Source organism: Podarcis tiliguerta, assembly GCF_965153285.1.
Source record: "Podarcis tiliguerta genome assembly, chromosome: 5".
Taxonomy (NCBI): domain Eukaryota; kingdom Metazoa; phylum Chordata; class Lepidosauria; order Squamata; family Lacertidae; genus Podarcis; species Podarcis tiliguerta.
The window spans coordinates 3173811-3295887 of record NC_139538.1 but is presented as its reverse complement, the minus strand read 5'-3'; the positions used below and the strand labels follow the sequence as shown (position 1 = coordinate 3295887).

General features: G+C 47.0%; 1 protein-coding gene across 3 annotated transcripts; it reads right to left on the bottom strand.

The window, feature by feature from the left end:
* Positions 1–747: 747 nt before the first annotated feature.
* MASP1 (MBL associated serine protease 1) lies at positions 748–118611 on the bottom strand. Of its 3 annotated transcripts, XM_083442135.1 has the most exons (17): positions 118164–118611; positions 107807–108032; positions 75767–75944; positions 67432–67563; positions 65447–65643; positions 65098–65245; positions 55777–55895; positions 52924–53002; positions 34867–35004; positions 31268–31342; positions 22974–23501; positions 10808–10942; positions 8205–8318; positions 6925–7110; positions 5816–5883; positions 4267–4366; positions 748–2640 (listed from the first exon to the last, which is right to left on the bottom strand). In XM_083442135.1, exons 1-17 carry the CDS (start codon positions 118166–118168, stop codon positions 2450–2452), a joined length of 2619 nt encoding a protein of 872 aa, XP_083298261.1. In that variant the 5' UTR covers positions 118169–118611; the 3' UTR covers positions 748–2449. The 3 variants fall into 3 exon arrangements, with proteins under 3 accessions (XP_083298261.1, XP_083298259.1, XP_083298260.1); XM_083442133.1 differs by lacking the exon at positions 22974–23501 and having other exon boundaries at positions 118164–118605; XM_083442134.1 differs by lacking the exons at positions 748–2640; positions 4267–4366; positions 5816–5883; ... (2 more) ...; positions 10808–10942; positions 22974–23501 and adding an exon at positions 29522–29847 and having other exon boundaries at positions 118164–118604.
* Between the last annotated feature and the right edge of the window lie 3466 nt (positions 118612–122077).

Genomic DNA, 122077 nt, shown 5'->3' with positions numbered 1-122077 from the left:
TTTTTAAAAATACTCATAGCCTCTTTCTCCATTTTAAGCTTGCAAAGATTTGTCTACAAGTGTGTGGTGGCAGTAGCAATGACCGTGTGAAATCTCAAAAAGCCACATGCGTGGTTGAATAAAATGGCAACTCTATACACAACTGTTGTTGTTGTTTAGTTGTTTAGTCGTGTCCGACTCTTCGTGACCCCCTGGACCAGAACACGCCAGGCACTCCTGTCTTCCACTGCCTCCCACAGTTTGGTCAAACTCATGCTGGTAGCTTTGAGAACAGTATCCAACCATCTTGTCCTCTGTTGTCCCCTTCTCCTTGTGCCCTCCATCTTTCCCAACATCAGGGTCTTTTCCAGGGAGTCTTCTCTTCTCATGAGGTGGCCAAAGTATTGGAGCCTCAGCTTCAGGATCTGTCCTTCCAGTGAGCACTCAGGGCTGATTTCCTTCAGAATGGATACGTTTGATCTTCTTGCAGTCCATGGGACTCTCAAGAGTCTCCTCCAGCACCAGAATTCAAAAGCATCAATTCTTCGGCGATCAGCCTTCTTTATGGTCATCACTGCCTTGCCGTGGTGAATGAAGGGGCTTGAATAACTCAGAGAAGCTATGAACTATGCCGTGCAGGGCACCCAAGATGGACAGGTCATAGTGGAGAGTTTTGACCAAACGTGAATCACCTGGAGGAGGAACCGGCAAGCCACTCCAGTATCCCTGCCAAGAAAACTCCATGGACAAAACAACAGGCATACACAATTACCTGTGGAATTGAATTTAATGGGGGAGGGTGTCTACACCTGAGCAGACGTGCATAGGATTGCAGTGCAGCATTTGCAGACATTGGAGGGTGGGGTGTCAGTGCCATGTGGCACTAACAGAAGGTAAACATTATGTGACTCAAGAGGGTGGCAAATCATGCATTTTCTCCATCTGCATCAGAGGCTGCAGAATTTGGTTTATCTTGTTGCAGAAGTTTAATTACATTTTAGAGAGGATTACAAAAAGCCCTGAGAATGTATGCACTCAACGCAAAAAAGAAAGTGAATCAAAAACAGGTCTTAACAGATTTAAAACAAAACCAAAACGAAACAGTGGTGTTTCCATCAAGTCCCTGAGATTTTGGGATGCTGCCGCCTTCTTCTGTCTGTTCCTGGCGTGGAGAACTTTGCTGGGTTCCAGCTCCCAACGTCCTTGGCTTTTGGCCTTGATGGCTTGGGCTGATGGGAGTTGGAGTCCATTACAGGTTCTCCACCCCAGATGTGTGACATCAAGGATGCCTTCTCTCCAGTTAGGCCCTGGGCAAATCTATCCCAGTCTGCTCCAATTCACGGGAACTCTTTGGGGGTTCAGGTAGAGGAGTCTTCTGCAGACCTGGTACCCAAGGTGCTTTTGGCTAGAAATGATGGGGGATTGAATTAAAAACCACCTGTGCACAACGTGCGCTTTCATTTAGCTGCGATCCCTCCCCACCACAAATGCGTCTCCAGCATGGCTGTCAACTTACAGATTTGAAAATAAGGGACCAGCAGCCTCGAAAATAAGGAATCAGCAGTCAAAATAAGAAAATTTCAGAGCACAGGTATGCTCAACTTCTGAGGCCCTCTGAGCCAAAGGCAGAAAGCCCAGCTAGCAGCCAAACGAAGCCTCAAGTGGTGGTTCCCACAGCGCAGCAACCTGGCAAAGGGGATGCAGCAAGGAAAACCACCGTCACCTCTCCGCTGGGAAGCGCTGAGCAAAGACGAGTCCCCAGGCAACACGGCCAATTTGATCGGCGCAAGGCATGCAAGCTCCACCCCCCAGTCATTCTTAGACTCCTTATTGGGTGAGCAACACAGCCAAGCAACACAGCTGGAGCCTCCCTCCTCCCTGGCTGGCAGGAAGAGAGGGAGAGGAGCTGCTTCCTTTGAAACCTGGGAAATTCAAGGGACATCATCAATAAGGGACAGAAGCGGCACACGGCGCTGGGATAAGGGAGTTTCCCGCCAAATAAGGGACGGTTGACAGCTGTGGTCTCCAGCTGCCATGCCATGCATTTCCCCTGAGATTTATTTTGAGTCCTAGTTAACAGACTTCCTTTCCAAGCTGGACTGCGTGCTGCAGAAGACATGCACAATTTTTAAAGGTTTTCGCAAACCAAACCGCCCCAAACCACGTTGATCCAGGCTTTGTGGGTCCCTGTAAAGTCAAATCCATCACCAAATAACCCAGGGAAGCAGGTCAGCATCAGCTATTGGAGCAGAGTTCAGTTCAGCAGGGTGTAGAATCCAGGCCAGGCCTTTCTCATCCACGTGTCCAAGGCGAAAATCAACGGGCAAGCTTCTCCCTGGTCTAATACCAGGGGCGCCCTTTGACGGAAAGCAAGGAGAGACTTTTTGGAGGCAGCAAGATTCTGAAATGCGGCAGATGCTCAATTTTTTTTTTTTTTTTTGCTTTGGGTTCTTCATACGGTTGGGAGACTTCAGTATTGCTCTCCCGTGACCTGCTTAATCCAAGGCAGAGTCAGCAGGACGTTGGAATACACTCCATAGCGGTCATTCAAGCCGCATCCATCGCCCCAAGACACTGTCCCTATGAGCTGCCACTGGCCAGTCTGGTTGTTCAGAGTGACCATGGGGCCGCCGGAGTCCCCTTGGCACGCGTCTTTTCCTCCTGCGTGAGAAAGAGAGAAACAATAATGGCTGGGGCATCTTTCAGACCAGAAAAGCCACTTCTTCTACGTGGAGTTTGCAAAGGTGCAGAACAGGAGCTAGAATCAGAATAATAGAATTGTAGAGTTGGAAGGGACCCTGAGGGTCATCTAGTCCAGCCCTCTGCACCGCAGGGATCTCAACTAAATCATGCACGAACAGACTAGCATCCAACCTGCATCTCGACTCTTATCTCCCTGCCCCAAAGGGGACGATTGGCACAGTGATCATTGACTCTCCTTGGTTCCATGAACTCATCCCCAGTGACCCCCAACCCTATATAGAACCTAGGGTATAAAGACCTCTGGTGTGAAGGAACAAGTTACCCAAACCTGACTGTGCAGTCACCACAACCGGGCCCCAAAATTCCCGATTTTCTTTCTTCAAGGATCCATTAGCTAAAATCCATTAGCTTGAGCTGTATAACACAAACCCAGCCGTATAAACAAAGCCTTCTCCTTTATCAGTCCATGAAGGCTTAATGGATGGCCTTGTCAGTTCCGAGTGGAGACGGGATGACAGATCTGGGTCTTATCTTATAGGTTGTAACTATCCTGACCACACTGACGCACAGACCTTGCAAGACAGGCCTGTCAGCCCCTGCGCCCGGGGATGGCGCCAGGAGTACTCCTATAGTTGGGTGACCTTTTTACCCCAAGATAAGAGTACAGAAACAGGAATTTCTGTTCATGCTCAAGGATGTAACTTACGTGTACAAACCCATGAGGCTGGATTCCTGGGGAGGGGGAAAGGGGACCTGAAGGGGATATAAGCTGTATGTAACTGCTCTTTAAGTGTGCTTGCTGTGACTGATCACGCAGTGCCTTTCTGCTATCTGGAAAGCAGAAATAAACTGTTTCTCTGAACCAACCCTTGGTGTCTATTGACTCCTTCCTCCCTCCCGGGAGCAATGCGCACCCAACCAATGGGAAAGGTCTGAAAGGCTACAGGTGGACTTGTAAAAGGGTAAAAGAGTATTGGGAAATGATCTGCAATGAATTGAAAAAAAAATGTTTAAAAGTACTTTTTTGGGGAAAACAGAGTCCTTTTTGTGGGGGGATAATCAGACTGAAATTCCCAGGTGTCAAAAAAGGCCCTTTTTTTGCTAGCTCCAAAATGGAAAATGAGCAAGGTCCCAACCAAAGAAGAATGGCAGCTCAAACTGATGGAATATGCGCAGCTTGCGGACCCAACAATATAGAATAAGAGAACAAGAAGAACACGTTTAGAGACGACTGGAAAATACTTACTGAATATATGGGGTGGGGGTGGAAATTGTGTACATTTGAAAACGTCGGCAGCATTAAGATAAATTCAACAGTGTAAATAAGTTTTGACGGATGTAAGAATGGAATACTGGTTTAGTTTCTGTAAAATATGCAGGGATTTACAGTTTGCAAAATGAACCATGGAACATTGAAGAAGGGAAGTCATTAGTATTTTAAGGTTGTTTAAATGAATATTCTAAAATGTAAAACTGAAGATTTAATTAAAAATATATTTTAAAAGAGTAGAAAGACCCAAGGAATGTAATAACACAATAAAATTCAAAACGGCAGCAATTAATTGCACATTTATTCAGAATCACCTTGTCTTTCTCCAGCGCAGATCATGTCTTCCGTCACAACTTTCTGCAACTTGCGATAGGCTTCTTTGCACACTGAGTGATCTGTCAGTGGGATCTCAATCTGCAACACAGAATAAAAAAAAGACTCCTGGGATAATGTTCCTGAATCGTCCTCCTTTGTGAAACACACAAAACTGCCTTCTATCAGGTCACACTGTTGGTCCATTTAGTTCAGTATTGTCTGCACAGACTGGCAGTGGCTCGGCAAGGTTTCACGCAGGAATCGTTTCCAGCCCCACCTGAACCTGAGACCTTCTGTCTGCAAAGCAGATATTCTTCCCCTGAGCTATGGACCTTCTCCGAAGACTCCGTAGATTCACTAATCCCATAATTCATAGGATTCTGGTCCATAGGATGACTAAGGAACAAATGCCACTCTATTCCACCTTGGCCAAGCCACACCTAGAACCCTGTGTCCACAGTTTTAGAAGGATATTGACAACCTGGAATGGGTGCAGAGGAGGGCAAGCAAGATGACCAGGGGTCTGGAAACTGAGCCATATGAGGAATAGTTGAGGGAATTGTGTAATATTTAGCCTGGAGAAGAGAAGACATGATAGCCAGCTTCAAATGTCTGAAGGGCTGTCACAGGGAAGATGGAGGAAACTTGTGGGGGGTTTTTTTCTGCTACTCCAGAGGGTAGGGCCCAAACCAATGGATTCAAATTGCTAGATAGGAGATTCTGACTTAATGTTAAAACTTTCTGATAGTAAGAGCTGTTCAACAGTGAAACGGACTACCTTGGATGGTTTTCCAGAGGGGTTGGGTTGTGTGGCCATCTGCTAGGGAATTTTCAGCTGCGATTCCTGCATTGCAGGCAATGGACTTGTTGACCATTGGGGCCCCTTGCAACTCAACAATCCTTGAGTGTCAAGCTTGTGCTCCCCTCATCATACGAAGAAATGGAAAGAGGGGGCAACGACTGTGTTATGTACTGAGTTGAATAGGATTCAGAATGCAGCCGTCTGATTGGTCCTAGAACAATAGGATTCAGAATGCAGCAGTCTGATTGGTCCTAGAACAATAGGATTCAGAATGCAGTAGCCTGATTGGTCCTAGAACAACAGGATCCAGAATGCAGCAGTCTGATTGGTCCTAGAACAATAGGATAAAGAATGCAGCAGCCTGATTGGTCCTAGAACAATAGGATTCAGAGTGCAGCAACCTGATTGGTCCTAGAACAATAGGCTCCAGAATGCAGCAGTCTGATTGGTCCACAGAAGCCACCCAATCCAGCTCCAGGTGGAAGGGAATCCACAACCTGATTGGCCCACAGGAGAATCCCGGAATTAGCCAATCACGTGGGGCCCATTGTGAAAATAATGTATGTAAAGCAGACAGTTCTGGGAAACATTCCATTCCTCACTACTATGAGCTGAATAAAGAGCATGAAATCCACACTCGACTCCGAGTATATTTCAGACTGAGATTTCTACGCCTGCTCCCTAACCATACTGCAATTCCATTCCATTCTCAGATATATACAGTAATGAACGACAAGGAGCATCACCTCCATCAGGGCATCTGGGAGACGTTGCAGGAACTGCTTCCCCCATCCGCTGACGATGACCATGGTGTCTAGTGGGAGGGGAAAAGAAGAAGACAGACATTGTATTACCTTTCAGGAGGTGACCTGGAGAGGGGGATGTGTCATTCCTTGCAGTCTGATGAAGCGAACCAGACCCTTCTATGGTGATATTTCTTTCCCACTGCTCAAAAACACCTGTTGCAGGTGTGAGGCACCTTTGGCCCTCCATGTGCCAATGCCCCTTGCGTATGCCATGTGATGTGCTGACCTGTCATGCGCATACTGTGTGGTTTGCGTGTGTGACACGAGCACGGCCCATGGTGAGGTGAGCACACCACACTGTGTGCATCCATGGTTGCTGTGGAATTTGGAGGAGGCCCGGCACCCTCCTTGAAAATTTTGGGGAGCCCTCACCCCCCTGGGCTACCCATAGTTGGCACCCCTGGATGCATTAAAATTATCAGTGAAGATCTCAATATGTCGCCTTTCAGTTAGATCTAGCATTCACTGTGCACCTCTGATATCTCCTTTTGGAAGGGCTTAAGTTGCGATTTCCATGAAGTTTGATCGTCCAAAACAGAACTTGCATGCCATTCCCCCGGAACTGAAGTACCTGATGTTTTCAGGGTTCTTAAGCCTTGGAGCATACAGGGGCTAAAAAGCTCACCTTTCATGCTGATTGCGCACCTCCAAGGTGCAGGAGACTGTGGGATGTAATCCACTGGGAGAAGTCAAGTACAACATTCCTTGTTTTCCTAGAGTGGACATGCAAGGGAATGTTTGGTCCAGCCAGTTGAAACTTCCTGTTCTCCTGGCCTGGAGCATCCTTCCTCTTGCATGTGACTAGACCTTTCCTGACCTGGTCAAAGGACAATGCCATCCTTCCTCTTTTCCATCTTCTTTTCATCCTTGAACTGGGCTCAGGAGCAAACAGGCAGCCAAGCCAATGTGATTCTTTCAGAATCCATGGGAATGTAATTCTGCATTGGTTTAAGTTCTTCCTTAATCAGTGTTTCTGAGCCAGCTTAAAGGGTTGGCTGCTGCTTCTCCAATCGACATTGTCTGGTGGAAAGATGGAGCCACATCCTCACCTTTTGGGTAGGCTCTATCTGGAAAGCAAACGGGCATGACGTAATCATTCAGCCTGGCCTCTTCTGACAGTTCCACCAGGGCAATGTCGTACTCAAAGGTGGCCGCCTTGTAGGATGGGTGGATGGAGATGGTTTGGGGCTGCAGCTGCTGCTCTGTGTCATCTTTCCTTTGGGTTCTGTGTTTCCCTGCAGAAAGACAGAAAGAGAGGCTGGAAGTGTGAGAGAGCGTATCCGGAACAGGAAGCTGTCGTCTACAGAATCATAACCCTAAATCCGCCAAGACCACATAACACCGGTCCTGAAAGACCTACATTGGCTCTTAGTATGTTTCTGAGCAGAATTCAAAGTGTTGGTGCTGACCAACACTTTGAATTGTGTTGGTCAGCACCAACACTTAATTGAATTGAAATTGAATTGAAATTGAATTGAAATTGAATTGAAATTGAATTGAAATTGAATTGAAATTGAATTGAAATTGAATTGAAATTGAATTGAAAAGCCCGAAACGGCCTCAGCCCAGTAGACCTGAAGGAGCATCTCCACCCCCATCACCCAACCCGGACACTGAGGTCCAGCTCCGAGGGCCTTCTGGCGGTTCCCTCCTTGTGAGGTTACAGGGAACCAGGCAGAGGGCCTTCTCCGTAGTGGCACCCGCCCTGTGGAACGCCCTCCCATCAAATGTCAAGCAAATAAACAACTATCTGACTTTTAGAAGACATCTGAAGGCAGCCCTGTTGAGGGAGGTTTTTAAGGTTTGATGTTCTATTGTGTTTTCAATATCCTGTTGGAAGCTGCCCGGAGTGGCTGGGGAGGCCTGGCCAGATGGGCAGGGTATAAGTAATAAATTATTATTATTTTTATTGAGTTCAGTTTTGCCAACACAGGCTGACAGTGGCTCTCCAGGGTTTCAGACAGGGCAGGTGCTCAGTTCCACCTGGAGATGCTGTGGATTGAACCTGGCATCTTCTGTGTGGAAAGCAGAAGCTCTGCCACTGAGCTATTTCAGGGTTTCAGCTATTTCAGAAATTTCAGGGTTTCTGCCTCTGTGTTTGAAGGGTGTAATGCTTCTGAACACTTCCGGAAACTGCAGGAAGTGAGAACAGCTCTTATGCTCAGGTCCCGGTTGCAGGCGTCTGATTGGCCACTGTGAGGAGAGGATGCTGGACTACATGGGCCATTGGCCTGATCCAGCAGACTCGTTTCTTGTCCTAATAATATAGAATATAATATAGAATTTCTGAGACACATGCTGCTCTCCTGGGCAACCGCCTCTCGCTTACCTAGGATCACCTGGAACGACGAAGTGCTGATCACGTCGGAGCTTCGGAGGACAGGATTCTCCAGGTCGAGTTCATGGTGGAGACAGTGAGCAGCCGTCACAATCCACCTGTTCCCTGGGCAACAAGAAAGGGCTAAGATGGTGACATGATGGTTGTCTTCAAAGAGCTGTTCGGCAGTGGAACAGACTCCCTTGTGAAGTGGTAGACTCACCTTCGTTGGAGGTTGTTAAGCAGAGGTTGGGTGGGATTAAATTTCAAATCAAATCAAATACCTTTCTTGGCATCACAGTATAAAACATTTAGGTCAGTGGGATAAATGAAAGGAACATGGGTGAAGCTGTCAAGGGTCCCGTAGAGGACCTTAAGGTCCATGGATAATCATAGTTTAGAGGTCCCGGGTCCTAAGGAAGTCAGACTATCCTCCACCAGGGCCAGGGCCTTCTCAGTGGTGGCTCTGACCTGGTGGAATGCTCTGTCCCATGAGACCAGGGTCCTGCAGGATTTAACCTCCTTCCGCAGGGCCTGTAAGACAGAGCTATTCCGCCTGGCTTTCAATTTGAACTTAGCCTGATCTTTTATCCCCCTTCCTTCCCTCCCCCTCCCCTTTTTATGAAGATTCCCCGCTCTGGGATCCCACAGCTCATTCTCATCTGGTCTCCTCACTGGCCCAAATAGGACTAATTAATGTTTATTGGATGGATTTCCCTCTAAATTGATTTTTGAATTCTGAATTTATTGTTATCCACGTTTTATACGGTATTTTATGCTGTTTTTTGTTGCATCAATTAAGTGTTTTAAATTTGTTGTTAGCCGCACTGACCCCGGTTTTCTGAACCGGGAAGGGTGGGATATAAATAAAAAAATATTTATTTATTTGGTCACACAGTGATTGTGTGCACTTAGATATTCTGCTTCGCCCTGTCTGTTCCCCGAAAGGATGGTTCGTTGGGAACCCTTTCGGGTAAAAATGTGGCTAAAAACGAAGCTACTAAAGCAGTGATATCTTTGTCCCGATCTGCCAGGAGAAACCTCATTTGACTTCTTCTTGGAGTTCTAGGCTGGAAGTCCAACGTTTTGCTCTCGGGGATTATTTAACTGTGATTCCTGCACTGCACAAGGCTGGTCTGGATGATACCTGGAGTCACTATCTCCCGTACAGTTTCTCTGATTCTATGAATGCGAGTGTAGCATTTACATCATAAAATGGATGGATCATTGTTGTGTGATTCTATGATATTATGCCTGTTATGTACTGAAGTTCTCACCCTGGGCCAGCAGGGGGATACTGTAGATAGTTCAGGTCCACATATGCAAATAAGGGACTGAAAGTGATGTTCAGTGATTGGATAGTTACAGAAAGTTGTTACAGTTACGTTGTACTGGAGCTCTATATAAGCAGGCTGGCTGAACCCTTCAGTTCAGTTCTGTTCTGGCCTGTGAATAAACAAGAGCTGTTTGAAGAATCGCTGTGTTGTCTGATATGTTCACCCAGAACTTAACAATGCCCTCAATTCCTAGCCTGCCTCCTCCCAATGAAGAGGTAGGAAGTCTCAGACCTGGAAGCTGGTTTCTCAAGTGCTCTGGCGAAGTGGATATCCGCTCCACTTCATGGTGGACCGCGTGGCCACCCACTCCCCCCAGGGGTGGGGGATGAAGTCCCGCGTTACCCTGGGGATCTGCGGTTAGGCATTGTTTGACCTTGTGATGGGGGAGGGGAGGTGTGGCCATCACCTGCCCCTCCAAGCTTAAGGGTATTCCGTTAAAGGAATCTGGGGGCGTGGATCTTGTCCAAAGCCCGGGGTGGGGCTAGGGCCATGACACAACCACGATGGGAACACCTGGGGGAGCTCGAGTTGGTCTGCATCAAGGGGCTCCCCCTTCTGGTGGTTTACCCTTACCGGACTCCCTGCGCAACAGTCTGGTCCATTCAATGCCTAAGCCAATTACCGCTCACATTCTGTAATCAATAAAGCTGTGACCAAAATTTGCCCAATAACATAAACCTAATATCTGTGTCCTGGTGTGTTTTATTTTTCAACGAGGGGGTGGTTGCGGGGTCTAGACATGTGTTATGTACTGAGTTGAATAGGATCCAAAAGGCAGCAGTCTGATTGGTCCTAGAACAATAGGATTCAGATTGCAGCATCCTGATTGGTCCTAGAACAATAGGATTCAGAATGCAGCAGCCTGATTGGTCCTAGAACAATAGGATTCAGAATGCAGCAGTCTGATTGGTCCTAGAACAATAGGATTCAGAATGCAGCAGCCTGATTGGTCCTAGAACAATAGGATTCAGAATGCAGCAGCCTGATTGGTCCTAGAACAATAGGCTCCAGAATGCAGCAGTCTGATTGGTCCACAGAAGCCACCCAATCCAGCTCCAGGTGGAAGGGAATCCGCAACCTGATTGGCCCACAGGAGAATCCCGGAATTAGCCAGTCACGTGGGGCCCATTGTGTAAATAATGTATATAAAGCAGACATTCTGGGGGAACTTCCATTCCTCCTCACCACTATGAGCTGAATAAAGAGCGTGAAATCCACTCTCGACTCTGAGTATATTTCAACATGCAAGAGTGGATGCCCCCCCCCAGAGGTCCTTACCTAGGAGGGACCCCCCGCAGAACGGGCGCCCGTTCCTCTGCAGCATGGCGACCCACGGCGAGATCCCTCTCTGGGCATAGCGTCCGTTGGCGATTCGAGCTAACAAGCTCCTGGAGAACCTGGGTTTCCCACACACTGAAAGAGAAGGGAAAGGATGGACTTAGCGAGGAGGAGATCGTATCATCACAGATCTGCAGAGTTGGAAGGTCCAAGCCCTTGCAACTCACATCTTTCTGATCTGCTGGCAGCCACCCCATCCCTCTGAGACCCAACAAAGAGGGCAAGGGTGGGGGAGGACGGCTGAGGTTTAACCCTTGCACAGATGCAAGGAAGTGGAGACCATATTACCAGCTGGTACCTGGAGTTCCGGCTGGGCCGCTGTAATGAGAAATGGCTGCATACCTTAAAATAAATAAATAATTAAAATACCCTGGTGTTATCACACCTGATTCTCATCTCCTGATAATTCAGTGGCCAGTACCTCCCTTAAAAATCACAACCGGAATAGCAAGAGACAGAATGGAGTTGTAGACCTGGGAGATTGGGGTTCTAGTCTCCCTGCAGCCATTTGGGTGACCTTGGGTCAATCAATGCCTCTCAGCCTAGCCTACCGTGCACGGTTGTAGGCAGGAGAGAAAACCATGTACACCATCTTGAGCTTCTTGGAGAAAAGATGGGATAGAATTGCAATAAATACGTAAGTCCCAGTGCACTGACTTCTCTCTTCCTCCAAGGCTGGTTGGCAATGGATGCCTCTTGCTGTGATGAACGTTCCCATGATTTCCCAATTATTCCTCCCCCTCAACATTATTGGGGTGGGCTGCATAGCTGTCAACTTACAGATTTGAAAATAAGGGACCAGCAGCCTCGAAAATAAGGGATCAGCAGCCAAAATAAGGGATTTTCAGAGCACAGGTATGTTCAGCCTCTGAGCCCCTCTGAGCCAAAGGCAGAAAGCCCAGCCAGCAGCCAAACAAAGCCTCAAGCGGTGGTTCCCACAGCGCAGCAACCCGGCAAATGGGATGCAGCAAGGAAAACCACCGTCGCCTCTCCGCTGGGAAGCGCTGAGCAAAGGCGAGTCCCCAGGCAACGCGGCCGATTTGATCAGCACAAGACATGCAAGCTCCACCCCCCAGTTGTTCTTAGACTCCTTATTGGGCGAGCAACGCAGCCAAGCAACACAGCTGGAGCCTCCCTCCTCCCTGGCTGGCAGGAAGGGAGGGAGAGGAGCTGCTTCCTTTGAAACCCTGGAAATTTAAGGGACATCATCAATAAGGGACAGCAGCGGCACACGGCGTTGGGATAAGGGACTTTCCCACCAAATAAGGGACGGTTGACAGCTATGGTGGGGGGTTGTTGCTTCCAAGTCTCACCCTCCCCGCCCACCTGCAGAGCACCTGTGATCAACCGTCTTCTGTTTCCCACCCTCTTTCCCCCAAACTACATTTCTTTCTTAAGCGGGGTAATTTCTGGCATTTTGGTAGCCAACCAATCGCTTTAAGAAGGGAGAGGCAACATTTGGGCAGTCAAGTGTTCAAAACACAGAAGCAAGTGCAACCCAGAGTGGATCAGTAGCTCCTGGGGTGTCCCCTCTGGATGTTTCTGAAGGGCCGGTGAGGTAGGAATTCTGCAAAGCCCTAGTTTCGGTGGAGCCTAAGGGCTGAAAAACAGTGCTTGATAAGGTGCAAGGAGGGCTCTGCACGTACGGCAAAGACAGGGGTTGAGTAAGTGTTTTCAAAGACTGTGGTTGGATGAGAGATAGTAATAGTAATAGTAATAGTAATAGTAATAGTAATAGTAATATATATATAGTGGTGCCTCGCAAGACGAATGACTCAGAAGACGAAAAACTCGCAAGACGAAAGCGTTTTCCGTTTTCTGAGGTGCTTCACAAGACGGATTTCCCTATGGGCTTGCTTCGCAAGACGAAACATCTTGTGCCTTTTTTTAAAAAAACCACCAATGCATTGCTATGGGAAACCGTCAATACGCATTGGTGCTTCGCAAGACGAAAAAACTTGTAGAATGAAAAAACTCGCAGACCGAATTAATTTCGTCTTGCGGGGCACCACTGTATATATATATATATATATATATATATATATATATATATATATATGTATATATTTGCTTTCGTAGATTTTCACGGGTACAGGAATGCAGGTTTTGGTGTCCTCGGGTGTCTTCCCGTGTAAAAGTTGGGGTGTCTAGGCGACGTTTCGACGAGGTCTCACTCGTCATCTTCAGGCTGGTGCTTTCGGCTTCTTGTTACTGGAACAGAGCAGGATCTCAGTGTTTGAGTTCCTATAAATACTGTTGAGGAGGTGTGGTGTATAGCCTCCAATGTTCTGGGCAGAGAGGAGGTTCCCAGGCTAGTGTGCCTTTTCTTCTTTTGTTCCTTAATTACTTGAGGGATATCTTGAGTGATTTCTTGAGTGATTTCCTGAATCCCACTTAGGTGGGTCATTAGGTGTGGATTAGTTGCTAAAGCCTTCGTGTCTTGAACTCTTGAACTTTGTGAAGAGTTTTTCTGAGAAGATGGCTGTACTGCACTTGGTTGTGCTCTGGCTTGGCTTCGTGTATAGGGGCGAGCTGTGGTTTTGTGGCCTGTGCCAGCCAGATCTGTGTAGGGATTGCAGGGGGGTGCAGCATCCGGAGGTGCCACCTTGGTTTGGCTACTGGATGGTGTCTGTAATTTATCTGTGGAGAGGGTCTGGGTTTGGGTCTGGTGTGGTTGATTGGTGATGGCGTTCTGTGTGCCTCTGGATCTGGTGTCAGATTTTGTGGGGAGGGCTAATTTCCAGATGTCTGGCAAGCGGGATGTGTCGTCACGCTTGTTCATGTTGTGAGGGTGTTTCTCTATCTCGATGGCTTCCATGATTATTCTCTTGTGGTGATGTTCCATGTTAAAGAGCAATTTGGAATCTGCAAAATTAATTTCGTGTCCTGTTTCTTTCATGTGTTGGAAAAGAGAGGAAGTTTTTTCTTCTTTTTTGACGGCATTCTTGTGTTCTGCGATCCGTGCATTTATTCGTCTGTTTGTTTGTCCAATGTACGTGGCTGGGCAGACTTTGCAGGGTATTTCATAGACCCCTTGGTTTTCCAACTGAATTTTATCCTTGGGGTTTTTGAGGATATTGGCTATTTTTTGGTTGGTGCAAAAGGCTGTTTTGATATTGTGTTTATGGAGGATTTTGCTAATTTTATCTGTAGTGCCCTTGATATAAGGAAGGAGGGCTATGCCATTGTTTTCTTCTGTGTCTTGGTTTTTGGGGGGTGTTTCTTTTTGGATTAGCTTCGTAACCCTATTTTGCTGGTATCCATTGGCAATTAACACATTTGAGAGATTCTGTAACTCAGTTGTCAAGTGGTCTTCGTCAGCCAGGCGTTTGGTTCTGGAGATGAGAGTCTTGGCTACGGAGTTTATTTGTGCAGGGTGGTGGTGTGATTGTGCATGTAAGTAGCGGTTGGTGTGTGTTTTTTTCCGGTAGATAGTGTGTCCTAGGGAGCCATCAGGTTTTTTGTAGATTAGGACGTCAAGGAAGGGAAGTTGGTTGTTGGCTTCTATTTCCATAGTGAATTGTATTTTGGGGTGTAGGCTGTTGAGATGTGTGAGGAAGCTATCCAGTTTTTCCTTCCCGTGTGGCCAAATTACAAAGGTGTCGTCAACATATCTGAGCCAAAGTTTGGGTTTGTGTTCTGACTTGTCTAAAGCATTGGTTTCAAAGTGTTCCATGTACAGGTTAGCGATGACCGGTGAGAGGGGTGATCCCATAGGTGCTCCTTCTATCTGTTTGTATCTTTGTCCATTGTGGATGAAGTACGTGTTGGTTAGGCAGTGGTTGGTCAGGTCCAAGATGTATTCGGGGGGATTGTATTTGTTTTGAATGGCTGTCAAGGCTTCATTAATGGGCACTTGTGTGAAGAGAGATACAACATCGAAGCTCACAAGTAGGTCATTGGGTTGTAGGTTTTGCTTCTTTATTGTTTCTATGAACTGGAAGGAGTTTGGAACGTGTGAAGAGATGGATTCTGCATAGGGCTGAAGTTGCTTGGCGAGAAATTTAGCGAGATTTTGTAGAGGTGAGCCTATGGAGCTGACTATTGGTCTGAGTGGTGTTCCTTCTTTGTGTATCTTGGGGAGGCCGTAGAGTTTGGGGCATCTGGATGATTTTTCTCTGGGGATGATTCTTAGCTGGATTTCTTCACTGATAGGAGAGGTTTTTATTTTGGATTTGGTGGTTTTTTCCAGATAGGTGGTGGGATCTGTTTTTATAGGTTGGTAGGTAGGGTCTTGGAGTAGATTTGATAGTTTTGCTTGGTAGTCCGATGTGTTCATCACAACAGTGGCATTACCTTTGTCTGCTGGGAGAATGATTATGTTGTTGTCTTTCCTCAGGTTGGTGAGTGCTTTCTGTTCTTCTTTGTGTAAATTGCTTCTGGGTGGTTTGCTGGAGCAGAGGATGTTGGTGACTTCAAGTCTGATTTTATTGGCTTCATCTGGATTGATTTTGGTTAGGCTAGCTTCGACTCCGCATATGATGTTTTCCGTGGGGATGCGTCTCGGGGCGACTGCAAAGTTGAAACCTTTGGAGAGTACTTTGGTTTCAGTTGAGGTGAGGATCCTGTCTGATATGTTATGTACTGTTTGTTTCATGGGTTGTTGTGGAGGGTGGCTGGGCTTCTGGCGTTTCTCTAGTTTGTGGAGTTTGTTGGTGTGTGTGTCTGTCTTGTGTGAGGTCTCCGTTTCAGCTCTCCAGACGGCTAGTTGTTTGCATTTGTCCCAGAGTGCAGGGTGGATTTTGTTACAGAGTTTGAGGTGAAGAGTGAGTAGATCTATGTTGGTTTGGTTTAGTAGGTATCTTTTCTTGTGTAGTTCGTTTCTGATTAGAGATAGTTCAGTTCGTTTCAGGATCCTTTCGGTAGCTGGGGTTTTAGAGTGGAATTTAAGTTGGAAGCATGTGGGAATTAAGTTGTTGTCTCGGCAGTTGCGTAGGAACAAGATCCAGATCCAGACACCAGATCCAGAGGCACACAGAACGCCATCACCAATCAACCACACCAGACCCAAACCCAGACCCTCTCCACAGATAAATTACAGACACCATCCAGTAGCCAAACCAAGGTGGCACCTCCGGATGCTGCACCCCCCTGCAATCCCTACACAGATCTGGCTGGCACAGGCCACAAAACCACAGCTCGCCCCTATACACGAAGCCAAGCCAGAGCACAACCAAGTGCAGTACAGCCATCTTCTCAGAAAAACTCTTCACAAAGTTCAAGAGTTCAAGACACGAAGGCTTTAGCAACTAATCCACACCTAATGACCCACCTAAGTGGGATTCAGGAAATCACTCAAGAAATCACTCAAGATATCCCTCAAGTAATTAAGGAACAAAAGAAGAAAAGGCACACTAGCCTGGGAACCTCCTCTCTGCCCAGAACATTGGAGGCTATACACCACACCTCCTCAACAGTATTTATAGGAACTCAAACACTGAGATCCTGCTCTGTTCCAGTAACAAGAAGCCGAAAGCACCAGCCTGAAGATGACGAGTGAGACCTCGTCGAAACGTCGCCTAGACACCCCAACTTTTACACGGGAAGACACCCGAGGACACCAAAACCTGCATATGTATATATATATACACACATACACACACACACACCGCCCTTCCCGGTTCAAAAACTGGGCTCAGGGCAGCTAACAGCAAATTCAAAACACTTAATTATGAAAGCAGCATAAAATACAGTATAAAAACATGAATAACAATTCAAAAATCAGTTAGATAATTCCCAGGGCTAGCTGGCTGAATTGGTCCTACTTGGGCCAGCGAGGAGGTCAGGGGAGAATTAGCTTTGGGGTCTCAGAGCGGGTGATCTTCATAAAAGGGGAGGGGGAGGGAAGAGAAGGGAAGGGAAATAAAAGATCAGGCTGAATTCAAATTAAAGGCCAGGCGGAATAGCTGTCTTACAGGCCCAACGGAAGGAGGTTGAATCCTGCAGGGCCCTGGTCTCATGGAACAGAGCATTCCACCAGGTCGGAGCCATCACTGAGAAGGCCCTGGCCCTGGTGGAGGATAATCTGACTTCCTTAGGGCCCCAGGACCTCTAAACTATGGTAATTCATGGACCTTAAGGTCCTCTGCGGGGCAGACCAGGAGAGGTGGTCCCGTAAATACGAGGGCCCTAAACCACAAAGGGCTTTAAAGGTCAAGACCATAGTAGGGGAGTAGAGGACACAATTTTTTCCCTATATAGGGTGTGTGTAAACGCAATGCTCTCAGAGATTCTTTCGGACTCTTTTGTCCTCTTTTGTCCTGTAATGCATTGCTGATGGGAATCTGGTTTCAGGCTTCGTATTGAACCCCCAAAGGGAGTTTCTCCCATATCCTGTCACGTGTGGGGATGGTGAGGGGGGTGAGACAATTTCGTGCGCTGTTGGGAGTGCCAGACTGGTTCTGCTGTTGAGACCAGTGCTGGATTTACGTATAAGATAAACAAGCTGTAGCTTAGGGCCCCTCTCACTTGGGGGCCCTCAAAAAATTTAAAGGAAAGAAAACCTGGATATACATTTCCAAAATATAAGATAAAAAACAAACAAAATAAAACCTACATACAGCAACAGTGTTTTGTGTTGTGTAGGCTCCTATTTTAAGAGAAGACTCCCTGGAAAAGACCCTGATGTTGGGAAAGAGGGAGGGCACAAGGAGAAGGGGATGACAGAGGACGAGATGGTGGGACAGTGTTCTCGAAGCCACCAGCATGAGTTTGACCAAACTGCGGGAGGCAGTGGAAGACAGGAGTGCCTGGTGTGCTCTGGTCCAGGGGGTCACGAAGAGGCGGACACGACTAAATGACTAAACAACAACAACAGGCTCCTATTTTGTTATGTGCAAATGGCTTTAGATACCTATTAGGTCCATAAATTACCATATAGCATATATTCAACACAAAAAACAGGGACAATATGTTGTTGACAAAGGACAGCTGGACATATAAAGGGCCCCATTACCTTCAGGAGCTTAGGTAAAGGTAATGGGACCCCTGACCATTAGGTCCAGTCATGGCCGCCGACTCTGGGGTTACAGTGCTCATCTCGCTTTATTGGTCGAGGGAGCTGGCATACAGCTTATGGGTCATGTGGCCAGCATGACTAAGCCGCTTCTGGAGAACTAGAGCAGCGCATGGAAATGCCGTTTACCTTCCCACCAGAGCGGTACCTATTTATCTACTTGCACTTTGACGTGCTTTCGAACGGCTAGGTTGGCAGGAGCAAGGACTGAGCAACGGGAGCTCACCCCGTTGCGGGGATTCAAACCGCCGACCTTCAGATCGGCAAGTCCTAGGCTCTGTGGTTTAACCCACAGCGCCACCCGCGTACCTCTTCAGGAGCTTAGGGCCTCATCCAATCTAAATCCGGCCCTGGGTGACGCTGACCAGCCCCAGCCTCAACATGGGAGACAGTAGGGTGTAATGGTTAGAGTGTCGGACTCGGACCTGGATTCAAGTTACAAGAAAGGAGATTATGACTAAACATCAGGAAGAACTTTCTGATAGTAAGAGCCACTCAGCAGTGGAATGGACTCCCTTGGGAAATTATGGGTGGTCACCTGTCATGGATGCTTTAGTTAAAATGGAGCTCCCTTCCAGCTCTACAATTTTATGATTCTATGAAAACTCCATGCATTGCTCAGTGGTGCAACACACTGATTTCTGAAATGAAGTGCCCTGAATAGAATTCTCGATTTGCAGAGTTTGGTATGTGGTACAATAACTTTATTCTCTTTCCTGCTAAGGAATGTAATACAAAATAGTAAAAATGCTACAAAACAGAATACAAAACCCATAGCAAACAGTGTAACATCTCTTAAATATGTAACAGAGCCAATAATGTTTTTCTAAGCATGTATTATAGTAACATAAAACATGTTTCTTTGCATTTTTTTCAGTGTTTCCTCATTGCTTCCACACAGTAGTTCCCTATGGACTTGGTGAAACTTACATACCCAAGGTTTTTGCAGCATCCATATGACATCCTCTTCCCAAAATGCCACCCTGTAATCTGGATTTACCATGTACACAGAAAATAATAATAATAATAATAATAATAATAATAATAATAATAATTGTACCCCGTCCATCTGACTGGGTTGCCCCAGCCACTCTGGGCAGCTTCCAACAAATATAAAAGCATAATACAACATCAAACATTAAAAACTTCCCTATCCGGGAGTAAAACACACCATGGAAATGAGACATCTGGAGTAAATGGTGCGTTTTGGTGAGGGTAACGTCATGTAAACCCTTCACAAAACTTTCGTGCGGAAAAAGTTGCATCTCTACACCATGCATTCAAAGCACTCTTCCCAACAGTGAGCCAACAGTGTGACGCGGCAGCTAAAAAAGCCAATGCAATTCTGGGCTGCATCAATAGGAGTATAGCATCTAGATCAAGGGAAGTAATAGTGCCACTGTATTCTGCTCTGCTCAGACCTCACCTGGAGTACTGTGTCCAGTTCTGGGCACCGCAGTTCAAGAAGGACACTGACAAACTGGAACGTGTCCAGAGGAGGGCAACCAAAATGGTCAAAGGCCTGGAAACGATGCCTTATGAGGAACGGCTAAGGGAGCTGGGCATGTTTAGCCTGGAGAAGAGGAGGTTAAGGGGTGATATGATAGCCATGTTCAAACATATAAAAGGATGTCACATAGAGGAGGGAGAAAGGTTGTTTTCTGCTGCTCCAGAGAAGCGGACACGGAGCAATGGATCCAAACTACAAGAAAGAAGATTCCACCTAAACATTAGGAAGAACTTCCCGGCAGTAAGAGCTGTTCGACAGTGGAATTTGCTGCCAAGGAGTGTGGTGGAGTCTCCTTCTTTGGAGGTCTTTAAGCAGAGGCTTGACAACCATATGTCAGGAGTGCTCTGATGGTGTTTCCTGCTTGTGGTCTCTTCCAACTCTATGATTCTATGATTTAATGATCCCGTGAACTGTAGTTTGCTAAGGGTGCTGGGAATTGTAGTTTTGTGAGGGGTAAACTATGATTCCCCGCATTCCTTCCTTGCTCTACAAATGTGCTTTACACGTAAGGTGCATACGCACCTTCAGTGAAGTGCCACTACGGTGGTACCTCGGGTTAAGTACTTAATTCGTTCCAGAGGTCCGTTTTTAACCTGAAACCGTTTTTAACCTGAGGTACCACTTTAGCTAATGGGGCCTCCCACCGTCGCTGTGCGATTTCTGTTCTCATCCTGAAGCAAAGTTCTTAACCCGAGGTACTATTTCTGGGTTAGCGGAGTCTGTAACCTGAAGCATATGTAACCCGAGGTACCACTGTACTCAGGCAAGTTCCTGATGGATGACTGAGTAGTTTGGCCTGGTTTTACTTTTTACTAAAACAAATTTTATCAGTCTAAGGAGTGTTTTCAAATTAGGAAAAGACCTTTGACCTTAAAATGCTGAGAAAACCCCAGCGATCCAAAACCATGATGGGTACCATCTTTCATTGGACTGATTTTTCACATTGGGAAGCTTTTGAACATATTCAAATTTGCAGTCCCGAATTAAAGCATTGCAGCTGCCTCCTGCTAGAATGCCCAAGCAGGTGTCCCCTCCTTTCGTTAAAGATGCTCACCTGGCTTGAAGGCTAAGAAAAGCCTTTGCCAACCTGGTGCCCGCAGGATGTTTTGGACTATGACCCCCATCAGCTTCATCTAGCACAGCTGTTGCTGCCCAGAACATCTGGAGAAGCAACAAGTTGCTCAAGGCTGGCTTTGAGCATTAAAAACAAGAACTGACCCCCTAAAAATTGCTCCCTCCCCAGCCGGAATTAAGATTGCCGGGAGAAATATCAACAACCTCAGATATGCAGATGACACAACCTTGATGGCAGAAAGTGAGGAGGAATTAAAGAACCTTTTAATGAGGGTGAAAGAGTAGAGGGCAAAATATTGTCTGAAGCTCAACATCAAAAAACCTAAGATCATGGCCACTGGTCCCATCACCTCCTGGCAAATAGAAGGGGAAGAAATGGAGGCAGTGAGAGATTTTACTTTCTTGGGCTCCATTATCACTGCAGATGGTGACAGCAGCCACGAAATTAAAAGACGCCTGCTTCTTGGGAGAAAAGCAATGACCAACCTAGACAGCATCTTAAAAAGCAGAGACATCACCTTGCCAACAAAGGTCCGTATAGTTAAAGCTATGGTTTTCCCAGTAGTGATGTATGGAAGTGAGAGCTGGACCATAAAGAAGGCTGATTGCCAAAGAAGGGATGCTTTTGAATTATGGTGCTGGAGGAGACTCTTGAGAGTCCCATGGATTGCAAGAAGATCAAACCGATCCATTCTGAAGGAAATCAGCCCTGAGTGCTCACTGGAAGGACAGATCCTGAAGCTGAGGCTCCAGTACTTTGGCCACCTCATGAGAAGAGAAGACTCCCTGGAAAAGACCCTGATGTTGGGAAAGATGGAGGGCACAAGGAGAAGGGGACGACAGAGGGCGAGATGGTTGGACAGTGCTCTTGAAGCTATGAAAATGAGTTTGACCAAACTGCGGGAGGCAGTGGAAGACAGGAGTGACTGGCGTGCTCTGGTCCAGGGGGTCACGAAGAGTCAGATACAACTAAACGACAACAACAACAAACAAACTTGGCCCTCCAGATGTTTTTGGCCTACAACTCCCATGATCCCTAGCTAGCAGGATCAGTGGTCAGGGATGATGGGAATTGTAGTCTCAAAACACTTGGAGGGCTGAGTTTGAGGAAGCCTGCCCTAAAACATGAAGCAGTTTTAATCGAGGGCCGAAGGGTGAGATCCAATGCCATCTTTTCCCTCTAAAAGGGACAAAGGCGAATTTCTTCTTCCGATCCCATGATTTTGAAATACATTTCTCTTGGGCACAAGGGATGGGACAGGGTGGGCGAGGCAGCATCAACGTGACAGTGAATCCAGAATACAAGGAAATTATGCAGAAACGAGTGATATGGAATATGGAATTCGCCAAATTCCCACAAATCGCTTTCAAACATTCCAGACCGAATTTTGCAAGCCTTGGATTTCAAAGAAATCTGCAATGTTTCAGAGGATGTCTGACTGTGAAGCCTGAATTTATGGATACAGGAAATCCCATCACTATCACAGAGCTGGAGTTTGGGGCCAGATTCAAAGGACACAAACCCTGCAATTCAATGTTTTAAACGTTCAAGGGGAGGGATTCACGATAAAGTCATACTTTTTAAAGAAAGAAATGCAGAAATTGACCACTAGAGGGGGCTTCCCTTTCTCTGAGCCACACAATTAAGCAACATACTGGCCACCAGACAAAGTCGACTACTTAGAGGTTGCATTTAAATGGTAACTTCATGGGCTTTTAATTCCACGCTTTCGTGTTAAACTGGAAGTGGGGGAAACTGTGCATTTTGCAGGGTGGGAAAGGAGACTCAGGGACAGGCCAGATTATTATCTCCCGTGCCCCCCCCCAGGGGGGCAAAGTTTGTCTGGTTGATGAGGATGTCTACCTGTCAATCGCCAGACATCACATTGACATCAGGCAACACTTTTTTGGGGGGAATCAAACAGTGATCTGGAATTGGTTCCCTTTTGGACATGTTGAGTTCGTTCTCTTGGAAAATGTGATATTTGTTTGACAGGAGCGCTGCTTAGAGGAATGGTCCCGATTCCTTCCAATTAATAACAACTCTACACATTTTCTCTCTCTCTCTCTCTCTCTCTCTCTCTCTCTCTCTCTCTGTGTGTGTGTTTGTGGGAAACAACAACTGACGGCCTATAAAGGCTCTCAAAAGGTTCATCTGTTCCTCTCGACCCCCCTGAATGTCCACCCGGTCTTCTCCTGAAGCCAGTCCACATAGTTGGAGACCTTGGTGTAAACCCCGTAGACTTGCTTGCTCCCACACTCTTCAGGGCCTCCCCACGAGACCAGTCCTTGGGCCACCCATCTTCGGCTCTCCAGGTCTTGGATGACGAAGGCTCCCCCGCTGTCCCCAAGGCAAGTGTCTTTCCCCCCTTCGTAATAGCCGGCACAGAACATGTTCTCAGTGACGCTGTAGTTCCCCGACCGAGATTCATAGCTCATCTTGCACTCGGCGTGCAGGACCACTGGTAGTTTGACATACTGGAGAACGTCAGAGAGGGTCCTCATGCCGGAGCTGATGACCTCGTCCACGGTGATGTTGGGGTTGGAGATGCCCCAGCCAGCCACCAGGCCCAACGTGTTGGGTTGAGGTCCTTCTAACTCGTGTTCGTACTGCGGGAGGCAGATGGGCATGACGTGGGGTCCCAGTGTCACCTTCTCCTTCAGCTTCACCAAGGCAATGTCGTGGTTGTAGTTCTGGATGTCAAAGGCCTCGTGGAGGACGATCTTCTCCACCGTCCGGTTGACGGCGTCCACCTTGTTCCTCACGTCGTGAAGGCCCAGGTAGATGGTGACGTGCTCTTTGGAGACGGGGATGATGGTGTTGTCCCGGCGCTGGGAGCGGAGGACGTGGGCCGCGGTCAGTACCCACGACTCAGAGAGCAGGGCCCCGCTGCCAAACCACCTGTCATTCGGCACTCGGGACGTGTCCTCCACCACGATCAGGGCTTGCCAAGGGAAAAACCCGGGCTCTGCGTTTCGCCCGCCGATGATGCGCTTGATCAGGGTGGGCAGCGACCGCGTCGGCCGCCCACAAACTGGGGAAAGAAAACAACAGAGCAGATGGTTAGACGACCAGGGCTGGATCCGTCACCAAAAAGTAGCCAAACTGTGACTCCAAGTAGATTATGCCAGGATTCCCCATTGGGGGGCAGCAGAAATGTTCCTGCCTTGCTTCCAACTTTTGTTTCCTATATTAAGTCCTACAGGGCTACTCTGTGTAAAGGTGCGCTGGATCGTTTGTCATTTTAGAGCTGGGCAGCATTCTGGTGTATCAATTCAAACAATTGAAATTTCAAATTGACCAGCAGAGTTTTAAATTATGAAATTACAAATTTTCAGTCCCGAGGCTCTGAATTTAACATGCCAAGAGCTCCTCTCAATGGACCATGCCAAGATTATATACACATGGAAATCCATCAAATGTCACTGGCAAAACGCTAGGGCTTCATACAGTATATCTGATATATATATATGTTGGTAATTCCTGAAATTAGAACCTCAATTGCTGCTGGACACCTGCATCTATGTTCTATGGCCTATGTCTATGTCTCAGTGGTAGAGCACACATTTTGCATGCCCCCCATGGAATCCTGGGACCTGTAGTCTGTTGTGGATGCTGAGAGTTGTTAGATTGAGGTTGAATCCTGACAAGACAGAAGTACTGTTCTTGGGGGACAGGAGGTGGGTGGGTGTGGAGGACTCCCTGGTCCTGAATGGGGCAATGGGGCAACTGTGCCCCTGAAGGACCAGGTGCGCAGCCTGGGAGTCATTCTGGACTCACAGCTGTCCATGGAGGCACAGGTCAATTCTGTGTCCAGGGCAGCCGTCTACCAGCTCCATCTGGTATGAAGGATGAGACCCTATCTGCCCGTGGATTGCCTTGCCAGGGTGGTGCATGCTCTGGTTATCTCTCACTTGGACTACTGCAATGTGCTCTATGTGGGGTTACCTTTGAAGGTGACTCAAAAACTGCAATTAATCCAGAATGCGGCAGCTAGACTGGTGACTGGGAGAGGCTGCCGAGACCACATAATCACCGGTCTCCCAGTACGTTTCCCGAGCACAATTCAAAGTGTTGGTGCTGACCTTTAAAGCCCTAAACGGCCTCGGTCCAGTATATCTGAAGGAGCATCTCTACCCCCATCATTCTACCTGGACACTGAGGTCCAGCTCCGAGGGCCTTCTGGCGGTTCCCTCACTGCAAGAAGCCAAGTTACAGGGAACCAGGCAGAGGGCCTTCTCGGCGGTGGCGCCCGCCCTGTGGAATGCCCCCCCTTCAGGTGTGAAGGAAATAAGCAGCTATCTTGTCTTTAAAAGACATCTGAAGGCAGCCCTGTTTAGGGAAGTTTTTGATATTTAATGCTGTATTGTTTTTAACACTCGATTGGAAGCCGCCCAGAGTGGCTGGGGAAACTCAGCCAGATGGGCGGGGTATAAATAAATGATGATGATGATGCTGCTGCTGCTGCTGCTGGAAGGGACCCTGAGGGTCACCCCTACAATACAGGAATCTCAACTAGAGTTGTGTTCGAATCCTGCTCGTGGGGTCCCCTTCATCCTGACCCAGCAGGATCTTCATACCTAGCTCTGTGGCGGGGAATGGGGGCATCCTAACAACTCAGTTGTTTTCTGCTGCTCCAGAGAAGTGGACATGGAGCAATGGATCCAAACTACAAGAAAGAAGATTCCACCTAAACATTAGGAAGAACTTCCTGACAGTAAGAGCTGTTCGACAGTGGAATTTGCTGCCAAGGAGTGTGGTGGAGTCTCCTTCTTTGGAGGTCTTTAAGCAGAGGCTTGACAACCATATGTCAGGAGTGCTCTGATGGTGTTTCCTGCTTGGCAGGGGGTTGGACTCGATGGCCCTTGTGGCCTCTTCCAACTCTATGATTCTATGATTCTATGATTCTATGAACTCTCAGCTCCTTTAACAAACTGCAGTTCCCAGGATTCTCGACCAACTCAGAGAATCACAGGATTGTCGGGGACCCAAAGGGCCGTCCTGCCCAACTGCCTGCAATGTTTAAAGCGGTACGATGCACCTTTAAATGCAGATATGTACAGAAGCTTCCCTCAAGGAGACCCATGGCATAATCTACAGGCAATGATGCCCTCGCACACCCTGGTGCTGTCCATCATTGCACCCTCAGAGATCCGGAATACCTTTGCGGGATAGGAAAGCAAGTGGCTGATCTCCCCACCAGCATGCACGGTGAAGGGAGGCAGCCAGCTGTACCAGTCTCTAGCCAGCCAGGACAAGTTGCCCGCTCTCCGGAGGTGTCCAGGACTGGCAACGAAACAGAAGGCAGGCCGGTCGGGCGGATCTCGCCAGCGTCTCTTGGGAAAGGAGGAGGAAGGGTTCTTTTGGAGCGCCAACACCTTCCGGGATTTCGATGGAGGCCGGTGTGGTCGGCGGGCCAGAGGGCCAGGCGTCATCCCCACATCATACCATGCATAGCCTGAGAGAGCAAGCCAGATCTCTGATTCGCCTGGCACTGCCCATATCTGCCAGGACCAGGAGCCCAACTGGCAAGGCATGCCGCACTGATTCAGCCCACATGCTGGGTGGGAGGAAGGCATCAGATAGTCCTGAAATGGGGCATTTGGGGAAGTGGGATGTGGAGTTTGGCTGGTCCAGTGCAAGAGTGGGCATGGGCAAGTGTACCGTATTTCTCGCTCCATAAGACGCACTTTTCCCCTCCTAAAAAGTAAGGGGAAATGTATGTACGTCTTATGGAGCGAATGCAGGGGGGAGGCAGGCAGGAAAAGCCCCCAAGAGCCGCACACAAGCTCCGCGTGGCTCTCGTGGGCTTTTCCCCAGGAGGGAGAAGGGACTGACGTGGCTAGTCAGCCCCTTCTCCCTCCTCGTAGAAAAGCCCGCAGGAGCCGCGCACTCTTTAAAGGGTGCGCAGCTCCTGTGGGCTTTTGCTGGAGGTGGGGGGATTGCCATAGCCGCTCGCAGCCTCTCCCGGCTAGAGAGGTTGCGTGCGGCTAAAGAGGAAGCCAAGACAGCCAGTGGGATGGATCCTGCTCGCTGTCTTGGCTTCTTTGCTCTTTGGGGCTGGGGGAAAAATAATAATTCCCCACCTTGATTTCCCCCTCTAAAAAGTAAAAGGTAAAGGTACCCCTGCCCGTACGGGCCAGTCTTGCCAGACTCTAGGGTTGTGCGCCCATCTCACTTAAGAGGCCGGGGGCCAGCGCTGTCCGGAGACACTTCCGGGTCACGTGGCCAGCGTGACATCGCTGCTCTGGCGAGCCAGCGCAACACACGGAACACCGTTTACCTTCCCGCTAGTAAGCGGTCCCTATTTATCTACTTGCACCCGGGAGTGCTTTCGAACTGCTAGGTTGGCAGGCGCTGGGACCGAGCGACGGGAGCGCACCCCGCTGCGGGGATTCGAACTGCCGACCTTTCGATCGGCAAGCTCTAGGCGCTGAGGCTTTTACCCACAGCACCACCCGCGTCCTGTCCTCTAAAAAGTAGGTGCGCCTTATGGTCCGGTGCGCCTTATGGAGCGAAAAATACAGTAATTTTCTCTGCTCCCCTCTTCTGCCGTGGCTGGAACAATTGGTAGGGTTGTGGATGTGGAGGTGGCTACACCCCTCCCGCTGGCTGCCTACCAGGGTTTGGGATTGCCCATTAAGTACCCAAGCATAGCGGAATCCCATATTTGGGCATTACAACAGTGTCAAGAAATCATAGGTTCTGTGAGACTCTAGTTACATAAATGAGTGCAAACGACAAGCGCTGAATTTCTCAAGCGAAAGCTAAACTTGGATGGCAATCGACAAGCTGCCTCAGTTAACCGGAAAAAACCCCACCCATAGATCCCACTCTGAAAGCAGCATACACTGCAACACTTTAGCAAAACCCGAGCAGTGTGAAGAGCTTGATCTGGAGCTTTGTCTGTTGCAAAGGCTTGCACATCAAGGGGCGAAACTGTCAAGTGAGATCAACACAATGAGTTCTTTGTTCACTCAGGGCAGCTGCAGAACGGAAAAACACTTCACCTGTGAAATATCTGCTTGTCTTGCAACTGTGAAAGGCACAGGTGCCCAGCCAGAATAAACCACTGGTTATGCTAGATGAAAATCAAAATAAACGTTTGCACGGAGACAAAAATCAGCTCATTTTGAAGAATGTGGTGCACGGCCAGCAGAGATCTCTGCACGTCCCAAGGTAGGACACCCTCATAGCAGAATTGTCCAATCTCTCCCCCTTCATCCACCCTTCCACACCCTTTGGAACCAGCAACACAAGGACATCATCTGGCAGCCTTCCTACTTTAATTTACATCGCGCTGGAGTTAACTGAACAGCAGCCAAGAGTACTGAAATGCATTAAGTATGTGTTTATTTGTTTTGCTTAACTGTCAGTAGGCAAAATTAGGGCTCTGCTAAAATGGAAACTGATTAAAGGGTTGGCAAGGACGGAGAAAGCTTGACGGAAGGAGCTCTGCTAAAATGGCAGAGTCAGGGAAATTAATTAGAACATTGCCCCTCTATGCTCTTCATCAAGGACCGCCGGCCGTTTTTAGGCCTGGGAGCACATGTGGCTTCTTGAGTGAGAGCCATGGGTGTTGCCGCCACTCTTTCTGCTCACTTTCCTCCCCCCCCCCGCACCCAAGATCATTCCCCCACCCAAGACACAGAAAGCATGGCAGTGCACCCACAAAGAGTTCACTTTCCCAAGATATTTGGCAAAAGCTGGATGCAGTAGGATTCACCTGAGCCTTGAAAGGCATCTAGAGCAGAAAGAGGAAGTGTAGGAAACTGCCACTCATCCAACTTCCAGCTCTATGGGCCTTTCAAGAGAGAAAAAGGTACCGTATTTTTCCGTGCACAACACGCCCCCTGTGTATAAGACGACCCCTGTTTTTTGAGACCCCAAATTAAGGAAATGGGGGGAGATTGTCCAGAGTTGTTAAGCTTTCTTTAGGGGAGCGGGATTGCTGACAATCGCTCACCCGCCTGACCACCGGTGCCAATCGCATGCATTGCCAGAGACACCAATATCGTCTGCCCACTCGCTGCCAGCAGCCACCAATCACCTGCCCAATCGCCGCAGACAATCTGCTGCTCGCGGCTGCCACCAAGCGCCTGCAAATTGGCACCAGCCACATGGGTTTTCGCCTACCTCGTAGCAAACCGTCACAACTTTCTTGGTATTGGCTGTTAGGCATTGGTATTGGTGTTGTTATGTAGATGGAAGGGGGGAAGGAAGCGCCATCACCTGCCCCCCCATATTGAAGGGTAGTCCGGTAAAGGATTCCAGGGGGCGTGGCCCTGTCCAAAGCCTATGGAGGTGAGGGCCTAAGCCATGCCCCCGAGCGGTGACCCCAGGGGAGCTCCTAGTTGATGTGCATCAGCAGGACTCCCCCTACTGGTGGTTAACCCTTCCCGGACTTCTAGCAGAAAGGCTGAAGTTGGATATCGTCTGTTAGGACCAATGCCTAAGCCAATACCGCTCATCACCGGTAACCAATAAAGTTGTGGCCATATTTAGCCCATTAACCTTAAATATCTGTGTCATGTGTCTTTATTTCCACTGGGGGAGGTGGGAACTCGCCACGCGACTGCTTTCGCCACCTCATGGCCAAATGTGTAGTGTGTCTCTGTGTGCAGTTTAAAGGCTTCGTGGGCATCAGGGTAAGACCTCAAAGGGATTACCTGGCTGGGGGTGGGGGATGTGCTAAGAGGCGAGGGGGCTGCAGGGGGGCACTGGAGGTGTCAATGACTACCAGATTTTGAAAAGCCAGTATCACTGGATAAAGCTCATCATTTTTGTTGAATTACATCAGCTAAGTAGTTATAACTGGATTATGAATAAATGTGAAATTAATTCTGCCTTTTTTGAATTTTATTGCATTATTATTTTGCCAAATCACTGTTCATCATCATCATCATCATCACCATCACCATCATCATCATAATTTTTAAAGTAGGTTGGCACTGGGGATAAGTTTACGCAACCAAGTGAGTGGCGGCCTAAAAATGTGTTGGAACCATTTTCTTAAATAGATGGAATGATTTTGGGTATTTGGTTTTCTTTTTTAAGTGGGAGAAAGCATGGTAAACAAACAGGCTAAAAATAGCGCAGCCCAAGCCAAGGCATGTTTACCCAGAAGGAAAACCCCAGTTGGTCCCGGTGTGTGCAGGATTGCAGCGGAAGCCATGACAAAGGGACAGGGCACTGCCAGAATGTTTATTCTGGCTGTGTGCAGAAGCCAGTGATCTGCTAGAGAAGAGAGGGGGGGGGGGGTTTCCTAGTGACAGGCAGCTGGCTTTCCAAGGAGAGAGAAGCAAAGCGCAGTGATTTCTCAGCTCTTAGCCAACTTGCTCTGACCTCTGGAAAACTTTCCCTGGGACTTGCCAGCCCGCCTGGATTCCATCAGGACCAGAAGCAGACAGAAAAGAGCATGTTTAAAAAACAGTCAGTCTTTTAAAAGGGGGCAGGGAATGGAAGCTTGTACAATGCAGTTACTATAACACCCTGAAAGCTCAAAAAAACAACCACTTTTAAAAGATGTGCACTGTTGTATCTTGGTGGGTATGAACCTGGGACAGAGGAACCTGACAAATTGGGTTTCTCTCCTAATTCCTCGTTTTCCCAACCTTAAATTTGGCTCTCCATCTTTCCACATCAGTTTGCAAATTTCTTTGTGAAAAGTCCCCATCAGCCTTTAGGTGCGAATCTCTCCTAATGTTTGTGGGCAATTTTGCTCATATTTTTTTCAAAAGAACTCCCCCCTCCCCAAATATGCATATATTTCCATGTCATTTTCACTCATATTTGCATTGATGTGGACACTTCACCCTCCAGGTTATACATTTTTGGACCCATTAACTTGTCTGGAGAACTCTGTTGCAAAATTCAGAGAAGCGTGTGTTTTGAAAGACGGCCGAGCTCTGCTTCTTCGTTGTTTCGGAAAAAGCAAATTAGGTAATTTGCCTTTAGATGCAAATGGAATAATCCGATTTCCCCCTCCCTCAACAAGCCCTCCCCAACCAATCCTGCCTGGTTGAGCTCTTGCAATCCTGGCTTCTACTAGCCAGAATTAACACCAGCAACTGAGAAATCTGTGCAGATGCTCCTGGCTTAACCAGTGACAGGGGAGCTCATGGATGGCTCTAAAGAGAGTTCATGTACCAGTGGCAGAACACATGCTTTGCACATGCAACCTGGTCCTAGGTTGAATTCTCCAGTTAAAAGGAACTTGGCCGGACACTGTTCTGCCCGGACACTGAGGTCCAGCGCCAAGGGCCTTCTGGTGGTTCCCTCACTACGAGAAGTGAGGCTACAGCGAACCAGGCAGAGGGCCTTCTCGGTAGTGGCGCCCGCCCTGTGGAAGGCCCTCCCACCAGATGTCAAAGAGAAGAACAACTACCAGACTTTTAGAAGACATCTGAAGGGAGCCCTGTTTAGGGAAGCTTTTAATGTTTAATAGACTATTGCATTTTAATATTCTGTTGGAAGCCACCCAGAGTGGCTGGGGAAACCCAGCCAGATGGGCGGGGTATAAATAATAAATTATTATTATTATTATTATGGCTGGCAGGGTTTCCCCCCTAAAACCTTGAGAGGCGATGCTACTAGACAGGGCAGAATGTATCAATGGTCTGCCCTGGTGCGAATTAGCATCATATGCCATATTTGCAACAAAAGCAGACCCCTCTTGCACCCCACCAATTCTGATTTAGCCACACGAGGAGCTCTGCTTAGTGTGAAAGGTTTGCATCTAAAACCAGAGGGTGAGAAGCTCAAAGAAGCCAGCTGGCATGAAGGCTGCAATCTAGGTACCTGGTTGGCAAGATGGCAGGCGCGTTCCCAGCTCCGCACTTCTCCATAGCCCCCTGGCATCACAGGTGTAGGTACCTGGGGAAGATCAAAACACAAGCTCTGGATAGGAATCATACCACTAGGTGGTGCTGTCGTGATGTCTTACTGGCTTTCTTCAGTCTATAAGGAGAATCTGGTGGATCAGGCCAATAGCCCATCCAGTCCAGGATCCTGTTCTCCTGTGGAAAACCAGTGAGCAGGATCCGAGCAAGAGAGCATCTCTCTCCCTCCTGTGGTTCCCAGCAAGCAACTGGGGTTCCGAAGCATCGCTGCCTCCAACCGTGGAGGCAGGGCAGAGCCATCATGGCTAGTAGACATCTGTGATGGACAGCAGAGCCAGACCAGAGTCTCCCCTGAAATTGCACCTGAAGGCGGGAGCCTCTCTCTGATTGGCTACAGTCAGCTGGCCACAGAAGTGGGAGGAGCAGCACTTTGGGAGAGAGAATAAAAGGGGCTGTTTCTGAGGGAGAAGAGTTAGATAGGGCTAAGGGTCAGGTTGAGAGATAGGGCTGGATTTGAGAAGAGATAGGGCTAAGGGTCAGGTTGAGAGAGAGGGCTGGATTTGAGAAGAGATAGGGCTAAGGGTCCAGTTAAGAGATAGGGCTGGATTTGAGAAGAGATAGGGCTAAGGGTCAGGTTAAGACATAGGGCTGGATTTGAGAAGAGATAGGGCTAAGGGTCAGGTTGAGAGATAGAGCTGGATTTGAGAAGAGATAGGGCTAAGGGTCAGGTTGAGAGATAGGGCTGGATTTGAGAAGAGATAGGGCTAAGGGTCAGGTTAAGACATAGGGCTGGATTTGAGAAGAGATAGGGCTAAGGGTCAGGTTGAGAGATAGAGCTGGATTTGAGAAGAGATAGGGCTAAGGGTCAGGTTGAGAGATAGAGCTGGATTTGAGAAGAGATTGGGCTAAGGGTCAGGCTGAGAGAGAGTGCTGGATTTAAGAGGAGAGATAGGGCTAAGGGTCAGGCTGAGAGAGAGTGCTGGATTTAAGAGGAGAGATAGGGCTAAGGGTCAGGCTAAGAGATAGGGCTGGATTGAAGATGAGAGATAGGGAGCAAGATAGGATTTGACTGAGGGAGAACTGGTTATGAGTTAAGTTAAACACCCACACTGAGGAGACTATCCAGAGCAAGAGGAAAAAGCCTCTCACCTTGGATAGGGAGACTGGGTTGAGGGTCTGGGGAAGGTATACAGAGAGGAGTGTTCTGGGAGGGCTGAGTCTGAGCCGGGAGAGGCAGATCCTGTGGGAATTCAGGCTTCCTGGGTCTCATCCTGGCCAGGAGGGGGAGAGTTCTTCTAGGTACAGAAGAATCCCAAGCCAGGTGCAAGGGGTGAGGAGATCCTCTGGGTCTGTTATACCATTGGGAACCCCTCAGGAGTGGGATTGCTAAGAGAGCGGGTAACTGAGGAGAAGTGCCCCTCGCTCACGAACCAAGGTATTAATCGGTGAAGGAAGCTGTATGGTCTTAAAAGCGTTTAGCTGCCATAACTCAGTAACAGAAACTGAAGTACAACGACTGATTTTGAGTAAACTGTGTACAACTTGTACACAACCCACAAGCAGAGCACGATGGCTATTTGTCCGCAATAAGTTATCCAATATTTGCAGGTACAGTGCCCCTGTACATGGAGGCTCCTCTAGCTGTTGTGGCTCATAGCCATTGGCAAACAGAGGGTGGGGATTTAAGAGCATGTTAAGTAGATATGTTCTATTCGGAGAGGAGCTCTAGGAGGGGGAATCCAGCAGCATTTGGGTGCAGTAGTTCACTTTGAACTGGCTTCTGTGGGCATGTACTGGTCAGCGCCAGTGTTGTCACCGACACTCAAATCCCCAGGGCAACCAAAATGGTCAAAGGCCTGGAAACGATGCCTTATGAGGAACGGCTAAGGGAGCTGGGCATGTTAAGCCTGGAGAAGAGGAGGTTAAGGGGTGATATGATAGCCATGTTCAAATATATAAAAGGATGTCACATAGAGGAGGGAGAAAGGTTGTTTTCTGCTGCTCCAGAGAAGCGGACACGGAACAATGGATCCAAACTACAAGAAAGAAGATTCCACCTAAACATTAGGAAGAACTTCCTGACAGTAAGAGCTGTTTGACAGTGGAATTTGCTGCCAGGGAGTGTGGTGGAGTCTCCTTCTTTGGAGGTCTTTAAGCAGAGGCTTGACAACCATATGTCAGGAGTGCTCTGATGGTGTTTCCTGCTTGGCAGGGGGTTGGACTCGATGGCCCTTGTGGTCTCTTCCAACTCTATGATTCTATGATTCTAATTTTCCAATTGTTTTCACAATGGTTCCGGTTCCACTGAGCAGCAAGCTAATCTCACATTCGATTTGCTTATAAGTATGTGACTGCCAGGCGGGATTCAGGCCCTGGCTCGGAAGCCACCGTAACCACCACTGAGAATTCTCCTCCTGTCTTCGGTCTTCGTGTGAGGAGAGACAGGACATGCATGGCATTCTTAGGAAATCACCTTCCTTCCCCTTCAGGGCCATTCCAGCCTCCCCCTTCTAACAGCAGCGCTGCAGAAGTATTGATTTTGTCTCCGTGCCTCAGCCTAGCAATATCCTGTGGCAGGCCTGTTGCCTGGGGCTGCTTCCTTGCACTCCTAAAACATCTCTTGTTGTCACGGAAGAGAAGGCTACCGATGGCTACTAGTGGGGATGGCTGCACGCAAAGCCTTCTTTTTCAAACAGAGGTTCACCCCAGGTTCCATTCCATCTCTATTCCTTCCCTCCCTCAGCAGTCTTCATCACTGGATATAGATTTCGACCGCATTTGGAATATTTTGTAGCATTCTGGTCACCTCACCTCACAAAGGAGATTTTTGTTGTTTTTTAGTCGTTCAGTCATGTCCGACTCTTCGTGACCCCATGGACCAGAGCACGCCAGGCCCTCCTGTCTTCCACTGCCACCTGCAGTTTGGTCAGATTCATGTTTGTAGCTTCGAGAACACTGTCTAACCATCTCGTCCTCTGGCGCCCTCGTCTCCTTGTACCCTCCATCTTTCCCAACATCAGGGTCTTTTCCAGGGAGTCTTCTCTTCTCGTGAGGTGGCCAAAGTATTGGAGCCTCAGCTTCAGGATATGTCCTTCCAGTGAGCACTCAGGGCTGATTTCCTTAAGAATGGATGCGTTTGATCTTCTTGCAGTCCATGGGACTCTCAAGAGTCTCCTCCAGCACCATAATTCAAAAACGTCAATTCTTCGGCGATCAGCCTTCTTTATGGTCCAGCTCTCACTTCCATACATCACTACTGGGAAAACCATAGCTTTTGCTATACGGACCTTTGTAGGGTTGGGAAAAGGTTTGAAAGGGAGCAACCAAAACAATCAAGGGAATGGAATTTTAGAATCTTAGACTGAAATACTTTATTGTCCTAGCGGCCTTTAGAAGGCAACTCTTGAGCACAGGCTCCTGGGCCAGCTTGACCCCGGCCCATCTTACTAGCTCTTTGTGGTCATCTGTGAATGGTGCTTATCCCTTGTCCAGTCGCTGCTGCCCACCCAGTATGCAAACCGTACACCCCCCCCCCCGCCGCAGGGCAGCCGCTCTCACCTGTGATGTTGGGGACCATCTCGTAGTATGGATGCTGGCAGGAATACTGGATTGCCGACTGGTACGTGGTCAGGTTGTGTCTGGTGGAGAAGGTGACGAAGCCGTGGTCCAGCTCTCGTGGTGCCTTGCAGTCTGCAACTGGAAAGCCAAGCAGAGGGGAGGGTTTGGAAAAAAAGCCTCTGAGAATTAAGTTGGAGTCTTGTAGCTCTAAAGCGATCCCCTGTTTTGCTAAGCCTCACTGTCCCCTTCAAAAAATCCAGCGTCTGTAATGCCAGCTGGTCAAGGAGGGTTATAGAGAGCAGCCAATTTGCTTGATACAATAGCAGAGCTCTACTGGCTGTGCCCATCTGTTTCCACTAGCGGAGGAAGCAGTGGCGTAGCGTGGGGGGTGCAGGGGGGCCCGGCCGCACCGGGCGCAACATCTGGGGGGGGGGGCGCGCTCGCACTTGCAGCTCTCTGCCCCTACCTGGCTCACTCACTCTCTCTCACTGCAGTGCTGGCTGTGCGAATCCGATCCGAGCCGCCGGATCGCTGCCCACTGTGGAGTGGGGGGGGGGGTGCTAGGCGTGCGGTGCGGTGCGGAGAGAGCGAGGGACTATCTGGGGGAGGGACAGTGCGGGGGGGGCGCAAATTACTTGCCTTGCCTCGGGTGCTGACAACCCACGCTACGCCACTGGGAGGAAGGGGGTGTGGCCCGCTCCAGGTGTCATCCCTGAGGGGGGTGACATCGCCGCACCCCCCCACCATGCAGGCGGCACCCCTGGATGCTAGGGACACTCGCTGTGTGGGTGGCTCCCCCCGACGCTCGCCAGGCTAGGGAGGCTTGCAGTTGCGGGTGGCTAACTCCACCCCAGCGGGCTGGCTAGCCCCCCCCCCCAGCTCTGGGTGCTGAAGCAGTTGCCTCAGCCTCTGCCTGTTTCTGGGCACAATTCAAAATGCTAGTCACAACCTACAAAATCCTAGATAGAATAGGTCCAGGCTATCTGAAAGACTATATCCCCTTACATGAACCTGCCCAGGTTTGGGGATCTTCAGAGGAGCTCCTTCTTTTGGTCTCTTGGAAAGCATGAATGGGAAGAAGAAGAAGAAGAAGAAGAAGAAGAGTTTGGATTTGATACCCCGCCTTTCACTCCCCTTCAGGAGTCTCAAAGCGGCTAACATTCTCCTTTCCCTTCCTCCCCCACAACACTCTGTGAGGTGAGTGGGGCTGAGAGACTTCAAAGAAGTGTGACTGGCCCAAGGTCACCCAGCAGCTGCATGTGGAGGAGCAGAGTCGCGAACCCGGTTCCCCAGATTACGAGACTACCGCTCTTAACCACTACACCACACTGGCTCTCTAAATAGGAAAAGGCGACTGCGCTGAAGCCCTGCTTGTAGGCTTCCCAGAGGGACATTATTGACATAGGCCTGATCCAGTCCCAGGTCTCTTCTTCTTATGGTCTGATGCTTAAGGGTGGGAGCTGTGACATAAGAAAACCCACCCCAGGATGCAATGCAGTCCTCAGGCTTGCACTGGGACGGGGGGGGGCAGGGGCGTACAAAGTGGGGGGCGGAGGGGGTGGTCCGCCTCGGGTGCCACAAGATGGCCCCTGCCTCCCCCCAGCTGTAGAGCAGCCAAGGGCGTGCGCAGTCCTTATGGGCGTCGCTTGCGCAGCATCCGTACCGGCTGCCATTCTCTTGCGCCATCCGTACAGGCTGCCGAGATTGTGCAGTCCGTATGGGATGCCGCGCATGCGCAGCCTGTATGGCCGCCGTGCACAAGCGGCAGCCCGTACAGAGTGCACATGTGTTGTTATGTACTGAAGTTCTCACCCTGGGCCAGCAGGGGGATACTGTAGATAGTTATGCAAATAAGGGACGTTCAGTGATTGGATAGTTTTAGAAAATTGTTACAGTTACGTTGTACTGGAGCTCTATATAAGCAGCCTGACTGAACCCTTCAGTTCAGTTCTGTTCTGGCCCGTGAATAAACAAGAGCTGTTTGAAGAATCGCTGTGTCGTCTGATATGTTCACCCACAACTTAACATGTGTGGCATCCTGTATGGAGTGCGCATGTGCGGCAGCCCAAGTGGTGGCTGTCCATGTGCACTCCGTACAGTATGCCACACATGCGCACTCTGTACGGGCTGCCCCATCCCTCGGCGTCCTGCCCTGGGTGCAGGAGAGGGTTCCTCCTCCACTGCGGGGAGGGTGCCAGTTATAAGATTGCATGTTCCTTGCAGCTTACTGGATAGAGAACAAAACGATGGGCTGATTTTTTTTGCAGTCTGGAATGATTGCACTTTGCACAGATGATTGCACTTTGCATACTGCATTCTTGAGTGATAGTTTTATGACTGCTTCTGAGCCTTCGTGTAGAGGAAAGTCTGTTTGTGTAGAAGAAAGTCTGAACCTCCCAAGGCCTCACTCCCCAGAGAGGCCGGTGCTGTGCTTTGAAAGAATTAAGCAAACTAGGGTTGCACAATTTGTTCTTATTTAACACTGACAGGTTTAATTTAATTGGTTTAAACTTGCATCCTTGATTCCAGTTACGCAAGAGTATCTGCTCTCTCTGTTTGAGTGTCGCTGTGCTTTTTCTTTTTCTTTTTCTTTTTTGCAGAAGAAAATAATTTGTTCTATATTGGTTGCGCAACATTTCCCCACCTTGTTTGCAGGATCCAGAATCATTGTCTGGGAACACAGTGGGCCTTGAAAGATGGCTGACTCCCCTATCAACTGTATGTGAAAACCCAACCGGAAGACCAATTGTATATTGAGGAGGCAATGATTCAAACATGGCTATTATTTATACCCCCGCCCATCTAGCTGGGTTTCTTCAGCCACTCTGGGTGGCTTCCAATGGAATATTAAAATACAATAACCTATTAAACATTCAAAGCTTCCCTAAACAGGGCTGCCTTCAGATGTGTTCTAAAAATCTGGTAGTTGTTTTTCTCTTTGACATCTGGTGGAAGGGCGTTCCACAGGGCGGGTGCCACTACTGAGAAGGCCCTCTGCCTGGTTCCCTGTAACTTGGCTTCCCGCAGGGAGGGAACCGCCAGAAGGCCCTCGGCTCTAGATCTCAGTGTCCGGGCAGAACAATGGAGGTGGAGATGCTCCATGAGGTATAGTGGGCTTTCAAGTTTCGGGCTTGAAAGGTCAGCTTGGAAACACACTGGGAGCCAGTGTAGGCCTTTCAAGACCGGTGTTATATGATCTTGGTGGCTGCTCCCAGTCACCAGTCTAGCTGCTGCATTCTGGATTAGCTGTAGTTTCTGGGTCACCTTCAAAGGTAGCCCCACATAGGTACCTTCAAAGGTAGCCCCTCGCATTGCAGTAGTCCAAGCGGGAGATAACCAGAGCATGCACCACTCTGGCAAGACAGTCTGCAGGCAGGTAGGGTCTCAGCCTGCGTACCAGATGGAGCTGGTAAACAGCTGCCCTGGACACAGAATAGACCTGCACCTCCATGGACAGCTGTGAGTCCAGAATGACTCCCAGGCTGCGTACCTGGTCCTTCAGGGGCACAGTTACCCCATTCAGGACAAGGGAGTCCTCCACACCTGCCCACCTCCTGTCCCCCATAAACAGTACTTCTGTCTTTTCAGTATTCAACCTCAATCTGTCAGCCGCCATCCATCCTCCAACCGCCTCCAGACACTCACACAGGACCTTCACCGCCTTCACTGGTTCTGATTTGAAAGTGAGGTAGAGCTGGGTATCATCATAAATCACTGTCCCCCTCTCCTGGCTCAGTCTCCAGCCCACTTGCCTCAGCACTAGAGCCCTGCCAGTTCCTGACATTGGGTCCCTCTGGGGTCGTGGTGCCAAAGGCTGGGCCATGCCTGGTGTTATGTACTGAAGTTCTCACCCTGGGCCAGCAGGGGGATACTGTAGATAGTTTTCACTCAGGTCCACATATGCAAAAAATAAGGGATTGAAAGTGACGTTCAGTGATTGGATAGTTACAGAAAGTGGTTACTGTTGCGTTCTAGTGGAGCTCTATATAAGCAGATTGGCTGAACCCTTCAGTTCAGTTCTGTTCTGGCCTGTGAATAAACAAGAGCTGCTTGAAGAATCGCTGTGTCGTCTGATATTCTCGCCCACAACTTAACACCTGGCATTAGCCCCAGGTGGCAGAGCAGCTGGAATGAAAGAAGGCCTGGCCCCTGTGCCATTTGAATTCAGCATTTGCCGTCCCGAAAGCATCCAATTTGCTCTCAGTGGCGTCCTATCCTCCGGAATTCAGGTCAACGAGGAAGAGAGAACTCTATGCAGCAAAAAGGCTTACCTGAAGCTGAAAACTTTGAAAAGTAGGATTTTAATCACCTGGGGATGGGGGGGGGGGCAGGGAGGACAAGGAAGGTGCAAGGAACTCAGTAAAGTTGTGAGAGAAGAAATTTGCAAGGGAAGAGGTGAGATGCAAAGAACTATGTTAATTAATGGGAAACGAACACCCACGGTAAGAAGCTTGGCCTATTTTTAGTTGGTGGGAGTTGCATATTTAAATCAGGCATTGGAGGAGACATTGCAAGGGGGAATTTCTGCATAAGGGATGGAGAGTACAGGTGAGTTGATCCACTGATGGACCCATTTCTGCTAACTGATGGGGGGAGGAATGCTGGACCATATGCACATAGGAAGCTGTGTCATAATATTGGCCCACCTAGGGCAGTATCATCTATTCTGGCTTGCAGCAGTTCTCCAGGGTTTCAAACTAGGCTATGCCCTTGATCCACAGGGGGGTGGACTAGATGGTCCTTGGGGGTCCCTTCCAACTCTGTGTTGTTGTTGTTTAGTCATTTAGTTGTGTCCGACTCTTCGTGACCCCCTGGACCAGAGCACGCCAGGCATTCCTGTCTTCCACTGCCTCCCGCAGTTTGGTCAAACTCATGCTGATAGCTTCGAGAACACTGTCCCACCATCTCGTCCTCTGTCGTCCCCTTCTCCTTGTGCCCTCCATCTTTCCCAACATCAGGGTCTTTTCCAGGCAGTCTTCTCTTCTCATGAGGCGGCCAAAGTACTGGAGCCTCAACTTCGGGATCTGTCCTTCCAGTGAGCACTCAGGGCTGATTTCCTTCAGAATGGATCGGTTGGATCTTCTTGCAGTCTATGGGACTCTCAAGAGTCTCCTCCAGCACCAGAATTCAAAAGCATCCATTCTTCGGCGATCAGCCTTCTTTATGGTCCAGCTCTCACTTCCATCCAACTCTATATTTTAGTTTTTCATTGGCTCACACAGAATTCTGCTTTCAGGATGTGTTTAAAGCCCTTTGTGGCTTAGGGCCCTCGTATTTACAGGACCACCTCTTCTGGTCTGTCCCACAGATGACCTTAAGGTCCACGACTAATCATAGTTTAGAGGTCCCGGGCCCTAAGGAAGTCAGACTATCCTCCACCAGGGCCAGGGCCTTCTCAGTGATGGCTCCGACCTGGTGGAATGCTCTGTCCCAGGAGATTAGGGTCCTGCAGGATTTAACCTCCTTCCGTAGGGCCTGTAAGACAGAGCTGTTCCGCCTGGCCTTTAATTTGAATTCAGCCTGATTTGTTATTTTCCTTCTCTTCCCTCCCCCTCCCCTTTTATGAAGATCACCCGCTCTGAGATCCCACAGCTAATTCTCCCCTGACCTCCTTCCTGGCCCAAGTAGGAACAATTCAGCCAGCTAGCCCTGGTGATTATCTAATTGATTTTTGCTTTTTATTGTTTTTATGTTTTTACACTGTATTTTATGCTGCTTTTATAATTAAGTGTTTTAAAGTGTTTTAAATTTGTTGCTAGCCGCCCTGAGCCCGGTTTTTGAACCGGGAAGGGCGGGGTATAAATAAAATTATTATTATTATTATTATTATTATTATTATTATTATTGGACGTGGGTGGCGCTGTGGGTAAAACCACAGAGCCTAGGACTTGCTGATTGCATGGTCGGCGGTTCGAAACCCCGCGGCGGGGTGCGCTCCTGTCGTTCAGTCCCAGCACCTGCCAACCTAGCAGTTCGAAAGCACGTCAAAGTGCAAGTAGATAAATAGGTACCACTCCAGCGGGAAGGTAAACGGCGTTCCGTGTGCTGTGCTGGCTCGCCTGATGCAGCTTGTCACGCTGGCCACGTGACCCGGAAGTGTCTCCGGACAGCGCTGGCTCCCGGCCTATAGAGTGAGATGAGCGCACAACCCTAGAGTCTGGCAAGACTGGCCCGAACGGGCAGGGGTACCTTTACCATTATTATTATTATTATTATTATTATTATTATTATTATTATTATTATTATTATCTGCAGGCAACTGTTGGTGACTGTTTGGCCAGACTGTAGGGTCCAGCACATGATACCACCCGGATCTCCCACATAGCATAGTTGAAAAATGGAAGGGGAACGGACTCATTAAAATAAAATACAGAATTTATTCCAGCACCTATTTCCTCAGCTTCTATGGATCTTTCTCACGCTTCTGACAGGCTCCGAGTAAGCGCATTTGAGCTAGCGAAGAAGGAATTTGCTCTCTTTTCTTTACCGTTAGGCAACTGTCTAATTTTGCCTTTCCCACCAACAAACGCATTTTGGGAAGAGCAAATAATGATTGGTGAACGGTAGAAAGGATAGCAAAGACTCGGGAAGGCCAGGCCAGGCCACAGGTCACATGGATTTCTCAAAACAGAGAATGTCCATTGCGCAAGAGAGATTGCCAGAGATATGAAGAACTGTTTGCCTTTTGAAGATTTGGGTACCGGTGATTGGGAAGCAATGAGTGGGTGTAGCGAGATCGAGCTAAAATGTCCCCCCCCCTCCCCTCCTGAATTGCACCATAGAGTTGATGACCTTTAGGCTGGAGAGACCCAGAGTCCTTCCTGGACTGGGCTCATAAACAACTCCCCCAAACTTCAGCAAAGAAAGATAAATTTGAACCATCCCATCATTAGGGAAAAAATTAATTCACCTAAGTGCAGATAAAGCCACATCTCCCAACATCTAGATCTATGCTGTTTGGTAGGATTTTTATCTTATATACAACACATGCAGACACCCAGGACTCCCTCCCCATGGTACAATGTGAAATTTGGCTTTCCTATTTATAGAATCATAGAATTGTAGGGCTGGAAGGGACCCAAAGGCCATCTAGTCCAACCCCTTGCAATGCAGGAATCACAGGTAAAGAATCTTCTGACAGGTAGCCATCCATCCTCTGCTTAAAAGTCTGTAAGGAAGGAGAACTTTTCCACTGTAAGGAAGTCTGTAAGGAAGGAGAGTCTGTTCCACTTTCCAACAGCTCTTACACCAGAAAGCTATTCATAATGTTCAGGCATAATGTAAAGACTGTGGAGAGAATAATTGGGTGCGCTCTTCCCACCTTGGATCAAAGCTATGCTTCCAGGTGCCGTAAGAAAGCTGCAGAGATAGTGCAGGATAGTGCGCACCCCGGAAACGATCTCTTTCAGCTTCTGCCTTCTGGGAGAAGGTAAGGTAAAAGGTAAAGGGACCCCTGACCATTAGGTCCAGTCGTGGCCGACTCTGGGGTTGCGGCGCTCATCTCGCTTTATTGGCCGAGGGAGCCGGCGTACAGCTTCCGGGTCGTGTGGCCAGCAGGACTAAGCCGCTTCTGGCAAACCAGAGCAGCACACGGAAACGCCCTTTACCTTCCCGCTGGAGTGGTACCTATTTATCTACTTGTACTTTGACGTGCTTTCAAACTGCTAGGTTGGCAGGAGCTGGGACCGAGCAATGGGAGCTCACCCTGTTGTGGGGATTCGAACCGCCTGCCTTCTGTTCAGCAAGTCCTAGGTTCTGTGGTTTAACCCACAGTGCCACCCGCATCCCTCTGGAAGAAGGTACAGGGTTATAAAGACTAGGACTAGCCGCCTGAGAAACAGTTGCTATCCAAATGCGATTTTGGTTTTAAATGCAGTGTAAGGTCGTTTTTGTGGGAGTGTATTGTATTTAAAAATGGGGTATCAGAGTTTTTTAGGGGGCTAACCAGGTTGGGACAGCTGGGATAGCAGGCTTGTTGGCTTTTGAATGTCTGATGTAGATTTTTCAATTTTGTTGTTCTGTATGGGATAATGACACTAAAGATTATTGTATCATATCGTAATCTCTTTTCTTGCAACTTGAAGCCACTGGTTCGAGTCCTACCCTCCAGAGCAGGAGAAAACAAGCTAGCTTCCATGGGACAGAGATTTAAAGATGGCTATCATATCACCTTGTACTCTACCAGCATAATGTGACATCTCTTCTTAATATGCTGCACTGCTTTTTGGTACCTCTATTATTTTCACCGTATCCATTCGTTTGATTTACTTCAATATTTTATTTTTTAAGGGAAGAAATTGAGCATAAAACGGCAGCGGTGGGTGGCCATGGAAACAGGCAAAGGGACCAAAAATTTCCCCACGTACGTCCTACATGCTTATGAGACAGCTGATTCCAGCCCTTTTCTTGAGCAGAGATCCTGTCATTGAGTAATCCCAGTGTCTCTGCATTCCTCGACGCAAAGGGCTGCTCTCATCACACTCAGCCAAGGGAAACAGATGGGCTGCTATGTGCTGTGGTGAAGGCTGGGGGTGGGGCTGGGGAGGCAATGTTTTCCTCTCAGAGTTGTCCCCAGAGTATTCTCCCAGGGACAGATTTGCTTTGCCAACGTGGAGGCGACAGATTTTCACAGCGGGCCAAGCAGATGGCCTGTGCTTCCTTCTCCTCCGCCACCACCTCCAGATGTCTGGTGGAAAATACGAAGGCTGAAATCACACAACTGTCTTGAGCATCATTTGGGAACCTTCCCCTGCGTTTGTTGAGGCACAAATGTGATGCTTTACTCATTTTGAGTGGAAGCTCACCTGGTGTTATGTACTGAGCTGAGTCCTAGAACAATAGGACGCAGAATGCAGCAGTCTGATTGGTCCGCAGGAGCCACCCAATCCAGCTCCAGGTGGACGTGAATCAGCGACCTGATTGGCCTGCAGGAGTAGCCCGGAATTAGCCAATCACGTGGGGTCCATTGTGTAATTAATGTATATATAGCTAGACGTTTTGGGGAAAGTTTCATTCATTGCTACTATGAGCTGAAGAAAGAGCATGAAATTCACACTCGACTCTGAGTATATTTCACCTGGTGAAGGAAAAAAGATTTGCGGAATGAGGCTAATCCAGGGTAAACGATGGATTTTCAAATTTTGGTGGCACTGTGAGGCCGAAATTCACCCCCTGCCTCCCACCTTCTGTTTTGCGTGTGCATCATGAAAAGGGACGTGGGTGGCGCTGTGGTCTAAACCACTGAGCCTCTTGGGTTTGCTGATTGGAAGTTTGGCGGTTCGAATCCCTGCGACGGAGTGAGCTCTGTTGCTCGGTCCCAGCTCCTACCAACCTAGCAGTTCGAAAGCACACCAGTGCAAGCAGATAAATAGGCACTGCTGTGGCAGGAAGGTAAACGGCATTTCCGTGCGCTCTGGTTTCCGTCACGGTGTCCCATTGTGCCAGAAGCGGTTTAGTCCTGCTGGCCACATGACCCGGAAAGCTGTCTGTGGACAAACACCGGCTCCCTCGGCCTGAAAGCGAGATGAGTGTCACAATCCCATAGTTGCCTTTGACTAGACTTAACCATCCAGGAGTCCTTTACCTTTTACCTTTACCTTTACTGCATAATAATTGTGACACGTTGCAGTGCCCCACTTAGCTCGGTGCCCAGTGTGGGGAAACCGGTCACCTAAATCTGCCTCTGGGTCAATTGCCCATCTTAGCCCCACATCCTCTTCCCAGTGTGGCCAACCACATAGAACTATGGAACTCCCTGCCACAGGAGACAGCGGTGGCCTCTGACTAGGATAGCTTTCAAAGAAGATTAGACAACTTCACAGAGGAGAGGGAAATCGATGGCTTCCAACCACAACGGCTGTGTTCTGTCTTCACAGTTGGAGGCAGCAATAACATTAACCTAACTAGCCTATAGTATCCGAGATCCCCCTGGAACCTTAAACAAATAATCAGTGTTGCACTGGCCAGTTTGCAGTGCTCCAGTACAGAGGCTGATCTCAGGGACAAGTTACAGACGTAATTTTTGTTAGTGGATGAGCAATTTCACTTTTGAGTTCTTCAAGCATTCTCAGCTGAGTGGAAGCCTTTTTGGGCAAAATCTAAGGGATTTCTGCCCTGACACTGCTTCCGACTGCAGTATTCCGGTTATGTCCATATGCCAACCCTACTCAGTTCCTCAGACTCCTTTCCTGTGAAAGTTAGTTCGGGCACAGGATTTTGCCGTACGTGAAGACATGCAAAAAATCCTTTCAGCTTCTCTGCAATCTCCTTATTCTCCTTCAGCACACTTTAGACACTTTGTGGTTGACCACAAACTTTGAGGTTGACCACAAACTTGACATGAGCCAACAGTGTGACGTGGCAGCTAAAAAAGCCAATGCAATTCTGGGCTGCATCAATAGGAGTATAGCATCTAGATCAAGGGAAGTAATAGGGCCACTGTATTCTGCTCTGGTCAGACCTCACCTGGAGTACTGTGTCCAGTTCTGGGCCCCACAGTTCAAGAAGGACACTGACAAACTGGAACGTGTCCAGAGGAGGGCAACCAAAATGGTCAAAGGCCTGGAAACGATGCCTTATGAGGAATGGCTAAGGGAGCTGGGCATGTTTAGCCTGGAGAAGAGGAGGTTAAGGGGTGATATGATAGCCATGTTCAAATATATAGAAGGATGCCACATAGAGGAGGGAGAAAGGTTGTTTTCTGCTGCTCCAGAGAAGTGGACACGGAGCAATGGATCCAAACTACAAGAAAGAAGATTCCACCTAAACATTAGGAAGAACTTCCTGACAGTAAGAGCTGTTTGACAGTGGAATTTGCTGCCAAGGAGTGTGGTGGAGTCTCCTTCTTTGGAGGTCTTTAAGCAGAGACTTGACAACCATATGTCAGGAGTGCTCTGATGGTGTTTCCTGCTTGGCAGGGGGTTGGACTCGATGGCCCTTGTGGTCTCTTCCAACTCTATGATTCTATTCTATGATTCTAGATTCCCTTGCCATCCAAGTGCCTCACTAGCTGGTCTCTTGCTACTGATGCATTTCTCAGTCGCTCGATCTTTCCACAAGGGCTGACACTGATGCTAAAATCCAGCATCACCTGAGCTCTGCAAGCAGTGGCGTTGCAATAGGGGGGCAGGTGTGGCACCCCGGGTTCAATGTCTGCAGGGGTGACAAGAAGTCAACCTGCGGGGCTCGTGGCGGCGCGAGCGGCCATCGCGCCGCCGCAGCTGCATGTGGAGGATCCTCCATTCGCAGCTGCAGCAGCGAGCAGAGGATCCTGGCACTGTCTGTATGGTGCTGGAGCGGCACCGGCAGCAAACTGCTACATAGCGCATGTGCGGCGTCGCTACATATGGCACATGCCATATGTACATAGCGATGCCGCACGTGCGCCCTACGTAGTGATGCCCGCTCCGGGTGTCATGACGCCTTCCTTTGCACCTGTCTCCAAGTGCAGCTTTCTCCAGACTGAGTGTTTGAGGACGGGGACATTCACAGGGAAACCAAAAATACTCATTTACAAAGCTATTGTACTACCAACTTTACTGTATGCTTGTGAAACATGGATCACTAATAAACGCCATCTCCATCTCCTCGAAAGATTCCATCAACTGTGTCTCTGAAACTTTTTACATATCACTTGGGAAGACAGGCGAACTAATATTAGTGTACTGGAAGAAGCAAAGGTCACCTGTGTCAAAGCAATGATTCTTCAACATTCTTCAACTTTGTTGGACTGGTCATGTTGTGCAGATGCCTGATTATCGTCTTCCAAAGCAACTACTCTATTCTGAACTTAAAAATGGAAAGCGTAATGCTGGTGGTCAACAAAAGAGGTTTAAAGACTGTCTCAAGGCAAATCTTTAGCAGTGTGTTCCTCAGTTTCTTTTCTTTTCTTTTCTTTTAACTCTCTTTACTGTCTGCTTGTATTTCTTTTTTCCATGTTTGTATTCTTTTTTGCTCTCCCAATTTGGTCAAATGTTTCCATTTTCCTGAAGAAAGCCTTTTTGCCTCTAATGGCTTCTTTGATTCTACTCATTAATCAAACTGGCATCCTCTTGGCCCATTTGGTACCTTTCTCAATCTCCAGGAGATATCAAGCTGAATTTGTCCTATTTTGGCTTTAAACACGCCCCCCCCCCAGCATTTTGAAGAGATTTGACCCTTTCCAAGTGGTGTTGGGCAAGGGACACATCTTGCCCCCGAGACTGTCAGTATTTTGCAGGGTAAATTCATGGGCATACCAGGCTCATGAAATGAAAGTGGATTAAAACCTTCTGTCACCTTGTGCAAAAGGCCACTAAAAAGACCCAAAACCCCTGGCTGGAAAATGCTTTGAAAAGTGTGGAGTGCATTTACCTTAGCTCATTATGTATCATTTCCCAGAAAATGTTTAAAAACGCATTTGTTAAAAAACCAGAAGCCTTTTTACTAGGTATAACAGGCGAAGAGCTATCAAGAGAAGACAAAAGACTTTTTATGTATGCAACGGCGGCAGCGAGAACGCTACTAGCCCAGAGATGGAAGGAAGAAGAGGTACCAACAAAAGAAAAACAGCAGATGAAACTGATTGAGTATGTGGAGATGGCGAAACTGACGAGGAAGATCCAAAACCAGAAAGATCAAGTATTTTCTAAAGACTGGAGCAAATTTGTAATTTATCTAAAAGACCACTGTAAACAGTTAAAATCACTGGCAGGGATGTAATGGCAATTTTGTTTGATAATTATAGATACCGTATTTTTCGCTCTGTAACACGTACCAGACCATAACACGCACATAGTTTTTAGAGGAGGAAAACAAGAAAAAAAATATTCTAAACGAAATAGTGGATATATGATTTTTGTGGTTCATGCTGTGGCCACAGACATGTGATCTGATGGTGAATTTGGGGTGACCCAATGCAAAAATCCTGAGGATCCATGTGGATCCATGCTTTGTAACCACGGAGGAGGGAAGGAAGGGGAACCATGGATCCTCTGCTCACGACTGCAGCAGATTCCCCCCGCCACCCGCAGGCATTCGCTCCATAACACGCACAGACATTTCCCCTTACTTTCTAGGAGGAAAAAAGTGAGTGTTATGGTGCATCTATTTAATAGATGGATAATGGTAAAAGATGCACCAAACTTAATTTGGAACCCATGAAGGAAGGGAAGGAGGTCCGAAGGTTCAAAGGAACCTTGTACTTCAGTGTTTGAAATGGTTATGTTAAAATGTATAAAACTGTGAAAAAACCAATAAAAAATTAATTAAAAAAAACAAAACTGTGGGATGAACGAATGAGTAACAGGAAGATGCATGAGTGCTGTGCATGCAAACCAAGATGAACTGCAAAGGCTCCCCACCAACAAAGCGGTACAAATGCAATATCTTCCAAGTGGTTCTTCCCATTTCCTAATCCTAATCCTCGTGAAAACCCATCAACATTTTTAGTGCAAATTTCACCTGATATACACATTTTTCCTGTGTGATTGTGCATCATAGACACATTTTTTTTTGTAAAACCAGTTTCTTCTAATACAATGAATTCTTGTATGTTATTTTAACGAATGTATGCATTGCCGTGTCCTTTTTACCCTGGTATATGCATTTATGTCTACATTATTTGGCTGGAGTGCTGCGCTGCAAAATGAGGAGAAGCGTGAATTTTAAAGGATGGCTGTGTCAACGGCTCTCGCACTGCTTCAGAAAGTGTGAATTAGGTAGGCTCACCTTTAAATGTGAACTGAACCGAATTTATCCCCCATCCATAATTCAAAGTGCACCCCTCCAAATTGCACCCCTTCAATCAGGCCTGGAGTGTTGCACACAATTGGCTTAACAAGTTAAATACATCACTGAACATTTGCATTGCTTTTGGTCCTATGACTCAATACATACATAAGGGAGAGTCAATGTGATGCCCTCCAGATTCTATTGAACTTCAACGACCATCAGCCCCAGCCACCCCGACCAGCTGCCAAGGATGATGGGAGTTGTAGTTCAGCAACACCTAAAGGGCACCACATGGGCTGTGCCTGCCGAACAGCATAGAATCACAGAATTGTAGAAGGGACCCTGAGGTCCTCTAGTCCAACACCCCACAATGCAGGAACCACAGCCAATGTGTGAATCAGCCCAATGCCAGCAAATACATTTGCTTGTGAACTGGCTCTTCCATTACTATAAAAAGGTACCCCTGCCCGTACGGGCCAGTCTTGACAGACTCTAGGGTTGTGCGCCCATCTCACTCAAAGAGGCCAAGGGCCAGCGCTGTCCGAAGACACTTCCGGGTCACGTGGCCAGCGTGACATCGCTGCTCTGGCGAGCCAGAGCTGCACACGGAAACGCCGTTTACCTTCCCACTAGTAAGCGGTCCCTATTTATCTACTTGCACCCAGGGGTGCTTTTGAACTGCTAGGTTGGCAGGCGCTGGGACCGAACATCGGGAGCGCACCCCGCCGCGGGGATTCGAACCGCCGACCTTTTGATCGGCAAGCCCTAGGCACTGAGGCTTTAACCCACAGCGCCACCCGCGTCCCTAGCGCCACCCGCGTCCCATTACTATAGTTGCTAACAAACCTAATATGCCTAACTTCTAGATGAGCAGAGTTACCTTGCCTTAATCAATGCATCTCGTCTAGGAATTGTAGCTATGCCACCTTGCAATGCATGCTGATGTGTCCGACCTTCCGGAATTGGAGTGTGATTCATGGCGAGAGGGTGCCTTCCCTCTGAAATTGAATCTCCTTTTTTTATTTGGATGCTGGCCTCATGACAGTGGAGATCAATCTTGGAACTTTACTCCTTTTCCTTCTTGCTTCTCTGTGAGTTAGAGGAGCTGGATCATTTCAGTGGGAGGCATCTGCTTGCAGTGGCGTAGCATGGATTGTCAGCACCCGGGGCAAGGCAAGTAATTTGCACCCCTAACCCGTGGATTTGCGCCCCCTAACCTGTGGATTTGCGCCCCCTAACTCTAACCCCCAGATGTTGCGCCCAGTGCGGCCAGCCCCCCCTGCACCCCCCACGCTACGCCACTGCCTGCTTGGGTCTCTAAGCTGGGGGATTAATAATTGGAGCTGCTCCGGGCGTTTTTTTTGCTGAACTGGCAAAGTGTCTGTGAAAACCCAGATGTATGGCAAGTATGGCGGGGTTTTCTTTTTTAAAACAAATGCTTTAAAAATCCCCCCAAAGCACCCAAACTTAACAACTCCACCCCTCCAACCAGATATGCAGATAAAATTGTTGCCCAAGAGACAGAAATCAGGGAGGTTCCACTTTCCCCCACACTGCGTTTTCATGCTAGGAAAAGCTTTACCTTCTGGATTTCTGCCTGTCAGGAACCGGAGCACCATGCGAAAGAAAAGCTGCCAGCCCTTCAGTCAGCATAATTTTGCATATTCGCAAAAAGTAAAATGAAACTAATTTTAAAAGTGGGCAGCGCACTTCATCGATACACAGAGCTTTTCAACAAAGAGTCCTGAGAGCTGTAGTTTCTTAAGGGTGCCAGAGTTCCCTGGAAGATGGATTGATTCTTAAACCGCTCTAGCAATTGCAGCTCTGGGAGGGGAATAAGAGGCCTCCTAACCAATTCTCAGCACCCTTAAACAAATTACACTTCCCAGGATTCTCTGGGGCAAATCATGACTGTTTAATGTGGCATCACAGCGCTTTAAGTGCATAGGACAGATGGGACCATAGTCTAACTTCTGCATAAGCTTTGTGCAACCAAATCAAGATGACCGCTCAACAAACAGGACCTCTAGAGGACCCACTTTGGCTTCCATGAAGGTGCACATGGTCAGCGCATGGAAGTCAGAGGCGGTGCCTGCCTGCTTGCTGGATTTGAATCATCTAAAGGGGTCTGCCGCTCACCCCAGACTTGCTTTTCATCCGGTTGAATTCAGGAACAATGAAAGTAACACCATGTTAAAAGAGAGGGATCCTCCATCTTAGCGCTGGGGTAAAAGTCAGGAAATGAGTTAACATGGAGCAAAGGGGGGAAAACAGCCCATCACCAAGAAAAGCAGAGTTAGCTCAGCCAGTCCTTGAAAAATATTTTTTTCCATTCGTGTGGACGCAGGCATGGAGTGTCCCAAAGCAGAGAACCAAACAGCGCATGCATGCCCCACACCTGTGGAAGCCATCACTGGAGTTACTCCCCCCAGTTACGGAGAGCATTTTTGTTTCACGCCGTGCATTGATGCCTATGTTCTGCCTTCTTCTCTCGTGCCAATCCCAGAGTCAAGAGCGTGTCCGAGCAGGAAGAGGGTCCCAGGCAGAAACAGGGGAGCTCCCCTGAAATTGGGAAAGGTGACTGGGGTGGTGGCAGAAGTGGCCCCCAGGCAAGGTCTTTGGGCCACCCGCTCTCTGAACGGTGCCGTGCGCAAGACACCTTGGTCAGTCTGCCACGGGCTCCACCTCCTCTTTGATCTCCGTCCTGTTGTCTGTTGTTTCAGCTCCAGCAACTGTTCCGAAGGCAGAAGAGGAAGGGAGGGAGGAAAGTCCAGAGAAGGGGCCAGGAGGCAGAGAAAGAGAAAGCAGGAATTAGTAGTCAGGCGGCGAGAGGGAGAGCATGCAGGCAGGAGGCAGCCAGTAACACCAGGAGCCATTCATAAAAGGATGCACAGCCTCAATTCCCCAAGCAAGGAGGGCAGGCACTAAGTTATTGATCACACTCAGTCATGCCAAACGGTACCCAGGGGGAGGGGGGGAGGGTCTTGTGTGTTCGTTAGTCTGGAATCCTTAATCATTGGGCTGGGTGTTCATCAGTATGCGGATGATACCCAGCTCTACCTCTCTTTCAAATCAGAACCAGTGAAGGCGGTGAAGGTCCTGTGTCAGTGCCTGGAGGCAGTTAGAGGATGGATAGCAGCTAGCAGATTGAGGTTGAATCCTGATAAGACAGAAGTACTGTTTCTGGGGGACAGGAGGCGGGCAGATGTGGAGGACTCCCAGGTCCTGAATGGGGTAACTGTGCCCTTGAAGGACCAGGTGCACAGCCTGGGAGTCATTCTGGACTCACAGCTGTCCATGGAGGCACAGGTCAATTCTGTGTCCAGGGCAGCTGTTTACCAGCTCCATCTGGTACACAGGCTGAGACCCTATCTGCCTGCGGACTGTCTCGCCAGAGCGGTGCATGCTCTGGTTATCTCCCGCTTGGACTACTGCAATGTGCTCTACGTGGGGCTACCTTTGAAGGTGACCCGGAAACTACAACTAATCCAGAATGCGGCAGCTAGACAGGTGACTGGGAGCGGCTGCCGAGACCACATAACACCAGTCTTGAAAGACCTACATTGGCTCCCAGTACGTTTCCGAGCACAATTCAAAGTGTTGGTGCTGACCTTGAAAGCCCTAAACGGCCTTGGCCCAGTATACCTGAAGGAGCGTCTCCACCCCCATTGTTCAGCCCAGCCACTGAGGTCCAGCTCCGAGGGTCTTCTGGCAGTTCCCTCACTGCGAGAAGCCAAGTTACAGGGAACCAGGCAGTGGGCCTTTTCGGTGGTGGCACCTGCCCTGTGGAACTCCCTCCCACCAGATGTCAAAGAGAACAACTACTACCAGACTTTTAGAAAACATCTGAAGGCAGCCCTGTTTAGGGAAGCTTTTAATGTTTGATGTATTATAGTATTTTAATATTTTTTTGGAAGCTGCCCAGAGTGGCTGGGGAAGCCCAGCCAGATGGGCGGGGTATAAATAATAAATTTTATTATTATTATTATTATTATTATTATTATTATTATTTGGACTGAGCACCTCACTGAGGATCAGCTGGAGGGAAGAGGCTCCTGAATGCGCAGTCCATACTGCCTCTTGCCCAATTCAATCTGTTACGGGTGCCACATACGTAAAACCCGCTCTGCATTTGATCGCTTAGCATGGCAACCCCTAAACTCTGGAACTCCCCGCCTATTGACACCCGGCAGGCGCCTTCCCTGAGCTCTTTTTGGCACTGGCTGAAACCATATTTTGTTTAGACAACCCCATCCAGACACGAAGAATGTTGATGGATGTTTTGATCTCATCTGAGGAGCGTCCCTTTACACCAGCGCTTAGGAAAGGATGGAAAGAGGGGCTTACTTTTGCAGATAGGGACCTTGTTGCTCCACAAGCCATCCTTCATGCACTCGATCTGGAACGTCTCGCTCTCCACGCCATCCTGCAAAGAAGCAACAGGGGAGCGTTGTGGAAGAAGGAGGGGTAAAATGCAACTGCTATGAAGGCTTCCTGATCACACCTCTGGAGCATAGCTGTCAACCGTCCCTTATTTGGCGGGAAAGTCCCTTATCCCAGTGCTGTGTCCCGCTGCTGTCCCTTATTGATGATGTCCCTTAAATTTCCCGGGTTTCAAAGGAAGCAGCTCCTCTCCCTCCCTCCCTGCCGGCCAGGGAGGAGGGAGGCTCCAGCTGTGTTGCATGGCTGCGTTGCTCACCCAATAAAGAGTCTAAGAATGACTGGGGGGTGGAACTTGCACGCCTTGTGCTGATCAAATCGGCCGCGTTGCCTGGGGACTTGCCTTTGCTCAGCGCTTCCCAGCAGAGAGGTGACGGTGGTTTTCCTTGCTGCATCCCTTTTGCCGGGTTGCTGCACTGTGGGAACCACCGCTTGAGGCTTTGTTTGGCTGCTGGTTGACTAAAATCCCTTATTTTGGCTGCTGATCCCTTATTTTCGAGGCTGCTGGTCCCTTATTTTCAAATCTGTAAGCTGACAGCTATGCTCTGGAGGGAGCACCCTCAAGAAACTAAGCCTGAAGGATCTGGGGATGTTTAGCCTGGAAAAGAGGGGACTGAAAGGAGATAGGAAAGCCATCTTCAAATCTCCAAAGGGCTGTCCCATGGAAGACGGAACAAGCTCGTTTTCTCCTGCTCCGGAAGATGGGACTTGAACCCATGGCTTCAGGTCACAAGATAGGAGATTCCAACTAAATATCAGGAAGAACTTTCCAATAATAAGAGCTGTTTGACAGTGGAACGGACTCTCTTGGGAGGTTGCGGACTCTCCTTCCTTGGAGGTTTTTAAGCAGAGGTTGGATGGCCATCTGTCATGGATGCTTGAGCTGCGATTCTTGCATTGCATAGGGTTGGACTAGATGTCCCTTGGGGGTCCCACAGAATTCTATGATTCTATGAAATCTAAACACTCTGTTAAAAAATCAGGATGAATTCAGGGCGAATGCTCCTTGTCAGTTATTTCCCCGCTGCGATTTGAAATAGATACTAATAAAAACAAACTAGTCAAAAGCAATAATTAAAATATATGAGAAAAAATTAGAAGCTGTAATTAAAAAGCTGCTTCCAATTGTTGTATAACTGCCCTGTAAACAAATGCTCAATAAAGGCTGAATGAAACCGGACCTCCATGCGGCGTTGTGCAAACTAATCAGGGTGGGTGGTTAATAAACAGGTCCTCTAAACGACCCCTCTAGGTTTTTGTGTTAAAAAAAACCCTGCCTTTCCTCCAGTTCATAGTCCAAAGAGGCTAATGACCAAAAATGCAAAACAATATGTTTTAAGCAAGAACGTATAGCACTGAAGTAGGGACGTGGGTGGCGCTGTGGGTTAAACCACAGAGCCTAGGACTTGCCAATCAGAAGGTCGGCGGTTCGAATCCCCACGACGGGGTGAGTGCCCGTTGTTCGGTCCCAGCTCCTGCCCACCTAGCAGTTCGAAAGCACTTCAAAGTGCAAGTAGATAAATAGGTACCACTCCGGCGGGAAGGTAAACAGCGTTTCCGTGTGCTGCTCTGGTTCGTCAGAAGCGGCTTAGTCATGCTGGCCACAGGACCCGGAAGCTGTACGCCGGCTCCCTCAGCCAGTAAAGCGAGATGAGCGCTGCAACCCCAGAGTCGTTCGCAACTGGACCTAATGGTCAGGGGTCCCTTTACCTTTTTATAGCATTGAAAGTGGAACAATGGAAGTTTCCGTATGCTGAGTGAGACCATTGGTCCACCTAACTGATACTGTCTGCACTGGCTGGCAGCACTTCTCCAGGGTTTCAGTGTGGGTCTTTCCAGCCCTACTGATGATACCAGGAATGAACATTTCTCCATCAAAAGCAGATGCTCTATCACTGGGCAACACTCCTTTCCAACTGGTTAATTTTGGGACCAACGAGGCAAATGTGATGGAGCCCTCAGCTGGGCTCCCAGTAGCATACTCTCCAACATTCCACTGGAGTAAACTGGGACGCGTGTCTTTGGGTGCTGCTCTCTTGCACGAGTCAGCAGCTGTGTTTTTTGGTGCCGCAAGACAGCATGGCAACTCCATTCCTGAAAGACCTTCATTGGCTCCCGGTACGTTTCCAAGCACAATTCAAAGTGTTGGAGCTGACCTTGAAAGCCCTAAAGAGCCTCGGTCCTATATACCTGAAGGAGCGTCTCCACCCCCATCGTTCTGCCCGGACACTGAGGTCCAGCGCCGAGAGCCTTCTGGTGGTTCCCTCGCGACGAGAAGCCAAGTTACAGGGAACCTGAAGGAGAGTCTCCACCCCCATCGTTCTGCCCGGACACTGAGGTCCAGCGCCAAGGGTCTTCTGGCAGTTCCCTCATTGCGAGAAGTAAAAATACAGGGAACAGAGGGCCTTCTCGGTGGTGGCGCCCACCCTGTGGAACGCCCTGCCACCAGATGTCAAGGAAATAAACAACTGTCTGACTTTTAGAAGACATCTGAAGGCAGCCCTGTTTAGGGAAGTTTTTAATGCTTGAAGTTTTATCGTGTAAATAAATAAATAAATAAATAAATAAATAAATAATCATGGTACCACTGCAAACTCATCCTCCCCCCTGAGCTCAGCGGCGCTGGAAGGGGGAAACAGGACATTCCGGGATCCAATCAGAAGCCGGAATGCCTTCTGTAATTCTAGGATGTGCAAGGGAACTTGGGGCAGTTGTGGGATATGCTCTAAGTGCCGCCACAGCCCTCCCCCCCCAATGTACCTTTAGGATGTTGTATCCGGTGTTGCAGCTGACGACCACCTGGTCCTTGAAGGTGTATGTGGCCTGGGAGGGCTCGATCTTGCCGTGGGGAGGAGGCTCCACAAGTGGGCAGGGGTCCCCTGTGGGGCGCAGGCAGGCAGAGAGAAAGAAAAGGGAGGAGCCCCCAGGTGATAATCGTAACATTTTGGAAATGAAATAAACTACGCAACTTAAGACCATTTAGCTGCCCACTCGAACCACTTCAATTGGAGGAACTGTCCCTGCTGCAGGTGTCAAATATTGTCTGTTTTGCATTGGTAAGAACTCAAGTGCCTACACTTTGGAACTTCCTGCCGATTGATACCAAGCAGGCGCTTTCATTGTACTCTTTTCAGTGCCTCGTCAAAAATATTTTTATTTCTTGTTTGGACAAGCCTACCCAGATGTTTAGAAAGGTCCTGTGAGTCTTAATCTGCTTTTAGCCTGTTGGTATTTTAACTTTGGAAAATTACAGTGGTACATCGGGTTACATACGCTTCAGGTTACAGACTCTGCTAACTCAGAAAGTGCTTCAGGTTAAGAACTTTGCTTCAGGATGAGAACAGAAATCAGGCTCCAGTGGCACTGGAGGCCCCATTAGCTAAAGTGATGCTTCAGGTTAAGAACAGTTTCAGGTTAAGTACAGACCTCCAGAACGATTTAAGTACTTAACCCAAGGTACCACTGTATTGTTGTTAATTTTTCTTTGTGAGAATTTTATTGTTTTATCTTTTTTTTGTAAATCGGATAGGCTTAAAGGGCATCATGTTGCAGCAGTCTGCTCTAGAAGATGCTGCTGCAATGTTAAGCTGCTCTAGAAGATGCAGATGCAATGTTAAGCTGCTCTAGAAGATGCTGCTGCAATGTTAAGCTGCTCTAGAAGATGCAGCTGCAATGTTAAGATGCTCTGTAAGATGCAGCTGCAATGTTAAGCACTGTAGAGGGAGCAACTGCGGTTCCTACACTGGAAGGGGTTGGACAACGAACCCTGCAATTCTGTGATTCCGTGAAAGTGCGCAAATGTTTCTGGAGAGGAAAAGAACAACTCCTGTCCTCTTGGACCGAAAACGTAGAGTTCTGTGTCCTGTTCACTGGTGCATCCAAACCACTCTCTGTGACTCAGCTCAAGGAGGAAATGGAATAATTGCTTCTTGATTTCTCGGCATGGAAAAGCTGAGAGGTGCAGCAGCGACCATCTGCCAAAGGATCAATGGGCAGGAACCAGAACAGAAGTGTGGTGCTTCTAAGCTGCTGGGAGCAAGCCCGGCTGAACACAGAGGGGCTTCCTTTTGAGTAAAGGTAGTTCTTAAAGAAATGGGAGTGCCCGATCACCTCATCTGTCTCTTGAGAAATCTCTGCGGGGGAGTAGAAGCTACAGTTAGAACTGGATATGGAACAACTGATTGGTCCAAAATTGGGAAAGGAGTACGACAAGGCTGTATATTGTCTCCCTGCTTATTTAACTTATTTGCAGAATTCATCATGCGAAAGGCTGGGCTGGATGAATCCCTAGCCGGAATTAAGATTGCTGGAAGAAATATCAACAACCTCAGATATGCAGATGACACAACCTTGATGGCAGAAAGTGAGGAGGAATTAAAGAACCTTTTAATGAGGGTGAAAGAGGAGAGCGCAAAATGTGGTCTGAAGCTCAAAATCAAAAAAACGAAGATCATGGTCACTGGGCTCATCACCTCCTGGGAAATAGAAGGGGAAGAAATGGAGGCAGTGAGAGATTTTACTTTCTTGGGCTCCATGATCACTGCAGATGGTGACAGCAGTCGCGAAATTAAAAGACGGCTGCTCCTTGGGAGAAAGGCGATGGCAAACCTAGACAGCATCTTAAAAAGCAGAGACATCATAGGTCCATATAGTTAAAGCCATGGTTTTCCCAGTAGTGATGTATGGAAGTGAGAGCTGGACCATAAAGAATGCTGATCGCCAAAGAATGGATGCTTTTGAAATATAGTGCTGCCACCTCATGAGAAGAGAAGACTCCCTGGAAAAGACCCTGATGTTGGGAAAGATGGAGGGCACAAGGAGAAGGAGACGACAGAGGACGAGATGGTGGGACAGTGTTCTTGAAGCTACCAGCATGAGTTTGACCAAACTGCGGGAGGCAGTGGAAGACAGGAGTGCCTGGCGTGCTCTAGTCCATGGGGTCACGAAGAGGCGGACATGACTAAACAACAACAACATAACACCAGTTTAGCGCTTATTTCTGTGTTATTTGCAAACAGCCCCCCCCCCCAAAGCAAACAACCCAGAAATGAACAATAGACCTGCACTGTACACTGCTAGAGTTCTGGAAGTGGCTTTTGTGTTGTGCAAAAGCTCAGTTATAACATAGAAATATTTAACAGGGAAATGGAATAAACTTCTGTGTGAATGTGGCTGAAGGGAAACTGGAAGTGAAGCTGCAGAGAAGCCTGGATTGTGTCTCGTCCTCTCCTTGTTGCCATTCCAACATGGCGGGAAATGGACTGGGATTTGTAAGCAGCGGAAAGGTGGAATGAGAATGGTGGTGGTGCCATTTGAGAATGAATATGGGGCCTCACCTCAGCAGAGACATCACCTTGCCAACAAAGGTCCGTATAGTTAAAGCTACGGTTTTTCCAGTAGTGATGTATGGAAGTGAGAGCTGGACCATAAAGAAAGCTGATCGCCGAAGAATTGACGCTTTTGAATTATGGTGCTGGAGGAGACTCTTGAGAGTCCCATGGACTGCAAGAAGATCAAACCTCTCCATTCCGAAGGAAATCAGCCCTGAGTGCTCATTGGAAGGACAGATCCTGAAGCTGAGGCTCCAAGACTTTGGCCACCTCCTGAGAAGAGAAGACTCCCTGGAAAAGACCCTGATGTTGGGAAAGATGGAGGGCACAAGGAGAAGGGGATGACAGAGGATGAGATGGCTGGATAGTGTTCTCGAAGCTACCAGCATGAGTCTGACCAAACTGCGGGAGGCAGTGGAAGACAGGAGTGCCTGGCGTACTCTGGTCCAGGGGGTCATGAAGAGGCGGACACGACTAAACGACTGAACAACAACAACAACGTTGCAGAAAGGGGCGAATGTTGGAGACCTTGTTGTGGTGCCATTTGAGAATGAATATGGGGCCTCTGGTGGCAAAATTGTGCTTCTCTTGGAATGAACTGCCTGGCTTGGCATCTCACCAAGAAATTGATGTCTCAGACATAGGTTATAAGAGATCAGGATCCCCTGCACATTCCACACAACATGCAATTACTCACAGAAAGCAATTAATTTAATGAATTTGAGACACAATTATAACATGCGGTGTATGTATATATTTAAAAATAGCAGTGTTGTTTATTCATAACAGGGAATTCATCCATTTATCTCCTTCTTTCAACACACATTATGCATTTTATTATTCCATTTAGAAGCCATTTTTTTCCAAATTGTTAGGCAATTGAATTGCATGTTTGAGTTAAGCTGTCAAGCGGCATTTTTAAATTTTTGTTTTGTTTTGTTTTATAGCTATGCCCAGTAGTTATTATATTATTGGGTTCTTTCTGCAAATAATTGCATGTTGTGTAAAATTTACACTTTCCTTGGTGGTCCTGACATTTTACAATCTGCGCTGGTGGTGAGTGGTCGGGAATTATTCCTCTGTGTTTGATTCAGGCAACTGAAGCTCAGCCAGACCATAATTTGATGCAGATTTGAGTGGGCAAACGCAACAGAAGGACAAGGCTGATGAGCAACCAACATCTTGATTTTAGTGGGCATGCAGTTTAATGAGCTTCAATAAAATAAAATAAAATAAATAAATGCATTTTCATTTGGAAATTTGGGCCCCCCAGGCAGTATTTATTTGGAGATAAAGTGCCAGAAGATGTATTGAAAGAGTGGCTGGGGAAACCCAGCCTGATGGGTGGGGTATAAATAAATTATTATTATTATTATTATTATTATTATTATTATTATTATTATTATTACTTTCATGCAAGCTTAAGGTTCCACCTGGACCATACATTGAAAGTAGTATCATATTGCTTTAAACCCGTGGTTCTCAAAGGGTGTGCCGGGGCAGGAGAGAATGGAAAATGTGAAAAGAATGTTACTTTTTTTCTGTATGCCACAACAACTCCGAGAATACTGCTAGCGAAGAATTGGAAGAAACAAGATTTACCAATTATCGAAGAATGGCAGATGAAGATGATGGACTACAGTCATACCTTGAGTTGAATGTGCTTCAGGTTGAGCATGTCTGGGTTGCGCTCCGCGGTGACCCGGAAGTGACGGAGCTCGTTGCTTCCGGGTTTTGCCACTTGTGCATGTACAGATGCGCAAAATGATGTCACGTGCATGCGCGGAAGCGCAGATGCGCCGTTGCGTCTTACGTTCTGTTCAGGATGTGAACGGGGCTCCGGAACAGATCCCGTTCACATCCCGAGGTACCACTGTTTATGGAACTTGCCGAACTGACTGGGAGACTCCGAGACCGGAGAGAAGAGACGGTGGAAGAAGACTGGAAGAAGTTTAAGGAATATTTGAAAAAAATATGTTAATATTTAAATCTTAGAATAGCTTTGGAAGCGGATTTAGGCTGTAGGGTTAGAAGATAGCGTATTTTATTTGTAAGTGATAAAATGTGAAGATTTTTATGGATAAAGTAAGTGTGATAAAAAAAATGGTTAGAATTTATGATATATGTAAACTGCTAAAGATGAGGTAAAATGAAAATCAGAAAGGGGGGACTTGGGGAAGCCCACCTAACAATGTTTAGAAAAAATAAGGATAAGACAAGAACCTGTTTGTATTGTTTGTTTTTCTGTTTGTGTTGTTTATTTGTGTTATAAAATGAATAAAAATTTTGGAAAGGAAAAAAAGAGAGAATGGCAAGTGGGGCTGGAAGATTGAAGGATAATCAAAGAAATATGAAATATTGGAAAAGAGAAAGGCTTCTTTGTGCTGATGAGGGGATGAGAGTTTGTTTGTCTCAAATTAGACCTCTTATAAATGAGATACCCCTGAAAAAGCAAGCTCACACTTCTCACGAGGTTTGTATATATACTTAAGGTATAGTTTATAATTATATTTTGGGAATCATTCAAGTAGATGCATTGCTTTATACTTTCGGGATGTCCCATGATCATATCATAAGGCAGTTGTGTTATATGGTATAAATCAAGCACTGCTAGGAGCTTTCCCTTTTTGTTTTATAATAATAATAATTTATTATTTATACCCCACCCATCTGGCTGGGTTTCCCCAGTCACTCTGGGCGGCTTTCAACGGAACATTAAAAACAGAAGAAAACTTCAAACATTTAAAAATTCCCTAAATAGGGCTGCCTTCAGATGTCTTCTAAAAGTCGGATAGTTGTTTATTTCCTTGACATCTAATGGGAGGGCATTCCACAGGGTGGGCGCCACCACCGAGAAGGCCCTCTGCCTGGTTCCAATGTTATTTTCCAATGTATTTCTTATCAATTAAAAAATTCAGTGTGGCGGGAGCAAATTTTTATTCTGCAAGTGTGGCTCAGAGAAAAAAGTTTGAGAACCACTGCTTTAAACGCTCTTGGCTGCACCCAAAGAATCCTGGGAACTGTAGTTTCTGTAGGGAGCCAGTGTGGTGTAGTGGTTCAGAGCAGTGGACTCGTGATCTGGTGAACCGGGTTCGCGTCCCCGCTCCTCCACATGCAGCTGCTGGGTGACCTTGGGCCAGTCACACTTCTCTGAAGTCTCTCAGCCTCACTCACCTCACAGAGTGTTTGTTGTGGGGGAGGAAGGGAAAGGAGATTGTGAGCCACTTTGAGACTCCTGAAGGGGAGTGAAAGGTGGGATATCAAATCCAAACTCTTCTTCTTCTAGTTTGTGGAGGGTGCTGAGAGTTGCTAGGAGACCCCTGTTCCCTTCCCAGAGCAACAGAGTTCCCTGGGAAGAGGGATTGACTTTAAACCACTTTAGGAATTAAGAACATAAGAAAAGCCAGCTGGATCAGGCCAGCATCTTGTTCTTACAGTGGCCAATCAAATGCCTGTGGGAAACCCGGAGTTATGACTACTGTATTTTTCGCTCCATAAGACACACTTTTTTCCTCTTAAAAACTAAGGGGAAATGTCTGTGCGTCTTATGGAGCGAATGTGTGGTCCCTGGAGCTAAATTGCCAGAGTGCGGCACGCTCCTGAGCTGCTCTTTGGAGCTGGTGGGGAAAGCTGCGCAGTGCTCCCTCTCGCTGTTCTAGCTTCTGCCTTAGTGGCGCGAAGCCTCCGCAGGGCAGTGGGGAGCCTTCCTCCCGCTGCCCTGCGGAGGCTTCGCGCAGCTATCCCTGGCTTTTGCGGGAGGTGGGGGAAGGGACAGAGTGCGTGGCTCTGTCCCTTCCCCCACCTCCCAGAAAAGCCCCCACGAGCCATGCTCCCTTTAAAGAGTGCGCGGCTCTTGTGTGGGAGGTGGGGGGAGAGCCAGGAGGCTTGCTTTTGCTGAAGCCTGGAGGGCAAGCGGGATCGGTGCTCACCAATCCCGCTTGCTCTCCAGGCTTCAGGGATAGCCCCGCAAAGCCTTCTGAGCGAAGTGGGAGGAGCGCTCTCTCTTCGCTCAATAGGCTTTGTGTTGCTTTCTTATTTCTTGTTTTCCTCCCCTAAAAACTAGGTGCGTCTTATGGTCCGGTGCGTCTAATAGAGCCAAAAATATGGTGAGTGGGCATGTGATATAGGTTACGCAATTCGGCTGGACCAATGGGAGAAATTATGGAAATGTGATATCAAATTTATGGCATGTTTGATGAAAATGGTGTACCGTTGGTACTTAACTCCGGTAAAATTGGCTAAAATTTACAAATTAAAATGAAAATCAAATACATGTTGGAGATGCAAGAAAGAAATAGGAACAATGTTTCACATGTGGTGGGAATGCCGACCTATTAAACAATTTTGGAATGAAATATATGAAGAAATCAAGAAGATGTTTAAAATATCTTTTAGTAAAAAACCGGAGGCATTCCTTTTAGGTATAATCACAAACGATATTCCTGACAATCAAAGGAAATGATTCTATGTGACAACAGCTGCCAGGATGCTCATAGCAAAAAAATGGAAAGGGAGAAAAATTCCATCAATGAAAGAATGGCAAATTAAATTTTGTGAATATATAAATCTGGCAAGACTCACAGCATTCATAAGGGGACAATCGGACCAAAAATTATTAAAAGAATGGGGATGTGCTAAAGAGTATATGAAAAAAACATTGTTCTGGAGTAAGCATATTGGTATGTAATGAATGATGCTTTGCAGGGTTAAAGAAAGAGAAAAATGGAGTAAAAAGTATAGAGGTAATCTACATTATTTATTTATTTATTTATTTATTTATTTATTAAGGGTTTTCTTGTTTTACAGAAGTAAGTGTAATGCCTCGTTGTTGTTTTTCCATGTAACATTTTTACAAATCCATTTCATTTGTTGAGGCATTAGGGGGAGAAGAAAAGAAAAAAGAAAAAGGGGGGTGGAGAGAGGGAAAATGGAAGGGGGTGGGGTTGGGTGGCGGTGTTTCTATTGTGTTTAATGTATGTAGAGTTTGGGGTTAGCGTTGTTTGTGTTGTTCACTTGTGTTCCTTTGGTGGTGAGAGAGGTTGGGGTTGGCCTAGGGTGTGATTGTTTGCTTGTGATTGGCTGTGGTGATCTTTGTTTTCGTGTGTGAGTGAGGTGGGTGGGTGTTTTGGATCAGGTTAGCCATATTGATTTGTATGTTGTTGGTGGATTATTGTCATTGTCCTGTTGGGCTGTGTATGTGATAAAGGAGAGCCATACCGGGGTGAAGGCGTCTTCTTCTGTTTGTCCCCGTGTCAGTTTCAGTTTATTAGTTAATTTTTCTAGTAGGGCTGTTTCCCATACTATTTGGTACCATTGGTCCATACTTACTCCTGACAGGTCTCTCCAGTGTCTGGCTATGATGCTTCTGGCTGCTGAGAGTAGGTGGGTTATGAGTTCTTTGTGGTGTAAATGGGCATTGTTGTCTTGGAAAATGTTTAGTAGGGCCAATTCTGGGGTGATGTCTATTACTTGCTTAGTTATTTTACATATTTCTTGTATGGCTGTTGTCCAGAATAGTTGGATTTTGGGACACTCCCACCACATTTGGAGGTATGTGCCTGTGGAGATGCACCCTCTCCAGCATTTTGGTGAGGTTCCTGGGTGTATTAGCGCTAGTTTCCTTGGTGTTAGGTACCACCTGTAGGTGAGTTTCAGTGTGAGTTCTTTTCTTTTCGTTGATATGGATTTAAAGGGGGGTTTAGACCACATTCTGGTCCATTGAGTGGGGTTAATCTCATAGCCTATGTCATTCTCCCATTGTTTTTTGATTGCATCTAGGGGATTTGCGGGGTTTTGGAGTAGTATTACCGTTTCCCTTTGTTGTCAGGTAACAACAACTTAGAAAGAGTAAAAATTTCGAGGTCTTAGAACAAAGGAAGGAAGTCAATATGTGTATATGTATGTAAGGATTAGATTGGAATGATGATATCGTTTTATTTGTAGATGTGTGTTTTTGTTCTGTTTTTTGTGTTCTTTTTTCTTTTGTGTTTTGTTTTGCTTGTTTGTACTGTTTTATTTTGGATTCAATGTTTGTAATTTTTGTTGTAATTTTGCATTGAAAATTATATATAAATAATTATATATATATATATATATATATGCAGGTTTTGGTGTCCTCGGGTGTCTTCCCGTGTAAAAGTTGGGGTGTCTAGGCGACGTTTCGACGAGGTCTCACTCGTCATCTTCAGGCTGGTGCTTTCGGCTTCTTGTTACTGGAACAGAGCAGGATCTCAGTGTTTGAGTTCCTATAAATACTGTTGAGGAGGTGTGGTGTATAGCCTCCAATGTTCTGGGCAGAGAGGAGGTTCCCAGGCAAGTGTGCCTTTTCTTCTTTTGTTCCTTAATTACTTGAGGGATATCTTGAGTGATTTCTTGAGTGATTTCCTGAATCCCACTTAGGTGGGTCATTAGGTGTGGATTAGTTGCTAAAGCCTTCGTGTCTTGAACTCTTGAACTTTGTGAAGAGTTTTTCTGAGAAGATGGCTGTACTGCACTTGGTTGTGCTCTGGCTTGGCTTCGTGTATAGGGGCGAGCTGTGGTTTTGTGGCCTGTGCCAGCCAGATCTGTGTAGGGATTGCAGGGGGGTGCAGCATCCGGAGGTGCCACCCTGGTTTGGCTACTGGATGGTATATATCCTGATATATATCAGGATCTGAGCACATGAATAGACTACAGTACCCATGATTCTCTGGGAGTGGGATGCTGCTGGTCTAAGTGTATAGAACAGGTGGGGGCTAAGAAGGGAGATTACCTATTGCTGTGTAGGACAGCTTCCAGCCTCCATTCTCTCCAGAGTTGTCACTGTGGAACAATATTTGAATGCTGTTGCTCTTCGTTTCGATGTGTCCTGGCGATTTCTCTCCACAAAAAGGCCCAAACTCCTGACGCCCGGCTTTGATCTGTCAGGAAAAACAATCAAAGGAGGAGCAGAGAAAAGGCGAGACCATCATTTGTGTCTGGTTGGAATCAGGCAAGTCAAGTGCAACCGTACCATACTTAAAACACAAGGGTGTCTGTGTGTGTGTGTGTGATTTCTCCCTGGCCTCCTGGTATTTTCCAGTCGCCGTGGAACTCAAGCCAGATCAGCTTGCTGTGCTCACCTTGATGTAGTCATACGGGCAGGTGACCTCCGGGTGGTCTTCAATGTCAAAGTTGTCGTTGAACTCCAGCGTAATGAAGAAACCCTCTTCCAGTTCAATGCGGTACAAGCAATCGGAGCTCTTGGGGTAGGAATTGGGGAAGTCTGGGCTGTTGATCACCCCATTCCTCTGAGTGAAGAGGTTGTCGCTGCACTCCACTGCAAGGGAGACAAGGGTGAACACACTGTCAGAATATTCCGTTCCACCTTAAGGGACAGGCATGAGACTGTTGTATGCCACATGTCTGTTTACACTCCAGCACAGTTTGCTGGGAACTTCCGTTTGTGTATAGATTTTGCTTATGCTGCTTGCTTTGGACATGAAGGGGAGAAGACATGTTTTTCTGTTTGTCCTGATGTACGCTGAATAAACTGCTTGTAAATATGCTCAACACAGCCTCTCCCTGCCACTTCTGTTGTGCAGCGTTAATTACTCTGCTGAGTGATGTGCCTAGCTTCTGAAGGCTTCTGAAGGTAGGGTTGCAGTTTCATGCTGATCCAAGGACTGGAGATCAGCTGGCACACCGGCTGGGGGGCTGGGGCCTGCTGGGGACCTGCCAATTGCCCCCGATTCCTTGGCTGCATCCCAACACACACAACACCTTGGCTATGTTGTGTCTGCCAGGGTCAGTATTGCCGTGGCCAATGGTCTGACTCCACAGAAGGCCACTTCTTCCCATGTTTCTAGGGGTCGAGCAGTAATAGCTCAGGGGCTATTGAGGTTGATCCTGGTTCAACCTCGGGACACAAGGTCCTGGTAGCAAAACTGGTGGAGAAACAACACGAGTTGGGGTAGAAATCTGTGGTGGGGCAGCAGCTTCAGTGGCAGAGGTGTGAGGGGCAGAGGATTCGTATGTGGGTGAACCCGCATTGGTAGCCGCAAGCCTATGGGTCTAATAGCACCTGCCAAGCCTCTGCATTTGGCCTGTAAGGCCATTTTGGGCAAACCACCCCAACTGTCAGGGACCGTGCTGAGGAGGGCTGCACTGAGGAGGAATGGTGGGAACTCCCCCTGCTCCTGATGAGGATCCTGAATCTTCCCAGGAGCAGTGGGACAGTATAGATTTGGAACAGTGGTTTGCAGAGGGACATAGTTCAGAAGGCAGAAGTTGGGAAGAACTGGGAGGGAGAGAGAGAGAGAGTTAACAGACTCTCTTTTGCTGGAAAGCGTCCATCTGCTCAGCCCAAGGTCATGGCGAGCAGGTCAGGTAGCAGAACAGAAAGCAAAGTGGTTGCGAGTTCAGGTTGCAAGACATGGAAGTGACGGGGGTGGGGGGGTGAAATCCTTAATTGGGGGCATCTTCATCCTAGGAATGGATGCTTTGTTCTCCCTCTGTGATCATTAAAATTTCTAACTGGTAAGAGACTCCTTTTGCTTTGTTCTGCTTCTCTACTGCCAAAGGGGGGTGCGGAGAGGAAGCCTGACACCAACCTGACAGTCACCCCAATTAATATAATCTGTTATTTTGAATCCATGCACTAAGTGCTAAGCTTGGAACTAAAGCACCTATTAAGGGACACGGGTGGCGCTGTGGTCTAAACCACAGAGCCTAGGACTTGCTGATCAGAAGGTCGGCAGTTCGAATCCCCGTGACAGGGTGAGCTCCCGTTGCTCGGTCCCAGCTCCTGCCAACCTAGCAGTTCAAAAGCACATAAAAGTGCAAGTAGATAAATAGGTACCACTCTGGCAGGAAGGTAAATGGCGTTTCCGTGTGCTGCTCTGGTTTGCCAGAAGCAGCTTAGTCATGCTGGCCACATGGCCCGGAACAAACGCCGGCTCCCTCGGCCAGTAAAGCGAGATGAGCGCCGCAACCCCAGAGTCGTCCACGACTGGACCTAACGGTCAGGGGTACCTCTACCTTTTTAAAGCACCTATTCCCCACTCCTGCTCTCGAGTTTCAGAGCAACCAGCCCAGTTCACTCCCAGCATTGTGATACGGGCAATACCTTTGCAAGTCCTGTTGTCAGAGTGGAGGATGTAGCCAAACCGGCAGGAGCAGTAGTACCCGCCAATATAGTTGTGGCAGTGGTGGTCACAGGCCAGCTCTTCGTCGCTCTTTTCCAGACACTCATCGATATCTGTTATAGAACAGGAGGGAGCGGCAGACTCGTAAAGCAAACCCTTTAGGATTCTGCGGTTTTCGAACTCGGCACCGTCGCCAGGCAAAAGTTCTATATGGACCCCAGGTTGTGCTTACTTTGAAAGTTTGTGGGAGGTAACTTCAGTTGGCCAAGATACGAATGCCTCATTTGCTAACAGCTTCCTGTCCAGTCGCCTCTCAAGGCTAGAAGGCTAGGTGCTGGTTTTGACCTTTAAAGCCCTATGCGGCCTAGGACCCACGTACCTACCGGACCGCCTCTCCTGGTATGCCCTGTAGAGGACCTTAGGGTCCACAAATGACAACATTTTGGAGGTCTCTTTTTTTATATATAATATTTTATTTTCCGCATTCAATAAACAAAAAAAGAACAAATCGACAAACACATCAAAAGGAAAAAAGCAAAAGAAAAACAATACATACATTATACAAAAACATAAAGAAAAATAAAAACGGTAAGAATAAAAGAGTTAAAAACAAATATTGTATCATTATATTCTTCAGCATTAACTTAGGTCTGCGACTTCCCCATGCCTTCCCACTCTGTATTCTAGGTCTTATATTCTGGTAGTAAACTCTTTCCCTCTGGCGTATCTTTGGTTCAGATTAATATTATTGTTTTATTTATCCTTACATTTCCCTATGTCTTATTAAATATACTTTCTTTAACATTGTCATTTTTATAATAACATTCTTTTACATTCAATCTGATAACCTCAAACGTTCGTAATTTTATAATGCTTCTGTAAATAGTCTTTAAATTTCCTCCAGTCTTCCTTCACCGTCTCTTCTCCCTGGTCTCTGATTCTGCCGGTCATTTCTGCAAGTTCCATATAGTCAATGAGCTTCATTTGCCATTCTTCCAGCGTGGGTAGATCTTGCGTCTTCCAATATTGCGCGATGAGTATTCTTGCTGCTGTTGTAGCGTACATAAAAAAAGTTCTATCCTTCACTTGAACCTGTTGGTTTACCATACCCAGGAGAAAGGCTTCTGGGGTCTTTCTAAATGTGTATTTAAATATTTTTTTCAATTCATTATAAATCATTTCCCAGAAAACCTTAATCCTTGGGCACGTCCACCAAAGGTGAAAAAAGGTACCTTCTGCTTCTTTACATTTCCAGCATTTGTTATCAGGCATATGATACATTTTTGCAAGCTTGACTGGTGTCATGTACCACCTATATATCATTTTCATTATGTTCTCTCTTAAGGCATTACATGCCGTAAACTTTATTCCAGTGGTCCACAACCTTTCCCAGTCAGCAAACATTATGTTATGGCCAACGTCTTGAGCCCATTTAATCATAGCCGATTTCACTTCCTCATCCTGTGTGTTCCATTTCAGCAGCAAATTATACATTCTAGACAATATTTTTGTTTTAGGTTCTAATAGTTCTGTTTCCAATTTTGATTTTTCCACCTGGAAGCCAATTTTTCTGTCCATTTTAAATACCTCCATTATTTGATAATAATGAAGCCAATCTCGGACTTTACTTTTTAGTTTATCAAAACTCTGCAGTTTCAGTTTGTCACCATCCTGTTCTAAAATCTCCCAATACTTCGGCCAATTTGCCTCCATATTGAGTCTCTTTACTGCCTTAGCTTCCATTGAAGACAACCACCTTGGAGTTTTGTTTTCCAAAAGATCTTTATATCTAATCCAGACATTGAACAGTGCTTTTCTGACAATGTGAATTTTGAACATTCTATGCACTTTAACTTTGTCATACCATAGATATGCATGCCAGCCAAATGCATTATTGAACCCTTCTAAATCCAATATATCTGTGTTTTCAAGAAGTAGCCATTCCTTCAACCAGCAGAAAGCTGCTGCTTCATAATAGAGTTTTAGGTCTGGCAGGGCAAAGCCCCCTCTTTCTTTAACGTCTGTTAATATTTTAAATTTTATCCTTGGCTTTTTGCCCTGCCAGACAAATTTAGATAGATCTTTTTGCCACTTCTTGAAACAGTCAGTTTTATCAATAATCTGCAGTGTCTGAAACAAAAACAGCATTCTTGGCAATACATTCATCTTAATTACAGCAATGCGCCCCAGTAGTGAGAGTTTCAAGCTAGACCACGTATCTAGATCCTTTTTTATCTCCGTCCAGCACTTCTCATAGTTGTCTTTAAATAAGTTCCCATTTTTTGCTGTCATATTTATTCCCAAATATTTAACTTTCTTCACTACTGTTAAACCTGTTTCTTTCTGAAACCTTTCATTTTCAATTTCTGTCAGATTTTTTGTCAAAACCTTAGTTTTTGTTTTGTTTAATTTAAAGCCTGCCAATTGGCCAAATTCTTGAATCAGTTCTAAAACTTTTTTTCCACTAGATTCTGGCTCCTGCAACGTCAAAACCAGGTCATCTGCAAAAGCTCTTAATTTATATTGTTTAGCTCCAACCTGTATCCCTTTGACCAATTGGTCCTTTCTGATCGTGTTCAGCAACACCTCCAGGACCGATATAAAAAGTAATGGGGAAATTGGGCACCCTTGTCGTGTTCCTTTTTCTATTCTGAACTCTTCTGTCAAAACATTATTTACTATTAATTTAGCTTTTTGTTCAGAATAGATTGCCCCTATACCATTTTCAAATTCTTGGCCTACCCCCATGCCTTGGAGATTCTTCTTCATAAAACTCCAAGAGATATTGTCAAAGGCTTTCTCCGCATCCACAAATATCAGCGCCGCTTTTGTATTTATATTTTCCTGTAAAAGTTCCAAAATATCAATTATATTTCTTACGTTCTCTGATAGATGTCTTCCTGGGAGAAAGCCTGCTTGATCTTTATGAATCTCCTCTGTTAGTACCTTCTTCAATCTTCTCGCCAAGATATCCGCAAATATTTTGTAATCCACATTTAACAATGATATAGGCCGGTAATTCCTAAGTTGATGTTTTTCAACGTCTGTCTTTGGTATAAGAGTCACAAAAGCTTCTTTCCACGATTCTGGAGCCTTTTTCCCCTGAAGTATTTCATTACATATTTCCTTTAGGGGTTGAGTTAGCCAGTCTTTCAATGATTTATAATATCTTGCAGTCAGCCCATCAGGTCCCGGAGCTTTGCCTAGTTGCATATTTTGGATGGCACTCTCTATCTCTTGTTCTGTTATCCTACTGCTCAGTTTAAGTTTGTTTTCTTGCGATATTTTTGGTAGCCCATTCACTTTCAAAAATTCTTCTATCTCTGTTTCTTTCTGTGGTTGTTGAGAGTAGAGCTTTTTAAAATATTTTTGAAAAGCACTCCTGATCTCGTTGGGATATTGCAACATTCTTCCTTCAACCTCCACACTTGTAATGGTGTTCATTTTTTGTCTCTTCTTTATTTGCCATGCCAATAACTTTCCACACTTATTTGCCGAATCAAATGTTCTTTGTCTCATCTGTTTAATTTTCCATTCAATCTCTTGGTTTATTAGTTGCATGTATTGTGCTTGATACAACTTTATCTCTCTTAATATTTCCTGTGATTTTGGGTTTGTTCTCAATCTCTTTTCACCTTCCTTGATCTTATCCAAAATCTTTTCTCTTTTTTCCTGTTGTAATCTTCTCTTGAGTGCATTTTGTTGGATCAAAAAACCTCTCCTAACAGCCTTACTTGCGTCCCATATAATTCTTTTCTCCACCGTAGTGTTCAAATTTATTTCAAAATAATCTTTCAGAGTTTTCTGGGCTTTCTTCACAAATTCCGCATCTCTAAAAAGAGAGTCATTCATCCTCCATCTGAAGGATCCAGTTGGTTGTAAGTTCATTACCATCTTAATAGCGTTATGGTCGGAGCAAGTCTTTGGGCAGATTTCCACCTTATTTATCTTTGGGGCCAGTTCTCTAGTGGTCCAAATTTGGTCAATTCTAGTCCAAGTCTTTTGGGCTTCAGAAAAGAAGGTTCCCTCTCTTTCCAGGGGATGTTTCGTTCTCCAAATGTCAATCAAATCCAAGTTATCAGTCATTTCAAAAAAGGTTTTCGGTAGTCTCCCATCTTTGGTAACTACCTGTCTTTGTGCCTTATCCATATTCGTTGAGACTACTCCGTTCATATCTCCCATTAGAATCACATTGTACTCCATATAATCCAACAATGTCTCATGCAGTCTTTTAAAAAATTCTGATTTTCCTTCATTGGGCGCGTATACGCCCACCATCAAATATTTCTGTCCATGATACTGTATTTCAATAGCCAAGTATCTTCCTTGCTCATCTTTAAAGACAAATTTTGGCGCCAGGCCTTCTTTAGCATAAATTACAACTCCTCTTTTTTTAACTTTGTCCGATGAGATAAATTCTTGTCCCAACTTTTTATTAATTAAAATTTTTCTGTGAAGCCTGGTCACATGTGTTTCTTGCAAGCAAATCAAATCCACATGTTCTTTTTTTAATATGTGAAAAATGGATTTCCTCCTCCGAGAAATGTTCAAACCATTACAATTCCAACTCAAAAGCTGCAGAGACATGTTGTATTATTGTTATTCTGTTCCTCCCGTTGCTTCTGATAATTTGTCTTCTTCTGCTCCTGGTGGAGTCTTTCCATCCAAATTTAGATTTAGATTCAATATTGCCTCTGCTGTCTTCTTCCTTCTTTCCTCTAATAGGTCTGCTGTCCCTTTCTGTAGGTCCTCCCCGCAGGCCTCCAAAAAACTGTCTCTGTCTTCCACTGACTTTATTTTAATCTTTCGTCCTTTGAAACTAAAGGAGAGTCCTTCTGGGAATTCCCACCTGAAGATGATATTATTTCTTCTCAGCAAGGTCACCAAGTCTTTATATCTGGCTCTGAGATCGAGCAAAAGTTTGGGGATGTCTTTAAAAATTTCAGCTCTCGATTGAGAAATTTCCAAAGGTTTGTGAAAATGCAGACCTAGGATCTTATCCCTCTCCTCCTTGGATCTTAATGTGATCAGGCAATCTCTGGTTTTAATCTTTTTACTTGCTCTTCCCAGTCGGAAGGCACTCAAAATTTTTATTTCTTCCTTTTCTGGATCTAATTCCCAAAATTTCACAAACTCTTGTGACAGGTAGTCCCGCAGGCTCTCCTTCTCAATTTCAGGCAGACCTCTAATTCTGAGATTTGCCTCTCGTTCTTTCAAGTCCAATAGAGAAAACTTAACCTTGTAGTCCTCCAGCTGTCTGGTCATCGATGGTAATTTCTCCTCCGTGGCAGCTGCGACCTGTCGAGCTTCTTCTGCAATCTTTCGCGTTTTATCGGAGTCGCCCAATAATTTCTCTATTGCAGCTGTATTTTGCCGGATGCTCAGCGTATTTTGATCTATTTTTGAAGATGCATCTGCAATCCCTCTGTTCGTTTCTAACACCTGATTTTTGATTTCTGCAATCTCCTTCTTCGTCCCTGACACCTCAGCTGTAAGTTTGTCAATGGCCCCTTGTAGTTTTGAAAAGCCAGAACTTATCAGTTCATCTGTACTAGACATTCCTTTCCCTTTCTGCTGTAAGGCAATGCCTCCTGTAGGGTCTAGAGAGCCTCTTCTTCCTGGAAGAAAGGATTTGCCCGATCTTGTTGTCTTTTCCTGATAACTCTGGTAACTCTCTTTCTCAGCCATAAGCCAAGCTTTCCCACGGTCAGACTGCAGCTGCAGCTAGGCTTGTGGCACAAAACAGACAGTCCGATAAGAAATTGCAGTAAGATATTACAGTGGAAAATTACCAATGGACTTGTAACGATGTCAGTGCCCACTAGGGGGACTCTAAGATTCCACGATCAGAAGAAACAAAATGTCCTTTGGTTTACAGTCAAGACCGAATTGTATCATCAATCCTTTTGGCGACAGTTTTATGGTTCTAACACCTTTATAACAGTTTTATAGCACCTTTAACTCTCATTAGTCAAGCGCCGTCCACTATCCCCTTTATGAGGCTAGTATCTTCAAATTCGACAGCTCAGGACCTGGGAGTCAGAGCGATGTTTTTGTTACCGCAGCCTCTTTCTCCGGGGGATTTAGTCTTTCCCAAAATACTCCCCCTCCTTCCAGTTCTTGGGAGGGGGGTTGCAATCCTTTCTATGGCTTCAGAATAGCTTTTTCAATCTCTTATTTTAGAATGTTAAAAGCATAGTCTTTACTTTCTACTATATACAAAGCGGAAGGCTGACTTCCTGTTTAGACCTTCCCGCCTCTGTTCCGATCATTCTTAAAGAAATTTAAAGTCCCGATTCTTTTCCAATTCAGATTTTCCAAATTAAAGTCCTTCAAATTTACTGTAGTTTACTCACGATTATTCTGTTTTGTAATCCAAATTGTAACAAGAAGAGGTCGAACGCTTTTCTGATTGGCAGTGCGACGTCGCTCTGAGAAGGTAGCGATAGCCTCACAGCACCACGCCGGCCCCCCCTCCGTTCCCCGGGGCTATTTACGACCCGGAGACGATCTGGAGCTGCGCTTTCGGTGCCCGCTGAGTCCCACGGCCGTAGGCTTTCCCCGCCTGCGGTTTTATGGAGTTTCTGCGTCGTCGAAGCAGTAAAACCCCGTCCTTCTCAGAGCTCTTCCTCTGAGACATCAGAGGAAAGCAGCCATCTTCAGATCGCGTTCAGACCCGGAAGACATTTTGGAGGTCTCAAGTCACAAGGTGGTTAGATTGGTCTCAACTAGGGCCAGGGCCTTTTCAGTACTGGCCCCGACTTGGTGTAATGCTCTGTCACAAGGGACCAGGGCCCTGCAGAACTTGACATCTTTCACCAGGGCCTGCAAGGCAGAGCTGCTTCACCTGGCCTTTGGTTTGGACTCGGTCTGACCCTTAGTTTTCCCTTCCCTTATGGCCTTGATCTATGGGCTACTTTTAAAATGAGGCTGCATTTTAAATTGTATTTTAACCTGTATTTTAAATTGGTTCCCCCCCATTATGTTTTTATTGTAATTTTACTGGTGTTAGCTGCCCTGAGCCCGGGGAGGGTGGGGTATAAATAAAATTTATTATTGCTATTATTATAGAAGGATGCTTCTGTGTACTCTACAACAAACTGGTTTTTAAAAGCCTTATTTGTAGCCAAACCAGAGAAATTGGCCCACCAACTCTGGGCTCTCAGAGGGGAAGCGGATCCGCTGGACTTTGCATCTGCCTGGTGGTTTATTGTAGCTAATTTAACGACATGGTTGCACAGGTGGCAAATTCTATCCAAATACTATTTCATATGGCGCCTTTTTTTATTGCATGATTTTTTGGCTCAGCTGCTTATCTTGGAATGATGCTATAATACTTGGAATGATCCTCTTTTGTGAAGTTTATCTTCCCATTCTCCTTTATATCATCATTTTAATTATTAAATTTGTATGCCGCCCTCCATCCACGGATCTCAGGGTGGTTCACACACCCGAAAATTCCAACATAAAAACGCAAAATACATGATGAACACAAGAACGAAAAAGACAAACCAATAACCGCCCCCCAAAACACACTCATTGTCTTAAACCTCTTTATCTTATACCTGACCATGCGAATTCTTTTTTCTCTTTTGTTGAATTATTGGAATGCTATGTGAGTCTTGTTTGCTACACATTTACTAAAGCAAACACTCAGTTTCCCTCCCATTTTGACCTGGCTGCTATCCTTTATGACGTGGCTTCTGCAACGTCAAGGCTTGGCTACTGCAACATACTGTATTGGTGACTGCCCCCGGAGACTGTCCGGAGGCTTCAGCATGTGTGTAAGTCACTGAAACAAATAAAAGCAATTTCATTTTTTTAAAAACCCACCCAAGTGCAACAAATACTATTTACCGGGGACAAACAAACCTTTCAATTAGAGTTTCTTTAGCGCCACCCTTTTTGCCAGCATATAGTCCACTGGGTTTTAGACTGCTTTGTTGTGGGTTTTAGTTGTGTAGTACCGCATTTTTTTGCTCCATAAGACTCACTTTCCCCCTCCTAAATAGTAAGGGGAAATGTGTGTGTGTGTTATGGAGCGAATGCAGGCTGCGCAGCTATTCCAGAAGCCAGAACAGCAAGAGGGATCGCTGCTTTCACTGCGCAGCGATCCCTCTTGCTGTTCTGGCTTCTGAGATTCAGAATATTTTTTTTCTTGTTTTCCTCCTCCAAAAACTAGGTGCGTCTTATAGAGCGAAAAATACAGCATTTAAAAAAACACACACTTTTGATGTATTTTAGCTGTTGTCAACTGCAGGTACTTTGGAGTCCAGTGGCCTGGGCTACCCACATTGTGGCCAAGCGGCTACTCACCCACGGCTGTGTAATGGGCGTCAAACCCTGTGAAACGTTCCTCATTGGAGAAGTCCGATCGGAAAGTGAGGCTCATGAAAGAGCCCGGGGAGACAATGGCCTGCTGCCCCGGGGTCTGCTCTGTGTCCGTGGCTTCCCTCCCGCAGAAATTTGCCAGGACTTGGTCCTCAGACTCCACCTGTTCCAAGCCCAACAGGAAAGAAAAAGAACCATCAGCTTGAAGGTGGTGGAAATAAATTGTTGCAGCAACGCCAGCAGATACATACATCTCCAGATCTGGGCTTTGCAGAACAAGAAGAGGAAATAAGGGTAATATATCCTATTAATCAATAGGAGTATAGCATCTAGATCAAGGGAAGTAATAGTGCCACTGTATTCTGCTCTGGTCAGACCTCACCTGGAGTACTGTGTCCAGTTCTGGGCACCACAGTTCAAGAAGGACACTGACAAACTGGAACGTGTCCAGAGGAGGGCAACCAAAATGGTCAAAGGCCTGGAAACGATGCCTTATGAGGAACGGCTAAGGGAGCTGGGCATGTTTAGCCTGGAGAAGAGGAGGTTAAGGGGTGATATGATAGCCATGTTCAAATATATAAAAGGATGTCCCATAGAGGAGGGAGAAAGGTGGTTTTCTGCTGCTCCAGAGAAGCGGACACGGAGCAATGGATCCAAACTACAAGAAAGAAGATTCCACCTAAACATTAGGAAGAACTTCCTGACAGTAAGAGCTGTTCGACAGTGGAATTTGCTGCCAAGGAGTGTGGTGGAGTCTCCTTCTTTGGAGGTCTTTAAGCAGAGGCTTGACAACCATATGTCAGGAGTGCTCTGATGGTGTTTCCTGCTTGGCAGGGGGTTGGACTCGATGGCCCTTGTGGTCTCTTCCAGCTCTATGATTCTATGATTCTATATTGTTCTTGCACTGTCTGTTGCAGCAACATGCCTTTCCAGACCTGGGTTTTCCACAAGAAGAAGAGGGAATAAGGGTGATGCTACTGCAAGTGATGCCGCCAGTAAGATTCACAGTCAAAACCAAGTAGTTTGTGGAGGAAGAAGGGGTGTGTGTGTAAAATAATAATAATAATAAGAAGAAGTTGTTTTCCAGAAAAACGATGCTTCAGAGTGTCTTACAAATCCACAAAACACAAAACAAACTTGATTATCAATTAAAAACAAAAATGATAGAAAAAATACTATTGTTATTTATTATTGTTGTTTTTTGAGTTTATATACCACCCTATGCAGGGATGCGGGTGGCGCTGTGGGTTAAAGCCTCAGCGCCTAGGGCTTGCCGATCGAAAGGTCGGCGGTTTGAATCCCCGCGGCGGGGTGCGCTCCCGTTACTCCGTCCCAGCGACTGCCAACCTAGCAGTTCGAAAGCACTCTCGGGTGCAAGTAGATAAATAGGGACCGCTTACTAGCGGGAAGGTAAACGGCGTTTCCGTGTGCGGCTCTGGCTCGCCAGAGCAGCGATGTCACGCTGGCCACGTGACCCGGAAGTGTCTTCGGACAGCGCTGGCCCCTGGCCTCTTTGAGTGAGATGGGCGCACAACCCTAGAGTCTGTCAAGACTGGCCCGTAACGGGCAGGGGTACCTTTACCTTTATACCACCCTATACCCAGAGGTCTCAGGGCAGTTCACAGAAAAGATCACAACATATAAAATCAGAATAAAAACAGCAACTCAATAACACCCCTCCCCAAAGAGCCACATTTTAAAAGGGTATAGGATGTCCATCAGGTCAACCAAAGGCCTCCTGGTTAAAAAGGAACGTTTTTGCCTGGTGCCTAAAGGTGTATAATGCCAGGCGAGCTTCCCTGGGGAGAGCATTCCACAGATGGGGAGCCACTGCAGAGAAGGCCCCGTTCTCGTGTTGCCACCCTCTGGACTTCTCGAGGAGGAGGCAGACGAAGGAGGGCCTCAGATGATAATCTCAGGGACCAGGTAGGTTCATATGGAAAGAGGCGCTCCTTGAGGTATTGTGGTCCTGAGCCATACAATATACAATACAGTACAAATACAATACAGTAAAACAAATACAAGCACAGGCTGTATGTGATAAAAGAAAGTGCATCTTTGCATAGCTCATAAATTATGGAACTCGCTCCGACAAGAAGCAGCAGTGGCCACCAGCTTGGGTGGCTTTTAAACAGGATTGGGCAAATTCAGGGAGGAGGAAAGGGCTATCGATGGCTAATAGCCACAATGGCTCTGCTCTGTCTCCACAGATGAAAGCAGCAATGCTTCTGAACACCCGTTTTCGGAAGTGGCAGGAGGAAGAGACAGGACTCTTGTGCTAGGATCCTGTTTGCTGGTTTCCCATCAGGGCATCTGGATGGCTCATTGGTCTGATCCAACATTGGTCTGACATTCTTTTGTCTGTGTGTTCAGGTGTCATGCACGACATGTTGTTGTTGTTGTTGTTTAGTCGTTCAGTCGTGTCCGACTCTTCGTGACCCCATGGACCAGAGCACACCAGGCACTCCTGTCTTCCACTGCCACCCGCAGTTTGGTCAGATTCATGTTTGTAGCTTCGCGAACACTGTCTAACCATCTCGTCCTCTGTCGTCCCCTTCTCCTTGTGCCCTCCATCTTTCCCAACATCAGGGTCTTTTCCAGTGAGTCTTCTCTTCTCATGAGGTGGCCATAGTACTGGAGCCTCAGCTTCACGATCTGTCCTTCCAGTGAGCACTCAGGGCTGATTTCCTTAAGAATGGATGCGTTTGATCTTCTTGCAGTCCATGGGACTCTCAAGAGTCTCCTCCAGCACCAGAATTCAAAAGTGTCAATTCTTCAGCGATCAGCCTTCTTTATGGTCCAGCTCTCACTTCCATACATCACTACTGGGAAAACCATAGCTTTTACTATACGGACCTTTGTTGGCAAGGTGATGTCTCTACTTTTTAAAATGCTGTCTAGGTTTGTCATTGTTTTCCTCCCAAGAAGCAGGCATCTCTTAATTTCGTGGCTGCTGTCTCCATCTGCTGTCACCCGTTCGCAACCAGAGGTACCACTGTAATTGTGTTTCAACATTGCTATGTCGTGCATGTTGACAAAGACAACATGCACGACATAGCAATGTTGAAACACAATTACAGTGGTACCTCTGGTTGCGAACGGGTTCTGTTCCAGAGGCCTGTTCGCAACATGAAAGAAACGCAACCCGCAGTGGCATGTGGGTTGTGATTCACTGCTTCTGCGCATGCGTGTGATGTCATTTTGTGCATCTGTGCATGCGTGAGTGGCGAAACCCGGAAGTGACCCTTTCCGGTACTTCCAGATCGTCGCAGGACGCAACCTGAAGAAACGTAACATGAAGCAAACGTAACATGACATAACATGAAGCAAACGTAACATGAAGCAAACGTAACATGAAGCAAACGTAACATGACATAACAAAGACAACATGCACGACATAGCAATGTTGAAACACAATTACAGTGGCACCTCTGGTTGCGAACGGGTTCTGTTCCGGAGGCCTGTTCGCAACATGAAAGGAACGCACCCCGCAGTGGCACGTGGGTTGTGATTCACTGCTTCTGCGCATGCGTGTGACGTCATTTTGTGCATCTGCGCATGCGCGAGCGGCGAAACCCGAAAGTAACCCTTTCCGGTACTTCCAGATTGTCGCAGGACGCAACCTGAAAAAACGTAACATGAAGCAAACGTAACATGAGGGATGACTGTAGAAACCCACCTTCCTGAATGGATTTTTTTAAAAAAATAAAATTGCATTTCTGCATTTTGCACCTACATCCACCAGCAGTGAAACAGAGGCTCACGAGTGCCCCAGATGGCGTGTGATGTGTGCCATGGAGCCTGAAACTTCCCCCCAAATTAGGCAGGCCTTTTCCAAATGGAACATATCCATTATCAAACCAATGTAGGGCTGTTGTCGCCGTTTCTTCTCCTCTGATCTCCTACCCAACCCGCTTCCTGGAGTCTGAACATCGTTTGGAAACCAGGCTGGTCTGTAAGTCATGACAGAAGAGGGACGGAACCTCTTTTGCATTTTTGGGATGGCTTTCAAATCCTGCTTTCATACGCAGCGATCGTTTTCAAAGCACTGCCAGCCACCCCGAACCCACAAAGCAAAACGCGCCCCAAGTCCAGCTAATCAATCACAGTCGGACCCTGCAGTTTCCCAGGATCCTCTCTGGGTAAGTTAAACAGCACCAAGGCCAATAACTTGTGGGTGATCTGAAGCGTAGCTTTTCCAAAAAGCAGACCCGTATTCTGAGGCGCGCCAAGCCCACAGCCTTCCTAGGCTCTCTGCCACACCCTGCCCTTCCAGAAAGTATGTAAACCTTTTTGCCACAAGACTGGGAGAGCGAAATCCAAGTGTATTGTGGCACCAAAAGACCATGAAGTCATCCAGCCACTGGGAACTTTCCATCAGGTTGTCTTAATTATCACAGCTTAGGAACAGATGAAGACAAACGCGCTCAGGATGTAGGCAAAAAATTGTTTCCACTCCATTGGAATATTATCTTTAAAAATAGCTGCACGGCAAGGAGCCGAGGGCTTGCAAAATAGTCGATGGAGACAATTCGGGGGGCGGGGGGAGGTGTATGTTGGAGGCCTCTTTATTACTGGGGGGGGGGGGAGACGCAGCTCATATTTCCCTGCTCAACCCCCTACCCGGCCATCTCCACTTGAAAGAGTCACAGGTAGATGAGCTGAGATTGCTTACGGGGCGAGGAGAACAGTTGCCAGCCAACTCTAGGTGGGGCTGCCCCTGGGGTCAGTCTGGAACATTGGTAGGCAAGCTAAGGCCCGGGGGCCAAATCTGGCCCAATCACCTTCTAATACCGGCCCGCAGATGGTCTGGGAATCAGTGTGTTTTTACATGAGTAGAATGTGTGCTTTTATTTAAAATGCATCTCTGGGTTATTTGTGGGGCATAGGAATTCGTTCATTTTTTCTCTCCAAAATATAGTCTGCCCCCCCCCCCACAAGGTCTGAGGGACAGTGGGCCAGCCCCCTGCTGAAAATGTTTGCTGACCCCTAGTCTGGAGGCTGCAGCTGGTGCAGAAGGTGCCAGCGAGTTCGTGTGTGTGGTCAAACTACTGCCAGCACGCAACACCTTGCTTGCAAAATCTGATCTGGCTGCTAATTTGCTAGCGGGTCAACAGAAAAAGGGTCTGGAAAACCAAGACTGATGGGGATGGGATGAGGAGGTTGGTGAGCTGTCGTCAAACATCAAATGTCATATGGAAGATGGAACAAGCTTGTTTTGTGGTGTTCCGGAGGGCAGGATCTGAACCAAGGGATTCAAATGACAAGGAAAGAGATTCCGACGAAACATTAGGAACGACTTTCTGACAGTAAAAGCTGTTCAGCAATGGAATGGACTACCTAGGAATTATGGTGCTGGAGGAGACTCTTGAGAGTCCCATGGACTGCAAGAAGATCCAACCTCTCCATTCTGAAGGAAATCAGCCCTGAGGGCTCATTGGAAGGACAGATCCTGAAGCTGAGGCTCCAAGACTTTGGCCACCTCATGAGAAGACTCCCTGGAAAAGACCCTGATGTTGGGAAAGATGGAGCGCACAAGGAGAAGGGGACAGCAGAGGACGAGATGATGGGATAGTGTTCTCGAAGCTACCAGCATGAGTTTGACCAAACTGGGGGAGGCAGTGGGAGACAGGAGTGCCTGGCGTGCTCTGGTCCAGGGGGTCATGAAGAGTCGGACACCACTAAACGACTAAACAACAACAACCTAGGAAGGTTTTTAAAATCCTTGGAGGATTGTAAAATCCTTGGAGGATTTTAAGCGGAGGTTGGATAGCCATCTGCTAGGGGTTATTTAATAAGATTCCTGCATTGCAGGGGGTTGGACTGGATGACCTTTGGGTTCCCTTCCAGCTCCACAAATCTATGATTCCATCTGTTCTGAGGGCCAGGCAGAGAGTCAGAGACACACTCTTTCCTGGCCCCAGTCTGAGGCTCTCCAGCCCTGCTCTAACCATTGGACCACACACTGGGTCCGCAATATGGATTTCCCATTCTCACTTCAGACTGTCATGTCTTCAATTACAGCTTTACAATCCCAGCCACATAAAGTGTGACCCAGACATGGCCATTTCTCCCCCACGCGCACAAAGCCCTTCTGCATCTCTCCTCCAGCGCCACGATTTTAAAAATGTGTGAGAAGATGCACTCTCACAGCGAAGTATGTTTTTCATTTTATATCGAAAGGGCTCTGGTATTCACTCGCTTTCCCACTTGCTCCCAACTTTCACATCTCAACCCACAAACGCTTTCATTTTCACAAAGTCCCCTTCTGCTGCTGTCTCCGTCTCGTTCTGTCATCTGTCACATGAAATGTCATGCCGAAAGACATAGAAAAAGAAAAAGAAGCCAACCATACGGCAGAGAATTCCCACACTCTTTGCAAAAACCAAACCTGACTATGCTCAGCAATACCCCTTGTTATTTGATTGTACCTCTGACTCACAAAAGCGATGTGTGATAACAGATGATTAGAGAACCTCATGGAGGAAAACGCTTTTGATGGGTACTGAATGAGTCTTATATCTGGTATTGGAGAAAATACTTATTTACAGAGCTCATGGGGTTCTGTCCTGGGCCTGTTGCTCAACATCTTTTTAAACAACTTAGATTTAGGAATAGAGGGGAAGCTTGTATTTCTCATTAAAAAAGACTGGCCAGACTCCCCAGGGTATCCAATCAAGTGAGCATTGACAGGTAATGCACTCAGATTTCTGCTGTAGACCACCTTTTCTGTGATGTAGGTATGGTGTATGGGGTGGTGGTGGTCTTGAGCTCCAGGGCAGGGAATTTAAAATGTCTATATAAGGGCAGGCACACCTTGGTTCTGGGCCCTCCTCCTTTCCTGCGTGTGAGGGGAGCACCCTGTTGCAACAGATCAATAAAGATCCGGCTTACTAGCTGCTTTGCTTCTCAATATCCTCTGGTTGGCCTCTGTTATTTTCTCCTGCCAATAGGGAACCTAGGTAAGGACTCTATATGGGCTCTTGGATACCCCATAAGGGAAGAAGGGCAGATTTTGGTTTACAACACTGGTAGTGGGGAAAGAGAAGAAGAAGAAGAGTTTGGGTTTGATATCCCGCTTTATCACTACCCGAAGGAGTCTCAAAGCGGCTCACAATCTCCTTTCCCTTCCTCCCCCACAACAAACCCTCTGTGAGGTGAGTGGGGCTGAGCGACTTCAGAGAAGTGTGACTGGCCCAAGGTCACCCAGCAGCTGCATGTGGAGGAGCGGGGAATCGAACCCAGTTCACCAGATTACGAGTCCACCGCTCTGAACCACTACACCACACTGGCGCACTGTTGCACTCTGGTCCTGCTGGTGGGCTTCTCAGAGGCATCTGGTAGCAGGACTGGATGGGCTATTGGCCGGATCAAGCAAACTTTTCTTATGTTCTCCCTACCAATCTCACTTTAAAGTCTCACTCCTGTTTCCTGGGGATTGCCAGCACAGGCAGAACTAAAGAGCAGCTCAGGTGAAGCTTCTCTCCCAGGCAGACCAGATGCCAAAGATGTTGCAGAAACCCAAAAGTCCAATGTTGCAACAGTTCTTAACCTTTAGCCAGCTAGAGGCATGGGGCAACGGTCTCCTCCTTGCTTCTACAAACTGTTTCCTGGCATGTTTGCACAAATTGCTTTCCTGGATTAGACGAAGGTTCATCATGTCCTGACCTAAATGGGCAATGATTGGCTAGATTGGGGCATGAGAAATACACATACCGGTTTCAAGGCAAGAAAGGATAAAGGAGAAGGTGCTGGAAGGAGCGACAAAAATGTGATTCCTGGTGGAGCAAGAAACAGCCCCTCCTGTAGGGCTGCCAGCTCTTGAATTTGAAACTTTTTCTGGTTTCTGATGATAGGAGTGGGACAGAACAAGCTGAACCTGCCTAATCCACACTTTCTGAAACACAGCAAGTCCTATGAAATCCAGACCTTTCTGAATTCTGCAATGCCGTTCTCCATCCCAAATAATGTGTACAAAATAGACATAGAATCATAACAGAGTACGAGACACCTAACTAATGTAATCAGCTCTAACCTATTTCCAAATCTACTTAATTTTGACTGTGTCGTTTGCGCTCTGTACATGCCCGGACTGTTTCTTGGGGGTATAGCGGGTATTTTTATGCCTTTTTAGAAACTGAAATATAAAGTTAAGATTTTTAATTCATAATAATAATACAGTGGTACCTCGGGTTAAGTACTTAATTCGTTCCGGAGGTCCGTTCTTAACCTGAAACTGTTCTTAACCTGAAGCACCACTTTAGCTAATGGGGCTTCCTGCTGCCGGAGCATGATTTCTGTTCTCACCCTGAAGCAAAGTTCTTAACCTGAAGCACTATTTCTGGGTTAGCGGAGTCTGTAACCTGAAGCGTATAGAACCTGAAGTGTATGTAACCTGAGGTACCACTGTAATGATAAATATTTTTATTATCTATACCCTGCCCATCTGGCTAGGTTTCCACTCTGGGCGGCTTACAGCACATGGCAGCATTTTTAAACGACCCCAATCTCAAAGTGATGCAGCCATCCCTTTGGGCAGGGAGTTTGCCACTCCTGGGTTCTGCACAGTCACAAAGCGTATTGTAAATAAAAAGTTAAGTAGCTGGTTGCAGCCACAGCAGAGTGAGGACAAAGCTCCCCTTGTTGGCTGAGTCCGTCTCCCCTCGCCTCATCGCTTTCCCCTGAAGCCCTTTAAAGGAAAGCAAAAGGGATTTCCTGAGACAAATGCAGAGGGGCCCGTCTCCCTCCTGGCATCCTGGGTGCAAATTCTTTCACTTTCTGGCTTGGTGCCATCGTCTGCCGCCCCACCAGTGTCCCTATATTAGTCAAATGCCTTCCCAGTGCTTAGAGACTCCGTCCCCTCTAAGGTCTGGTCTGGATGGGATAACCTTGCCCAGACAGGGACCCTGTCTGCATTCCTAATGGAATGATTTGAATATGAATATGTCCTTTCTCTTTTTTGGGGGGTGTGAGAGAGGCAAGGGAGGCCCTTTTCATTCCGGAGATGCGAGCACCTCAAGCTCTCGTGGCAAACAAGGGAGATTAGATGGGTGGGTCTCCGAGATCTCATCCTTCAGAGAAAAGGGATATCAAGTTTGTTTAGTATTTCATTGCATTTATTGTTTATCATTTCACTGCATTTCTGTCTAACTTTTTTCTTCAGGGAGCTGAAGGTGGTTCTCTCCCTCTTCGTTTAATTTATCCCTACAACAACCTTTTAATGAGGGTGAAAGAGGAGAGCGCAAAATATGGCCTGAAGCTCAACATCAAAAAAACGAAGATCATGGCCACTGGTCCCATCACCTCCTGGCAAATAGAAGGGGAAGAAATGGAGGCAGTGAGAGATTTTACTTTCTTGGGCTCCATGATCACTGCAGATGGTGACAGCAGCCACAAAATTAAAAGACGCCTGCTTCTTGGGAGAAAAGCGATGGCAAACCTAGACAGCATCTTAAAAAGCAGAGACATCACCTTGCCAACAAAGGTCCTTATCGTTAAAGCCATGGTTTTCCCACTAGTGATGTATGGAAGTGAGAGCTGGACCATAAAGAAGGCTGATTGCTGAAGAATGGATGCTTTTGAATTATGGTGCTGGAGGAGACTCTTGAGAGTCCCGTGGACTGCAAGAAGATCAAACCTATCCATTCTGAAGGAAATCAGCCATGAGTGCTCACTGGAAGGACAGATCCTGAAGCTGAGGCTCCAATACTTTGGCCACCTCCTGAAAAGAGAAGACTCCCTGGAAAAGACCCTGATGTTGGGAAAGATGGAGGGCACAAGGAGAAGGGGACAACAGAGGACAAGATGGTGGGACAGTGTTCTTGAAGCTACCAACATGAGTTTGACCAAACTGCGGGAGGCAGTGGAAGACAGGAGGGCCTGGTGTGCTCTGGTCACAAAGAGTTGGACACGACTAAACGACTAAACAACAACAACAATCCTGTGAGGAAGGTTGGGGTGAGAGGCAGCGATTAGTCCCCAAGGTCACCCAGTGAGCTTCATGGCCAGTGTAGGATTTGAACCCAGGTCTCTCAGCTCCATGTCCAACACGCTAACTATTACACCACACTGGATCTCCAAGCTGAGAATCTAAAGACTCCAAGGTAACCTTACACAACTGGGTGTGACCACCAGGTGTTGGGTGATCTACAACTTCCACTAGTTGCAGACCACAAGCTGGTTGGGGCTGACAAGACTCGTGGCCCAAAGCAGCCGGTGAACATAACAATGTAGGGTGGGGCTTGCAGGATCAGGCCAATGGCCCATTGACTCCAACATCCTGTTCTCACAGTGGCCAGCCAGGTGCCTGTGGGAAAGCAGTAAGCAGAATTCGAACACAAGAGCAGCTCTCCCCTCCTGCAGTTTCCAGCAACTGATAATAATAATAATAATAATAATAATAATAATAATAATAATAATAATTTATTTATACCCCACCCATCTGGCTGGGCGACTTCCAACAAAGTATTAAAATACAATGGTCTGTTAAACATTAAAAGCTTCCCTGAACAGGGCTGCCTTCAGATGTCTTCTAAAAGTTTGGTAGTTGTTGTTCTCTTTGACATCTAGTGGGAGAGCGTTCCACAGGGCAGGCACCACCACCGGGAAGGCCCTCTGCCTGGTTCCCTGTAACGTGGCTTCTTGCAGTGAGGGAACTGCCAGAAGGCCCTGGGAGCTGGATCTCAGAGTCCAGGCAGAACGATGGTCTGGGAAGATTCAGAAACATGACTGCCTCTGACTAGGAAGGCAGAGCGTAGCCATAATATCTAGTCACCACCAATAGCCCTCTCCTCCATGAGTTTATTTGGTCTTCTTTTAAAGCCATCTAAGTTGTGGACATCACTGCCTGCTGCGGGAGGGAGTTCCATAGTTTAACTAGCCGCTGCTTGAAGTACTTACTATCCCCTGTCCTAAAATGTCTAATAATAATAATAATAATAATAATAATAATAATAATAATAATAATTTATTTATACCCTGCCCACCTGGCTGGGTGTCCCCGGCCACTCTGGGCTGCTCCCAACAGAATATTAAAAGCACAATAAAAAAACATTAAAAACTTCCCTACACAGGACTGCCTTCTAAACATCAGATAGTTGTTTATTTCCTTGACATCTGACAGGAGGGCCTTCCACAGGGCGGGTGCCACTACCAAGAAGGCCCAACATTCAGCTTCGTTGGATATGCAGCAATTCTAGTATCAAGAGAAGAAGAAAAATCTTTCCACGGGATACTTTCCGCATGCCATGCATAATTTTTATAAACTTCCATGCTGTTGCCTCTTACATGCTTTTTCCTGAAACTGAGAAGTTTGGCCCCCAGATGCACAAGACCTCTCTAAATTCTTATTGGCCGGCTGTGGCACCATCGTGTGGGATAGTTTTAATTTCTCTCCCTCTCCTGCCCTCACTGCCCTTTTAAGAATTGTTTCACAGGACACTGAACCTCAGATCTCTGGGGTAGCAAGTGTGTGAGAAGCTACAATAGGATGCTGCCAGCTAGGAGCTTAACATGGGATTTTTTGCTGCTCGTGCCTCAGAATGGCCCACTTGCAGGGTTAAGCCCCCTTGGACTCTGCCCCCAAATCCCTTTAATGCTCTTGTGCCCATCTAAAACAATGTGTCTTTTGGGTGGTGACAAAATGGGGAGCAATGGCAGGAAGGCAACAGGGAGATTAAACAGAAGCTTCTCTTCATCACTAATAATTAGAAACATTCTTTTTTCCCAAAAGAGAAAGGGAAAATTATGTGCAAGTAGCAACCCACATTCATTTGCTGGTGGGTTTGTTCGTTTGGGTAATATATTATCCTCTGTCAAGTTTCACTTCATTTGGTCGTGTTGCATAATCTCTTGAATTTTGTCTGTCTCTCGCACACAAACAGGGTGCTTTACTCAAACATGACTCTCATATGTCATTCACGTACCACTCTTATTGTACACAGGAAATATTCATGGACACAGCTATGCATCTGGAAAGCACTTTGAGAATGTGGATCGCTACCGTCTTTTTACCCTTAGCATACAGATCCCATGCAGACCACTTTTTTAAAAAAAACTTCTGAGTTAGAATTTTCATAGATGTTCCATGATCTTTCGGCAGCTGAGCTCATGGTTGGACAGAGTTCGTGTCAATCAAATGAAGCTCCTATAGCCAACAGAGCGGCAAGGGTTTTAAAAACCGCAGTGGGTATTTCCATCGGGGTTTTTCAGTCATACAGTGGTACCTCAAGTTACATACGCTTCAGGTTACATATGCTTCAGGTTGCAGACTCCGCTAAATAGTACCTCGGATTGAGAACTTTGCTTCAGGATGAGAACAGAAATTGTGCTCTGGCAGCGCGGCAGCAGCAGGAGGCCCCATTAGCTAAAGTGATGCTTCAGGTTAAGAACAGTTTCAGGTAAAGAAGAGACCTCCGGAACAAATTACCGTAAGTACTTAGCCCGAGGTACCACTGTATTTACTTGCTCATGAGGGACAAATGGACAAAAGCGCACCCCCCCATCCGCAAACTGATAAGGTCTAAGGTTTAATTTGAAACAACATTCATTTCTCCATAGCGTAGTAAGTACTTAATTAAAGTCTCTGGCTTTGATTTCACAATATAGATAGAAGGGTTAGGTAGGAACAGTGCCGGATTTAGGTAAAGTTAAAGGGGCCCCTGACCATTAGGTCCAGTCATGGCTGACTCTGGGGTTGCGGCGCTCATCTCGCTTTATTGGCCGAGGGAGCCAGCGTACAGCTTCCGGGTCATGTGGCCAGCAGGACTAAGCCGCCTCTGGTGAACCAGAGCAGTGCACAGAAACGCCGTTTACCTTTCCGCCAGAGCAGTACCTACTTATCTACTTGCACTTTGACATGCTTTCAAACTACTAGGTTGGCAGGAGCAGGGACTGAGCAACAGGAGCTCACCCCATTGTGGGGATTCGAACCACCAACCTAATGATTGGCAAGTCTAGCTCTGTGGTCTAACCCACAGTGCCACCCATGTCCCAGGTGCTGGATTTACGTATAAGCTAAACAAGCTATAGCTTAGGACCCCACTCTCTTGGGGGCCCCCCAAAAAATTAAAGGAAAAAACCTGGGTGTACATTTCCAAAATATAAGATAAAAAACAAATAAAATAAAACCTACATGCAGCAACAGTGTTTTGTATTGTGTGGGCTCCTATTTTGTTATGTGCAAATGACTTTAGATACCTATTAGGTCCATAAATTACCATATAGCATATATTCAACACAAAAAACAAGTGACAATTTGTTGTTGACAAAGGATGGCTGGACATTTTAAGGGCCCCATTACCTTCAGGAACTTAGAGCCTCATCAAACCTAAATCAGGCCCTGGGTAGGAAGACAGATTGCAAGATCCCTTGTGAATGCAGAATGCAGTCAAGCAAGTTGTTTGACACAGGAGAAAGAAAGAAAGAAAGAAAGAAAGAAAGAAAGAAAGAAAGAAAGTCTTCTTGCAGCACATAGCTAAACTATGGAACTCACTCCCATGGGAGGCAGTGATGCCCTATGAAGAAAAGTTACAGTGCTATATTAGGACTCAGGGTCATCCAGTGATGCTGAATATTCTGATATTCAGGACAGATTAAATAAAGGGCTTCATCACGCAGCTTATGATTAAATTGTGGGATTCCCTGCCTAAGATGTGGCTGTTAGAATTCCTGCTCCGTGATTGCAGTCATGGGATTGTTGTCTGTCACATGACGATGTATATTTTGACTTCACAGAGTGGGAAGTGACGAAGACAGGATGTTTGTGTTACTGTGTTCCGTGAAGTGGGACTGTTATCCTTTGTTATTTCTCTCTTTGCTGTCTGATGCTAGAGAGGGAGCCATGTTGCAGTGCTCCGTGTGTGTTTATATGTAGATAAAGTAGATTAGCCAAAATGCTGAGTTACTGAGTTGCAAGGTGCGCAAACTCTGCGGATCCCTAAGTGTGCCAATGTCTGTTGGCATCTGTCACTGTGATGTTTGGGCAGAAGAAAGCTTTGGAAGCTCCTGAACGATAGACCAGGAGGGAGGGAACATGCCAGTCAGGCATGTGTCTCTGCCAGGGTCCTACTTGAGTGTAGGCTGAACTCCTGACAGTGGCAATGGCTACCAAAGTGATGGCTTTAAGAATGTAAGGAGAGCCTGTTGAATGAGGCCAATGACTCCTTTAGTCCAGCATTCTGTTCTCAAGGCGGCCAACCAGTAGGATAAAGGCTACCCATGCCTATTAGTCATGATGACTAGATGCCACCTCCAAGCTCAGAGGCCTTTGAATACCAGCCCTTGTGAAGAGAGGGCTAAGGCCTTCAGAGATAGGCCTTCAGTCTAATCCAGTAGTTTCCTGCATCACAGGGGGTTGAGCTAGATGATCCTTGGGGTCCCTTCCAACTCTACAGTTCTGTGATTCTATGTTCTTAACTAAAGGATGCACTCAACTCTTCCACTGAAATCAATGTGAATGAAAATGCTGACAGCTGCTAGGATTCTGGTAGCCCAGAGTTGAAAAGACGGACATGGTCGCCTACCAGAGTGGAATGGCAGAACAAATTGCTGGACTATGCAGAAATGGCAAAAACGACCAGGAAAACCAGAAACCAGGTAGATCAAAACTTTAGTAAAGATTGGGAGGAATTTATATTATATTTGAAGAACCGCTGTAAACACTTGAACTCTTAAGCAGGTTTAAAATAACTCTTGTAAGGTAACAAAGACTTTGGACAAAATGGATATCTGGAAAACTGGGGTGACATATGATATGCAGTAGAAAAGAGTAAATGAAGAACCCATGGAGGGCATAGCTATCAACGTTTCCCTTTTTTAAAGAGAAATTCCCTTATTCCGAATAGGATTCCTCGCAAGAAAAGGGGAAAGTTAACAGCTATGATGGAGAGGTGGGGGGAAGTCAAAAGATTAGGAAGAATCTTGTTTATTTTTTAGGAGTGTGAATGTAAACATCAATTTGTAAAATCCAATAAGTTTTTGTATATAAAAAAAGAAACTTTTGCTGGATCGGGACCTTTGCATTTAGGTTCCCTGCTGTTTCACATTGATTTAAGCCACCCATCCTCACAACGGCCATCCTACTCAGTCCACCAGCACCGCCACAAATTTCCTGGCAGCCTGCCTGCTCTCTTGACACTCCATTTCCGAGAATGCTTTCACTCCTGCAAATGGAATTTTGCTGCTTTAATGAGGAGTTTATATATACGTTACAAGGGATGGATTATATCCTCCCCTCATCAACCCAATTAGCGCATTCCAGGCCGGGCCAGGGAGAGGTTGACGGCCTCCGCCGTTGAGTGCCTGCCGCAGGGTAGCAATGAAGAACGCTGGCATTGAGAGGGTTCCCATGACATTGTAGGAACCACTTTCGAAAACAGATCCTTACACTGTTTCCTTGCATCCCGGCTGGGAATGGGGGAGAAATAGAATTATCCCTGAAGTTAAAGGCGGACCTACCCGATTCACACTTCCTGAAGCAATATACTGGGGCCAAAATGCAGTCCCTGAATTTTGCAACGCAGTTCTGCAGCCAGCTAATGTGCATTTACTACGAAAAAGTGGGTATGGAATGCACATATATGTGAAAATAACAGCAAAAAATGCACCATATTAGGGGAAATTGCTTGCAAAAATTTGTAGGCGAAATTTCATAGCAATGCGAAATTAGGAAAAAGTTGCTGGCGAATTTTCATGAGTCCCTTTGTAAAAAAAATCTCAGACTGATGCGGAAATGTTTGGAGCAAAATTCAAGACTGGAAAAACGGGAAACTAAAAATGGACAGATTCACCCACCCCAAAACCTCTGCTACCTTTTGGGATATCTTCAGGAGAAGAAAAGGCTATACATTGGTACCTCGGGTTACAGACACTTCAGGTTACATACGCTTCAGGTTACAGACTCCACTAACCCAGAAATAGTACCTCGGGTTAAGAACTTTGCTTCAGGATGAGAACAGAAATTGTGCTCTGGTGGTGCGGTGGCAGCAGGAGGCCCCTTTAGCTAAAGTGGTGCTTCAGGTTAAGAACAGTTTCAGGTTAAGACCTCCAGAATGAATTAAGTACTTAACCCGAGGTACCACTGTATTATGTGTTTGAATTATGTATTTAATTTGAATTATGGTGCTGGAGGAGACTCTTGAGAGTCCCATGGACTGCAAGAAGATCCAACCTCTCCATTCTGAAGGCAATCAGCCCTGAGTGCTCACTGGAAGGACAGATCCTGAAGCTGAGGCTCCAAGACTTTGGCCACCTCATGAGAAGAGAAGACTCCCTGGAAAAGACCCTGATGTTGGGAAAGATGGAGGGCACAAGGAGAATGGGATGACAGAGGACGAGATGGTGGGACAGTGTTCTCGAAGCGACCAGCATGAGTTTGACCAAACTGCGGGAGGCAGTGGAAGACAGGAGTGCCTTGCATGCTCTGGTCCAGGGGGTCACGAAGAGGCGGACAAGACTAAATGACTAAACAACAACAACAACAACAACAAACCACTGTACAAATCTGGATAGCACCTTGTACGCCTCCTTCCGGCAACTCTTGCAGCCAAGCTAGTGCCAAATGTATTGCTCTGCTTGACTTTGGACCACATCATTAAGGCCAAGAGGGGGGTCTTGTCGTCTGGGCAGCCCAGGACCTCCAGACACATTGCCCAGGATTGCACCCCGTCCAGGTGCTGCTAATGCAACAGTTTGACTTCACCCCCGGAGGCGTACTCCATTGTCTCTCAAGACAGACAGATGACAACCACAATAGCAATGCAGCCTGGAGTTAGGATGTGAGACCCTGGCTGCCAGGTATCCTGGAGCTCTGATTATGGGCGACACAAGCAGAAGATACTCTGAGCATGGATCCTGGCAGGATCAGGTACCCACAGTGGCTGCCCATTTGGACTAGCAGGGTGGGAAGCAGGGAGCCTAGACTGTGGGTGGAGCCAGAAGTGATGGCAGGCAAAGCCAAACTCTGGTTTTGACTCCATCCTCCTCCTCACTGCTCTACAAAGCAAAACATTGAGACTAAGGAGGAGGAAGATGCTTAACGGGCAGGATTGTTCCCTGGACTATTTGCAAGGAGGAAGTGTGGTATGTAATCTACTAGAGCAGTCAATACTGCTGTTTATCAGCTCTACCAGTACGCAGTATGAGACCCTCCCTGCCTGCAAACTGCCTCGCCAGTGGTGCATGCTCTGGTTATCTCTTACTTGGACTACTGCAATGCACTCTACGTGGGACTACCTTTGAAGGTGACCTGGAAACTGCAACTAATCCAGAATGCGGCAGCTAGACTGGTGACTGGGAGTGGCCGCCGGGACCACATAACACCGGTCTTGAAAGACCTACATTGGCTCCCAGTACACTTCCAACCACAATTCAAAGTGTTGGGTGCTGACCTTTAAAGCCCTAAATGGCCTCGGTCCAGTATACCTGAAGGAGTGTCTCCACCCCCATCGTTCTACCTGGACACTGAGGTCCAGCACTGAGGGCCTTCTGGCGGGTCCCTCACTGCGAGAAGCCGAGTTACAGGGAACCAGGCAGAGGGCCTTCTCGGTGGTGGCACCCACCCTGTGGAACGCCCTCCCACCAGATGTTAAAGAGAAAAACAACTACCTGACATTTAGAAGACATCTGAAGGCAGCCCTGTTTAGGGAAGCTTTTAATGTTTAATAGATTATTGTATTTTAATATTCTGTTGGAAGCCGCCGGAACGAATTAAGTACAGTGGCACCTCGGGTTAAGTACTTAATTCGTTCCGGAGGTCCGTTCTTAACCTGAAACTGTTCCTAACCTGAAGCACCACTTTAGCTAATGGGGCCTCCTGCTGCTGCCATGCCGCCGGGGCACGATTTCTCTTCTCATCCTGAAGCAAAGTTCTTAACCCGAGGTACTATTTCTGGGTTAGCGGAGTCTGTAACCTGAAGCATATGTAACCTGAAGTGTATGTAACCCAAGGTACCACTGTACTTAACCTGAGGTACCACTGTACTCAGACTCGCCCAGCGACGAGGAGAAACATTGGCACGGCTGTTTTCAATCCGGCGTCCAAGAGAAACAGCCGTTGTTTGAGAGGGCTGTGTGTTTTTGCAATGCATTTCTATCTCTCTCTTCAGCCAGTGCTTGATGCTCTTCCTCAGGGACAGATCTTCTCTAGTGAACATGTCGACATAATGACCCCAGAGGGGAATCCCGCCAAACAAGCAGCCAAGATTTAATTACCAGCCGCTCTCGGGATGTAAATGATCTATGAAAAAGTATACAGTCCTCAGCGGAGGCAGCACACATTAACCAGGCCGCGTGACCCCTCTGTTTAGTTTTCTGTCAGAGGTCTGTCCTGGGTTCTTTGGGGAAGGGGGAATGACTGGCGAGGCGGCTGGGAGGGGGAAAAGGCCCAGGGTTCAGAGGAGAAATGGTTCTCTCATGCAGAAGGGCAGGCAGGGGCTCATAAACACATTAAACCATAGAACTGTAGAGCTGGGTGGGACCCTGAGGGTCATCCAGACCAACCCCCTGCAATTGCAGGAATCTCAACTAAAGCATCCAGGACAGATGGCCATCCAGCCTCTGCTTTCAAAGCCTTCAAGGAAGGAGAGTCCACAACTTCCTGAGGGAGACTGTTCCACTGTCAAACAGCTCTTACTGTCAGAAGCTTATTTCTGGTGTTTAGTCAGAATCTCCTTTTCTTCCAGTTTCAGTCCATTGATAATAATAATAATAATAATAATAATAATAATAATAATAATACAGTGGCGTAGCATGGGTTGTCAGCATCCGGGGCAAGGCAAGTAATTTGTGCCCCGCCCCTGCTGCACTGTCCCTCCCCCAGATAGTCCCTCGCTCTCTCTCCGCACCGCACCGCACGCCTGGCACCCTCCCCTCCACAGTGGGCGGCGACCCGGCGGCTCGGATCGGATTCGCACAGCCAGCACTGCAGTGAGAGAGAGTGAGTGAGCCAGGTAGGGGCAGAGAGCTGCGAGTGCGAGCGCCCCCCCCAAGATGTTGCGCCCGGTGCGGCCGTCCCTCCCTGCACCCCCACGTTACGCCACTGTAATAATAATAATAATAATAATAATAATAATAATAATAATAATAATTTAGTATTTATACCCCGCCCATCTGGCTGGGCTTCCCCAGCCACTCTGGGTGGCTTCCAACAAAATATTAAAATGCAGTAATGCATCAAACATTAAAAGCTTCCCTAAAGAGGGCTGCCTTCAGATGTCTTCTAAAAGTCTGGTAGTTGTTGTTCTCTTTGACATCTGGTGGGAGGGCGTTCCACAGGGTGGGTGCCACTACCTAGAAGGCCAGATTAAGAGTATCTGCTACTTGCCAGGGTCAAAGCTGAGCATCTCTTGCCTTTAGGCCACTGATATTCAGAGATATATTGCTCCTGGGCATGAAGGTTCCATTCAGCTATGATTCTGGGATGAGTTAAATAGGTCTCACCAGTGTTTGGAAACAAAACTGTCCTGATCCAGCAAAAGTTCGGCATTTTCTCAGCCTGGCATCTAAGAGATCTCACTGCACTCCTTTCTTCTTGATGTTTAAAGCCAGGCTCCCCCAGGACAGGCCTTCAAACAGAGGACCATCCTCTACAAAATAGGGCACATGGCCACTCTATTACCACCCCTCCCCCCTCCTCCCCCTGTCCCCCCTTCTGTGTGTAGCTGAAGCTGCAGTTTCTTGGCTCTTGTGCATGCACAGAGAGCAGATTGCTTCTGGACAACCTATTGTGCTGATTGGCTGAAGCTGAATGTTGGAAGATTTGGAACAGATAAAGGAAAGTCTTTCACGCACACACAGTTAAACTATGGAACTCCCTGCCACAGGAGTCAGTGATGGCCACAAACCTAGGTGGCTTTGAAAGAGGAATAGGCACATTCATGGGGGAGGAGGGGGCTGTCAAAGGCTGCTGGCCACGATGGCTTTGCTCTGCCTCCACAGTTGGTGTGATGGTCTGGGGCTCGGATTTGGAACCAGAGGGGTCTCAGTCCTTTGCCTCAGGCATCATCTGAACCAAGTCTGGGGCCTGATCCTGAAGAGTCCCAGTCTGCACAGGTTCCCCTGCAACAAGCACCAGCTGGGCTGAGTCCGGGGCCTGAGCCTGCCCTGGCTCCAGATGCGGGGATGACCTCGTCGCCTCCAGCTGGGCCATCACTTACAGCTGCTCCACTACCGGTTGGGTCAGGGGAGGCTGAGGTGGCCTCTGGGTCTAGTAACCCACCGACATCTCCTGAGCTGCAGAGACTGAGATCTGAGAGAAGGAGAGACCTGAGGACTCGCAGGAGGAGTGCTTGTCTTCGGGCGAAACAGGGAGGTGAGTCACCGGGGGATCAGGACCGGCCGTTACCCTGACAAAGATAAAAGGCTGTCGGACCCCGCCCCAGGTTGCAGGAGCAACACTGCTGTATGCCAGATCCTGTGCCTGTCCTTGCCTGGTTTCCTGCCTCGTGTCCTGCCTTGGCCCTGTCGGACTGACTCCCAGCAGAACCTTTGGATTCTGGACCAGACCTGGACCGTGTTGCTTGGGTTACCCCCAGGCCCAGCACAGTTGGAGGCAGTGATGCTTCTGAATCCCAGTTGCTGGAAACCATGAGATGAGAGAGGGCTCTTGTGCTTGGATCCTGCTCACAGGTTTCACAAAATGGCCATCTAGTTGGCCACAGGACAAGAAGCTAGCTAGCTGAGCCCCTGGCCTGATCCAGCGGGCCCTCCTTACATTCTTATCCCACACTTTCCCACCACAAAAACTCAGATTATTTCGGGATGTGCCTTTGTTGTGCAAGAGTGACAAAGTTACTCTAATTGTGCAATCTTAATTTGCTGGTATGTGCCCAAATCCCAACCACAAAATAGCAACTGTCTGGAAGCAGCCTAGGAGTGCACTGCCTTTAGGTGCAAGAGGGAAAGCTACACCCCACTCTCAATGTCTCCTATCATCGAAACATTCAAGGATGCTCTGCTTTCTACCCAGGGACACAGAAATCTGCATTGCTGCCTCTAACTGTGAAGGCACTTCTACTAACTACTGACTAGTAGCTGCTGATATTTTTCTCCTACTCCATGAATGTGTACAACCCTGTCCTAAATCTTCCACCTTCTCCATGCTGTGTATAATTTTATAAACATCTATTGTGTCTCCTCTAACTCACCTGCCCAGGTAAAGGTAAAGGGACCCCTGACCATTAGGTCCAGTCGTGGCTGACTCTGGGGTTGCGGCGCTCATCTCGCTTTATTGGCCAAGGGAGCCGGCATACAGCTTCCAGGTCATGTGGCCAGAATGGCTAAGCCGCTTCTGGTGAACCACAGCAGTGCACGGAAACGCCGTTTACCTTCCCGCCAGAGTGGTACCTATTTATCTACTTGCTTTTGAACTGCTAGGTTGGCAGGAGCAGGGACTGAGCAACGGGAGCTCACCCCATCGTGGGGATTCGAACCGCCGACCTTCTGATCGGCAAGCCCTAGGCTCTGTGGTTTAACCCACAGCGCCCTTTTAAAAAGTGCCCAACAGACACAGAATTGCTCCAGAGGACACCAGCCTTCATTTAACAAATAAGTTTCTAGCTCTCATGAATGGAAACCACGTTGGATTTCCAGTGGTAATCCAGAGGGGAAAGAGGGCCCCCATAAAGATTGTTGACTTTCTCTGTGAGCAAAACTTGCAGATATATTTCCATTCTCAAGGCATAAAACGAAGCTGTTCTTTGGGGAGAGTTAGAGATCCCAGGCATATTTTTTCATTATTGCATTTAAGTGCAGGGCTACAGATGGCCCAGGCCACACCCCACGGAACAGCCTGCTGGGCTGGCAGAATAGCTGCAAAATTAGAAAAACATGGAGGATTAACTATGGTGCTGTTGGGAATGAAGACAAACAAAACCCCGATCTGTGACGGCAGTTTCGAAACTGCACGGGTCTTGCAAAGAATTGTGCAGGAGGCAGCAGTGGCGAACGCTCAGGCCCCCTGTGGCAGCTGCCGCAAAGCCTTGGCCAAAGACATGCTGATCCTGTGGCAATTGGAGGAGCTGCCAGGAGCCACGGAAATAAGGGCTGGCTTAGCTCCTCCAGAGTCAAGCCTGTGCTCAGCTGCTTCCCTGGAGCGCAGGGGGCCAGCTCAAGATGTTCTTTCCTCTTTGCACCAAAACGAACCTCGCTTCTCTGATTCATGTACCAAATATGACACTCCTTGCTGCCGCTCCTTAAATCGGAGGCAGGGAGCCTTCTTCAGCCTGAGGTATGCTTTCCCTTTCCAGGGTCTTGTGCTAGTGGTGGGCGGGGCCAGAAGCAAAAGTAGGCGGAGCAACACTGTCCCCCTTCCCCTCAGACCTCCTCTCCAACGGAAGCCGAAAATCCTCAGGTGAGCCCCTTCTCTCCATCCCATCAATATCAGAGGTGTAGATGGTGGTCCCATGACACAGGGCCTTTTCTGTGGCTGCTCCCAGATTGTGGGATTCCCTCTCAAGGGAGGATAGCCTGGTTCTCTCCCTGTTATCCTCTTGTCAACAGGCTGAGACTTTCCTGTTCAGACGGGCTTTTGGAAGCTGAGGGGCAGACAATGTTAATCACCACCAGGCTGTTGTCAGGGCAAATCATATTTTAATTGCCGGTTCTAAATGTGTTCTAGTGTACAGTGGTACCGCGGCTTACAGACGCTTCAGGTTACAGACTCCGCTAACCCAGAAATAGTACCTCGGATTAAGAACTTTGCTTCAGGATGAGAACAGAAATCGTGCTCCGGTGGTGGAGCGGCAGCGGGAGGCCCCATTAGCTAAAGTGGTGCTTCAGGTTAAGAACAGTTTCAGGTTAAGAACAGGCCTCCGGAACGAATTAAGTACGTAACCAGAGGTACCACTGTATTTTAATTATTGTTTCCAACGGGTTTGTTTTTATTACTTTGTATTTTATGAAGTTTTAAAATGTTGAATCCCAGTTTGGGAAGGAAGGCGGGATATAAATACATTTAATACTTTTAAAAGGTAAAGGTAAAGGACCCCTGACAGTTAAGTCCAGTCGCAGGCAGCTCTGGGGTTGCAGTGCTCATCTCGCTTTACTGGTTGAGGGAGCCGACATTTGTCCGCAGACAGTTTTTCTGGGTCATGTGGCCAGAATGACTAAGCCACTTCTGGCACAATGGAACACCGAAACCAGACCAGCACATGGAAACGCTGTTTACCTTCCCACCAGAGCAGTACCTATTTATCTACTTGCACTTTTTTGGCGTGCTTTCAAACTGCTAGGTTGGCAGGAGCAGGGACCGAGCAACGGGAGCTCACCCCGTTGCGGGGATTCGAACCACCAACCTTTGGATTGGCAACCCCAAGAGGCTCAATGGTTTAGACCACAGCGCCACCCACATCCTTTAATACTTTTAATAAAAAATGAGTCTTGTGGCATGGGTGCCATGATAGGCTCTTTAATAGATCCTGACATTAGCAGCTATCGCTCTTGCCACTAGGCTCTTTCCAGCAGGGTTACTGTGAGAATCTGGCCACAGCTCCCTTGCCCCTTACGACTCAGCTTCTTGTGCCTTCTGAGTAAATGCAATTGCCAGGCCAAGATTAAACTTACAAGCGTAAAGAATCATCATTGATTTGGTGCCAAGGAAGGATAGAACCTTTTTTACGTACGCCACAACAGCAGCAAGGATACTCATCGCAAAGTATTGGAAGACACAAGATTTACCCACCCGGGAAGAATGGCAGATGAAGCTGATGGACTACATGGAAATGGCGGAAATGACTGGCAGAATCCGAGACCAGGGAGAAGAGTCGATGGAAGAAGATTGGAAAAAATTTAAAGTATACTTACAGAAATATTGCAAAATTAATGAATGTTAGAAGAATCCTGGAATGAAGTTATATGGTTTTAGCAGAAATGTTATAAAGAATTAAGCAAAAACTGATTCTTAGCGGGCCAAAGTGGAAAATTTAATGTTAGATTGTGTTAAGATAAATTATAGAAGAAAAATTGAGAAAGAAGGAAAGGATTTGCTGAATTACTGGTAGCTACTGGAACTAGAATACAAAAAAGGGAGGTGTGAGGAAGTCGAGGAAACAAGTAAATGAAAGATAAGGATATGGAATTTGGATGTGTTTTTAAATGTTTTTGTTTTTGGTTGTTGTTTTGATGTATTGTTTTTTCTTTCTATTTTTGATGTATTGTTTGTAAATTTTTTTATTGTTTTTCCTTTTTTCTCTCTCATACTTTCTTTCTGTAACTATAAAACTTCTAATAAATATTATTTTTTAAAAAAAGAATCATCATTGATGCTTTGATCCTTGTTCAGATTTTTGAAAACAGCTTGGGCGAAGGGAGTGCAAGTCCCTTTCACACCCAATTCTGGGTCTGGACCTTTTTAACAAGCTGGGATTCCTGCTGACTTGAAAAATGCAAAAAACAACTCTGCAATTCCTGCTGCATAACAGAAGGCCCACAATCCTACAGAGGCCGGGAGATGTCTGCTAAACGGGTGTTTGATGCTAAACTGGTTGTCAGCTCTGACTCACATCTCTCCAAAAATAGCCTGCCCCCATCAGTTAACCCCTGGGGTGCTCTCAGTCCAGAAGCTGTTCGCCTCCCACCCCCAAAGTTTCTGCACCCAGCTAGGGATGGTAGATAATTTTGATTTTGTTTGCATTTTCATGAGAAACTACACAATTCTCAAACCGATATATGCACCAAAACACACAATCCTTAGAAATACGCACTTCTCTGATGTACAAAAACATATGAACCAAAATGCACACCAAAGCATATACTAGGAGGAACTGGGCCTAGAAATGAATATTACATCAAAATTACAAACAATAATGTCTTGCGTCAGGGGAAATGGCTTGCAAAATTGTGTTTAGCAGGAGAAATCCGTTCTAAAACAGCTGTGAATTTTCAAGAGAGTTAAAAAAGAAATTGCAGCTGGTTGCAGAAATGTAGAGGAAATGAATAACGTAACTAATATTTGCAATAGATGGGAGAATTTGGGCTCCTTCCATCTTAGAAGCTCACTGCAACTGGACAATTTCCTTCAGGAAAATGATTAGTAAGATAGCAGGCACCTTCCCTTCCTCTCACATCCATTCAGCTAGGAATGGACCTCACAGAGTTATGTGGTCCACCTGGAAAGACGACAGATGCAACCTCAGGCCATGTATTGCGACGGACCAGTTCCGTGATCCATGCGTTATTCAAACCTGCTCCTGGTGTGGCCTGCCTGCCTGACAGTCTTATGGTTTCTAGTTTGTATCCTGAGCATCCTTCAAACAGAGGAGGAGGTCAAGAGTGCTCCCTAAAGTCTTGCCTCAAATTCCTTCTAGATTTTCTGTGTACAGTCATACCTTGGGTTACGAATGCTGCGGGTTGCGTGTTTTCGGGTTGTGGACTGGGCTGAACCCAGAAGTACTGGAACGGGTTACTTCTGGATTTTGGCACTCGCACATGCAAGAAACACGAAATGATATCACGCGCATGCACAGAAGCGCCAAATCGTGTCACGCACATGCGCAGATGCGGCATGTGGGGTGCGAACGGTGCAGGTTGCAAACATGCCTTCCGCATGGATCATGTTTCTCAACCTGAAGTATGACTGCATAAAAAAAGGGCCAGCCTCTTTCTCAACATCAGGGTCTTTTCCAGGGAGTCTTCTCTTCTCATGAGGTGGCCAAAGTCTTGGAGCCTCAGCTTCAGGATCTGTCCTTCCAGTGAGCACTCAGGACTGATTTCCTTCAGAATGGAGAGGTTAGATCTTCTTGCAGTCCATGGGACTCTCAAGAGTCTCCTCCAGCACCAGAATTCAAAAGCATCCATTCTTTGGCGATCAGCCTTCTTTATGGTCCAGCTCTTACTTCCATACATCACTACTGGGAAAACCATGGCTTTAACTATATGGGGCCTTTGTTGGCAAGGTAATGTCTCTACTTTTTAAGATGCTGTCTAGGTTTGCCATCGCTTTTCTCCCAAGAAGCAGGCGTCTTTTAATTTCGTGGCTGCTGTCACCATCTGCAGTGATCATGGAGCCCAAGAAAGTAAAATCTTTCACTGCCTCCATTTCTTCCCCTTCTATTTGCTAGGAGGTGATGGGTACACGAAGATCACATTGTGTACTACCCATAAAATACTTTGGTGTTTGAAAAAGTGCTGTGTGTACTATTCTTTGCGAGTCATCATTGAAACAGCTGCATGGATTCCCCCTTCCTCCAGCCCACAAGCACTTGGCAAAAAAGAATTTTACATTTCCCCATCTGATGGATGGCAGCAAGACTCTTCATGTCAGCCTGATAGCAGTTATTTAGCAACCGACGTGGGATCTGAGTCCCTCCGGAGAACCTCCCACCCAGAAAAGTTGGTCAAAGCCGTGATAGGTCTGAATCATACACAGAGATATCGGTGGAGATAACTCATCTCCCCAACCTGGGCAGGTTCCAACATTTTCTTCTTTACACCTCCTTCCCATTAAAAAAACCAAAAAAACGGCAGCAGCAATACCAAACGATCTATTTACTGTATTTTTTGCTCCATAAGACGCACCAGGGGACACAGGTGGTGCTGTGGGTTAAACCACAGAGCCTAGGGCTTGCCAATCAGAAGGTCGGCGGTTCGAATCCCCGCGACGGGGTGAGCTCCCGTTGCTCGGTCCCTGCTCCTGCCAACCTAGCAGTTCCAAAGCACATCAAAGTGCAAGTAGATCAATAGGTACCACTCTGGCGAGAAGCTAAACAGCCTTTCCGTGTGCTGCTCTGGTTCTACAGAAGTGGCTTAGTCATGCTGGCCACATGACCCGGAAGCTGTACGCCGGCTCCCTCGGCCAATAAAGCGAGATGAGCGCCCCAGCCCCAGAGTCAGTCTCGATTAGACCTAATGGTCAGGGGTCCCTTTACCTTTACCTTTAAGATGCACCAGACCATAAGGCGGCACCTAGTTTTTGGAGGAGGAAAACATGAAAAAAATATTCTGAATCCCAGAAGCCAGAACAGCAAGAGGGATTGCTGGGCAGCGATCCCTCTTGCTCTTCTGGCTTCAGCAAAAGCAATGCAAAGCCTCTTCAGGGCAGCGGGAGGAAGGCTCCCCCTGCGCTGAAGAGACTTCGTGCAGCTATCCCAGAAGCCAGAACAGCAAAAAGAATCGCTGCGCAGCGAAAGCAACGATCCCTCTTGCTGTTCAGGCTTCTGCGATAGCTGTGCAGCCTGTATTCGCTCCATAATACGCACACACATTTCCCCTTACTTTTTAGGAGGGAAAAAGTGCGACTTATAGAGCGAAATACATGGTATATTAATGCATATATAATTTTTTACCATAAAGCTCTGAACTTTGCATTTGGAGAAGATGCAGAGGAAGAAAAGGACAATAAGCAGGAAGGGCAAGCAGCTGTTAGCAAGGAGAAACAAAGCCAGAGAAAAATCAAAGCAGCCCCCCCTCTCCGTTTTTAATTATTTTGGGAAGCACTGCTCCAAGCAGTTGGAATCACACAGACATCTGCAAGGCAGTAGTCGCCAACATCTCACACTCCGGTGCGCCTGACAATGTTTTTCAAACTTATTAACACTTTGTAAACTCCTCCTCCCTTTTGATTTTCACTCAAGGAGCTCTGGAAACCTCCCAAAGGATCCCTGAAATTCAGGCCACAGAATACATCACGAGTCCCTAACAGACGTCCTCCAGATTGTTTGGGCCAAGAATATAAGGACATAGAAAAGGGCCAATAGCCCATCTAGTCTCTCCTGGTATGCCACGCTGAGGACCTTAAGGTCCACAAATTTCTGGAGATCCCAAGACACAAGGTGGTTAGATTGGTCTCAACTAGGGCCGGGGCCTTTTCAGTACTGGCCCCGACTTGGTGGAATGCTCTGTCACAAGAGACTAGGGCCCTGCGGGACTTGAGATCTTTCCGCAGGGCCTGCAAGACAGAGCTGTTCCACCTGGCCCTTGGTTTGGACTCAGTCTGACCCTTATGTTTCCCTCCCCTTAGGGTTTTGACTTTTAAAATGAGGCTGCATTTTAAATTGCATTTTAACCTGTATTTTAAATTATTGTTTCTTTCCCCCTCCTTCTTATTATGTTTTTACTGAAATTTTATTGATGTTAGCCACCCTGAGCCCGGCTCTGGCCGGGGATGGCGGGGTATAAATAAAATTTATTATTATTATTATTATTATTATTATTATTATTATTATCCAGCATCTTTTTTCCCACAGAGGCCAACCAGATGCCTGTTATGGGAAACCAGTGAGCAGAACATGAGCACAACCCCTTCTGTGGTTTCCAGCAACTGGTATTCAGAAGCACTGGTGCCTCCATCTGTCGGAGCAGAGCAGAGCCACAAGAGCCCTTTCCTCCATGAATCTGTCTAATCCTCTTTTAAAGCCACCTATCACAACCTTGGGATGCGGGTGGCGCTGTGGTCTAAACCACAGAGCCTAGGGCTTGCCGATCAGAAGGTCAGCGGTTTGAATCCCCGCGATGGGGTGAGCTCCCCTTGCTCGGTCCCTGCTCCTGTCAACCTAGCAGTTCAAAAGCACATCAAGTGCAAGTAGAGAAATAGGTACCACTCCAGCGGGAAGGTAAAGGGTGTTTCTGTGCGCTGCTCTGGTTTGCCAGAAGCGACTTAGTCATGCTGGCCACATGACCCGGAAGCTGTACGCTGGCTCCCTCGGAGATGAGTGCCGCAACCCCAGAGTCAGCCACGACTGGACCTAATGGTCATGGGTCCCTTTACCTTTACCTTTTATCACAGCCTCCTGTGGCAGGGAGTTCCACAGTTTAACCATGAACTGCACAAATGAGTCCTTTCTTTTATCTGCACTACTTGTGGGCTTCTGGGTTGGGGGCATCTCCCCAGCTGCAAACAGGATACTGGGGCCAGAGGGATCCCTGGTCCCATCCAGTCGGGCTGCTCCGTATGTCCTCAACGTTACTTGACAGCCTCCACGGAACGGCGCGCTTAAATCCCAAACCGCTGCAAGCAATTATTACGCCTGACAGTGTTGCGCAAGGGAGTGAGCTGGCGTGAATGGAGATTCCAGAGATGTCTTTTATCCTGGATGAGCCAGAACGATGACAGAATGGGTTTTAAATGGAACGAAGGAAAAACAAATGTCACATAAATAGGAACAGAGAGAGGATGTAGAGGGCAAAGGGTGCTTATCCCTAGCTTCAGACACACACTCGCTTTTTCTCTCTCTGTCGTGGGATGGTGGGCAGAGATGGCTCCAGGTTTGGGCAAGTCACCCTCCCTGCCCCTTTTCCCCACTGAGTCTCCCTCAGGGATGGGGAACTGGTTCCTTATCAGGGACTAAGAGCCTCTTGGTGGTGCCTGACAGATATTCAGGAACACTTTATATATATATATGTTGTTGTTGTTGTTAAATTTGTATGCCACCCTATACAAATATACAGGCCTTGGTCCTGTATACCTGAAGGAGCGTCTCCACCCCCATCGTTCAGCCCGGACACTCATTGCGAGAAGTGAGGTTACAGGGAACCAGACAGAGGGCCTTCTCGGTAGTGGCGCCCGCCCTGTGGAACACCCTCCCTTCACATGTGAAGGAAATAAGGAGCTATCCTATCTTTAAAAGACATCTGAAGGCAGCCCTGTACAGGGAAGTTTTTAATATTTAACGCTGTATTGTTTTTAACAGTTGATTGGGAGCCGCCCAGAGTGGCTGGGGAAACTCAGCCAGATGGGCGGGGTATAGAATCATAGAATCATAGAGTTGGAAGAGACCACAAGGGCCATCGAGTCCAACCCCCTGCCAAGCAGGAAACACCATCAGAGCACTCCTGACATATGATTGTCAAGCCTCTGCTTAAAGACCTCCAAAGAAGGAGACTCCACCACACTCCTTGGCAGCAAATTCCACTGTCGAACAGCTATTACTTTGTTAATAATAATAACAAATTATTATTATTATTATTATTATTATTATTATTATTATTATTATTATACCTGCAAGCCTCAGGATACAAATTACAACATAAAAACACAAAATACATAATCAAAATAAAAACAGAAACCATCCAATTGTCAGGAGCTCAGCCTACACTCGAGTAGGACCCTGGCAGAGACACATGCCCAGCTGGCATGTTCCCTCCCTCCTGGTCGATCGTTCAGGAGCTTCAAAAGCTTTCTTCTGCCCGAACATCACAGCGGCCGATGCCAACAGACATCGGCACACTTAGGGATCTGTAGAGTTTGTGCATCATTTGTAACAGACCTAAGCAACTCAGCATTTTGGCTAATCTACTTTATTTACATATAAACACACACAAAGCACTGCAACGTGGCTCCCTCTCTCTCTAGCATCAGACAGCAAAGAGAGAAAGAACAAAGGACAATAGTCTGACTTCACAGGACACAGTAACCCAAACATCCTGTCTCCGTCACTTCCCACTCTGCGGAGTCAAAACATACACCGTCATGTGAAAGCCAACAATCCCATGACTACAAACATGGAGCAGGAATTCTAACACAAATAACCCCCTCAAATACATTTTAAAAGGGCCTTGGAGGACAATCAACCAAAGGTCTGGTGGAAACCTGCAGAAAAAATCTCTGTAGGACCATAGACCATCCTCCCCAAGCCAGATGTTTTGGAGCACAACTGCTTATGCCAATGGAAGTTGTAGTCCAACAACATTCAGAGGGCACCATGTTGGGGAAGGCTGGGAAGAGCCTGCCTGCTGGATCGGGCCAGTATCGTGTTCTCACAACCAGATGCCCCAATGGGAAGCCCAAGTGCAACAGCAGTATTCTCGCTACTTGTGAGCTGGAATACAAACAGGGCTGAAGAAGATTTACACTGATACAGACTGTTAGGATATAGTTCCGTTCCACCTTAAATGGTCAGGCATGATTGTTGTGTGTCACATGCCTGTTTACTTCCTGCTCACTGGGAGTTTCCGTTTTGTATATAGCTTTTGCTCCAGCTGTTTTCCCGGACACGGATGCAAGCAGTCATGTTTTTCCTTTGTTCTGATCAAGGTTGAATAAAGCTGTAAATATGCTCTCCTGGCTGAATCTTCCGTTGTGGAAACTCTGCGAGAAGGGTGTGCACGAGTCTTGGAATGTGTCTGAGGCTCGTGTCGCTAATTGACTGATCCTGTTCCACAGGAGACCAGGAGATCATCCAGAAACGACATGGAGGCTGCCTGATGCCTCTATCTCCCTGGCAGTATCCCAACAACAGGTTATGGGCCCAGATTCATGGCACTTACAGGAGAGTAAGACCGCTGAAGACTGAGAGAGGTATGTGGGGAAAAGCAAGACTTTTCTGTGCCGCGGCAGAGTCTTTGAAGTCCAGCAGACTAATTAGGCTGGCAGAGAAGAGCAAGCAGGCCTCGTAATTTACAACCTGCCAAAGATAAGGAGTCTTTGAAGGGAATAAGGCCCACGGCTGAAGTAAAGGGCTGAAATGGAGCTTTTACAAGCCTCAGAAGGGGTTCCGTGCCCAAAGATAAAAGGCCACAATTATCAGATCTGGGCAAGGTACTGTGAGGGCCAGTTGCAGATGCCTATTTTTTCAGTGTTTTGGAAAACGCAAACGTCAAGAGTTCACAGGCAACATGGAAACATAGCAGAGGAAGAGGCGCAAAAAAACGAACGGGTCTGTCAAACAATATATCTTTTAACTCCAGAATAATCTATGCAATATTTCCTAGTTAAATGGGAATTAAAGAGAACAGGTCAGCAGTGCAGAGTGAAATTTTGAAGCAAAAAAAGAGGAATGGAATGTGAGGTTGGGTGAACCTACTCATCCCCAACCAAGACCAACGGCTACCCAATCATTTAGTGTGACAGCAGCTACACTTTGGAACTCCCTGCCACTTGATATCAGAAAGGTGCCTTCGCTGTACTCTTTTTGGCACATACGTTACCCAGATTATTAGAATGTTGATGTGAGTTTTAATCTGGTTTTGGTCCGTTCTTATTTTAACTTTCCAAATACCTTAAATTATTGTTGTCAATGATTCTTACTTATTGTTTTAGCTTTCTTGTAAAATTTTTATGAAATAAATGAATGAACAAGAGCCCCTGACACTCACCTTCACAAAGTCATATTCGCAAAGGTAGGACGATTCGAGATCAAAATGCATGAAATAGAGCTTGACCCGAAAGCCGTCCGGCACTGATATGTTCCAAGTCACTTCCGAATCGCTGGGGTAGGAGTCTGGATAATTTGGGGACTGGATCTCCCCAAACATGTCGGTCAGTTCAATGGTGTCTGCTTTGACCAGGTGGAAGGCACAAAGGGACCAGACCAGGAAATACCTGCAGGAGAGACACAGAGAGACCATGATGAATACCAATGCATTCAATGACAAGAAAGGAGATATAATAAAATAATAATAATAATAATAATAATAATAATAATAATAATAATAATAAAATAAAATATATTATTATTACAGTTGTGCCCCGCAAGACGAATGCCTCGCAAGACGGAAAACCCGCTAGACGAAAGGGTTTTCCATTTTGGAGGTGCTTCGCAGGACGAATTTGCTATGGGCTTGCTTCGCAAGACGAAAATGTCTTGCGATTCCTGGGGTTTTTTTCCGCTCCCCACCCCCTTTTTCTAAGGCACTAAACTGCTAATAGCCTTTTAGCAGCTAATCCGCTAATCCCTTAAGCCTTTAATAGCCGCTAATAGCCGCTAAACCGCTAATAGCGCTAATCCGCTAATAGGGTTGCTTCGCAAGACGAAAAAACCGCTAGACGAAGAGACTCGCGGAACGGATTCTTTTCGTCTTGCGAGGCACCACTGTATTTATACCCCACCCATCTCATCTGGCTGGGTTTCCCCAGCCACTCTGGGCAGCTTTCAACAGAATATTAAAATACAATAGCCTATTAAACATTAAAAGCTTCCCTAAACAGGGCTGCCTTCAGATGTCTTCAAAAAGTCTGGTAATTGTTCTTCTCTTTGACATCTGGTGGGAGGGTGTTCCACAGGGCAGGCGCCACTACCAAGGAGGCCCTCTGCCTGGTTCCCTGTAACTTGGCTTCTCACAGGAGCTGGACCTCAGTGTCTGAGCAGAACGATGGGGGTGGAGACGCTCCTTCAGGTATACTGGGCCTTTGAGGCCGTTTAGGGCTTTCAAGGTCAGCACCAACACTTTGAATTGTGCTCGGAAACGTACTGGGAGACAAAGTAGGTCTTACAAGACCAGTGTTATATGGTCTTGGCGGCCACTCCCAGCCACCATTAAACATCAGGAACAACTCTCTGATGCTAACGGTTGTTCGACAAGGGAATGGACTCCCTCCGAAGGTGCTGGGCTCCCCTTCATTTGAGTTTATAAGCAGAGGTCGGAGGGCCATTTGTTGGGGATGCTTTCGCTGTGATTCCTACATTTCAGGGGGTTGGAATAGAAGACATTTGGAGTCCCAGCCAACTCTAGAAGTCTATGATTCCATAGGTTGCACCCTCCCAACCCCCACCCCAGTGCCGGATTTACATAAGCTATAGCTTAGGGCCCCACTCGCTTGGCCCCCCCCCCAAAAAAAAAAAATTAAAGGAAAAAGAACCGGATGTACATTTCCAAAATATAAGATAAAAAACAAATAAAATAAGACCTACATACTGCAACAGTGTTTTATGTGGTGTGTTGAAGCAAAGCATTCTCCAAAGAACTACTGGTTGGGGAATTTGAGGGCTCTGACGTCTTTATCATATGTGTATGGTTATCCAAACACTCACACAGGACCTTCACCGCCTTCACTGGTTCTGATTTGAAAGAGTGGTAGAGGTGGGTATCACCCACATATTGATGGCATAGTGAAGATCTACATCAAGATCACATGCGTATGGTTATGCATGTTTAGCCTGGAGAAGAGGAGGTTAAGGGGTGATATGATAGCCATGTTCAAATATATAAAAGGATGTCACATAGAGGAGGGAGAAAGGTTGTTTTCTGCTGCTCCAGAGAAGCGGACACGGAGCAATGGATCCAAACTACAAGAAAGAAGATTCCACCTAAACATTAGGAAGAACTTCCTGACAGTAAGAGCTGTTCGACAGTGGAATTTGCTTCCAAGGAGTGTGGTGGAGTCTCCTTCTTTGGAGGTCTTTAAGCAGAGGCTTGACAACCACATGTCAGGAGTGCTCTGATGGTGTTTCCTGCTTGGCAGGGGGTTGGACTCGATGGCCCTTGTGGTCTCTTCCAACTCTATGAGTCTATGATTCTATGATTCTATAAGAAGGAGGGGAATGAAGATCGACATTGGGGTCGGCTGCCCGTGGATCCTGCCCCCTGAGGAGGTTGCCTCACCTTGCCTCATGGGTAGGCCCTGCCCAAGTCCCTCATGTTTGTCTTACTTATCACTTGATCAATTTCTGTTTTCAGCCAGAACAAGCTTCAAACCATAGGCATCCTCCGAGAGTGGGAGATGGGCACTTACACACAGAGGGAAATGAATCGCAATCTCTGGGTTGCCAGATTTAAAAAGAGTAAATTTCTAACTTTTGAAGAACCTGAGATATGAGGCAAAATGTACAGGCACTAGTCTCCTCCCTCTTTTTGTGAGAAACTTAGCTGGTTTCTCAGGGCCCCCCCCAAAAAAACCTAGCTGGCTTTCCATCCCTCCCCACACGGTGGAAAAATTCTTGCAGACACCACCTAGGCTTCAAAAAACTATTATTTAAGCACAGGTTATGAAATAAAGGGTAACTATATTATAACATATGAAGGTTATACCAGCTGGGGACTGAGAAGAAATTTCTCACTTCTCAACCTTAAATGCAACCGTTCTCTGAAATCCACGCTTCTCTGAATTTTGCAGCACAGTTCTCCAAACAAAAAAAAAATGTGCGTATCAGGGGAAGCTATGCATTAAACTGCATATATCAGTGAAAATAATGTACAAAAAAAAAAAAAAAAAGCATTCTAGCAGGGGAAAACGCTTGTGGAAATATGTTTATTTGGCTAACCAGGCACTTTAAAGGGGGACTTATTTTCAAGAGGACTAGAAAAACAAGAAACTGAGAGTATTCACCCATGTCTAACACAATTCTTCATCCTTCCTGCAGATGCTTTGAATTGTTGGGTTTGATGGGGGTTTTATTTCAATAATAATAATAATAATAATAATAATAATAATAATAATAATAATTTATTATTTGTACCCCGCCCATCTGGCTGGGTTTCCCCAGCCACTCTGGGCGGCTTCCAACAAAGATGAAAAATACACTAAAATGTCACATATTAAAAACTTCCCTGAACAGGGCTGCCTAACGATGTCTTCTGAATGTCAGGTAGTTGTTTATCGCTTTGACATCTGATGGGAGGGCGTTCCACCGGGAGGGCGCCACCACCGAGAAGGCCCTCTGCCTGGTTCCCTGTAACTTGGCCTCTCGCAGTGAGGGAACCACCAGAAGGCCCTCGGCGCTGGACCTCAGTGTCCGGGCAGAACGATGGAGGTGGAGATGCTCCTTCAGGTATACTGGACCGAGGCCGTTTAGGGCTTTAAATGTCAGCACCAACACTTTGAATTGTGCTCGGAAACGTACTGGGAGCCATGCAACTGAAGGGCACCAAGTTGCCACGGACTGGGTTCTGCAGTTCTGTGCTGCTTGCTTAACATTTGCATCCCATCCTTCCTCCATCAAACACAAGTTGGTGCTGAATAGGAGAGTATCCGAGCATGCGAGTATGCGAGAAGCCGAGTTACCGGGAACCAGACAGAGGCCCTTCTTGGTAGTGGCACCCGCCCTGTTTAATGCATTCCCACCAGATGTCAAAGAGAAAAACAACTACCAGACTTTTAGAAGACATCTGAAGGCAGCCCTGTTTAGGGAAGCTTTTAATGTTTGATTCATTACCTTATTTTAATATTTTGTTGGAAGATGCCCAGAGTGGCTAGGGTGGCCTGGCCAGATGGGCGGAGTATAAATAATAAATTATTATTATTATTATTATTATTATTATTATTCACTCGCCTCTTCTTCCCTGTTGGGGAGGGGGCACCATTTTGTGGCTCGCCTCAGGTGCCAAAAGGTCTTGGGCCAGCCCTGGACTTGGGTATTTGCAGGAGGGGTTTGTGGGGCTAGGAAAACAACTGGATGGCTGAGGGTTTGGGAGCCACGAGGCAGCGACATGCTGATGATCCAAGGAATTCATTGCAGGGCTTCTGGGGTTTGAGGCTCTGAACTGGTATATATAGTGTGCATGTGAAGAGATTTTAATTGGCTGATCTGGCACCCAGTTCAAAACAAGGACAGTTAACGAGGCTGAGCTGGAGCACGGGGCCTCTTTTCCTCCAGATGAGTTGAGGTTTCTAGCAAGTAGGCTTCTGAGAGTCCCCATCTGACCACAGAAGCTGCAAGCCAAAGGAAAAATCTGCTCAGAATATATGGACAGGGACGTCCTCTAATGCCCCCCTCTCTCTGCTCCCTCCCTCCCTATCTCAAAGGCTTCAACATGATGGAAAAGCCTTCTGAAGACAAAATTGGACCATCGCAGCAACCCTGTATGCAAGAAGCTGGCATGAAGCAAGCTGGCGTAAGTTAACTTACACCAGATCCAAACCCCAACCAGGAAGGAGCACAGCTATGGCCAGCTGAGCTGGCCCAAGCCTGTCAGAACAAGAGGCGCCATGACAGATATTTATAAAAATGATGCACAGCATGGAGAAAGGAGAGAGAGAGAAATGTTTTCCTCCCTTTCCCCGAATGCTAGAACAGCCAATGAAACAGAAAGCCGGAAGGGTCAAGTCAGATAAAAGAAAGTATTCAGGCCGTGCAGCTAAACTATGGAACTCCCTGCCACAGGAGACAGCGATGGCCACCAACTCGGATGGCTTTAAAAGGGGATTAGAGAAATTCATGGAGGAGGAGAGGGCTACGGATGGCTAGGAGCAACAATGACTATGCTCTCCACCCACAACTGGAGGCAGGAATGCTTCTGTATCCCACTTGCTGGAAACCACAGGAGGGGAGAGTTGCTCTCGGATCCTGCTTGTAGGCTTCTCGGAAGAGGCATCCGGCTGGCCCCTGTGAAAACAGGATGCTGGACTAGATGGACCACCGGCCTGATCCAGCGGGCTCTCCTTATTTTCAGAGGGATAACACACTCTTTAAAATAGAGTTTGACTTAGACTACTGTTTTGACAGTGGTGCTGTGGTCTAAACCACTGAGCCTTGGGCTTGCCAATCAAAAGGTCGCGGTTTGAATGCCCATGACGACCCGTTGCTCTGTCCCTGCTCCTGCCAATCTAGTTGTTCAAAAGCATGTAAAAATGCAAGTAGATAGATAGGTATCACTCTGGCGGGAAGGTAAACGATGTTTCCGTGCACTGCTCTGGTTTCGCCAGAAGCGGCTTAGTCATGCTGGCCACATGACCTGGAAAAACTGTCTGCGGACAAACGCCAGATCCCTCGGCCTGTAAAGCGAGATGAGCTCTGCAACCCCAGAGTCGTTCTCGACTGGAATTAACTGTCAGGGGTCCCTTTACCTTTGCCCTTTACTTTTTTTACTAGGTTGCGTGACTGAGCTGAATAGAGTTAGGATCCAGATTAAGTCTCCCATGCCTAGTCCCACCTAACTCCCAGAATACAGTGGTACCTGGGTTACAGACGCTTCAAGTTACAGACGCTTCAGGTTACAGACTCTGCTAACCCAGAAAGAGTACCTTGGGTTAAGAACTTTGCTTCAGGATGAGAACAGAAATTGCGCAGCAGCGGGAGGCCCCATTAGCTAAAGTGGTGCTTTAGGTTAAGAACAGTTTCAGGTTAAGAACGGACCTCTGGAATGAATTAAGTTCTTAACCCGAGGTACCACTGTACTGCCTTTTGGGGATTTTTGCTTGGCCTCAGCTCAGACGGGATGGGCAAATTATGCCAGCATACAGTGGTACCTTGGGTTACATACGCTTCAGGTTACAGACTCTGCTAACCCAGAAATAGTACCTTGGGTTGAGAACTTTGCTTCAGGATGAGAACAGAAATTGTGCTCCGGCAGCTCGGCAGCAGCGGAAGGCCCCATTAGCTAAAGCGGTGCTTCAGGTTAAGAACAGACGTCCGGAATGAATTAAGTACTTAACCCGAGGTACCACTGTATCTTCAATTTAGTTGGAGTTGGGGAATGAACACTGATTGAGCTGGGATGCCCAGTGGAACCCACCATCAGATTGCTCCCTTGTCCTATTCTCCCTATGAATAAAATTTCTAATACATATGTTTAACACGTATCCATATACGCCTTTTAAGTGGATTTATATATATATATATCTCAGCCAGCATCTGAAGCAGATTTGAAACCATTTCTATATGTTATTATTGTTGACACTTTTATGGATGCTTTCATGACATTTTTATTCTTAATCGCTTCAGGATGTTCCACAGGATACGATTCGTAGATGAAGCAAAATAAATATTACATAGGACTTTTTGGCACATTATAAAGTAAACTGTTGACCGTGTGGATAATATTTCTAGTATACTTATAAAAGTTTGTGGTGGAGAGGTTTGTATGATTTGCCTGCCACTGAAAAGGCAGTAATGTAAAGAAGCATCTCTGGGGGCTGATTGTTTAGATTTACGGTATTATATTTCTACGTCACTTTTAATTCCAATGAATCCCAATGGGGCTTACGAACAATAAGTAACAATAACACAATGGAACATAATAGAGCATCACAAATTTAGCATGAACCGTAAGGAATAATTAACATAATCACCAGCGAAACAATTACAATCCATAAGGCACTGTTAACAAGTCCTGTATACCTGAAGGAGCATCTCCACCTCCATCGTCCATCCCAGACACTGAGGTCCAGCTCCAAGGGCCTTCTGGTGGTTCCCTCATTGTGAGAAGTGAGGTTACAGGGAACCAGACGGAGGGCCTTCTCGGTGGTGGCGCCCGCCCTGTGGAACGCCCTCCCACCAGATGTCAAGGAAATAAGCAGCTATCTTATTTTGAAAAGACATCTGAAAGCAGCCCTGTTTAGGGAAGTTTTTAATATTTACTGCTGTACTGTTTTTAACACTCGACTGGGAGCTGCCCAGAGTGGCTGGGGAAACTCAGCCAGATGGGCGGGGTATAAATAAATAAATAAATAAATAAATAATAATAATAATAAATTATTACAAAGCAACAACGGAAAAATAAGCAGAATATCACAATGAAAGCAAAAGTCATATTATATAACTGGCAAAACAATAGAGCATTTTTTAATCTGTAAAATAATAACTGCATTAACAAAACAGCAACCAGAAAACAACTTAGTGCTGCTACATTTATACACAAACTCTCCAATGACCTTTCTGCTATTGGATCCTGATTGCCAACAGAACTGCAATGAAGGCACAAATGTTGCCATGGTCGCTCCCTCTCATCTCTGCAAATGTGTGAATTGGCATGGGCTCCCTCTCTCTACCCCCTCCCCCTGCCCTTACCCACCTCATCTCAGATAATGAGGCCAGCTTGATAAGGACCTCTGGACAGGAATAATAGGACCACAGAATTGTGGATTTGAGGTAAAAAAGGTAAAGGACCCCGGACACTTAAGTCCAGTCAAAGGAGACTCTGGGGTTGTGGCGCTCATCTCGCTTTAGACCAAGGGAGCTGGCATTCAGACAACTTTCTGGGTCATGTGGCCAGCAGGACTAAACCACTTCTAGGTACAACAGAACACTGTGACGGAAACCAGAGTGCACGGAAATGCCATTTACTGTATTTTTCGCTCTATAAGACGCACCAGACCATAAGACGTGCCTTGTTTTTGGAGGAGGAAAACAAGAAAAAAAGTATTCTGAATCTCAGAAGCCAGAACAACAAGAGGGATTGCTGCGCAGCGAAAGCAGCGATCTCTCTTGCTGCTCTGGCTTCTGAGATAGCTGTGCAGCCTGCATTCGCTCCATAAGACGCACACACATTTCCCCTTACTTTTTAGGAGAGAAAAAGTGAGTCTTATAGAGCAAAAAATACGGTACCTTCCCATTGCAGGAGTACCTATTTACAGTGATACCTCGGGCTAAGTACTTAATTTGTTCTGGAGGTCTGTTCTTAACCTGAAACTGTTCTTAACCTGAAGCACCACTTTAGCTAATGGGGCCTCCTCCTGCTGCTGCGCCGCCGGAGCACGATTTCTGTTCTCATCTTGAAGCAAAGTTCTTAACCCGAGGTACTATTTATAGGTAGCGGAGTCTGTAACCTGAAGCGTATCTAACCTGAGGTACCGCTGTATCTACTTGCACTGGTGTGCTTTCGAACTGCTAGGTTGGCAGGAGCTGGGACAGAGCAATGGGAGCTCACCCCGTCACGGGGATTTGAACCGCCGACCTTCTGATCGGCAAGCCCAAGAGGCTCAGTGGTTTAGACCACAGCGCCACCTGTGTCCCTTATGTGGAGTTGAATGTGGGAGTCCATGCCTGACCAGACATGGCTAGGTCGTTTGCTGGCTCAACCGCTCCATTTGCAAAAAGAATCTTTCCCAAAGAAGAATTACAGTGGTACCTCGGGTTACATACGCTTCAGGTTACAGACTCCGCTAACCCAGAAATAGTACCTCGGGTTAAGAACTTTGCTTCAGGATGAGAACAGAAACCGTGCTCCGGCGGCACAGCAGCAGCAGGAGGCCTCATTAGCTAAAATGGTGCTTCAGGTTAAGAACAGTTTCAGGTTAAGAATGGACCGCTGGAACAAATTAAGTTCTGAACCCGAGGTACCACTGTATGTGAAACCTTAAATCTTGCAACCCTCCCTTGAAGAAGTCGTCTGTGTACCGTAATTCAAAACTTTGCTACTTTCTTGATATTGGGTGGCAGTCAGGTAAGTTTACTCAAAGTAGACCCGCAGAATGAACATGACAAGCATGGGATTTTTGTTAGAGGGGCAGGCCTTTTGTTTGTGGGGGGGGGGAGGCAGAACCTCAGTTAGCCATGTATTTTTATTGATTTTGGATGATGACAATGCTGTACACACATTATACTTTCAGAGCACATTCATTCCATCAAAGCAGTCTGGGCCACTGTCAGAGTTGTTCTTCCAAGCAGCAACCCCTTCACAAACTACAGTGCCCACGATTTTTGGAGGGGAGAAATTGTCTTTTAAATTTACAGTGTGTACACAGTCTGCGTTAGATCCATTAATTTTAATATGTTTACTCTGAGTGGAACTGAGTTGAACCCTTAGGCTTGAGCGTGTGCTCTCTGTTTTGTTAACCCCAAGAGCAGCAGAGGGTTTTGTGTTAAAATGTGGGGCGCAGCTTGAGCGTGCCTTAAACAGGAGGTTAGAAGCAGGGAGCCTTCCTTCTCCCCCTCCCCCTCCCTCCCTCCCTCCCTCCCCCTCCTCTTCTTTTTTTTTAAAAAGGGGGGTACCTTCCTGCCAAGGTTGGCCTTTTCTGTTTCAAAAGTTTCACTCCAGTTTAAATCCAGCTGCGCTTTCAGGGGGAATGGGTGCCTTCTAGTGCCATGAAACTCAAGGGAACCTCAAATCAGATCAGGGCAGGTATCGACCTTTTTCTGGCTTGTTTTCTCCCTGGCTTTTGTCTGGGACAGCGAGAGATCCAAAACTAAGAGGACCTTCCAGACAGAAGGCTGCTCCGGCAAGCAAGGGACTGTTTTGTTCCAGTTCAAGTTCCACATCTTAAACCAGGAATGCTTTCAAAAATGTGACGATGAGCCCCACATGGTTCAGAAAGCACGAGGCACAGTTCAGTTTAAAACCCCACAAGCACGCATCCGCGCCAACAACAACACCCCCATGTGTGGCTTTCAAGTGGAAGCGCACAGAATCCTAAAATGGGACCCAGAGTGTCAATCTAGTCTAACCCCTGCCCGGTGTCACTTGTGAAAGCTGGCACCCGTCCGTCTCCAGATAAAACGCCTCAAGAAATATTGGGAGCCAACGAGTGCCAGAATTAAACCTTTTCCTTTCCCAGAAACAGGAGTCTTCTCTCTGCCCCTGCTTGCAAGAGTGCAATAGAAGATATGGTGGTGGTGGATAACCGTGGTTAGTGCCGGATTTGGGGGGCAAGCACCCCCAAACAAGGAGCTCGCCCCCATTTGCCTCTCCCCAAATTGCTGGACTCCTGCTATTAATAGATACTGTTCTCTTTCTCTCAGGGGCCTAAACACGCGGGACACAGCTCGCCCGCCTAGAAATATACTTCGCCCCTTCTGTGCCACCCCCCCTGATTTTTTTCCTCTGGTGCCCTTCTGCCCTTGCCAGCCCTCCATGACACCACTTCCCCCTCGGGTTGGGGCCGTAGCTCAGGGGCGGAGGAGCGCGCAGAAGGTCCCGGGGTTCAGTCCCCAGTGACATCTCCAGCTCTCTGCCTGAAATCCTGGACAGCCGCTGCCAGTCCGTGCCGACGCTACGGAGCTAGGCGGAGGCAATGATCAGGAACAAAAACAGCTTTGGATGTCCCCGTCCCCCCCCCCCCCGCGCGACAGCAACTCACCTCATTTTTCCTGCGAGCTCCGCTGGCCCTGATTACTTTTGATCCCTTTGGAGAGGCGGTTTGGTTTGTTGGCACCGTGCGGTGTCGTGTGTTTTTTTGCGCGCAACCTTCAGCTGCCGGGCTTATCTTCGCTCAGAGATTTGTGTGTGAAAGACAGAGCGAGGGAGAGAATGCCTCTCTCTCTCCGAGGTCCTTTGGCATTCTCCATGCTGGTCACGCCTTCCCCTCTCTGCAAAAGTCTCTCTCCCCCTCGCTCTCCAGACGCACACAGACCTGCCAGGGCCAGATCTATCTCCCTTCGCCCAGCCTCTAATGAGGATGTCTCAATCGCCCGCCGCCGCCGCCGCGCAGAAGCGCAACTTCGGCATCCGTCTTTCTCAAAGCAGCGCAGCCAGAAATCCGTTCCCCGCTGCTTTCCTTCTTTTCTCCCCAGATGGCTCTGGAGGGGGGGGGGGGACATACACACAACAGTTGCTTCTCAACAGGGTAGGAGAAGCTCTTGCAAAAAGAGACAGAGCCCAGACCTGCTCAGTATTTCTGTCCGTTCGTTTTTAAATCATTTTATTAAAGTTTTATTACTGTATTACAATTCCCCACACCCCAAAAAGCTATTCTCTCTCAAACGTCCCCGTTTCTCGAGAAGAAAAAGAAAGCAAATGAAATAGATTGTGCTGGAAAATTGGAGGAAGGGATAATATAGCAATTTTTTAAAAAATACTGCCCTGACATCATTCACATTGTCCTTCCAGAAATGTAAAAGTAAGGCCCACCTCAAGAAATCTGTTCTCTTGGTTATTATGGATTGCATTTTTCTTATATGTAAGTGTTCTCATTAAATAGTTTGGATGCAAATTACGAGAAAGGAGATTCCGACTAAACATTAGGAAGAACTTTCTGACTGCATTGGAAGGTGGTGGAGTCTCATTCACTGGAGATTTTTAGGCAGAGGTTTGATGGCCATTTGTCAGGGATTCTTCAGGGGGTTGGACTAGATGACCCCTGTGGTCCCTTCCCAACACCACAATTCAGAAGAGAGTTTGAAGGATGGCACACTAGCAGTCCGGGGGCCAAATCTGCCCCCTTCCGGGGCCCCACCACATTTTTAATTACAACATAATTCAAAAGTTTTTATTGAATTTAAATTATTTTAAAAGTTTCACGGAGGAGAAGGCTATCGATGGCCAGTGGCCAGGGTGTTTCTGCTCTGTCTTTACAGCTGGAAGCAGCGATTCTTCTGAAAACCAGTTTCTGGAAACCACAGGAAGAGAGAGTTGCTCTTTTGCTCGGATCCTGCTTGCAGGTTTTCCAATAGAGCCACCTGGCTGTCCACTGCCAGAACAGGATGCCGGACTAGATGGGCCAGTGGTCAGATCCAGCAAGCTCTTTCTGAAGGCTGGAAGCAGGGGTGGATTTTGACAATCTTTCATAATATGGCGCCTGTGCAAGCCCAAAATTTGGTGCCCCAAATGGATCTTCTCAGCTGTGGATCCTCTCCATTTTGTCCTACCTTGGCTCAGCACCCTGTGTCAGGGAATCACTTGCCCTGTCCTAAATCCAGTGCTGCTGTAAACTGTAGCCCTGTCAGAATATCACAGGGACTCACTTCTGAATGCTGACGCCACCTGCAGGCTGCTGATAGAGGGAGAAAGAGGAAGGCGTTGAATTGAGGAACGCTTTGCAGGTGCCCCCAGAAGGGTGCAGGGTTATTATTTTTTTTGGAAAAAAATTAAAGTATATTTACAAAAATACTGTAAAATTAATGAATGTTAGAAGTATATTGGAATGAAGTTACACGGTTTTAGCAGAAGGGTTATTAAGAATGATATGAACATTAAGTGTTAATGCGTTAAATTGGGAAATTGAAAATTAAATTGTATTATCATAAATTAAAGATTAAATTGAAGAAGAGGGAAAGGATTTGTTGAATTAGATAACTTGAACTAGAATACAAAAAAGGGAGGTGCGAGGAAGTCGAGGAAATAAACTAATGAAAGATGTGGATATAAAATTTGGATGTGTGTTTTTACTTTGGTTTCTTTTTTTATGTTGTATTGTTGTATTGTTTTTATTTCAGTTTCTATTGTGGATGTATTGTTTGTTGAATTTATGTATTGCTTTTTTTCCTTTTGTTTATTTTTTATTGTCTTTCTTGTTATAAGTATAAAATACCCAATAAAAATCTTATTTTAAAAAAAAGGATTATTATTTTTTTGCACCAACCAACCACACAATGTTGTTGGCATCAGAATACCAACACATAATCTTCCCCCTCCCCTTTAATCTGGATTTAGAATTTCTGAGTTGTTGTTTTTTAAAACACACACACACACACACCACACACACACACACACACACACGTTATAATCATTTTTATATCTGAAATTGCATAATGGTTTTCACTGCTGATTTTTTCAAATTGTGAAAACACTTTGAGATAATGGAAATCAGTAGGGAGTCACCCCTCCCTGCCAAACATGGCTGGCACTAAACAGAACTGAAATAAAAAAAATATAAAGTGCCCCTGTGTGGTTCAAAAAACGGGCAGGAATGCAGCCTGTGTGAGTTGCAGGGGGGCAGGCGACTGGAGACAGTCCTGGGTGGTGTCTCTCCAGGCAAAGCCATTCTTTAGAGTCTTTAGAAGAAGAAGAAAATTAATAGCTGTTTATGCATTCAGCATTGTCCTCCTGAGTCAGCCTGGAAGAAAGAGAGGGGGTGTTGGCACAACTCCCTCCAAACAACATTTTTTGCTGTGCTTCCCTTGGAGACCAGAATGGCTTTCCTGGAATGGGTTTGCTTCAGCTGAAAAGCACCTAGTTAAACACCCGTCCTCAGACTGAAAAGAACTTCTGTGAAATGCCTCAAATGAACAACGTTCCACCTCTGCAGTTGGAGACAGCATGAATGCCACTAGCTTGGAGCAGGTGGCGCTGTGGTCTAAACCACGGAGCCTCTTGGGCTTGCCAATCAGAAGGTTGGCAGTTCAAATCCCAGTGACGGAGTAAGCTCCCATTCCTCTGTTCCCGCTCCTGCCAACCTAGCAGTTCAAAAGCACGCCAGTGCAAGTAGATAGATATGTACCACTGCGGCGGGAAGGTAAATGGCATTTCCATATGCTCTGGTTTCCGTCATGGTGTTCTGTTGCACCAGAAGCGGTTTAGTCATGCTGACCACATAACAACAACAACAATTTATTATTTATACCCCGCCCATCTGGCTGGGTTTCCCCAGCCACTCTGGGCGGCTTCCAACAAAATATTGAAAATACAATAAAACATGAAACATGAAAAACCTCCCTGTACAGGGCTGCCTTCAGGTATCTTCTAAAAGTCAGATAGTTGTTTATTTCCTTGACATCTGACGGGAGGGTGCTCCACAGGGTGGGTGCCACTACCAAGAAGGCCCTCTTCCTGGTTCCCTGTAACTTCGCTTCTTGCAGGGAGGGAACCACCAGAAGGCCCTAGGGAGTGGACCTCAGTGTCTGGGCAAAATGATGGGGGTGGAGACGCCCCTGGCGGAGGAAGAGGAGTGGGAGGGGAGCCTGTGCTGGGCGCCACGCCCCTGCAAGTGGCGCACCATGCCCCCAGTGCATGCGCCATGCCCCCGGGACGTGTGCCAGCCCCACCCCCACCTGCTCTCCGCCCCCCCGTACCGGAGCATGAAGCTCTGCCACTGGGAGACGCTCCTTCAGGTATACTGTGCTGAGGCCATTTAGGGCTTTAAAGGTCAGCACCAACACTTTGAGGGAAGCGGGTGGCGCTGTGGGTAAAACCTCAGTGCCTAGGACTTGCTGATCGTAAGGTCGGCGGTTCGAATCCCCGCGGCGGGGTGAGCTCTCATCATTTGGTCCCTGTTCCTGCCAACCAAGCAGTTCGAAAGCACCCCTAAGTGCAAGTAGATAAATAGGTACCGCTTTA

Coding starts and splice junctions, on each gene's coding strand:
- MASP1 (XM_083442135.1), bottom strand. Junction 31,343..34,866: donor GATGGTCCCCAACATCACAG/GTGAGAGCGGCT, acceptor GATCTTCCCCAG/GTACCTACACCTGTGATGCC. Junction 7,111..8,204: donor GTCGTTCCAGGTGATCCTAG/GTAAGCGAGAGG, acceptor GTCTTTCTGCAG/GGAAACACAGAACCCAAAGG.